The sequence below is a fragment of the Spea bombifrons genome, chromosome 4 (genome assembly GCF_027358695.1).
Source record: "Spea bombifrons isolate aSpeBom1 chromosome 4, aSpeBom1.2.pri, whole genome shotgun sequence".
NCBI classification, from domain to species: domain Eukaryota; kingdom Metazoa; phylum Chordata; class Amphibia; order Anura; family Pelobatidae; genus Spea; species Spea bombifrons.
In genome coordinates this window covers 112,489,011-112,632,647 of record NC_071090.1, presented here as the reverse complement: position 1 = coordinate 112,632,647, position 143,637 = coordinate 112,489,011, and the positions used below count along the sequence as shown (strand labels likewise).

Sequence of the window (143,637 nt, the reverse complement as noted above, 5' to 3'; positions counted from 1 at the left end):
TTCACATTCTGTAACCATGGAGACCGAGTCGCAAGTGGAGGCTGGGGGGTCGGGGAGAGGTTTTTGAGGGTTCTGGAGAGTCTGGGATTCAGGTGTGGACTCTTTCAACCGCTCGCCCGAAATTCAGAAAAGGCTTGAGGGGTGAGAGAAGGCGAAGGGAGGAGGGCAGGGACGGCGGAGAGAACCACAGACGGAGAAGGGGAGAGGGCAGAGTTTCCCCAGAACCATCCTGCGCTCTCTATGCAGCCGCCACGCTCTCCCCTGCCGGCCCCTGTATAATGTATAGATAAATCAGTGACCGGCCCCTGTATAATGTATAGATAAATCAGTGACCGGCCCCTGTATAATGTATAGATAAATCAGTGACCGGCCCCCTGTATAATGTATAGATAAATCAGTGACCGGCCCCTGTATAATGTATAGATAAATCAGTGACCGGCCCCTGTATAATGTATAGATAAATCAGTGACCGCCCCCCTGTATAATGTATAGTTAAATTAGTTACCGGCCCCCTGTATAACGTATAGATAAATCAGTGACCGGCCCCCTGTATAATGTATAGATAAATCAGTGACCGGCCCCTGTATAATGTATAGATAAATCAGTGACCGGCCCCTGTATAATGTATAGATAAATCAGTGACCGGCCCCCTGTATAATGTATAGATAAATCAGTGACCGGCCCCTGTATAATGTATAGATAAATCAGTGACCGGCCCCTGTATAATGTATAGATAAATCAGTGACCGGCCCCTGTATAATGTATAGATAAATCAGTGACCGGCCCCTGTATAATGTATAGACAAATCAGTGACCGGCCCCCTGTATAATGTATAGACAAATCAGTGACCGGCCCCTGTATAATGTATAGACAAATCAGTGACCGGCCCCCTGTATAATGTATAGATAAATCAGTGACCGGCCCCCTGTATAATGTATAGATAAATCAGTGACCGGCCCCTGTATAATGTATAGATAAATCAGTGACCGGCCCCCTGTATAATGTATAGATAAATCAGTGACTGGCCCCCTGTATAATGTATAGATAAATCAGTGACCGGCCCCCTGTATAATGTATAGATAAATCAGTGACCGGCCCCCTGTATAATGTATAGATAAATCAGCGACCGGCCCCTGTATAATGTATAGATAAATCAGTGACCGGCCCCTATATAATGTATAGATAAATCAGTGACCCGGCCCCCTGTACACTGTATAGATAAATCAGTGACCCGGCCCCCTGTATAATGTATAGATAAATCAGTGACCGGCCCCCTGTATAATGTATAGATAAATCAGTGACCGGCCCCTGTATAATGTATAGATAAATCAGTGACCCGGCCCCCTGTATAATGTATAGATAAATCAGTGACCGGCCCCCTGTATAATGTATAAATCAGTGAGGGGCCCTGTATTATGTATAGTTAATGCCATCACATTATATGAAACCCGCGCCGTATTTTCTGCGAATGGATTTTTATTTACAATTCAGTTAAACTCGCGATTGGACAGACGGTAACGGGATCGGTCGGACAGACGGTAACGGGATCGGTCGGACAGACGGTAACGGGATCGGTCGGACAGACGGTAACGGGATCGGTCGGACAGACAGTAGTGGGATCGGTCGGACAGACAGTAATGGGATCGGTCGGACAGACAGTAACGGGATCGGTCGGACAGACGGTAACGGGATCGGTCGCCGGGGGGCAGATTTCATTCCGCTTCTGCCCTCCTGGTAATTTTTTTTATATAAGGTAGGAAGGGATCCCGGCCTGGGGGGGTTGGGGGGTCCGGCGCACGGCACGGCAGAGTCCACAGGAATGCGTTATAAGCGCGCAGGGTCACAGAGCCATCGCAGCCCAGCCCAGGATGAGCAGGGTGCCGCCGTACGGAGCGGCTCTGCTGAGCGTCGGATCCCCGGTCATCGCCTGATAATAAAACGTCCCACAAAACAGAACCATCCCTGACGTCAGGAGAGAGCCGGCCTAAACAGAACAGAGGAGAGAGCGTCACACGGCTTCACAGCCAGCAGGGGGCAGATCCCCGGCTCCCCGCGTCACCCCGCAGGGGGAGGGGCACACTCCCAGCGTCACCCCGTAGGGGGAGGGGCAGACTCCCAGCTCCCCGTGTCACCCCGCAGGGGCAGACTCCCAGCTCCCCGCGTCACCCCGCAGGGGGAGGGACAGACCCGCAGGGGGAGGGACAGACTCCCAGCTCCCCTTGTCACCCCGCAGGGGGAGGGGCAGACTCCCGGCTCCCCGCGTCACCCCGCAGGGGGAGGGGCAGACTCCCGGCTCCCCCTGTCACCCCGCAGGGGGAGGGGCAGACTCCCAGCTTCCCGTGTCACCCCGCAGGGGGAGGGGCAGTCACGTACCAGCAGGGGGCGCCTGCAGTGAGGGACGGCCAGTAACGCCAGGCTGTGCAGGAAGTGATACTGATTTGATGTCGCAAAGAGCTGGTAAAAGAGAGAGAGAAGTCAGGGCGCGGAAACACAGAAAGCACAAACTATTTATGCCCGCCATTATGCCCTGGAGATGACATCATCATATGACATCACTAATGACAGACCGCAGCAGGACCTTACTGTTCTAAATTCAAAATTTCCAAACATACGGATTAGACTGCAAGCCCACGAGACTGCCGACTCCTGTATCTGTAACTATCATGATATTAATATCTATCTGCTGGGAGGCTGCTCCACTTATCTACCACCCTCTCAGTAAAACTCCCTCTATTCCATCTGAGCCTCCAGCCGTAACTTTTCCTCCGCAGACATCGGAACATTAGGCAAACGTTTATTCCTCCCCTCTATACCCTCTCCATATCTGTAGTGTCATGTGGGAGGGGCGTGCAGGGCGTATACATTAACCCCTTCATCCAATCACCTCTCTCTGATATTCATTGCGATCGCTGTGTCGGAATCCTGCAAGAAGCAGAGAAAAGCAGAATGAATACAGAGAAACTCCTACAACTCTCAGCCAGGAACAGGGAGCCTACAGATTCCGGGTGTACTGGGACAATACCCCCACCCCCACCATATATCACAGCGCTGTATATACTGGGTGTACTGGGACTATACCCCCACCCCCACCATATATCACAGCGCTGTATATACTGGGTGTACTGGGACAATACCCCCACCCCCACCATATATCACAGCGCTGTATATACTGGGTGTACTGGGACTATACCCCCACCCCCACCATATATCACAGCGCTGTATATACTGGGACTATACCCCCACCCCCACCATATATCACAGCGCTGTATATACTGGGTGTACTGGGACTATACCACCACCCCCACCATATATCACAGCGCTGTATATACTGGGTGTACTGGGACTATACCCCCACCCCCACCATATATCACAGCGCTGTATATACTGGGTGTACTGGGACTATACCCCCACCCCCTGCCATATATCACAGCGCTGTATATACTGGGTGTACTGGGACTATACCCCCACCCCCACCGTATATCACAGCGCTGTATATACTGGGTGTACTGGGACTATACCCCCACCATATATCACAGCGCTGTATATACTGGGTATACTGGGACTATACCCCCACCCCCACCGTATATCACAGTGGTGTATATACTGGGTGTACTGGGACTATACCCCCACCCCCACCATATATCACAGCGCTGTATATACTGGGTGTACTGGGACTATACCCCCACCCCCACCATATATCACAGCGCTGTATATACTGGGTGTACTGGGACTATACCCCCACCATATATCACAGCGCTGTATATACTGGGTGTACTGGGACTATACCCCCACCCCCACCATATATATCACAGCGCTGTATATACTGGGTGTACTGGGACTATACCCCCACCCCCACCATAAATCACAGCGCTGTATATACTGGGTGTACTGGGACTATACCCCCACCATATATCACAGCGCTGTATATACTGGGTGTACTGGGACTATACCCCCACCCCCTGCCATATATCACAGCGCTGTATATACTGGGTGTACTGGGACTATACCCCCACCCCCTGCCATATATCACAGCGCTGTATATACTGGGTGTACTGGGACTACACCCCCCACCCCCTGCATATATCACAGCGCTGTATATACTGGGTGTACTGGGACGGGAAGAGGAAGAGGAGATGAGCGAGGAGGAGGAGAGCCGCAGCCCACGGGAGGAACGTAGGGATCGAGTAGGAGAGTATCTGCTTATGAGGGCAGAAATGTAGCGGGGGTGGCAGTGTTATGGTGGGGCAGTTATATGGGGTGGGGAGGGGAGTATTATGGGGGGGTAGTGTTATGGAGGGCAGTATATGAGGGGCAGTTATATGGGGTGGGGAGTATTATGGGGGGGTAGTGTTATGGAGGGCAGTATATGAGGGGGTAGTGTTATGGAGGGGGGGGCAGTGTTATGGAGGGCCTTATATGTCAGTACCAGGATTTTAAATGTAATTCTTGAGGTAATTGGGAGCCAGCGGAGGATCACAGAGGGGGGAAGCAGAAGAGGAGCGGCGTGCGAGGAAGAGGAGCGGCGTGCGAGGAAGAGGAGCCTCGCAGCGGCATTTAGTGCAGACTGTAGAGGAGTCGAGACCAGAAGAGTGCTGCAGTAGTCAAGGCGGGAAATAAGTGAATGAACCAGAGTTTTTATACCAACCCTTGCCATATATCACAGCGCTGTATATACTGGGTGTACTGGGACTATACCCCCACCCCCACCATATATCACAGCGCTGTATATACTGGGTGTACTGGGACTATACCCCCACCCCCACCATATATCACAGCGCTGTATATACTGGGTGTACTGGGACTATACCCCCACCATATATCACAGCGCTGTATATACTGGGTGTACTGGGACTATACCACCCCCACCATATATCACAGCGCTGTATATACTGGGTGTACTGGGACTATACCCCCACCCCCACCATATATCACAGCGCTGTATATACTGGGTGTACTGGGACTATACCCCCACCCCCACCATATATCACAGCGCTGTATATACTGGGTGTACTGGGACTATACCCCCACCATATATCACAGCGCTGTATATACTGGGTGTACTGGGACTATACCACCCCCACCATATATCACAGCGCTGTATATACTGGGTGTACTGGGACTATACCCCCACCCCCACCATATATCACAGCGCTGTATATACTGGGTGTACTGGGACTATACCCCCACCCCCACCATATATCACAGCGCTGTATATACTGGGTGTACTGAGACTATACCCCCCTTGCATATATCACAGCGCTGTATATACTGGGTGTACTGGGACTATACCCCCCTTGCATATATCACAGCGCTGTATATACTGGGTGTACTGGGACTATACCCCCCTTGCATATATCACAGCGCTGTATATACTGGGTGTACTGAGACTATACCCCCCTTGCATATATCACAGCGCTGTATATACTGGGTGTACTGGGACTATACCCCCCTTGCATATATCACAGCGCTGTATATACTGGGTGTACTGGGACTATACCCCCCTTGCATATATCACAGCACTGTATATACTGGGTGTACTGGGACTATACTCCCCTTGCATATATCACAGCGCTGTATATACTGGGTGTATTGGGACTATACCCCCCTTGCTATATATCACGGCGCTGTATATACTGGGTGTACTGAAGTATACATATACAGACAACAGGCCTTCCTCACCGTGGGCCCCATAGGCTCCAGCTGCCACTGCCAGGGCTCCTGACACTGCCCCGACCCTCCCCCACAGCCTGGACACCGCCATCTTTCTCGGATATAGTTTTGTGCGCTTAAACCAATCACAGCGCTGAACGTCATTGTCCTTAGAGAGCTAAGCGCAAGAGCATAATCCAATCAAATCTCGGCGCAGGATGAGCTTTTCCCACCCGAAATATGGCAGCACCCCGAGCTCCTCCGAACGAGGGTTTTTTGGTTTAAACTCTAGTGTTTTGCACTAACGAGGACGCCAATCGCTAACGTTACTGGGGAAATTACGTCATCCCGGCGTTCCAGTTTAACTAACAACCAAAATGTCCCAGAATTAACCAATAGCGCAGCACTTCTTTCTTGCGTCACCAGTTGCCACGACAACAGCTATGTCAACGACAGGGTAAACTGTGACATGCTATCCCCGCCATTTTTCTTATGGGCAATTCTTTGTGTAAAATTCAAACGGAACTGTTTAAATGGCGTGTATTGTGAATAAATCTACCCCTGACACCCCAATAAACCATATTAACTACCCCTCACCACCCACAAACAGCTCTCCTACCCCTGACACCCCAATAAACCATATTAACTACCCCTCACCACCCACAAACAGCTCTCCTACCCCTGACACCCCAATAAACCATATTAACTACCCCTCACCACCCACAAACAGCTCTGTTACCCCCTGACACCCCAATAAACCATATTAACTACCACCCACAAACAGCTCTGCTACCCCCTGACACCCCAATAAACCATATTAACTGCCCCTCGCCACCCACAAACAGCTCTGCTACCCCTGACACCCCAATAAACCATATTAACTACCCCTCACCACCCACAAACAGCTCTGCTACCCCCTGACACCCCAATAAACCATATTAACTACCCCTCACCACCCACAAACAGCTCTGCTACCCCCTGACACCCCAATAAACCATATTAACTACCCCTCACCACCCACAAACAGCTCTGCTACCCCTGACACCCCAATAAACCATATTAACTACCCCTCACCACCCACAAACAGCTCTGCTACCCCTGACACCCCAATAAACCATATTAACTACCCCTCACCACCCACAAACAGCTCTGCTACCCCTGACACCCCAATAAACCATATTAACTACCCCTCACCAGCCACAAACAGCTCTGCTACCCCTGACACCCCAATAAACCATATTAACTACCCCTCACCACCCACAAACAGCTCTGCTACCCCTGACACCCCAATAAACCATATTATCTACCCCTCACCAGCCACAAACAGCTCTGCTACCCCTGACACCCCAATAAACCATATTAACTACCCCTCACCACCCACAAACAGCTCTGCTACCCCTGACACCCCAATAAACCATATTAACTACCCCTCACCACCCACAAACAGCTCTGCTACCCCTGACACCCCAATAAACCATATTAACTACCCCTCACCACCCACAAACAGCTCTGCTACCCCTGACACCCCAATAAACCATATTATCTACCCCTCACCACCCACAAACAGCTCTGTTACCCCCTGACACCCCAATAAACCATATTAACTACCCCTCACCACCCACAAACAGCTCTGCTACCCCTGACACCCCAATAAACCATATTAACTACCCCTCACCACCCACAAACAGCTCTGCTACCCCTAACACCCCAATAAACCATATCAACTACCCCTCACCACCCACAAACAGCTCTGCTACCCCTGACACCCTAATAAACCATATTAACTACCCCTCGCCACCCACAAACAGCTCTGCTACCCCTGACACCCCAATAAACCATATTAACTACCCCTCACCACCCACAAACAGCTCTGTTACCCCCTGACACCCCAATAAACCATATTAACTACCGCTCACCACCCACAAACAGCTCTGCTACCCCTGACACCCCAATAAACCATATCAACTACCCCTCACCACCCACAAACAGCTCTGCTACCCCTGACACCCCAATAAACCATATTAACTACCCCTCACCACCCACAAACAGCTCTGCTACCCCTGACACCCCAATAAACCATATTAACTACCCCTCACCACCCACAAACAGCTCTGCTACCCCTGACACCCCAATAAACCATATTAACTACCCCTCACCACCCACAAACAGCTCTGCTACCCCTGACACCCCAATAAACCATATTAACTACCCCTCACCACCCACAAACAGCTCTGTTACCCCCTGACACCCCAATAAACCATATTAACTACCCTTCACCACCCACAAACAGCTCTGCTACCCCTGACACCCCAATAAACCATATTAACTACCCCTCACCACCCACAAACAGCTCTGCTACCCCTGACACCCCAATAAACCATATTAACTACCCCTCACCACCCACAAACAGCTCTGTTACCCCCTGACACCCCAATAAACCATATTAACTACCCCTCACCACCCACAATCAGCTCTGCTACCCCTGACACCCCAATAAACCATATTAACTACCCCTCACCACCCACAAACAGCTCTGCTACCCCTGACACCCCAATAAACCATATTAACTACCCCTCACCACCCACAAACAGCTCTGTTACCCCCTGACACCCCAATAAACCATATTAACTACCCCTCACCACCCACAAACAGCTCTGCTACCCCTGACACCCCAATAAACCATATTAACTACCCCTCGCCACCCACAAACAGCTCTGCTACCCCTGACACCCCAATAAACCATATTAACTACCCCTCACCACCCACAATCAGCTCTGCTACCCCTGACACCCCAATAAACCATATTAACTACCCCTCACCACCCACAAACAGCTCTGCTACCCCTGACACCCCAATAAACCATATTAACTACCCCTCACCACCCACAAACAGCTCTGTTACCCCCTGACACCCCAATAAACCATATTAACTACCTCTCACCACCCACAAACAGCTCTGTTACCCCCTGACACCCCAATAAACCATATTAACTACCCCTCACCACCCACAAACAGCTCTGCTACCCCTGACACCCCAATAAACCATATTAACTACCCTTCACCACCCACAAACAGCTCTGCTACCCCTGACACCCCAATAAACCATATTAACTACCCCTCACCACCCACAAACAGCTCTGCTACCCCTGACACCCCAATAAACCATATTAACTACCCCTCACCACCCACAAACAGCTCTGCTACCCCTAACACCCCAATAAACCATATTAACTACCCCTCACCACCCACAAACAGCTCTGCTACCCCTGACACCCCAATAAACCATATTAACTACCCCTCACCACCCACAAACAGCTCTGCTACCCCTGACACCCCAATAAACCATATTAACTACCCCTCACCACCCACAAACAGCTCTGTTACCCCCTTTTTTAATGCTATTGTTCATTTTCCCTGTGACTGCGCTACAGCATCTGCTGGCGCCATATAAATAACCAGCGCCCCTATAATAATCCGGGCGGTCGGGAACCTGTATTCTATATCACTATACAGAGTGCTATGGATACGGCGTATGAGTGGCCCTTGGACGTGGCCCTTGGACGTGGCCCTTAGACGTGGCCCTTAGACGTGGCCCTTGGACGTGGCCCTGTGGCCGGTGCTGTCTCTTACGCTGCGCTCTCGTATTTAACCCCTAAAGTGTAAATACATTTTGTGGGGTTACATAGACAGCCAGGGGCAATACCTGGAAGGGGGTGTTCGCCATACCTCCCAACAGTCCTGCTTTTCTGACACTGTCCCGCATGGGCCGGATGGGGACATCCCCTGATCGGCCCCTGACCGGCTCCGGGTACGGAGGGCAGGTAGGTCTGAACCCCACTTCTGGGGCTGCCCCTCCCCGCCTCTTGCCACACTCCCAACACAGAGGTCCCGGGTTTAACCCCTGAAGCGTCCGGTGGTCTGGGGCGCTGCGGGAATCATTTTCTGTGTATTTTACCCGCAAACCCACGTACAGCCACCAGGGGGCGGCGGTGCCACGCGGCTACAGCAACGGGCAGAGCAGCCTGCACTTACACCCCGGCTGGACCCTTTCTGGGGTTTCTATGCAGTCTATGTGACTCACACGCTCCCAGTCACCCGAACACGCTGGCCTCACGTGATGCATGATGTGGCCCCGGGGGCCGCGGCGGGGTAGGAACCCCCCCCCACGGCATGCTTTAGCCAAACATTCTACCCCAGAGCTCGCACTTCTGGGCTAGTCCATTCCTAGCAGCATTCAGATATCATACCTACCAACTGCCCCGATTCGACCCAGTCCTGATCGATATCCTGGCTTTGCTGCAGCCGCTGCGCATGCACACTGGTGGGGTGTCATAAAAGCGGGGTATTTGGGATTGGTTAGGCTTGTTCCCGGGATGGGGAAGAAGGATACCAACCAACAGCAGTCCGCCGACCGGCAGAGGAGACCCCGGCAGCTCCCTCCATTATACCCAGGAACCTGCGCATGATGATAAAATCCTCATTCTGATCGGGTCCTGCCAGGGCATTGAGTGACCCCCACAGGGAAATACCCCATGACACCCACCACTGCATAAACTGCCCCCGTTATATATCCATCACTCCACCAACCTATTAACTACCCCACAGTCTGCCATTCATCGCACCCGTCACCCCACAATCTGCCCCGTCACCCCACAATCTGCCCCATCACCCCACAATCTGCCCCATTACCCCACAATCTGCCATTCATCGCACCCGTCACCCCACAATCTGCCCCATCACCCCACAATCTGCCCCGTCACCCCACAATCTGCCCCATCACCCCACAATCTGCCCCATCGTACCATCACCCTACAATCTGCCCCATCACCCCACAATCTGCCCCATCACCCCACAATCTGCCCCATCGTACCATCACGCCACAATCTGCCCCATCACCCCACAATCTGCCCCATCACCCCACAATCTGCCCCATCACCCCACAATCTGCCCCATCGTACCATCACGCCACAATCTGCCCCATCACCCCACAATCTGCCCCATCGTACCATCACCCCACAATCTGCCCCATCACCCCACAATCTGCCCCATCGTACCATCACCCCACAATCTGCCCCATCACCCCACAATCTGCCCCATCACCCCACAATCTGCCCCATCACCCCACAATCTGCCCCATCACCCCACAATCTGCCCCATCGTACCATCACCCTACAATCTGCCCCATCACCCCACAATCTGCCCCATCGTACCATCACCCCACAATCCGCCCCATCACCCCACAATCTGCCCCATAGTACCCATCACCCCACAATCTGCCCCATCACCCCACAGTCTGCCATTCATCGCACCCATCACCCCACAATCTGCCCCATCGTACCCTTCATCCAAAAATCTGCCCCATCGTACCCATTAACCCACAATCTGCCCCATCGTACCCATCACCCCACAATCTGCCCCATCGTACCCATTAACCCACAATCTGCCCCATAGTACCCATCATCCCACAATCTGCCCCATAGTACCCATCATCCCATGATCTGCCCCATCGTACCCATCACCCCACAATCTGCCCCATCACCCCACGATCTGCCCCATAATCTGTCTGACCCCTCTAGAATATGCCCTCCATATCCATCACCCCACAATCTGCCCCATTCTCCCCTTCACCCCTTAACGATCCCTCATAACAATCTGCCCCCTCCTGGCGTGTCCGGGGGGGGGCAGGGGGCAGATGCTTGGGGCTTCCCTGCTCCCCAGCCCTGACAAAGACTCCCTTCTCCTCCTCGCCCCCCGAATTCCTCCCCCTGCAGCCAATCTGCATGCTCCCCCCCCCTACCCCCCCGCTCCTGCCCCCTCCCTCCCCCTCCTTCCATCAGAGCCGAGGCAGCGGCAGCCAGCGAGCCCGGACCGTGGGATTCCCACCCAGGACGTGTTTTCCGCGGGACCCGGCGCTGTTTGTGCGGAGGCTGCGGGATCCTGGATCCACTGGATTCCCCGTGATCTGCCGCCGTCCCCGTGCAGGTGAGGAGCCGGCTCCGGGGGGATTCTGCATCTGCCCCATCCGTTATCCCGAATCCATCGCGGGGGGCTGGGGGCAAAACGGGGCTCACATCACCCTCCGCCAATGGGATCCTGCAGATCGGGGCTTTCGGGGGGTATCAGATGGGGGGGGCAGGAAGACGGGGCATCTGGGGATGAAGGGTCTTATTGTTTAACCCCTTGTTATTTGTTGCTTTGTGAACATGGGGGGGGTTACATAAGCCGTTTCATTTATGGGGGCAATTGTGATATCAGCTGCCCCCCTCCCCGGCCTCCAGTGCCTTATTGCATGGTACTGCGGTGTACACACGGTTGCCCTGGAGGGGGCAGTTAGATACCCGGTGCTGTCACTGAGGGGTTAAATGGCGGAAGGATGACAGTATTATCTGGAATATATTTGGGTGGCGCAGGACCCCCCCCGCGCTGTCCGGGTGACACATACCGGGTATATACGGGGTCCGTGTGGCCCCTGTGGCCCCCGTGCTGAGGGTCCCCGTAGCATCCGCGTACCTGCAGGCAGCGTCTCCAGAGACAGCATCGTGCCGGCCCGTGCGGGGGGATGGGGGATGCTGCAGCCCGTACAGAATCCATTCTAACCCAATTATATACCGCAGCCTCCCGCATCCACCGCCGGGGCCCGCCGCGCACAGCCCGCCTCACAGCCCGCTCGGCGCCGCGGTCCCCGGGAAGCAATTGGCAGGTGTCACACGGTGCGTGCGGGGGGGCGGGGGGTACACACGGCCCCCCCCCAACAACCGCCATCACCCGGTCCGCCATCCACCGAGACAGCCGCGGCCGAGAGCGGAACACAGATGGAGGCTTTTCCCGTCCGGCCGCCGTGTGAGGAGACGGTGCGGGGCCACAAGATGGAGGCCTGGTGGGGGCGATAAATTCCAGCACGGTGTCAGAAATACCCCTCAACCGGCTGCGAAGGGTTAAGCTGTAAATATTTGCACCGCGGCTTCTTACACTAACCGGCCGGGTCACGGAGCTCGCCGGGCGTACGGTGCCAGTCCGCGGGGGTAACGCCACCGCTCAGGGGGTAGGGGTAATATGTCACTGCTCCGGGGTAATATGTCACCGCTCCGGGGTAATATGTCACCGCTCCGGGGGTACGGGTAATATGTCACTGCTCCGGGGTAATATGTCACCGCTCCGGGGGTACGCGTAATATGTCACCGCTCCGGGGGTACGCGTAATATGTCACCGCTCCGGAGTAATATGTCACGGCTCCGGGGTAATATGTCACCGCTCCGGAGGTAGGGGTAATATGTCACTGCTCCGGGGTAATATGTCACCGCTCCGGGGGTAGGGGTAATATGTCACCGCTCCGGGGGTACGGGTTATATGTCACCTCTACCGGGGTAATATGTCACCGCTCCGGGGTCATATGTCACCACTCCGGGGGTAGGGGTAATATGTCACCGCTCCGGGGGTACGGGTAATATATCGCCGCTCCGGGGGTACGGGTAATATGTCACCACTCCAGGGGTAGGGGTAATATGTCACCTCTCCGGAGGTAGGGGTAATATGTCACCGCTCCGGGGTAATATGTCACCGCTCCGGGGGTAGGGGTAATATGTCACCGCTCCGGGGGTACGGGTAATATATCACCGCTCCGGGGGTAGGGGTAATATGTCACCTCTCCGGAGGAAGGGGTAATATGTCATCGCTCCGGGGGTAGGGGTAATATGTCACCGCTCCGGGGGTAGGGGTAATATGTCACCGCTCCCGCGGTACGGGTAATATGTCACCACTCCGGGGTAATATGTCACCGCTCCGGGGGTAGGGGTAATATGTCACCGCTCCGGGGGTAGGGGTAATATGTCACCTCTCTGGGGGTAGGGGTAATATGTCACCGCTCCGGGGTAATATGTCACCGCTCCGGGGGTAGGGGTAATATGTCACCTCTCCGGGGGTAGGGGTAATATGTCACCGCTCCGGGGGTAGGGGTAATATGTCACCGCTCAGGGGGTAGGGGTAATATGTCACCGCTCCGGAGGTAGGGGTAATATGTCACCGCTCCGGGGGTAATATGTCACCGCTCCGGAGGTAGGGGTAATATATCACCGCTCCGGGGGTAATATGTCACCGCTCCGGAGGTAGGGGTAATATGTCACCGCTCCGGGGGTAGGGGTAATATGTCACCGCTCCAGGGGTAGGGTAATATGTCACCGCTCAGGGGGTAGGGGTAATATGTCACCGCTCCGGGGGTAATATGTCACCGCTCCGGGGGCAGGGGTAATATGTCACCGCTCCGGGAGTAATATGTCACCGCTCCGGGGGTAGGGGTAATATGTCACCGCTCCGGAGGTAGGGGTAATATGTCACCGCTCAGGGGGTAGGGGTAATATGTCACCGCTCCGGGGGTAGGGGTAATATGTCACCGCTCCGGGGGTAGGGGTAATATGTCACCGCTCCGGGGGTAGGGGTAATATGTCACCGCTCCGGGGGTAGGGGTAATATGTCACCGCTCCGGGAGTAATATGTCACCGCTCCGGAGGTAGGGGTAATATGTCACCGCTCCGGGATAATATGTCACCACTCCGGGGGTAGGGGTAATATGTCACCGCTCCGGAGGTAGGGGTAATATGTCACCGCTCCGGGGGTAATATGTCACCGCTCCGGGGGTAATATGTCACCGCTCCGGAGGTAGGGGTAATATGTCACCGCTCAGGGGGTAGGGGTAATATGTCACCGCTCCGGGGGTAAGGGTAATATGTCACCGCTCCGGAGGTAGGGGTAATATGTCACCGCTCCGGGGGTAATATGTCACCGCTCCGGGGGTAATATGTCACCGCTCCGGAGGTAGGGGTAATATGTCACCGCTCCGGGGGTATGGGTAATATGTCACCGCTCCGGGGGTACGGGTAATATCTCACCGCTCCGGAGGTAGGGGTAATATGTCACCGCTCCGGGGTAATATGTCACCGCTCCGGGGGGAGGAGTTTATATTTAGTACTGTGCTCTGTGACTGGTCAGGCAGTGTAAGGGTGGGGGAGGGCACCTCAGGGCAGGAAGTTGAGTAAATAATGGGTCAACTTCTTCCTAAACAGGAACCACCGGGCGACCCCTTTAGAATCCGCCGTCCAGTTTGGGGGTCACCGAACATACCAGACTTACAAACGTGAACCTGCGCCCCCTAAACGAGAGAGCTGCCGGGAGATAGAACCAAGGGGTTAAATAATGTCAGACCTGGGGGGACTTCCCGGCTTAAACACCGCACTGAGCTGATGCCTCCTCCATAGACTTTCATAAGTCAGAGAGTCCGACTGGGTCATTAAGACCGATCCATTCTATTCTTTCCCACAGGCGGCGTGATAAGGGGTCAGAGAGTCCGTCTGGGTGATTAAGACGGAGCCATTCTACCGTTTCCCACAGGCAGTGTGATAAGAACTTGGGAGGGGGTTGCCTAGCCTGGGGTCAGAGCGAGAACTCAGAAAAATGGCTGAAAAGTACTTTATTTTGGATTCATTAAGTCAAAAACTGCAAGTTAGAGGATGGAGGACTGAGGGGTAACTCTACAGAAAGAGTAGTAGATACCTGGAATAGACTTCCAGTGGGAGTAGTATAGTTAAATACAGTAAAAGAATTCAACAAAGTTTGGGATGTGCGCCCCCAATGAATTAATAAAAAAATGACCTGCTGGCAGATCGGCCCCATCCGGCCCCCGTCTAGTCGCCCGTTTCTCCTGCTGTAACGACTCAAACCTTAATCAGTCGTTGGTCTCGTCTTAGATTCAGGAGCCGTATGTCTATCCCATGCATGTTTAATACCCTCACTGTATTACCCTCTACCACTTCTGCTGGGAGGCTGTTCCACTTATCTATCACCCTCTCAGTAAAGCAAAACTTTCTTCCCTTCCATCTCAGTCTCTGACTCTCTAGTGTGAGATTCCGCTCTCTTGTAGTTTTTCTCCTCCTTTGAAATAAATTCCCTGCCGTCCTTTATTAAAGTCCCCTCTCCCCCCCTGATGCCCCCTCCCCTGATACCCCTGTCTCCTCCCCTGATGTCCCCTCTCTCCTCCCCTGATGTCCCCTCTCTCCTCCCCTGATGCCCTCTCTCCACCCCTGATGCCCCTGTCTCCTCCCCCGATGCCCCTCTCTCCTCCCCTGATGCCCCCTCTCCTGATGCCCCTGTCTCCTCCCCTGATGCCCCCTCCCTCCTCCCCCGATGCCCCTCTCTCCTCCTAGGAGGTCAGAATGTTTGCTGGGTATGAGGGTAATTTGCCCCGGCTATTCATAGTAACCCTGATGTCTCCCCGCAGCACGCCGCTCTCTCCGCCTCCCCCGCACGGCGTCTCTCCTTCATTCTTCCCTTCTGCCCCCCGTGCGTACAGACGTATGCCTCTCCCCCCCCCCGCAGTCTTTCCCTCCTGCTCTCTTTACCCCCTTTCCCCCCTGATCCGCTTCGTATACCCCTTTTGCCCCCTCCCCATGCATTGGGATGGCCGTCCCTCTCCCCCCCGTCGCTCTCTCTCACATTCACTAATTATATGTTCCTTTCATTAATTGTCGGATTCCAAACTAAACAGAAGGAGCGCTTTAATTAAGTAAATGATGGTGCGGATCACGGGGCGGGGGGCAGCGGGGGGAGGGGCAGGTAGGGGCCCCCGGGCCGCGCACGCGCTCTGCGTCTGTCACCCCTTCCGGCTCTCTAAAGGGTTAATGACTGTGATCTGCTTCCAAAGTGTTTCCGGGATTTGTAACCAAATGTTTCTCTCCTTCCCTCCCCTCTCTCCATTTTTGCCCTCCACCCCCCGCCATCACCGCCCCTCCATCCATGCCACCCCTCTCCCAGGCGTCTCCATGCCCGGCGCCGCGTGCCCCCCTCGCCCCTCCCAGCCCTGGTTCCCCATTAAAGATGGAACGTAACAGAGCGTCCTGCCCCCCGCGCGCCGCCGGCCCCTCTCACAGAGCGCTCTCCGCTCCACCCTTCTCTATTTATTGAGGGATTTTTGCCCGTTTCCGTCTGCGGTCTCCGGGCCACCAGGATGCGCCCCGACTACTCCTTAAAAGTGGACATTTTACCTGGAAAGGGGCGGAAATATAACTTATTCACAGCGATTTCCTGAACCAAAACCTCGGTTAACGGTTTTCTTTTAACGTTTTCATGAATTCCTTACTTTTTCTCCCCAAATCTCATTTTTCTCCCCAAATTCACCCCTCAGAATTAGCTCTTTTTTATCTTTAATCCCCGTTTAGCTCCTTTTCTCAATTTCCTCCTCCTCCCCCCCCAACCTTTTCCATACCCGCCTCATTTAACTGCCCCCACTCACCCCCCTCCATGGCTCCGGATCTCCGTACCCCGCTGATGCTCTGGCTCCTGGCTGCCTGCCCCGCGGCGGGGCAGAAGGGGGATGACAAATACCCCGTGGTGAACACCAACTACGGGCGGCTGCGCGGGGTGAAGAAGGACCTGAACAATGAGATCCTGGGACCGGTCGTGCAGTATCTGGGGGTCCCGTATGCCACCCCGCCGGTGGGAGAGCGGAGGTTCCAGCCCCCCGAGGCCCCGGCGTCCTGGACGGAGATTCGGAACGCCACCGGCTTCGCCCCGGTCTGCCCCCAGAACCTGCACGGGATGCTGCCGGGGATCATGCTGCCGCTCTGGTTCACCGAGAACATGGACGTGGTGGCCGGCTACGTCCAGAACCAGAGCGAGGACTGCCTGTACCTCAACGTCTACGTCCCCCTGGAAGACGGTGAGTATGAGTGGAGTGCCGCTGAGTATCCGTGTGTGACGCGCTGCTAACATGCTGTGTGGCGATACACGCCACGGGGTATGACGGTGCCGAGTATCACGCCCCGCTGTATGACGCCACGGCGGCGGGTGAGACGGGCTGAGTCCATTACTGAGTTCAGCTGTAAGTCCCTGATTTCCCATCCCCCGCAGCACCCCGCGTTTTGACACCAGACCCCCGAAGCTTCCCGGGTGAGGCGGTCTGCGGGGCTAACGCCGGACCCCGCACCGATCAGTACAGAGACCCCAGAAGCTTCCCGGGTGAGGCGGTCTGCGGGGCTAACGCCGGACCCCGCGCCGATCAGTACAGAGACCCCCGAAGCTTCCCGGGTGAGGCGGTCTGCGGTTTGATCCGCGCCGAGTCTCTCCATCGCTGGAAAATCCCGCCTTTTATAAAAATCCACAAATACAAAAAGAGTTCGTATCTCATCTGTGTGAGAGATCCATTACTGGCCAGAAATGACTCCGCATCCTGTCAACAACCGCCATCCCGGAGTCATGGACACGGCGAGCTGTGTTTAACTACACCGGAACATTCTACACCGGAACATTCTACACCGGAACATTCCACACCAGAACATTCTACACGATGACATTCCACACCAGAACATTCCACACCAGGACATTCTACACAATGACATTCTACACCAGAACATTCTACACCAGAACATTCTACATTATGACATTCTACACCAGAACATTCTACACCAGAACATTCTACATTATGACATTCTACACCAGAACATTCTACACCAGAACATTCTACATTATGACATTCTACACCAGAACATTCTACACCAGAACATTCTACACCAGAACATTCTACACGATGACATTCTACACCAGGACATTCTACACGATGACATTCTACACCAAAACATTCTACACGATGACATTCTACACCAAAATATTCTACACCAAAACATTCTACACCAGGACATTCTACACAATGACATTCTACACCAAAACATTCTACACCAGGACATTCTACACGATGACATTCTACACCAGAACATTCTACACCAAAACGTTCTACACCAGGACATTCTACACGATGACATTCTGCACCAGAACATTCTACACAATGACATTCTACACCAGAACATTCTACACCAGGACATTCTACACCAAAACATTCTACACCAAAACATTCTACACCAGGACATTCTACACGATGACATTCTGCACCAGAACATTCTACACCAGAACATTCTACATTATGACATTCTACACCAGAACATTCTACACCAGAACATTCTACACCAGGACATTCCACACCAGGACATTCTGCACAATGACATTCTACACCAAAACATTCTACACCAGGACATTCCACACGATGACATTCTACACCAGAACATTCTACACCAGGACATTCTACACAATGACATTCTACACGATGACATTCTACACCAAAACATTCTACACAATGACATTCTACACCAGGACATTCTACACAATGACATTCTACACCAGAACATTCTACACCAGGACATTCTACACGATGACATTCTGCACCAGAATATTCTACATTATGACATTCTACACAATGACATTCTACACCAAAACATTCTACACCAGGACATTCTACACGATGACATTCTACACCAGAACATTCTACACCAAAACGTTCTACACCAGGACATTCTACACGATGACATTCTGCACCAGAACATTCTACACAATGACATTCTACACCAGAACATTCTACACCAGGACATTCTACACCAAAACATTCTACACCAAAACATTCTACACCAGGACATTCTACACGATGACATTCTGCACCAGAACATTCTACACCAGAACATTCTACATTATGACATTCTACACCAGAACATTCTACACCAGAACATTCTACACCAGGACATTCCACACCAGGACATTCTGCACAATGACATTCTACACCAAAACATTCTACACCAGGACATTCCACACGATGACATTCTACACCAGAACATTCTACACCAGGACATTCTACACAATGACATTCTACACGATGACATTCTACACCAAAACATTCTACACAATGACATTCTACACCAGGACATTCTACACAATGACATTCTACACCAGAACATTCTACACCAGGACATTCTACACGATGACATTCTGCACCAGAATATTCTACATTATGACATTCTACACCAGGACATTCTACACCAGGACATTCCACACGAGGACATTCTGCACCAGAACATTCCACACCAGAACATTCTACACCAGAACATTCCACACCAGGACATTCTACACAATGACATTCTACACCAGAACATTCTACACCAAAACATTCTACACCAGAACATTCTACACGATGACATTCTACATGATGACATTCTACACCAGAACATTCTACACCAGAACATTCTACACAATGTATGAGCTGAGAGTGTTGTGGGTTCTTGTTGGGTTCTTTTGGGTTTTGGAGACCGGGGGGGGGCAGTAACTGCCAGCTGGAGGAAGTCTGAAGGATTAGGGTGGAGGAACCGTGTTTACACGCACGCACACGCATGTCCCCGTGCAGACATGCCTACCTACTACGACCCGCATAGACCGTACGCTTAAGGCTGTTGGTGACCCGAGAGCCCAAACCAAAACGAGACCTCGCCGGCCTCGATGTTCCTGGTTCTGGCTGATAAACCTAAAAGCCCCAGCTAAGCCTCTAGAACCTGCCCCCCGGCAGCGCAGGAACTCTCGCAGGGGAACCCCCTGATCCCTCCGCAGTCTCTCGGGTCATGGCCGGTTCCTGCCCCGGTTGGATCTGCCCGCCGGTGGGGTCGTCGTCGGCGTTGAATCGATGTTTGCCCCGTCGTTGGCTCAGGTTGTGTTTTTGGATGAAGATGAAGGGCAGAGTAGACTGTGGGCCCAACGGGGTTCATCTGCCCTCAGTCTACGGTTCAGCTCTGGATCTACTCTGTAAGCTTTTGGGACCACAGAGGTCTCTTCTTCAGAGAAGCCCCAAAGATAGGAACTTTTCACCCATTCTGTGCTTTCTTGGGGGGATAGAGCTCTGTCAGTATACGTTGTGGAGGTGAAGGTCACATACGGCCCCAAGGAGAACCCCGGGGGCCAGGACACGGGGGCAGAAGAGTCCAGAGGATGCAGAAACTGCCCCCAGCTTCTCCGGAGAGGGCTTGACTGACAGTGTTTCTAAATATAGAGCCTGCAGTGTACACTGTGCTGTATTAGTGTTATTATAGAGCCTGCAGTATACACTGTGCTGTATTAGTGTTATTATAGAGCCTGTAGTGTACACTGTGCTGTATTAGTGTTATTATAGAGCCTGCAGTATACACTGTGCTGTATTAGTGTTATTATAGGACCTGCAGTGTACACTGTGCTGTATTAGTGTTATTATAGAGCCTGCAGTGTACACTGTGCTGTATTAGTGTTATTATAGGACCTGCAGTGTACACTGTGCTGTATTAGTGTTATTATAGAGCCTGCAGTGTACACTGTGCTGTATTAGTGTTATTATAGATCCTGCAGTGTACACTGTGCTGTATTAGTGTTATTATAGGACCTGCAGTGTACACTGTGCTGTATTAGTGTTATTATAGGACCTGCAGTGTACACTGTGCTGTATTAGTGTTATTATAGAGCCTGCAGTGTACACTGTGCTGTATTAGTGTTATTATAGAGCCTGCAGTGTACACTGTGCTGTATTAGTATTATTATAGGACCTGCAGTATACACTGTGCTGTATTAGTGTTATTATAGAGCCTGCAGTGTACACTGTGCTGTATTAGTGTTATTATAGGACCTGCAGTGTACACTGTGCTGTATTAGTGTTATTATAGAGCCTGCAGTGTACACTGTGCTGTATTAGTGTTATTATAGGACCTGCAGTGTACACTGTGCTGTATTAGTGTTATTATAGAGCCTGCAGTGTACACTGTGCTGTATTAGTGTTATTATAGAGCCTGCAGTGTACACTGTGCTGTATTAGTGTTATTATAGGACCTGCAGTGTACACTGTGCTGTATTAGTGTTATTATAGGACCTGCAGTGTACACTGTGCTGTATTAGTGTTATTATAGGACCTGCAGTGTACACTGTGCTGTATTAGTGTTATTATAGAGCCTGCAGTATACACTGTGCTGTATTAGTGTTATTATAGAGCCTGCAGTATACACTGTGCTGTATTAGTATTATTATAGAGCCTGCAGTATACACTGTGCTGTATTAGTGTTATTATAGAGCCTGCAGTGTACACTGTGCTGTATTAGTGTTATTATAGAGCCTGCAGTGTACACTGTGCTGTATTAGTGTTATTATAGGACCTGCAGTGTACACTGTGCTGTATTAGTGTTATTATAGGACCTGCAGTGTACACTGTGCTGTATTAGTATTATTATAGGACCTGCAGTGTACACTGTGCTGTATTAGTGTTATTATAGGACCTGCAGTGTACACTGTGCTGTATTAGTGTTATTATAGAGCCTGCAGTGTATACTGTGCTGTATTAGTGTTATTATAGGAGCTGCAGTGTACACTGTGCTGTATTAGTGTTATTATAGAGCCTGCAGTGTACACTGTGCTGTATTAGTGTTATTATAGAGCCTGCAGTGTACACTGTGCTGTATTAGTGTTATTATAGGACCTGCGGTGTACACTGTGCTGTATTAGTGTTATTATAGGACCTGCAGTGTACACTGTGCTGTATTAGTGTTATTATAGGACCTGCGGTGTACACTGTGCTGTATTAATGTTATTATAGAGCCTGCGGTGTACACTGTGCTGTATTAATGTAGCCGTCCAGCAGAAGTGGTAGAAGTTAGACCTAAGTGGCTGGATATAAGACGAGTCCAACGCCTGATTAAGGTCGGAATGTTTACCCACTAGACGGGCCGTCGGGGGCCGATCTAACGGCCGGATAAATGGCTCTGAGCAGCCAATAGGGACGGATTTATTTCAGGTTATGGATAACGCGCATGCGCAGCGAGCCGCCTGCCTCTCGCGAAACGTTAAGTATCTGATCCAGACGTGGTAATGCCGGCTGTAACGGGCTGCGATTCCCAGGGGCAGAGCGGGAAGGCAGACGCGCATGGACGTGCCAGCAAGCAAATGTTACAAATACTACGGGATTCCAACCCGATTCCCCGACAATCCATGAAATCAAACCTATTATTCCCACGCTATCGCTAAAATATCATATTTCAAAACGAATGTAACAAGAATAACGATAACATTGCAGAGCCCAATCCCACAAAATCCCACACACGGTGAACGGCTGTCTCCCCTCCTGGGGCGTCTCCGCCGTTCTGGGCTCCGTCTATAACTTTTTAAGATCTGACTGATTCCCGCTGCCGGTCCTTACGTGAAATTTATCACTAAATTAAAATAAATAATTATAAATTAAAAAAGAATATTAATAATCCTGAAATTAGTGACAATTTTTGGAAGAAGATCCGTGATGTAATCATTCTGTAAATATTTCTGCATATAAACCCCATTTTATGGCGAGGAATATATATTTTTTTTTATTATCGATTAAATATTATATATTATTAATTTTTATTGTATATTATATATTATTTTTTTATTATATTATATATTATTTTTTATATATTATATATTTATTAAATATTATATATTATTATTTTTTATTATATGTTATATATTATTTATTATTATATGTTATATATTATTTATTATATATTATTATTTTTTATTATATATTATTTTTTATATATTATATATTTATTAAATATTATATATTATTTTTCATTATATAGTATTTATTAAATGCTATTATTATTATTTATTATATATCATTATTTATTATAATTATTATTTAAGGAGAAGCACCCGGCCGCCCTTACGCCGCCCTTAGCTGGTAATAAGAACACGGGCTTTTTAAATCATTATTTTATATTTCATACGTGGAACACAAATGAATATTTTTCCTTTGCGGTTTCCCTAGCGATCTGTATCGGGGATAATCCGGTCATAAAACGCGGTGCTGGCGGTGAACCTTTTTACGCCCAGTTCCTCTCTACAGCGTACTGCGTACCTGCGATAATAAATCATAGCCCTCCAAATCAATAACTCAACCGCGCTGCGGAATACGACGGCGCTATATATATATATATATAGATCAATAGACTGCGCTGCGGAATATGACGGCACTATATAGATCAATAGACTGCGCTGCGGAATACGACGGCGCTATATATATATATCAATAGACTGCGCTGCGGAATACGACGGCGCTATATATATATATATATATCAATAGACTGCGCTGCGGAATACGACGGCGCTATATATATATATATCAATAGACTGCGCTGCGGAATATGACGGCGCTATATATATATATATATCAATAGACTGCGCTGCGGAATATGACGGCGCTATATAGATCAATAGACTGCGCTGCGGAATACGACGGCGCTATATAGATCAATAGACTGCGCTGCGGAATACGACGGCGCTATATAGATCAATAGACTGCGCTGCGGAATATGACGGCGCTATATAGATCAATAGACTGCGCTGCGGAATACGACGGCGCTATATATATATATCAATAGACTGCGCTGCGGAATATGACGGCGCTATATAGATCAATAGACTGCGCTGCGTAATATGACGGCGCTATATAGATCAATAGACTGCGCTGCGTAATATGACGGCGCTATATAGATCAATAGACTGCGCTGCGGAATATGACGGCGCTATATATATATATCAATAGACTGCGCTGCGGAATACGACGGCGCTATATAGATCAATAGACTGCGCTGCGTAATATGACGGCGCTATATAGATCAATAGACTGCGCTGCGGAATACGACGGCGCTATATATATATATCAATAGACTGCGCTGCGGAATACGACGGCGCTATATATATATATATATATCAATAGACTGCGCTGCGGAATATGACGGCGCTATATATATATATATATCAATAGACTGCGCTGCGGAATATGACGGCGCTATATAGATCAATAGACTGCGCTGCGGAATATGACGGCGCTATATAGATCAATAGACTGCGCTGCGGAATACGACGGCGCTATATATATATATATCAATAGACTGCGCTGCGGAATACGACGGCGCTATATATATATATATATATATCAATAGACTGCGCTGCGGAATATGACGGCGCTATATAGAGCAATAGACTGCGCTGCGGAATATGACGGCGCTATATAGATCAATAGACTGCGCTGCGGAATATGACGGCGCTATATAGATCAATAGACTGCGCTGCGGAATATGACGGCGCTATATAGATCAATAGACTGCGCTGCGGAATATGACGGCGCTATATAGATCAATAGACTGCGCTGCGGCGTATGGCGGCGCTATATAGATCAATAGACTGCGCTGCGGAATATGACGGCGCTATATAGATCAATAGACTGCGCTGCGGAATATGACGGCGCTATATAGATCAATAGACTGCGCTGCGGCGTATGGCGGCGCTATATAGATCAATAGACTGCGCTGCGGAATATGACGGCGCTATATAGCTCAATAGACTGCGCTGCGGCGTATGATGGCGCTATATAGCTCAATAGACTGCGCTGCGGCGTATGATGGCGCTATATAGATCAATAGACTGCGCTGCGGAATATGACGGCGCTATATAGAGCAATAGACTGCGCTGCGGAATATGACGGCGCTATATAGCTCAATAGACTGCGCTGCGGCGTATGATGGCGCTATATAGCTCAATAGACTGCGCTGCGGCGTATGATGGCGCTATATAGCTCAATAGACTGCGCTGCGGCGTATGATGGCGCTATATAGCTCAATAGACTGCGCTGCGGCGTATGATGGCGCTATATAGATCAGTACAAATATTCGGGGGGTTAGGAGAAGCAGAATAATAATCTGCTGTCCAGAGACCGCTGTGGGAATATTTCTTAAATCAAAGTGAGAAATGTTATATTCCTAGAATCAGATAAAAAAACATTTACAAAAATATCACAGTTTAAAAAAAAAAAAAATTTACCCCAGTTGTAGTTTTTGCCCCATAATATAACGCTTTCAGGCAGCTGCATATCAGCCGTTTGTATGATTCTCGCTCTGTTATCTGATCCCCGATCTACTAAACCCCCCCGACTCCTTATCATACTGCCTGTGGGGAACAATAGAATGGCTCAGTCTTAATCACCCAGCCGGACTCTCTGACTAATGAAAGTCTATGGAGGAAGGGACTTCATTAGCATCACCATAAAGCGTCAGCTCAGTGTGGGGTTTGAGCCGGGAAAGTCACCCAAAATATCACATGACTGACAGCAACGGCGGCTCCAGCTCTGCAGATAAAGGGAGTTTATTGGAAGAAAATGAGATAAAATCAGGTTTTTCTCAACGCCGACATCACTGACGAGGAGACAAGGAGAATATTTGTTTTCCGTGGAACTTCCTTTAAAATGAATTATAATTATTTCTATTACGGCGGCCCCGTAATAATACCTAATCAGCCGCTGACCTGATTGCAATTAAAAGATGCGTTAATATTCGGCTTTTCGGAACGCATCGTTTCTGTTCTCTCCGTTTCTAAAGATTTCCGTGGACAGAGCAGGACGATACGGTCTAAAAAAGGAAAAAATTATTTTAAGGCACTTTGTTTCCTTTTAATCATTTTTTTTTTTTTGCCTGCCAGGTTAATGGCCGGGAGACGTTCTGTAAAAATAAAAAATCACTATTATTATTTTGCAAAATCTGCTTAAGAGAAAAAAAATGACTTTCCAAACTATGATTCTATTAAAAATAGAAAGTGAAATTGTGGGTGATAACATGCGGGCAATTTCATATTTTTTTTAAATAATTCTTTGCCATCCTTTACATTGCAATTTACCCAATAATTACATATTATATTATTATTCTTATTACTATTATTACTATTATTATAGAATTATTGTGTTATTATTATTATTATTAACACAATAATTATATAATAATAATACTAACAGAATAATTACTTAATATAACAGAATAATTACATAATAATAATAAAAATAATAAGAATAACACAATTATATAACAATAATTACAATAATAATAATTCAGCACATTACATAATAAATATAATAATAACACAATAATAATTCAGCACAATAATTACATAATAAATATAATAACACAATAATAATAATTCAGCACAATAATTACATAAATATAATAATCATAACACAATAAATATAATAACACAATAATAATAAATATAATAATCATAACACAATAAATATAATAACACAATAATAATAATTCAGCACATTACATAATAAATATAATAACACAATAATAATAATTCAGCACATTACATAATAAATATAATAATAACACAATAATAATTCAGCACAATAATTACATAATAAATATAATAATAACACAATAATAATAATTCAGCACAATAATTACATAATAAATATAATAATCATAACACAATAATAATAATTCAGCACAATAATTACATAATAAATATAATAATCATAACACAATAAATATAATAACACAATAATAAAAAAAATTAATAATCATAACACAATAAATATAATAACACAATAATAAATATAATAACACAATAATTACATATTAATAACACAATAATTACATAAATATAACAATAGTAACACAATAATTACGTAATAAATATAATAATAACACAATAATAATAATTCAGCACAATAATTACATAATAAATATAAAAATCATAACACAATAAATATAATAACACAATAATAATAATTCAGCACAATAATTACATAATAAATATAATAATCATAACACAATAAATATAATAACACAATAATTACATAAATATATCAATAATAACACAATAATTACATAATATAAAAATCATAACACAATAAATATAACACAATAATAAATATAATAACACAATAATTACATAAATATAATAACACAATAATTACATAATAAATAACAATAACACAATAATTACAATAATAATAATTCAGCACAATAATTACATAATAAATATAATAATAACAATAATTACATAATATTAATAACGCAATAATTACATAATAATAATAAAGCACAATAATTATATAATAAATATAATAACACAATAATTATATAATAAAAATGCAACAATTACATAATATTTGTTGGTGTTTTTTGGTAAATATTTCATATTAAATGTCACATTTTTACTGAATTTATCACCTAGAAATGAAGTGCAAACCCCCCCCCTCCCCCACCTCCCGCGGGGGTATATTAATAAACACAGGGGAGTTTTTGTGACGTGCATTTCTTTGCACATCAGTGAATAGGTGACCCAAAGCGGTATTCTGTACGCCCAAAACCACTTAAAACGCAGAAAAATTCCCTGTGATACAAAACCTATAACAACGCGTTTACAGCAGGACGTGCGCCGCTCCAGGGATGCGTTCTGGGGAAAATAAACGTGATTTTGGTTAATACATTTTAAAATCTATATATTTAAAAAAGAAATCTGATTTTAAAATGTTATTTTAAACCCAATGTTCTTCGGTTGAGTATATTTTTTTTAGAATTTTTCTAGAATAAATGTAAGTCATTGTTGGTATTTCATGAAAATTCTAGATTAAAGGGATCAGGTTTTTTTTTAAAGGTTTTACTCAATCACCTCAAACAAAAATCACACCACAGCTTCAAATGAAAAGAGTTTTTTATTGTAAGAATGTTTTTTTCTGTCCGTTGGGTGCGACGTTTTTATCATTTTGGAACTATTTTTGAAATGTTTTTTCTACCTTGTTTGATGAAAATGTAGGGCTTATTAACGGGTAAAACAGGTTAACAAAAAAATTCTATAGTAATAAGAAAAATGGTAAAAAAAAATATTTTTTTTACGGAAATTTATAGTCTAGACGCCCCACTCCTTAACCTGAAGACGAGACCTCTGAGGTCCTAAAAGCTCATGTAACGTTTCCTCTTCTTCTGTGAAAAAATATCCACGTCGACTAAAGACTCCATTTCCCATTTCAAGAAAATAAAAATAATAATTCTACTTCCTCCCCGTGGAGGGCTCATGCCACCATGTTTCTATAAGAGGTCCCCGGGGGTCATTTTTCTGTCTCTGGAGCCAGGAGGAGGTGATCTTCACCGCAGATGATCCACCTGATGCAGGATCCATCCGTTGTGATCCATTACCCGGCCTTACCAGGGCTTTGGTTGGATCGCGTCCTATCGTTGGGCCCGGCTTAGTCTCGTCTTCTCCTCCCCATCCAGACAAAACGATTACCCCGGCGGATCCGTCGCTCAAAGCATGGAAGACGAATCCGCCCTTCGTAGAAACCCTCACAGAAATGTTTAGTCGGCGACCGAGAAGTCCAAGTTGAGATCGGGGGAGGGGGTGGGGCTCATGGATAACCCGTAGAAGTGATGTCCTCCTCACATGTGTCTGTCTGTCTGTCTCCTTGGTATTAACTTTGTCTTTATTCTCCACCAGTAGCGCCCCGGCGAGTCGGGAGGCCGGCAGAGTCTGGCCGCAGTCCTTTACCAATGTAGGGGAAGTGGGGTAGAGCGGTCATCGAAAGAGGAGATAGTAAAGAAATGGAGGCTGAGGAGAAAGGCGAGACGGGACGAGAGAGCGGGAAGGCAGGCAGAAGAGATATTAGATTCCCGGCCCGCCGTGGGTTAACACCTCGCACATCAATTAACACGTTACACCTTCTCACCCCACCCCCCCATTTTCTCTCTCTCCGTCACGCTTACACTTTCCTGCGCTAAATATACACATTCTGGAAGCAGCTGACAGCGCGTGACTGGCTTAGGATCAGCGTTATGATCCCCGCGCCCCGACAAAGGCGCCGGCCGCTTTAGTGCGCGTGAAAGCGGTGAAACGCGTTCCCCTCCCCCGATACGGCTACGTGCTGCCCCTCCCCCGATACGGCTACGTGCTGCCCCTCCCCCGATACGGCTACGTTATGCCCCTCCCCCGTTTCCCGTGCCACGTTATGCCCCTCCTCCGTTTCCCGTGCCACGTTATGCCACGTCTTTCCCTGCTCCAGAAATGGTGGCCGCGACAATTATTCTGTAAAAGAAAGAATCATGTACCTTTTTTTTTTTCTTCTTCGAAATGGGTCTTAAAAGGTGATATTCTCTTTTTTTATAGTTTTTATCTGTTTTTTTGTTGTTGTTTTTTTTTTCCCCACCACTTTCTTTGGAGAAAAAATGGAAAGATTTTTTTTTTCTTGTCTTGAGAAATGTTTTTGAACGTTTAACAAAGGTCCTTCCTCCCCAGTGTATTTATTTTTTTTCTTGGGGGCCGTTTATCTAAAACCCCTTACGTTCTCTTAACGAAGGGAGAGAGAGGGGAGCCTGCAGGAATTTTTTTATTTTTTGGTTTTCCGAATTTTTTTATTGTTATTTTTTTTTTCTTCTTCTTACTGGAACCGAATGGGGGGGGATTTTTCCTCCCCATCATCAGTCTTGTAAACATGAGATTCGTCATTCCTCTTACACTTTGAGTTATTCGTTATTTCTGTCAGAATCCCCTTTTGCCTAATTTTACAGAACATTCACCTTAATTAATGAGAAAGGCGAAGATGGCGGAACGTGCGGGGTGATTGATCGACACCGCGTTAGACTAGCGGCTCTCCCGCGTTCTTGGCCCAGCCGGTCGTCAGTAACGAAAGCGTTACATGGCTTTTTGGGGGGGGGGTCGCATCCATGTAACGCTATTGTCTATTCCTGACACATGCGCAGACTAGCAGGAGAGCAGTCCAGTCGTAGGGACTCTTGTTCGCTTGGGACAGATGGCAGCCTAGTGGTTATTATGGCGGTGAGCTGTACAGGCGTCTGGCTCAGAGACAGGGGCTCGAGGCGTTCTTCTGAGCCCGTTAGCCATTTGGGGGTCTGGCGTGGTCCATGTGGGGGTTCTGCTGGCCCAGCCGTCTCTAATGGTCGTGGGGTTATTAGGGGTTATATGGGGTAATGGAGGGGTTATAGGGAGGGGTAAATGCAGCAATAGGAGGGTTTATAGGTTATATTGAGTAATGGGAGTGGTTATAGGGAGTAATGGGAGTAGTTATATTGAGTAATAGGAGTGGTTATAGGGAGTAATGGGAGTGGTTATATTGAGTAATAGGAGTGGTTATAGGGAGTAATAGGAGTGGTTATAGGGAGTAATAGGTGTTATAGGGGTTATATGTTGTAATAGGAGGAGTTATAGGGGTTATATGGAGTAATAGGTGTTATATGGGTTATATGTTGTAATATGATGGGTTATATGGTGTAATAGGCGTTATAGGGGATTATATGGATTTATAGGGGGTTTATGTCATAATATGAGGGGGGTTTAGGGGTTTTATGGAGAATTAGGAGTAATGGGGGTTATATGTAGTTATAGGGGTTATATAGAGCAATAGGTGTTATAGGGGATTATATGGAGTAATATGGGTTATATATTATAATAGGACGGGTTATAGGGGGAGTTTATGGAGTAATATGGGTTATAAGGAGTAATAGGGGTTATATGGTGTAATAGGAGGGGTTATATGGTGTAATAGGAGGGGTTATATGGTGTAATAGGTATAAGGGTTATATGGAGTTACAGCTGGTTATATGTTGTTATTGGAGGGGTTATGGGGGTTATATGGAGTAATAGGCTTTATATGTCGTTATATGTTGTAATTGGAGGCGTTATAGGGGGTTATATGGAGTAATATGAGGGGTTATAGGGGGAGTAATAGGGGATTATAAGGAGTAATAGGTGTTACAGGGGTGATATGTTGCAATTGGGGGGGTTATAGGGGGATTATATGACATAAAAGACATTATAGGGGTTATATGTTGTAATAAAAAATGGTGTAATAGGAAGTATAGGGGTTATATGGAGTTATAGGGGTTGTATGGAGTAATAGACGTTATAGGGGTTATATGGAGTTATATGTTGTAATAAGAGGGGTTATAGAAGGATTATATGGAGTTATAGGGGGTTCATGTTGCAATAGGATGGGTTATAGGGGGAGTATATGGAGTAATATGCGTTATAGGGGCTTTTTTGGAGTTATAGGGGTTATAAGGAGTAATAGGCGTTATAGGGGTTATATGTTGTAATAGCAGGTATTGGGGTTATATGGAGTTATAGGGGGGTTATATGGAGAAATAGGCATTATAGGAGCTTATATGGAGTAATAGGTGTTATTAACCCCTCAATATAACCCAACACACAGCCATTAACCCCTCAAATATAACCCAACACACAGCCATTAACCCCTCAAATATAACCCAACACACAGCCATTAACCCCTCAAATATACCCCAACACACAGCCATTAACCCCTCAAATATAACTCAACACACAGCCATTAACCCCTCATATACCCCAACACACAGCCATTAACCCCTCAAATATAACCCAACACACAGCCATTAACCCCTCAAATATAACTCAACACAGCCATTAACCCCTCATATACCCCAACACACAGCCATTAACCCCTCAATATACCCCAACACACAGCCAGTAACCCCTCAAATATAACTCAACTCACAGCCATTAACCCCTCAAATATAACTCAAGACACGGCCATTAACCCCTCAAATATAACCCAACACACAGCCATTAACCCCTCAAATATAACTCAACACAGCCATTAACCCCTCATATACCCCAACACACAGCCATTAACCCCTCAATATACCCCAACACACAGCCATTAACCCCTCAAATATAACTCAACACACAGCCATTAACCCCTCAAATATAACCCAACACACAGCCATTAACCCCTCAAATATAACCCAATACAGCCATTAATGTCTAAATCACGGCAACAAAAGTGAGTACACCCCTAAGTGGAAATGTCCAAATTGGGCCCAATTAGCCATTTCCTCTCCCCAGTGTCATGTGACTCGTTAGTGTTACAAGGTCTCAGGTGTGTCTTGGGGGCAGGTGTGTTAAATTTGGTGTCATCGCTCTCACGCTCTTGCATACTGGTCACTTGAAGTCCAACATGGCGCCTCATGGCAAAGAACTCTCTGAGGATCTGAAAAAAGAATTGTTTCTCTACTTAAAGATGGCCGCAGCTGTAAGAAGATCGCCAAGACCCAGAAAATGAGCTCCAGCACGGTGGGCAACACCATCCAGCGGTTCACAGGACAGGTCCCACTCAGAGCAGGCCTCGCCATGGTCCACCAAAGAAGTTGAGTGCACGCGCTCAGCGTCATATCCAGAGGTTGTGTTTGGGAAGTAGACGTATGAGAGCTGCCGGCATTGCTGCCGAGGTTGGGGGGTCGGGGGTCAGCCTGTCGGTGCTCAGACCATACGCCGCACACCTTATCACATTGGTCTGCATGGCTGTCGTCCCAGAAGGAAGCCTCTTCTAAAGATGATGCTCAATAAAGTCGCAAACAGACGAAGGACACGGATTACTGGAACCACGACCTGCGGTCCGATGAGACCAAGATAAACTTATTTGGATCAGATGGGGTCAAGCGAGTGCGGTGGCAACCAGGTGAGGAGTGCAAAGACAAGCGTGTCTTCCCTACAGTCAGGCATGGTGGTGGGAATGTCGTGGTCTGGGCCTGCATGAGTGCTGCCGGCACTGGGGGGCTACAGTTTATTGAGGGAACCATGAATGCCAACATGTACCGTGACATACTGAAGCAGAGCATGATTCCCTCCCTTCAGAGACCGGGCCGCAGGGCAGTATTCCAACATAACGACCCCAAACACAGCTCCAAGACCACCACTGCCTCGCTAAAGAAGCTGAGGGTAAAAGTGATGGACGGGCCAAGCATCTCTCCAGACCTAAACCCTATTTAGCATCTGTGGGGCTTCCTCAACCGGAAGGTGGGGAGCGCGAGGTCTCTGACATCCACCAGCTCCGCGATGTCGTCATGGAAGAGTGAGGAGGACTCCGGCGGCAACCTGTGAAGCTCTGGTAAACTCCATGAGCAACAGGGTTAAGATAATACCTGGGATCACCGGTATCACTCCGCTTCTCCAGGTCAAGACTCAAATCCTTCAGGTCACGTCTTCGCACGCCCCGCGCCCCGTCCAATTTCCTTTTAAATGGGGCTGTCAGCGGGACCGCCCACTGATGTCAGCGGTAACGCCCCGCAAGGGAAGGCTCTGGGTAGCCGGAGCCCAGAAGTTCCCAGGTATAGTTAAGGCAGTGCTGGAAAATAATGGTGGCCACACAAAATATTGACCCTTTGGGCCCAATTTGGACATTTCCACTTAGGGGTGTACTCCCTTTTGTTGCCGAGGTGTTAGACATTAATGGCTGTGTGTTGAGTTATATTTGAGGGGTTAATGGCTGTGTGTTGGGTTATATTTGAGGGGTTAATGGCTGTGTGTTGGGTTATATTTGAGGGGTTAATGGCTGTGTGTTGGGTTATATTTGAGGGGTTAATGGCTGTGTGTTGGGGTATATTTGAGGGGTTAATGGCTGTGTGTTGGGTTATATTGAGGGGTTAATGGCTGTGTGTTGGGTTATATTTGAGGGGTTAATGGCTGTGTGTTGGGTTATATTTGAGGGGTTAATGGCTGTGTGTTGGGTTATATTTGAGGGGTTAATGGCTGTGTGTTGGGGTATATTTGAGGGGTTAATGGCTGTGTGTTGGGTTATATTGAGGGGTTAATGGCTGTGTGTTGGGTTATATTGAGGGGTTAATGGCTGTGTGTTGAGTTATATTTGAGGGGTTAATGGCTGTGTGTTGGGTTATATTTGAGGGGTTAATGGCTGTGTGTTGGGTTATATTTGAGGGGTTAATGGCTGTGTGTTGGGTTATATTTGAGGGGTTAATGGCTGTGTGTTGGGTTATTTGAGGGGTTAATGGCTGTGTGTTGGGTTATATTGAGGGGTTAATGGCTGTGTGTTGGGTTATATTGAGGGGTTAATGGCTGTGTGTTGGGGTATATTGAGGGGTTAATGGCTGTGTGTTGGGGTATATTTGAGGGGCAGTAAAGTTACTCTGTTATACAGGCTGTACACTCGCTGCGTTACATTGTAGCAGAGATCATTTCTTCAGCGTTATCACATGAGATATAATAACATATTTACAGCAATGTGAGATACTGTATATGGGTAAAGGTAGGAGGGGTTATAGAGAGGTATATATGAATGGTAGGAGGGGTTATAGAGAGGTATATATGAATGGTAGGAGGGGTTATAGAGAGGTATATATGAATGGTTGGAGGGGTTATAGAGAGGTATATATGAATGGTAGGAGGAGTTATAGAGAGGTATATATGAATGGTAGGAGGGGTTATAGAGAGGTATATATGAATGGTAGGAGGAGTTATAGGAGGTAAATATAGGTAGAAAGGGGGGTTATAGCGAGGTATCTATGGGTAGCAGGAGGGGTATGTACATACCCGATGCCCCTTCTTCAGGCAGTGGGGCTTTATTCAGGGGCAGGGCTGATTAGACTCTAGTGGGTGGAGCTCAGATGGAGAGTGGGCGTGGCCAAGCACCCCATCTGGAGAAACCGACCCGGGGAAGCAGAGTAGAGATACAGGGAGTATTGGGGGAGGGGAGGGTAGCCAGGCCGGTGTTACCAAAACCTATAAGGAGGAGCGGCGTTACCAAAAATATCTTTAGGGCGGTGCGTGAGCGGCCATACGTAATGTTTAGGGGCCGGGCTTCTGTTACGTTACCGGTAACATTTTGGGGATTTAGAATATTTGAACAGATTTTAAAAACATTTGATTTGATTTACTATTTTAGGGGTCACAGAAAGGTCGCGCACTTAATATTTGGAGAATTTAGGGTGAAACATTTTTTTTTCTAAACTATCCCAAACTAATACTTTTTTACATTTTAACACAAAAACTGGATATCGACCTGTGTTTCGGATGCAGAGTCACATGAGCCTCTCCAGACCTCGGAGGTCCCTTCTTTAGATGTAGCGATGATTGCCGACCGGGAGGAATTATATTGGAAATTATATCATATGAAAATTTACCAAAATAATTTAGAATTAACAATCTGTAAGAAGGGCCCACGGTCGATAATTGGTAGAAAATAGCATTTTTGTGTTTATAGCATGAAAAATATTTTTCTCGTTTGCATAATAAATAATAAATCATATAAAAAATAATAAAAAAAATTTGAAGAAGAATTTTTTGTTTCATTCTTTCCCCCAAAATCGGTTTTTGATTTTTATTAGGGTCTTCAAAAAAAAAAAAAAATTTAGCCCTCCTCCTGCGCCCCCCCTGGTAATTGTCTTCCTATACTTGTTTTTCTTTTTTGATATAAAAAACGGTATTGAAAAAAAAAAATATTGTTTTTTTTTATGACCTTTTCTTGAATCTATTTTTTTCTTTCTCTCTTTTCCCCTTTCTCTCTCTCCCTCGATTATTTTTTTGTCTTTTTCTTTTTTTGTCATCTTTTCTTTTTTTTTTTTTTAATTTTTTTTCTTTTTTTATATATATATATATATATATTTTTGTTTTTTTTTTTCGCCTTGGCCTCCAGGTCCCATTTCCAAATCTCGGGAGGACCCCAGAAAGTCTCAGCACACTCCAGATGAAGGTAGATTTGAACCTCTTTCTTGCATTTTTTTTCTTCCTTCTTTTTTTTGGGGGGGTGGGGCATTTTGCATGTTGTATATATTTTATATATATATTTGAGATATATATTTTATATATATGTGCGTATAAACAAAAAAATATATAATACTAAATTGTGTGTCAATATTTGCTGTTTTTTTGTATTTTTTTTAAGGTAACCAATTTTAAATTTAGGTTGAATTGTTGGAGAAACTAAATTAAGAGAAGGAAGTGACAGGACAGTCAAAAAATGTGAATATTTTATGAAAAATTAGCATTTTCAGCATTTCCATAGAACAAAAGTCAATTATTTAGAATTCTGCAGAACATTTCTCCTTTAACCCCTGCCTTGCCAGCGTTTCAAGTCTTTAACGCATCTACTCATGGTGTGTGCAGGCAATTACCCACTTAACCCCTTCTTTTCCACTCTGCTCACTAACATGACCCTTTCGACGCCTATCTTGCCGAAATGCATTGCTTCTTTAACCTCTGTTTTGCCACAGTCCTAGGCCTCTTGCCTGAGTTAACCCATCGCTCTCCTGGGATCCTAACGGGAGTATCACTTCGTTAACCCACCATTAATGTAACTGCGATGATGGAATTTTCCTTTTTAACAGCTTAATTAGAGAGAAGGGAGGGGGGGAGAGGGCGCTAATTATTTCTTACTGCTTGTTACGATTAATGAAAGAGCAAGAAAAAAGCAGAGCTCCCATTTAGCGAGGAGTGGGGAGGGGGCAAGAGGGAGAGAAGGGTGTTAGATGGGGTAAATCGAGTAAATAGGGCATGGAGGGTACAAAGGACCAAAAGGAAAGTAGATGGGTATTAACATGGGGCAATTGTCAATGGACGGAGATGGCTGAGTAGATATAAGGGAAGGGGGATGGGTTGTCCGTGATAGAGAAGGTTTTTTTAATTCAAACCAAAGCTGAAGAATTGGGTTAGTCTGAGGGGTCGATAGAGGTATTTTTGGGGAAGGCGGAGGACGTTGGTTGGGAAGGCGGAGGACGTTGGTTGGGAAGGCGGAGGACGTTGGTTGGGAAGGCGGAGGACGTTGGTTGGGATGGCGGAGGACGTTGGTTGGGAAGGCGGAGGACGTTGGTTGGGAAGGCGTAGGACGTTGGTTGGGAAGGCGTAGGACGTTGGTTGGGATGGCGGAGGACGTTGGTTGGGATGGCGGAGGACGTTGGTTGGGATGGCGGAGGACGTTGGTTGGGATGGCGGACGTTGGTTGGGAATGGAGGAGGGCGTTGGTTGGGAAGGCGGAGGACGTTGGTTGGGAAGGCGGAGGACGTTGGTTGGGATGGCGGAGGACGTTGGTTGGGATGGCGGAGGACGTTGGTCGGGAAGGCGGAGGACGTTGGTCGGGATGGCGGAGGACGTTGGTCGGGAAGGCGTAGGACGTTGGTCGGGATGGCGGAGGACCTTGGTTGGGATGGAGGACGTTGGTTGGGATGGCGGAGGACGTTGGTTGGGATGGCGGAGGACATTGGTTGGGATGGCGGAGGACGTTGGTTGGGAATGGCGGAGGACGTTGGTTGGGAAGGCGGAGGACGTTGGTTGGGAAGGCGGAGGACGTTGGTTGGGAATGGCGGAGGACGTTGGTGGGGAATGCCGGAGGACGTTGGTTGGGATGGCGGACGTTGGTTGGGAATGGCGGAGGACGTTGGTTGGGAAGGCGGAGGACGTTGGTTGGGAATGGCGGAGGACGTTGGTGGGGAATGCCGGGGGACGTTGGTTGGGATGGCGGACGTTGGTTGGGAATGGCGGAGGACGTTGTGATGGCGGAGGACGTTGGTTGGGATGGCGGAGGACGTTGGTTGGGATGGCGGAGGACGTTGGTTGGGAAGGCGGAGGACGTTGGTTGGGATGGCGGAGGACGTTGGTTGGGATGGCGGAGGACGTTGGTTGTGAATGGCGGAGGGCGTTGGTTGGGAAGGCGGAGGACATTGGTTGGGATGGCGGAGGACGTTGGTTGGGATGGCGGAAGACGTTGGTTGGGAATGGCGGAGGACGTTGGTTGGGATGGCGGAGGACGTTGGTTGGGATGGCGGAGGACGTTGGTTGGGATGGCGGAGGACGTTGGTTGGGATGGCGGAGGACGTTGGTTGGGATGGCGGAGGACGTTGGTTGGGATGGCGGAGGACGTTGGTTGGGATGGCGGAGGACGTTGGTTGGGATGGCGGAGGACGTTGGTTGGGAAGGCGGAGGACGTTGGTTGGGAATGGCGGAGGACGTTGGTTGGGAATGACGGAGGACGTTGGTTGGAAATGACGGAGGACGTTGGTTGGGAATGGCGGAGGACGTTGGTTGGGATGGCGGAGGACGTTGGTTGGGAAGGCGGAGGACGGTGGTGGGGGTGGCGGACGTTGGTTGGGATGGCGGACGTTGGTTGCAGGGGTTAAGCTGCAGCTTCGCTGCCGACCGACGGCTTGTTTGGAGAGGTTCTGCGCGAGATTAAGCTGTAGAGATTTACCCAGCAGAGGCCAAGCTCGAGGAGATCAGAGGAGGCTTTCTCGGGGAGACATGATTAGTGCAGATAGGCCGGTTGGTCGTTATTGGGGCGAGAAGCGGATTTGGCGACCGGTTGGTCTGCTTCAGTTACCCGTTTGGCCGATGTTCACGTCGTAATACGTTGTTTCAGATGACCATAGATGCTTTCTGCTGTTGGGTTGTAGATGGTTGGAGGGCTCTGGAGAGGAGGTGGTAATGCATTAGAGGGGAGAGTTTCACTGGGATTGCTGGGAGTGCTGAGATTGGTTTTGCTGCCGTGAGCGTTTCTTGGCATGATGGTGGAAGAGAGATTGTCCGTGGCGGATGGCAGCTGGGGTTAGAAGGAACGTGAGGGGTTTTCAGTGGTGTGGGTTTGTCTTGGTTATATGGGGGTATTGTAAGCTCTTTAGAGGAGGTAATTGGGGGCAGATTTTGCCATCCTGGTTCCGAAGCCCCCCGCGGGTGTGAATTTGGGCCTTGTTTCTGGGATTTCTCTGGAACCTTTAGATGCAATATGGAGAAGGCAGAGGGAACACTGGGGGCGTCACGGAGGGAGCGTTTATGATTCGGGGGCAGATAGGGGAGACATGTATAAGAAAGGTGACGTATCACAGCGGCAAATGGTATGTTCCGGCCGATGCGGCCATTCCACCGCTGGTTGCTATGGTGATAAGACAGTTTTGCAAACTTTTACACGTAATCCCCGTTTTTTCCAGATGTAAGGAATCCCAGCACAGATCACACGGAGGGGGTTGGGGTCGGGTTGTGTTGCTGGTTCAGGGGACGGGGATTGGAATGGGGGGCACAATACTGTGGGTGGGTTTAGTAATGAGAGCGACGGGTTTAAAGGGAGAGGGTGGGGGGTCGCGTTCCCGACTGGGGCAAGAGTGACGGGGAAAGTGCCCCGGATCAGCTAAAAGAGGATGGAGGAGAAGTGACATCTGCTGCCCCCCCCACTCTCATTATGACTTTCTGACTAATTAATGCTCTCAAATTTGAGCATGATTAATTAGATCTCTGTTACCATGGAAAATGCGAGGTGCTTACAGGATTGGGCAGGGGAAGGGTTAAAGGAGCAGCGCTCTGCAAGGGCACAGGTTATATGGCAATGCTCTGCGGTCCTGTGCCAGGCTGGAGGTTACAGGGCAATGCTCTGCGGTCCTGTGCTGGGCTGGAGGTTACGGGGCAATGCTCTGCGGTCCTGTGCCAGGCTGGAGGTTACGGGGTAATGCTCTGCGGTGTCCTGTGCTGGGATAGAGGTTACGGGGCAATGCTCTGCGGTCCTGTGCTGGGATAGAGGTTACGGGGCAATGCTCTGCGGTCCTGTGCTGGGATAGAGGTTACGGGGTAATGCTCTGCGGTCCTGTGCTGGGATAGAGGTTACGGGGTAATGCTCTGCAGTCCTGTGCTGGGTTGGAGGTTACGGGGCAATGCTCTGCAGTCCTGTGCTGAGATAGAGGTTACGGGGCAATGCTCTGCAGTCCTGTGCTGGGATAGAGGTTACGGGGCAATGCTCTGCGGTCCTGTGCTGGGATAGAGGTTACGGGGCAATGCTCTGCGGTCCTGTGCTGGGATAGAGGTTACGGGGTAATGCTCTGCGGTGTCCTGTGCTGGGATAGAGGTTACGGGGCAATGCTCTGCGGTCCTGTGCCGGGATAGAGGTTACGGGGTAATGCTCTGCGGTCCTGTGCCGGGATAGAGGTTACGGGGTAATGCTCTGCGGTGTCCTGTGCTGAGATAGAGGTTACGGGGTAATGCTCTGCAGTCCTGTGCTGGCATAGAGGTTACGGGGCAATGCTCTGCGGTCCTGTGCTGGGATAGAGGTTACGGGGCAATGCTCTGCAGTCCTGTGCTGGGATAGAGGTTACGGGGCAATGCTCTGCGGTGCTGTGCCGGGTCTTATGATAGACGCCCTGCTGTATTATGGTGGAAGAGCGGTGCGGGTCGACGCTCTGCAGAACTTCCCGGAATTTCACCCCCTGACCCAGGGACTGTCCACTAACGTTACCCTCCGCTCTCCCCTTGCAGACATCCGGGACAGCGGGAGGAAGCCCGTGATGATGTTTATCCACGGAGGATCCTACATGGAGGGAACGGGGAACATGTTCGATGGCAGCGTCCTGGCCGCTTACGGCAACGTCATTGTGGTGACGATAAACTACCGGTTAGGAGTACTGGGTACGTCCCCGGCCGCTGAGCGTCGCTGCCGGCCGCCGCGCGTCTCTCGGTTCCGTTAATAACGCGGCGCTCTCGCCCCGCAGGCTTCATGAGCACCGGTGACCCGGCGGCTAAAGGTAACTACGGGCTGCTGGACCAGATCCAGGCGCTGCGGTGGCTGGAGGAAAACATCGGACATTTCGGGGGAGATCCTGAAAGAATTACCATCTTCGGCTCGGGGGCCGGAGCCTCCTGTGTCAGCCTCCTCATCCTCTCCCACCACTCAGAAGGTCAGCATCATCACCGAAGATGCCCCAAGATACCCCACCTGCCTGTGCCCTGCTGTGTACATCCATTACCAGGGAGCAAATATAAACCCATATACCCCACCCTATACCACTCCTATTACTCTACATACCCCACCTTATACCCCCTCCTATTACTCTACATACCCCACCTTATACCCCCTCCTATTACTCTATATACCCCACCCTATACCACTCCTATTACTCTACATACCCCACCTTATACCCCCTCCTATTACTCTACATACCCCACCTTATACCCCCTCCTATTACTCTACATACCCCACCCTATACCACTCCTATTACTCTACATACCCCACCTTATACCCCCTCCTATTACTCTACATACCCCACCTTATACCCCCTCCTATTACTCTACATACCCCACCCTATACCACTCCTATTACTCTACATACCCCACCTTATACCCCCTCCTATTACTCTACATACCCTACCTTATACCCCCTCCTATTACTCTACATACCCCACCTTATACCCCCTCCTTTTACTCTATATACCCCTCCTATTACTCTATATACCCCACCTTATACCCTCTCCTATTACTCTATATACCCCACCTTACACCCCCTCCTATTACTCTACATACCCCACCCTATACCCCCTCCTATTATTCCCTATAATCTTCTCTTTAACCCCCTCTAATACCCCACATAATCATCTCTGTAACCCCTCCTATTACTCCATAAAACCCTTCCTAGAACCCCTCCTAGATGTATCGAATCTGAGAAATGCCCTTTGCCCCGTTTGTTCTCCTCCTGCTCCTCTTTCCCTCGTGGTCTGTCTCTCTCCCGCTCTAACTCTCTCTTTGCCCCTAGGACTCTTCCAGAAAGCCATCGCACAGAGTGGGACGGCCATATCCAGCTGGTCTGTCAACTACGAGCCCCTAAAATACACGCGAATGCTGGCGTCTAAAGTGGGGTGTGATTACCCAGAGAACTCTGAGATGGTGAGCTGCTTACGGCGGAAGCCCTACAGAGATCTGGTGGATCAGGACATCCAGCCGGCCCGTTATCACATCGCCTTCGGCCCTGTCGTCGATGGAGATGTGGTGCCAGATGACCCCGAGATTTTAATGGAGCAAGGGGAGTTTCTGAACTACGACATCCTTATGGGGGTGAACCAGGGAGAGGGTCTTAAATTTGTTGAGGACACCTTTGACAATGAGGATGGGATCTCCGCCAGTTACTTTGACTTCACGGTGTCCAACTTCGTGGACAACCTCTATGGCTATCCAGAGGGAAAGGATGTCCTCCGGGAAACGATTAAGTTTATGTACACAGACTGGGCAGACCGTGACAACGGAGACATGAGAAGAAAGACCTTACTAGCTCTCTTTACTGACCATCAGTGGGTGGCACCTGCAGTGGCCACGGCGCGTTTCCACGCAGAATACGAGTCCCCCGTCTACTTCTACGCCTTCTACCACCGCTGCCAGGCGGAAGGGCGACCAGAGTGGGGGGAGGCAGCACACGGAGATGAGGTTCCCTATGTCTTTGGTGTCCCTATGGTGGGAGCCACGGATCTCTTTCCTTGCAATTTCTCCAAAAACGACGTCATGCTGAGCGCCGTGGTCATGACCTACTGGACCAATTTTGCCAAAACCGGGTGAGTTCGGAAACTCTTATTTTTGCTTCGGGGACTCTGGACAGGGTTTAGAATCAAATGTATGGATCAAGAGCATAGCAGAGCTTTCCATTTTTTGAATAAAATATATTATCCATAGCGGCATTTATTATCTCAAAGTTCCATTTCCTTGATCCATTTCCTGTATCCTGGTCCTCGTTCGATCTCCCCCACCGCCCCGTGTCCTCTATACCATGTGTTATTTCCGCCATTTATTAAGTTCTTGTGGCCTCAGTACCCTTCTCACCACGACCTTGCCTTTTGCAATTAAATTGTGTTGTTCCTTTCCTCCAGCTGACCTTTGCTTCACCACCACCTTTCCTTTCCCATTGCCACCATCTTCTGCCTCCTTGTCCGCCTCCTCATCCTCTCGTGTTCTCTTGCAGTGATCCCAACCACCCTGTTCCCCAGGACACAAAGTTCATCCATACCAAGCCCAACCGCTTTGAGGAAGTGGTATGGACAAAGTTCAACCCAAAGGAGAAGCAATACCTACATATCGGCCTGAAGCCCCGCGTAAGGGACAACTATCGTGCCAACAAGGTTGCCTTCTGGCTGGAGTTGGTGCCCCACCTCCATAACCTCAACACTGTCCTCCATACTTCAACCACCACCCGGCTGCCCCCGAAAAACAACCGTTGGTCACCCGGGCCCAAAACGAAGGACGGAACAGGTACAGGGAGCACCACTCGACGTCCTCATTCCACCCTCCCTCCTGATCTGGATGATGGAGATGACATGGAAGAGCGTCCTCGATTCTCACCTTTTCCCGGGGACTCCCGTGACTACTCCACAGAGCTGAGCGTCACGGTGGCCGTGGGAGCTTCGCTTCTCTTTCTTAACATCCTCGCCTTTGCTGCTCTTTACTATAAGAGGGATCGGCGTCACGAGCTTCGGCAGAGACGCCACAGTCCAGGGCGAGGGGCACCCGGAAACGATTTGTCACACCACGGGCCAGAGGAGGAGTTAATGTCTCTCCAGATCAAGAGGGGCGGCGGGGCCCCAGACCTTGAGCCGCTAAGACCACATGATATACTCCGTCCAGCTTGTCCCCCCGACTACACCTTGGCTCTGAGAAGGGCCCCTGAGGATGCCCCTCTACCTCCACCCCCTCCGCCTCCTGCCTCTGTAATGGCACCCAACACCATATCAGGCCTCCCCTCATTACACCCATTTAATACCTTTCCTACCACGGCCCATAATAATACCCTACCCCATCCGCATTCCACCACAAGGGTATAGGGGTGCCAGATGTCTCCCTCTCTGCCCACTTATTGCCCCTGTCTTCCCCCTCCTCGTGCAAACAGCTTCATGGACTCAGTGGGCCTACCACACCTGAGATGGATTTTGCCTTATGGCAAGGAATGGGGGTAGATTTAGTGACCTTTTTAGAGGGGGAAGCTTAGAAAGAAACTACCAACCACGACCCCCATTCCTTTCATCCTCCTCCTCAGGCTTTATAAACCACAATACGGATCAACGAAGCCTTTCGGGTGCCGAGTCCGAGCGGGATTGTCCTGCCCACGACACAGAGAAAGCAGGGTCCAAAATACCGCGGACTGGCAAACGGGAAGTGGGGAGGGGGGTAAATGGATCTGGGAAAAGAGACACGTACCCCCTGTTTCTCTGTTTAGAGGGGGAAGGGGAGAGCAGTTAAAGGAGGAAGAAAGGCCTAGTTGATTAGGCCAAAGCCTCCACAGACTCACTTCTACACCGGCTTTATTTTTTTTTTCCTGGAAGATGTTAATTTGACGGGGGTGTTACATTGGGTGTCGGGGCTCAGATGCCCCCAGCCTGGTGTGTTAAATGCACTGAGTCCCAGAGGACCATACAGCTCCTAAATGGCTAACATGGCGTATGCAATGTACGGCGATGGGAGCGGGGAGGGTAGGAGCTGTCCGCCCCCCCCCCCGGTGGAGAGGGAGATTGGAAATGAATGTACTGGGGGAGGAGTGCATGATAGGCCAAAATACCCCTCCCCCCACACACAGTGCCAATGACTCCTACCCACCTCTTGGATAGGGCAGCTCGGCTGGTGTACAGAGAGGTGGTTGGATGGGTAAAGGTTAGATGCCTTTTCACTGCCATAAAATCCCCATATTGCCCTCTAGGTAGAAAAGGAGAGGGGCTGTTTGTGTGCCAAAATATTAGCTGACGGGGTAACTGTCTTAAATAATAAGGGTGTTTGCTTCTCTCTGTACTTCCTCCTCCCATTCCCCACTCCTTTTACTTCCTCCTCAATTTACTTCCTTTCCGCTGCCCCGACACTTCCCACTCCCTACTCCTTATACTGCCTTCTCTCTCTCTATCCTTCCTCCTCCCTGGACCCTCTCCTCTCTGTATTTCCTCTTCCTGCCCTCGTGCCTCCCTGTACTTCCTCCTCCACATCCCATACTGCTCCTCCCTGTACTTCCTTCTCTCAGTTCCCGCTCCTTGCTGTATTTCCTCCTGTCCGTCCCTGCTCTTCCCCCTCTCCATTTCTGTACTTCCTCCTCCCTGTCCATGTACTTCCTGTCCCCTGCTCCTGGTTTCCTGTCCGTCCCTATTCTCTGCCATCTCCCCAGCCTCTCTACTCTCTGGTTCTCTTCCTCCATTGGGGGTCTCGGCTCCACTCGCACTGTTTAGAAATCAGAAGCACACAGTTAACCCCGCGAACGCCTCTGGTGCATGGGGTGGGAAGGAAGGAACAAACACCTTATTTATTTGGAGACAAACGCGGGAACTGGAAGGCAGGACACTTGCCAGTCTTTGCTGTTTACAAGACGTTCAGGACAGGGAATGCTCAGTGAGAGGATATAGCGGAGCCACGCGAAAACTCCATCGGGCCCCGAGCACAGCAGAGGCCACTCCGAGGCGGCACAAACAAATATACCTGCTGTGGCCCAGGGGCCCCTGTGTTCACACCTCCCTCCGATGGAGTAAAAAGGCTTTTAACACGCAGGGGGTATTCCTATAAATTATAGGGTCAGCGACACCCCCTCTGATGGGGTAAGAGGGCGTCTCACACACGGGGTATTCCTGTAAATTATAGGGTCAGTGACCCCCCCTCTGACGGGGTAAGAGGGCGTCTCACACACGGGGTATTCCTATAAATTATAGGGTCGGTGACCCCCCCTCTGATGGGGTAAGAGGGCATCTCACACACGGGGTATTCCTATAAATTATAGGGTCAGCGACACCCCCCCTGACGGGGTACGAGGGCCTTTCTTCCTGGTGACACCCCTCCGATGGGAGTCTGTGTGTGAAATACCCCCCTTTCTTCTCCGGGACGGGGCGGGATTCTTCTTGTCCCGTTTTCTAAAGCTTTTGGGCGCCGTTGGTTTTTATCGCGGGTTCTCCCCGCAGGCGCCCGCCTCGATTCCACGACCCGACCACGGTTTCTATAATGTACAGACAGACGTAAAGACGGATACTTAAGGCACAGGTGATGCCTTATTGCCTTTTGAGGGGCTGGCACTGAATTGGGTCAATACTGGCACTTTTTTTTTCCTTTAATTTCCTTCTGTTTTTGGGATCTTGGACTGAATTAAAACTTCAAAATTTTGGTGAGAAATCGTGTCATTTTTTGTATTATTGCTATTTCCGGAAGCTTTTGCAGGTTTTGACTGATTGGATGTGATTCGGATGCTTTGGGGGGGGGGGGAGATAACAAGTATTCGCTGAAAAGCCGCCATATTCTACTTTTCTGTAAAAACAGGTTTTGGTGAATGAGTGGATTCCTTAGCGGAGACGCTCTGCATGGCGGCTTTGCTGTGATTAGACGGGTTATTATGACATCATAACAAGGCTTTACATGATAACGCGATGCCGTAGTCGCAGTAAGTGGCCTCTTGTTACCGGCTCTGCCCGGGCGGGGGGGGGGGGTGTGAATGTATTTTTAGATCGTGACGCGGTTACCCCCCCCAGGTGCCTCCTTATTTTATAACAAACGTTCTATAGCTCAAAGCCGACGTATTTCCGCGCTTTTTTTTTTAGCCTTTCTTCCAATTCATTTTCCTATTTCTTCTGAATTGTAAATGAATGAACGAGGCCTGCTTAGCTCGATACCCATTCATGCGCGCTGCTCGTTCATTTGCACTAGAACGTGGTGACTGAGACAACTGCTTCCCCCAATCGCTTTCCAGTGAAATTTAGCTCGTAATTAGCATGTTTTGTTTTTTTTTTACTGGCCAAATGCGTGACTTTACATTTATCGATGTCCATTCTCCTAATTTAAGGGACCCCTGAGCTGAATTTATTATTCTAAGTTTTCATAGCCGCTTCTTGATTATTATTATTAATCGGCCCCTTCGTCTCTCCAGGCAGAGGAATGACGGCTTGTTTCTTCATTGTTCCATTAAACGCGGAGATCAGGTTTCACCCCCAGCCTTCATGGTTTGTTCCGTGAGCAGGGAGTGCTTCCTGCGCATGATGTTATTGTCCGACTGGGGAGCGGGATCAGCGACTGGGTCGAACTTGAGGGAAGGGCAGTGCACTCAGCATGTGAGGGCAGTTTACTCAGTGAGTGAATGAGTGAGTGAGGGCAGTTTACTCAGTGAGTAAGGGCAGTTTAATCAGCTGTTGCAGGAATCTCCCTGGGATCTCAGACGCTGATGGTGTGTGCAGCGGACAGGGTGGGGGGCAGAAAACGAAATACCCCAAATACGATGAGAAAGCGTTAGTGTGAGTGCAGCAACGTGCTGGAATTTTCATGGAATGTTTTTCTGTTGACTACACGTATCGCACGCCCGTACATGTGTGGGGTCCTGGCGGGGGTTCACCCGGGACCCCCCGATTACAAGGACGGGCAGCGGGCTGGGAGATCTACCCCGGGAAGGAGCCGGAGAGGATATTAAAGATGTGAAGATTGGGAGCCGCGGAGATTCAGGAAACATTCAGGATTCCGATTACTTTCAGGAAGAAAGCGCAAGCAGCGAGCGCTCAGCGGAGATGGTAAAAATAGGATTCCGGATCGTTCCGAGAGCTAAAAGGATTTACAGAGTTTTTCAATAAGCCGGAGGATATCAGGACGCCAAAGGATTAAATAGGACGAGCCGCCGATCAGCGCTCCACCGGACGCAGCGACGGGAACACCATCAGAATACGGCTACCGCGGCTGTACGAAAGCTAGAAAGAAGGTTCCAGAATGCCGGGGTAGAGCAGGAGATCATATCAATAAGGTGTAGATTGGAGGGGGGGGCATGTAGGCTCTTACCTGCCATAAAAATACGCCGGCACGTCGGACCATTCAGCTCATGTAGTCTGCCCATTTTTTCTGATGTGGAGACAGCCTTCCAGCAGAGGTGGCAGAGGGTAATACAGCGAAGGTATTAAACATGCATGGGATAGACATACGGCTCCTGAATCTAAGACGAGACCAACGACTGATTAAGGTTTGAGTCTTTAAAGCAGGAGAAACGGGAGACTAGACGGGGGCCAGCGGGGGCCGATCTGCTGTCAGGTTCTGGGTCGCGGTGACCCTCTCTCTGAGTATTGTTTGAGACCCGAGTCTAGATTACTGGTTGCCATAGAATTGTTTGACTTCTCTATTCCCAGAAGCAGCAATGGACTGAAGATGAGACACTGGGCGCCCGGGGGGGGGGGGGAATCCGACCGGGGAGGGATCACAGATATAACAAGGGGGCAATCGGCACGATGGTGGGGTAACTGAAATGGTTTATAACGGGGTTTAGGTATTTGTAGAAGGCTGCGATGGACTGTATGGATGAGACAATATTATTTATTATTTACTGTTTTATATATCGCCGACATACTCCGCAGCGCTGTACAATGTGTTATTATTATTTATATATCGCCGACATACTCCGCAGCGCTGTACAATGTGTTATTATTATTTATATATCGCCGACATACTCCGCAGCGCTGTACAATGTGTTATTATTATTATTTATATATCGCCGTCATACTCCGCAGCGCTGTACAATGTGTGTTATTATTATTTATATATCGCCGTCATACTCCGCAGCGCTGTACAATGTGTTATTATTATTTATATATCGCCGTCATACTCCGCAGCGCTGTACAATGTGTGTTATTATTATTTATATATCGCCGTCATACTCCGCAGCGCTGTACAATGTGTTATTATTATTATTTATATATCGCCGTCATACTCCGCAGCGCTGTACAATGTGTGTTATTATTATTATTTATATATCGCCGTCATACTCCGCAGCGCTGTACAATGTGTTATTATTATTATTTATATATCACCGTCATACTCCGCAGCGCTGTACAATGTGTGTTATTATTATTTATATATCGCCGTCATACTCCGCAGCGCTGTACAATGTGTTATTATTATTTATATATCACCGTCATACTCCGCAGCGCTGTACAATGTGTTATTATTATTTATATATCGCCGTCATACTCCGCAGCGCTGTACAATGTGTTATTATTATTATTTATATATCGCCGTCATACTCCGCAGCGCTGTACAATGTGTTATTATTATTTATATATCGCCGTCATACTCCGCAGTGCTGTACAATGTGTGTTATTATTATTATTTATATATCGCCGTCATACTCCGCAGCGCTGTACAATGTGTGTTATTATTATTTATATATCACCGTCATACTCCGCAGCGCTGTACAATGTGTGTTATTATTATTTATATATCGCCGTCATACTCCGCAGCGCTGTACAATGTGTGTTATTATTATTATTTATATATCGCCGTCATACTCCGCAGCGCTGTACAATGTGTGTTATTATTATTTATATATCGCCGTCATACTCCGCAGTGCTGTACAATGTGTGTTATTATTATTTATATATCGCCGTCATACTCCGCAGCACTGTACAATGTGTTATTATTATTATTTATATATCGCCGTCATACTCCGCAGCGCTGTACAATGTGTTATTATTATTATTTATATATCGCCGTCATACTCCGCAGCGCTGTACAATGTGTTATTATTATTTATATATCGCCGTCATACTCCGCAGCGCTGTACAATGTGTTATTATTATTATTTATATATCGCCGTCATACTCCGCAGCGCTGTACAATGTGTTATTATTATTATTTATATATCGCCGTCATACTCCGCAGCGCTGTACAATGTGTTATTATTATTATTATTTATATATCGCTGTCATACTCCGCAGCGCTGTACAATGTGTGTTATTATTATTATTTATATATCACCGTCATACTCCGCAGCGCTGTACAATGTGTTATTATTATTTATATATCGCCGTCATACTCCGCAGCGCTGTACAATGTGTGTTATTATTATTTATATATCACCGTCATACTCCGCAGCGCTGTACAATGTGTGTTATTATTATTTATATATCGCCGTCATACTCCGCAGCGCTGTACAATGTGTTATTATTATTTATATATCGCCGTCATACTCCGCAGCGCTGTACAATGTGTGTTATTATTATTATATCGCCGTCATACTCCGCAGCGCTGTACAATGTGTTATTATTATTTATATATCGCCGTCATACTCCGCAGCGCTGTACAATGTGTTATTATTATTTATATATCGCCGTCATACTCCGCAGCGCTGTACAATGTGTGTTATTATTATTATTTATATATCGCCGTCATACTCCGCAGCGCTGTACAATGTGTGTTATTATTATTTATATATCGCCGTCATACTCCGCAGCGCTGTACAATGTGTGTTATTATTATTATTTATATATCGCCGTCATACTCCGCAGCGCTGTACAATGTGTTATTATTATTTATATATCGCCGTCATACTCCGCAGCGCTGTACAATGTGTTATTATTATTTATATATCGCCGTCATACTCCACAGCGCTGTACAATGTGTTATTATTATTATTTATATATCGCCGTCATACTCCGCAGCGCTGTACAATGTGTTATTATTATTATTTATATATCGCCATCATACTCCGCAGCGCTGTACAATGTGTGTTATTATTTATATATCGCCGTCATACTCCGCAGCGCTGTACAATGTGTTATTATTATTATTTATATATCGCTGTCATACTCCGCAGCGCTGTACAATGTGTTATTATTATTTATATATCGCCGTCATACTCCGCAGCGCTGTACAATGTGTGTTATTATTATTTATATATCGCCGTCATACTCCGCAGCGCTGTACAATGTGTTATTATTATTTATATATCGCCGTCATACTCCGCAGTGCTGTACAATGTGTTATTATTATTTATATATCGCCGTCATACTCCGCAGCGCTGTACAATGTGTGTTATTATTTATATATCGCCGTCATACTCCGCAGCGCTGTACAATGTGTTATTATTATTATTTATATATCGCCGTCATACTCCGCAGCGCTGTACAATGTGTTATTATTTATATATCGCCGTCATACTCCGCAGCGCTGTACAATGTGTGTTATTATTATTATTTATATATCGCCGTCATACTCCGCAGCGCTGTACAATGTGTGTTATTATTATTATTTATATATCGCCGTCATACTCCGCAGCGCTGTACAATGTGTGTTATTATTATTTATATATCGCCGTCATACTCCGCAGCGCTGTACAATGTGTTATTATTATTTATATATCGCCGTCATACTCCGCAGCGCTGTACAATGTGTTATTATTATTATTTATATATCGCCGTCATACTCCGCAGTGCTGTACAATGTGTGTTATTATTATTTATATATCGCCGTCATACTCCGCAGCGCTGTACAATGTGTGTTATTATTATTTATATATCGCCGTCATACTCCGCAGCGCTGTACAATGTGTGTTATTATTATTATTTATATATCGCCATCATACTCCGCAGCGCTGTACAATGTGTGTTATTATTATTATTTATATATCGCCGTCATACTCCGCAGCGCTGTACAATGTGTGTTACTATTATTTATATATCACCGTCATACTCCGCAGCGCTGTACAATGTGTGTTATTATTATTATTTATATATCACCGTCATACTCCGCAGCGCTGTACAATGTGTTATTATTATTATTTATATATCGCTGTCATACTCCGCAGCGCTGTACAATGTGTGTTATTATTATTTATATATCGCCGTCATACTCCGCAGCGCTGTACAATGTGTTATTATTATTATTTATATATCGCCGTCATACTCCGCAGCGCTGTACAATGTGTTATTATTATTTATATATCACCGTCATACTCCGCAGCGCTGTACAATGTGTGTTATTATTATTATTTATATATCGCCGTCATACTCCGCAGCGCTGTACAATGTGTGTTATTATTATTTATATATCGCCGTCATACTCCGCAGCGCTGTACAATGTGTTATTATTATTTATATATCGCCGTCATACTCCGCAGCGCTGTACAATGTGTTATTATTATTTATATATCGCCATCATACTCCGCAGCGCTGTACAATGTGTGTTATTATTATTATTTATATATCGCCGTCATACTCCGCAGCGCTGTACAATGTGTGTTATTATTATTATTTATATATCGCCGTCATACTCCGCAGCGCTGTACAATGTGTTATTATTATTTATATATCGCCGTCATACTCCGCAGCGCTGTACAATGTGTTATTATTATTATTTATATATCGCCGTCATACTCCGCAGCGCTGTACAATGTGTTATTATTATTTATATATCGCCGTCATACTCCGCAGCGCTGTACAATGTGTGTTATTATTTATATATCGCCGTCATACTCCGCAGCGCTGTACAATGTGTTATTATTATTATTTATATATCGCCGTCATACTCCGCAGCGCTGTACAATGGATAAACAGGACATAACAAGTAGTATAAACAGTCGATGTTAGCGGAACGGGGTAATAGATGTCGGGTGTTGTTAAGCTGGGGCAAGAATAGTCAAATTAAACAACATTAATCCAAAACATAAAAAAATGACTTTTTAAAGTTTATCGCTTTGTGATAGGAAGTAAAAACCCTAAAAATCGAACGTTTCTTTAAAAATGGATGAGATTTTTTGAATGTTTCCGTTCTGCTGAATTTCCGATTTCCTTCTCTCTCCTAAACTTTCCAATTCATCCAATTCCCGAATCGAAATGAATTTTCCTCCCCTGGGAAGCCAAATGCCCCGGAGCGGGCGACCAGTGACCCGTGGAAACGCGTCTGCGCCGAGCTCAGGTGCGTCGGGGGGGGAACCCAGCTGGCGACGGCAAATTCACAAACAGACGCGATTTTTGTGACCGTCGTTTAATTTTAGCTGCAATCCTTTTTTAAAATAATAATTATTTTCTGCGATGGAGAAATGCGGATAGAATTAGAGGAACCCGAGATTGGCGACGTTTAAGTGTCGGGGATTGGATTGCAGGAGTAAATTGGGTTTAATCAGGGAAGAGGGATGATTTTGATTGGTGGAACTTCAGGAGAACGTTATGATGGGGGGTTGGGGGGTTCCATTGGAAGTGAGGATCGTGCTTTATAGACGGACCCGGTGATGGGGGCCGGGGAGATTGGAGGAAGTAGATGGGCGAGACTGACATTAGGGATAGAATGAGTTTGTGAGAGAATTAGTGGAGGACTGAGCAGGATTGAGGAGAGGACTGGATCAGATTAGAGGAGACGATGATTGGGAGGAAAGTATTGGCTGGGATTGAAGTGGTTTTTGATGATATAAAATGGCAGCCAAACCCAAGGCTCGCTGGAGACAGAGGGTCCTTCTCCCTCTCCTTCTGACGCTGTATCTATAACATAATGTTCATTTACATTCATATACCGGCAGCAGAACCAAACGATCTGTTATCAGAATTTGAAATACTTGCTTAATGTTTAGAGGCAGTCTGTGTGAGGGAATGAGTGAGAAGAGGCAGAGAAGGAATGAGAAACAGGTGAGCAGAAGCAGAGAGGGGTCTGTGAGGGAATGAGAGGCGGGTGAGCAGAAGCAGAAAGGAGTCTGTGTGAGGGAATGACAGATGGGTGAGGAGAGGCAGAGAAGGGGTCTGTGAGAAAATGAGAGATGGATGAGGAGAAGCAGAAAGGAGTCTGTGCGGGAATGAAAGAGACGGGTGAGGATAAGCAGAGAGGGGTCTGTGTGAGGGAATGAAAGAGACGAGAGAGGAGAGGCAGAAAGGAGTCTGTGTGACATAAGAAGCAATTGAGAGGGAAGGAAGAGTATTCTGGAGCGGATCTAAAAGAGGCTGTGTCGGGAACAAATAGGAATATGGATTGGGGAGGGATTGTAATAAATGAGGGAGGAGAGGAGGTTCTGATGGAGAGAGAAGGGAGACAGCTGAGAACAGTGTGACTGAACGTGGACTGCGGAGCAGGGAGACTGACTTTAGCTCCTATTGTCTGCTCTCACCCTGAAGGATTGTGGGATGAATACTAATGAGCCTGATCTGCATACATCTCATTTCCTGTCCCCGCCCCCACCATTCATTAGGCAAAAAAAGATATTAATTGGGGTGAATATTAATTAGCGGCTGGGGGCAAAGTTCACCAAAGGATCAGAGGGGGCAGAAAAAGAGGTTGTGTTACTGTTGAGTTACTGTGTTAGCGTGTATCCGTGTGTCTTCCGGTGATTGTGTATCGGTGTGTATTTCTTTTCACATGTAAATGTTACGGTGTATCAGTGTACGTTCCTGTGAGTGCGTGAATCTATCTCCGTGTATTGCGTGCCTGCGCATGCTGTGTGTGAATGTGTTTCCGTGTTTTGCGTGCCTGCGCATGCTGTGTTTCCGTGTATGCGTGTTTTGCGTGCCTGCGCATGCTGTGTGTTTCCGTGTATCCGTGTTTCGCGTCCCTGCGCATGCTGTGTGTGAATGCGGCAGGTACCGGACCTCCCTTTTACTGCAGGACTCTTATGAAAGATGCATGAAGCTGACGCAGCGTGTGTGCGTGTGCGTGTGTGTTCGACGGGGGGGGGGGTCTGTCCAGCGGGACGCGCTACGTGTGGCCTTCTGTGTCACTTCCACGTGTCACGGTACATGTGTAACTGAGTATATGTATGTGCGTGCTGTCACGAGGTGTGTGTCATTGTGTGGTCCTTGGTTGCCATAGAAACAGATGTGGTTGCTATGAGACATTCTGTTGTCATAGAAACTAAAAAGGAAGGACAGAATCGTCCATTTTATATACGCTATAAAGATACAAATAGTTCAGAGAACCTGCAGCACACGGAGTATACAGCGCTGCGGAGTATGACGGCGATATATAAATAATAACACACATTGTACAGCGCTGCGGAGTATGACGGCGATATATAAATAATAACACACATTGTACAGCGCTGCGGAGTATGACGGCGATATATAAATAATAACACACATTGTACAGCGCTGCGGAGTATGACGGCGATATATAAATAATAATAACACACATTGTACAGCGCTGCGGAGTATGACGGCGATATATAAATAATAATAATAACACACATTGTACAGCGCTGCGGAGTATGTCGGCGATATATAAATAATAATAACACATTGTACAGCGCTGCGGAGTATGACGGCGATATATAAATAATAACACACATTGTACAGCGCTGCGGAGTATGACGGCGATATATAAATAATAATAACACACATTGTACAGCGCTGCGGAGTATGACGGCGATATATAAATAATAATAACACACATTGTACAGCGCTGCGGAGTATGACGGCGATATATAAATAATAATAACACATTGTACAGCGCTGCGGAGTATGACGGCGATATATAAATAATAATAACACATTGTACAGCGCTGCGGAGTATGCTGGCGATATATAAATAATAATAACACATTGTACAGCGCTGCGGAGTATGACGGCGATATATAAATAATAACACACATTGTACAGCGCTGCGGAGTATGACGGCGATATATAAATAATAATAACACACATTGTACAGCGCTGCGGAGTATGACGGCGATATATAAATAATAATAACACACATTGTACAGCGCTGCGGAGTATGACGGCGATATATAAATAATAATAATAACACATTGTACAGCGCTGCGGAGTATGACGGCGATATATAAATAATAATAATAACACATTGTACAGCGCTGCGGAGTATGACGGCGATATATAAATAATAATAATAACACACATTGTACAGCGCTGTGGAGTATGACAGCGATATATATAATAATAATAACACACATTGTACAGCACTGCGGAGTATGACGGCGATATATAAATAATAATAACACATTGTACAGCGCTGCGGAGTATGACGGCGATATATAAATAATAATAACACACATTGTACAGCGCTGCGGAGTATGACGGCGATATATAAATAATAATAATAACACACATTGTACAGCGCTGCGGAGTATGACGGCGATATATAAATAATAACACACATTGTACAGCGCTGCGGAGTATGACGGCGATATATAAATAATAATAACACATTGTACAGCGCTGCGGAGTATGACGGCGATATATAAATAATAATAATAACACATTGTACAGCGCTGAAGAGTATGACGGCGATATATAAATAATAATAATAACACATTGTACAGCGCTGCGGAGTATGACGGCGATATATAAATAATAATAACACACATTGTACAGCGCTGCGGAGTATGACGGCGATATATAAATAATAATAATAACACATTGTACAGCGCTGCGGAGTATGACAGCGATATATAAATAATAATAACACACATTGTACAGCGCTGCGGAGTATGACGGCGATATATAAATAATAATAACACACATTGTACAGCGCTGCGGAGTATGACGGCGATATATAAATAATAATAACACATTGTACAGCGCTGCGGAGTATGACAGCGATATATAAATAATAATAACACACATTGTACAGCGCTGCGGAGTATGACGGCGATATATAAATAATAATAATAACACATTGTACAGCGCTGCGGAGTATGACGGCGATATATAAATAATAATAACACACATTGTACAGCGCTGCGGAGTATGATGGCGATATATAAATAATAATAATAACACATTGTACAGCGCTGCGGAGTATGACGGCGATATATAAATAATAATAATAACACATTGTACAGCGCTGCGGAGTATGACGGCGATATATAAATAATAATAACACACATTGTACAGCGCTGCGGAGTATGACGGCGATATATAAATAATAATAACACATTGTACAGCGCTGCGGAGTATGACGGCGATATATAAATAATAATAATAACACATTGTAGAGCGCTGCGGAGTATGACGGTGCTGATGATGTCATAGCTCATTAAGTATGACGCCGTCTGAGCGTAGGTTAAATTGTCGTGTTTAGAATCTGGCGGTTTGTTTAACCCTTTCCTATCCCGATGCGTTTATCGGCTCTTCGCACCCCCCCCATCACATTATTCTGTGGCGTTTCCGCTGCCCCCTGGTGGCCGCTCGCGGGATCGCGTTATCTTCCTTTACAGACGTTAATCGGTTTTTTGGCGTTCGGCGTCCCGCTCCCCGTTAACCCTTCCCGCATTATGGAAAGAAGTAAAGGCGGATCGGTGCGAGGGAAGACGGAGTCTTAAACTAAACCGAGTCCTCGTAGTCCGGCGGTGGCCCCCGTGCTGCTCCGGTGCCTCTGGGGTTTGTAGGGTTCTGGTGTTTTGTGTTATGCAGGGTCCGGTGCGGCGGCGCCCCGGTAGGTGATTATTTCATCCGTCTCCTGGGTGCGGGGCTCAGGGGGGAAAATGACTCAGGGGCCATACCAAAGGCGAAGGGGGAAGGCTGGGTATCAATAGGCCAAGAAACCGCTGTGGTCACCAGTGAGGTCATTGACTGGTCTCATAATGTCACGTCATGTCATAGGCCCACACGTGTCCGTGTTTTCAGTAAGGGAAGCTTATGGCGGGAGCCGGACACGTGGAGAAGAGTGGGCAGCAGAGCTGCAGGGAGGACTCGCCACGATGGTACGGACCCCCAGTGACAAAGTCGATACTCGTGCCAGTTGGTGACTATGAGGATGTGAGATTTGCCCCAGATGTGGAGGAAGCCTCCAGAGAAGATCCAAAAAACGACAGGAGCTCGGTACGGGGCAGCAACCGGTAACGTGTCACGCACTGCATTGCTTAGCATGTGTTTTACGTGTAACGGGGAATCACCAGCGGCTCCCACCTACACATCACACGGCCGCATACTGCGAAGTGCACGGATGAGGCGGAGAGACGTTGGAGGGAGGGCAGAAGGAGGACAGGAAGAGGAAGTTGGTTCCAAGCTGCAGTTGGAGTCAGGGGCCACTAGGTGGAGCTGGAGTTCTTCAGTAGAATTCCTGCAGCCTCCAGTCCTTAGTATTCCACCCCAAACGGTGTATCGTTCTTGGCTTCAGGAGCATCATCTCCTGCACGGGGGCATCACGCGGGGCCAATAATACGTATCGAACTCAGCAGCTTCCCAGAGACCACGTCACACTAAGGAAGAGCCGTGTTACAGGGCAGTATGGTCGGGGTATAACGTGAGCCGCCCTGGGACCACTTAGAGGGACACTCCAGCCATAAATGCACTTTAATGCATGTGAGAGGTTAATGAGGGGTTAATGACTGCTTACACCCAATGCTTCCAATGAGACCCCCCAAACACACGCGATAACGAGACCTCCCTCCTGCCTGGGTCCTGAACACAGGACCTGTGGTCTTCAGCAGGCAAGTTATTTTTGGGGTACTTATTTTTATGGGGGGCAGGTAATTAATGCATTTGAGGTGAGGATGTCTGGACTGTCCCATAAACGTGGGACGGACTTAATGGGGAGGAATAATCGTGCAGATCCTGGGAACAGGAAGTTAAGACGGCCGCTTCCATGGGAAACACGTATGGGGGGTTCTAATACATACATGTTGCTTAGTGTAAGTAGTACACCACGCCATGAAGGATTTAAGAGCTGTGACAGATCCCGGACGCCAAACTAAAGCCAATTCACCCGTTTCTGTGCTGACAGTCCTGAGGTTGTATACACAGAGCAGCGCCTGATAATGTCAGCGCTTACGAGACCATTTCTTTGCATGGCTGCGACTGGCCCCCGATACACGCGCCTGCATCCCCGAGATAAGGTGACTCTAATCCTACGCAGAAACGCCTGGCCCCGGGTATCAGCCCCGTCAGTGTACGGGGAGGAGGGGCAGCTGCCGGGATACCCAATTTGGACATTTCCACTTAGGGGTGCACTCACTTTTGTTGGGTTATATTTGAGGGGTTAATGGCTGTGTGTTGGGTTATATTTGAGGGGTTAATGGCTGTGTGTTGGGTTATATTTGAGGGGTTAATGGCTGTGTGTTGGGTTATATTTGAGGGGTTAATGGCTGTGTGTTGGGTTATATTTGAGGGGTTAATGGCTGTGTGTTGGGGTATATTGAGGGGTTAATGGCTGTGTGTTGGGTTATATTTGAGGGGTTAATGGCTGTGTGTTGGGTTATATTTGAGGGGTTAATGGCTGTGTGTTGGGTTATATTGAGGGGTTAATGCCTGTGTGTTGGGTTATATTGAGGGGTTAATGGCTGTGTGTTGGGTTATATTTGAGGGGTTAATGGCTGTGTGTTGGGTTATATTTGAGGGGTTAATGGCTGTGTGTTGGGTTATATTTGAGGGGTTATTGGCTGTGTGTTGGGTTATTTGAGGGGTTAATGGCCGTGTGTTGGGTTATATTTGAGGGGTTAATGGCTGTGTGTTGGGGTATATTTGAGGGGTTAATGGCTGTGTGTTGGGGTATATTTGAGGGGTTAATGGCTGTGTGTTGGGTTATATTTGAGGGGTTAATGGCTGTGTGTTGGGGTATATTTGAGGGGTTAATGGCTGTGTGTTGGGGTATATTTGAGGGGTTAATGGCTGCCTGTTGGGTTATATTTGAGGGGTTAATGGCTGTGTGTTGGGGTATATTTGAGGGGTTAATGGCTGTGTGTTGGGTTATATTTGAGGGGTTAATGGCTGTGTGTTGAGTTATATTTGAGGGGTTAATGGCTGTGTGTTGGGTTATATTTGAGGGGTTAATGGCTGTGTGTTGGGTTATATTTGAGGGGTTAATGGCCGTGTGTTGGGTTATATTTGAGGGGTTAATGGCTGTGTGTTGGGTTATATTGAGGGGTTAATGGCTGTGTGTTGGGGTATATTTGAGGGGTTAATGGCTGTGTGTTGGGGTATATTTGAGGGGCAGTAAAGTTACTCTGTTATACAGGCTGTACACTCGCTGCGTTACATTGTAGCAGAGAGTCATTTCTTCAGCGTTATCACATGAGATATAATAACATATTTACAAGAATGTGAGGGGTGGACTGTATATACCGGCATATATTTCATATACACGCGTAACATACTGTATACAATATATAGCTACACGGTTATAATGTGTAATAACAGCAGGAAATGGGGAAATACAGTCTTCCTTTAACTTCTTCAAGACCAGTGGAACCTCATTCATGAAACATTTTTGCCACATTGCACAGTGTGTTATTATTTATATATCGCCGTCATACTCCGCAGCGCTGTACAATGTGTGTTATTATTATTATTTATATATCGCCGTCATACTCCGCAGCGCTGTACAATGTGTGTTATTATTATTTATATATCGCCGTCATACTCCGCAGCGCTGTACAATGTGTGTTATTATTATTATTTATATATCACCGTCATACTCCGCAGCGCTGTACAAATGTGTTATTATTATTTATATATCGCCATCATACTCCGCAGCGCTGTACAATGTGTTATTATTATTTATATATCGCCGTCATACTCCGCAGCGCTGTACAATGTGTTATTATTATTATTTATATATCGCCGTCATACTCCGCAGCGCTGTACAATGTGTGTTATTATCTCTATAGCGCCAGACCGGTGGACACACTTCGATAAATGTTACGTGTTACGTGTAGCTTCTCTAAACACCTCATTTCACGGATCCAGCAGGGTGACCGCGAGACAGGCTCTTTAACCATTGAAAGGGAGGCATGAATGCTGCGTGTGACGGATCGTCCTGAGCCCCAGACTGGACACATCCGCCCGTCAGCTCCTTCCCTCTCCCAGTAAGCGGACGCGCTGTGGCTGTCCCAAGAAAGCAGTCACAGACCGGCACTTCCCTCAATCATGAGACAGAACTTCATGCTTTGAGGTTAAAACAGAACTCTCTTTATTACAAACACACAGAACTTATATACAATCTCCATTCACTGTGCACCGAACCCAACCCCCAATCCTATCAGCCACATCCCCTCACAAATCCCATCACCCCCATCCCCTCACAAATCCCATCACCCCCATCCCCTCACAAATCCCATCACCCCCATCCCCTCACAAATCCCATCACCCCCATCCCCTCACAAATCCCATCAGCCACATCCCCTCACAAATCCCATCACCCCCATCCCCTCACAAATCCCATCACCCCCATCCCCTCACAAATCCCATCAGCCACATCCCCTCACCCCCATCCCCTCACAAATCCCATCACTCACATCCCCTCACAAATCCCATCACCCCCATCCCCTCACAAATCCCATCACTCCCATCCCCTCACAAATCCCATCAGCCACATCCCCTCACAAATCCCATCAGCCACATCCCCTCACAAATCCCATCACCCCCATCCCCTCACAAATCCCATCACTCACATCCCCTCACAAATCCCATCACCCCCATCCCCTCACAAATCCCATCACTCCCATCCCCTCACAAATCGCATCAGTATACAGGGGATGTATCAGGTGAGGGGATTAAGGGATACAATGGGTTCCCCCACCTGTGTTATCCCCCCCTGTAGTGCGGGGGCCGGCGGGGCAGACAGGGCTGTGCTGGCTGATTAAGAGCCTCAGCCAGATTATAGGATCGTCTCTTTGAAGGCCGGAGCTGCAGCCGCATTCAAACCGGGTACACATAAATATAATAATAATAATAACAGTGAAGATCAGACAGGGTTCTTCACACTGCGCATGTGCAAAGCAGAGATACCACGAGAGGATTCAAACAGCCGACGCGTCACCTGCTGCCGGGCGCTAGGTCTCTACAGCTGGGATTTACCTGCCGGCAGCAAAAGCTTCAGGAGGAAAGCTGTCCAGCTCTGGGGCACAGGGGCCTGGGGCTCTCAGGATAGCACACATTACACACTGCTGCAGTAGGATGGCCCAGCGGCCCTCTCTTCCGAGGCGAGGTAGTAATAATACATTTTAAGTAAGTTGCCCTTTCCCCCTTCGTACATACCCCCAACAAGGTAGGGCTAGAAATAGAATTTATATTTTAGAGCTTCTTGATCCAAGGAGAAATCCGATTGCCTCTTGGAGTCAAGGATTTTTTTCCCCTGATGGCAGAATTTGAAGTCGTTTAATTAGGGTTTTTTTGCTTTCTTTTGGATCAAGAATAGGAAAGTTGGGTAGAAGGGTTCAACTTGGTGAACTTAGGTCTTTCTTCAACCTTATATAAGGGCTAAAACCAGAGAACTGGAGTCTGTACCCTAATTCCTCCCCACGCCTTCACTTCAGAGAAGCTGATGCAGCAGTTTCGAGGATTCATTTGCACGTGTGGAAAACTGATAGCAAAGTAAAAGCTTCCAAGGGGTAAATGTTTAGGGCAATAAGAGTCTCGTGCCCGATAGATCTTGCCTTTAATATACTCGGCTGTACAATTTAACCGTGCATGTACCTGGGGAGTAAAGCTGATCCAAAAGGCAAAAAAAACCCTACTAGGGGCAATTACCAATTTATGTCACAACAGGGGAAAAAATCCTTCTAGATTCCATAACGGCAATCAGATTACTCCCTGGACCCACGTTCTAATACGCAGAGAATTCCATACTCTCACTGCGAAGAACCCTTTCCGCTGCCCAGATCTCCTGTCCTCGAGTCTCAGCCGATGACCCCGTGTTTTTGTAGAGATCTCTTGGTGAATAGATCGCTAGAGAGCGGTTTATACTGACCTTGTATGTATTTGTACGATGTGATCAGAATAGATCGCTATAGAGCGGTTTATATATTTTCAGCTCTTGGTGAATAGATCGCTAGAGAGCGGTTTATACTGACCTTGTATGTATTTGTACGATGTGATCAGAATAGATCGCTATAGAGCGGTTTATATATTTTCAGCTCTTGGTGAATAGATCGCTAGAGAGCGGTTTATACTGACCTTGTATGTATTTGTACGATGTAATCAGAATAGATCGCTATAGAGCGGTTTATATATTTTCAGCTCTTGGTGAATAGATCGCTAGAGAGCGGTTTACACTGACCTTGTATGTATTTGTACAATGTGATCAGACCCCCCCTTCTTAAAATCTGCCCCGCGTATTCCGTGTGAGGCCTCACCCTCGCTTTATAAGGAGGTAGAATTATATTTTCAGCCGGTGATTTAATTCTCCTCTTTGTGCCGATTCCTTCCTGGCTTTTGCAGCCGCTGACTGGCGCCGCACTTTGGTGCTAAGTCTCTGGCCTACGATTAAACCCAAGTCCTTAGAGTGTAAGTTGTGCTCACTGCTTATTCTTGGTACCAAAGTGCGTAACCTTCCACTTATCGCTGCTGCCACATCCCGGTGAGACTTTATCACCTTACCTGATTCTGTATCATCAGCAGACAAGCGACTTCCGACATCCATTATTAATAAAGACGTTAGAGCCCTGAGGCCCTCCACTTACCACGGGTGTCCAGCTTCAGAACTTGCCATTAACTGTTTGCACCCTGTCAATTTCTAATCCAAACACAGGCATTTTCTCCCAGCTGATATCTACAGCAACACCCTGACTTATCCATCTACTCACAACTTCATAAAACGCTATTAAATTGCTCTGACATGATCTGTTCTTCACAAAACCATGCAGACTCCCACTGATGATGTCATCAATATGTTCCTGTATAAACTCTCAGCTTCCCCACCACAGATGTAAAGCTTACAGGTCTGTACTTCCCAGGCTCAGAGTTCAAAATGGGAACCGCATCAGCTTCCCGCCAGTCCCCTGCTACCATCCCCGAATCTGAAAATCCAAAACTTAATAATAACACATTGTACAGCGCTGCGGAGTATGACGGCGATATAATAATAATAACACATTGTACAGCGCTGCGGAGTATGACGGCGATATATAAATAATAATAATAACACACATTGTACAGCGCTGCGGAGTATGACGGCGATATATAAATAATAATAATAACACACATTGTACAGCGCTGCGGAGTATGACGGCGATATATAAATAATAATAACACACATTGTACAGCGCTGCGGAGTATGACGGCGATATATAAATAATAATAATAACACATTGTACAGCGCTGCGGAGTATGACGGCGATATATAAATAATAATAATAACACACATTGTACAGCGCTGCGGAGTATGACGGCGATATATAAAAAATAATAATAACACACATTGTACAGCGCTGCGGAGTATGACGGCGATATATAAATAATAATAATAACACACATTGTACAGCGCTGCGGAGTATGACGGCGATATATAAATAATAATAACACACATTGTACAGCGCTGCGGAGTATGACGGCGATATATAAATAATAATAACACACATTGTACAGCGCTGCGGAGTATGACGGTGATATATAAATAATAATAATAACACACATTGTACAGCGCTGCGGAGTATGACGGCGATATATAAATAATAACACATTGTACAGCGCTGCAGAGTATGACGGCGATATATAAATAATAATAACACACATTGTACAGCGCTGCGGAGTATGACGGCGATATATAAATAATAATAATAACACACATTGTACAGCGCTGCGGAGTATGACGGCGATATATAAATAATAATAATAACACACATTGTACAGCGCTGCGGAGTATGACGGCGATATATAAATAATAATAATAACACATTGTACAGCGCTGCGGAGTATGACGGCGATATATAAATAATAATAACACATTGTACAGCGCTGTGCAGTATGACGGCGATATATAAATAATAATAACACACATTGTACAGCGCTGCGGAGTATGACGGCGATATATAAATAATAATAATAACACATTGTACAGCGCTGCGGAGTATGACGGCGATATATAAATAATAATAATAACACATTGTACAGCGCTGCGGAGTATGACGGCGATATATAAATAATAATAATAACACATTGTACAGCGCTGCGGAGTATGACGGCGATATATAAATAATAATAACACATTGTACAGCGCTGCGGAGTATGACAGCGATATATAAATAATAATAACACACATTGTACAGCGCTGCGGAGTATGACGGTGATATATAAATAATAATAACACACATTGTACAGCGCTGCGGAGTATGACGGCGATATATAAATAATAACACACATTGTACAGCGCTGCGGAGTATGACGGCGATATATAAATAATAATAACACACATTGTACAGCGCTGCGGAGTATGACGGCGATATATAAATAATAATAACACATTGTACAGCGCTGTGGAGTATGACGGCGATATATAAATAATAACACACATTGTACAGCGCTGTGGAGTATGATGGCGATATATAAATAATAATAACACACATTGTACAGCGCTGCGGAGTATGACGGCGATATATAAATAATAATAATAACACATTGTACAGCGCTGCGGAGTATGACGGCGATATATAAATAATAATAATAACACACATTGTACAGCGCTGCGGAGTATGACGGCGATATATAAATAATAACACACATTGTACAGCGCTGTGGAGTATGATGGCGATATATAAATAATAATAACACACATTGTACAGCGCTGCGGAGTATGACGGCGATATATAAATAATAATAATAACACATTGTACAGCGCTGCGGAGTATGACGGCGATATATAAATAATAATAACACACATTGTACAGCGCTGCGGAGTATGACGGCGATATAAATAATAATAATAACACATTGTACAGCGCCGCGGAGTATGACGGCGATATATAAATAATAATAACAACACATTGTACAGCGCTGCGGAGTATGACGGCGATATATAAATAATAATAACAAATTGTACAGCGCTGTGGAGTATGACGGCGATATATAAATAATAATAACACACATTGTACAGCGCTGCGGAGTATGACGGCGATATATAAATAATAATAACACATTGTACAGCGCTGCGGAGTATGACGGCGATATATAAATAATAATAATAACACACATTGTACAGCGCTGCGGAGTATGACGGTGATATATAAATAATAATAACACATTGTACAGCGCTGCGGAGTATGACGGCGATATATAAATAATAATAATAACACATTGTACAGCGCTGCGGAGTATGACGGTGATAAATAAATAATAATAACACACATTGTACAGCGCTGCGGAGTATGACGGCGATATATAAATAATAATAATAACACATTGTACAGCGCTGCGGAGTATGACGGCGATATATAAATAATAACACACATTGTACAGCGCCGCGGAGTATGACGGCGATATATAAATAATAATAATAACACACATTGTACAGCGCTGCGGAGTATGACGGTGATATATAAATAATAATAATAACACACATTGTACAGCGCTGCGGAGTATGACAGCGATATATAAATAATAATAACACACATTGTACAGCGCTGCGGAGTATGACGGCGATATATAAATAATAATAACACATTGTACAGCGCTGCGGAGTATGACGGCGATATATAAATAATAATAACACACATTGTACAGCGCTGCGGAGTATGAAGGCGATATATAAATAATAATAATAACACACATTGTACAGCGCTGCGGAGTATGACGGCGATATATAAATAATAATAACACATTGTACAGCGCTGCGGAGTATGACGGCGATATATAAATAATAATAACACACATTGTACAGTGCTGCGGAGTATGACGGCGATATATAAATAATAATAATAACACATTGTACAGCGCTGCGGAGTATGACGGCGATATATAAATAATAATAATAACACACATTGTACAGCGCTGCGGAGTATGACGGCGATATATAAATAATAACACATTGTACAGCGCTGCGGAGTATGACGGCGATATATAAATAATAATAACACACATTGTACAGCGCTGCAGAGTATGACGGCGATGTATAAATAATAATAATAACACACATTGTACAGCGCTGCGGAGTATGATGGCGATATATAAATAATAATAACACACATTGTACAGCGCTGCGGAGTATGACGGCGATATATAAATAATAATAACACACATTGTACAGCGCTGCGGAGTATGACGGCGATATATAAATAATAATAATAACACATTGTACAGCGCTGCGGAGTATGACGGCGATATATAAATGATAACACATTGTACAGCGCTGCGGAGTATGACGGCGATATATAAATAATAATAACACACATTGTACAGCGCTGCGGAGTATGACGGCGATATATAAATAATAATAATAACACACATTGTACAGCGCTGCGGAGTATGACGGCGATATATAAATGATAATAATAACACATTGTACAGCGCTGCGGAGTATGACGGCGATATATAAATAATAATAACACACATTGTACAGCGCTGCGGAGTATGACGGCGATATATAAATAATAATAATAACACATTGTACAGCGCTGCGGAGTATGACGGCGATATATAAATGATAATAATAACACATTGTACAGCGCTGCGGAGTATGACGGCGATATATAAATAATAATAACACACATTGTACAGCGCTGCGGAGTATGACGGCGATATATAAATAATAATAACACATTGTACAGCGCTGCGGAGTATGACGGCGATATATAAATAATAACACATTGTACAGCGCTGCGGAGTATGACGGCGATATATAAATAATAATAACACACATTGTACAGCGCTGCGGAGTATGACGGCGATATATAAATAATAATAACACACATTGTACAGCGCTGCGGAGTATGACGGTGATATATAAATAATAATAATAACACACATTGTACAGCGCTGCGGAGTATGACAGCGATATATAAATAATAATAACACACATTGTACAGCGCTGCGGAGTATGACGGCGATATATAAATAATAATAATAACACACATTGTACAGCGCTGCGGAGTATGACGGCGATATATAAATAATAATAACACATTGTACAGCGCTGCGGAGTATGACGGCGATATATAAATAATAATAATAACACATTGTACAGCGCTGCGGAGTATGACGGCGATATATAAATAATAATAATAACACATTGTACAGCGCTGCGGAGTATGACAGCGATATATAAATAATAATAACACACATTGTACAGCGCTGCGGAGTATGACGGTGATATATAAATAATAATAATAACACACATTGTACAGCGCTGCGGAGTATGACGGCGATATATAAATAATAATAATAACACACATTGTACAGCGCTGCGGAGTATGACGGCGATATATAAATAATAATAACACACATTGTACAGCGCTGCGGAGTATGACGGCGATATATAAATAATAATAATAACACATTGTACAGCGCTGCGGAGTATGACGGCGATATATAAATAATAATAATAACACACATTGTACAGCGCTGCGGAGTATGACGGCGATATATAAATAATAATAATAACACACATTGTACAGCGCTGCGGAGTATGACGGCGATATATAAATAATAATAACACACATTGTACAGCGCTGCGGAGTATGACGGCGATATATAAATAATAATAACACACATTGTACAGCGCTGCGGAGTATGACGGTGATATATAAATAATAATAATAACACATTGTACAGCGCTGCGGAGTATGACGGCGATATATAAATAATAATAATAACACATTGTACAGCGCTGCGGAGTATGACAGCGATATATAAATAATAATAACACATTGTACAGCGCTGCGGAGTATGACGGCGATATATAAATAATAATAATAACACACATTGTACAGCGCTGCGGAGTATGACGGCGATATATAAATAATAGTAACACACATTGTACAGCGCTGCGGAGTATGACGGCGATATATAAATAATAATAATAACACATTGTACAGCGCTGCGGAGTATGACGGCGATATATAAATAATAATAATAACACACATTGTACAGCGCTGCGGAGTATGACGGCGATATATAAATAATAATAACACATTGTACAGCGCTGCGGAGTATGACGGCGATATATAAATAATAATAACACACATTGTACAGCGCTGCGGAGTATGACGGCGATATATAAATAATAATAACACATTGTACAGCGCTGCGGAGTATGACGGCGATATATAAATAATAATAACACACATTGTACAGCGCTGCGGAGTATGACGGTGATATATAAATAATAATAACACATTGTACAGCGCTGCGGAGTATGACGGCGATATATAAATAATAATAATAACACATTGTACAGCGCTGCGGAGTATGACGGCGATATATAAATAATAATAACACACATTGTACAGCGCTGCGGAGTATGACGACGATATATAAATAATAATAATAACACATTGTACAGCGCTGCGGAGTATGACGGTGATAAATAAATAATAATAACACATTGTACAGCGCTGCGGAGTATGACGGCGATATATAAATAATAATAACACACATTGTACAGCGCTGCGGAGTATGACGGCGATATATAAATAATAATAATAACACACATTGTACAGCGCTGCGGAGTATGACGGCGATATATAAATAATAATAACACATTGTACAGCGCTGCGGAGTATGACGGCGATATATAAATAATAATAATAACACACATTGTACAGCGCTGCGGAGTATGACGGCGATATATAAATAATAATAATAACACATTGTACAGCGCTGCGGAGTATGACGGCGATATATAAATAATAATAACACACATTGTACAGCGCCGCGGAGTATGACGGCGATATATAAATAATAATAATAACACATTGTACAGCGCTGCGGCGTATGACGGTGATATATAAATAATAATAATAACACACATTGTACAGCGCTGCGGAGTATGACAGCGATATATAAATAATAATAACACACATTGTACAGCGCTGCGGAGTATGACGGTGATATATAAATAATAATAACACATTGTACAGCGCTGCGGAGTATGACGGCGATATATAAATAATAATAACACACATTGTACAGCGCTGCGGAGTATGACGGCGATATATAAATAATAATAACACACATTGTACAGCGCTGCGGAGTATGACGGCGATATAAAAATAATAATAACACACATTGTACAGCGCTGCGGAGTATGACGGTGATATATAAATAATAATAACACACATTGTACAGCGCTGCGGAGTATGACGGCGATATATAAATAATAATAACACATTGTACAGCGCTGCGGAGTATGACGGCGATATATAAATAATAATAACACATTGTACAGCGCTGCGGAGTATGACGGCGATATATAAATAATAATAATAACACACATTGTACAGCGCTGCGGAGTATGACGGCGATATATAAATAATAATAATACACATTGTACAGCGCTGCGGAGTATGACGGCGATATATAAATAATAATAACACATTGTACAGCGCTGCGGAGTATGACGGCGATATATAAATAATAATAACACACATTGTACAGCGCTGCGGAGTATGACGGCGATATATAAATAATAATAACACACATTGTACAGCGCTGCGGAGTATGACGGCGATATATAAATAATAATAACACACATTGTACAGCGCTGCGGAGTATGACGGTGATATATAAATAATAATAACACATTGTACAGCGCTGCGGAGTATGACGGCGATATATAAATAATAATAACACACATTGTACAGCGCTGCGGAGTATGACGGCGATATATAAATAATAACACATTGTACAGCGCTGCGGAGTATGACGGCGATATATAAATAATAATAACACACATTGTACAGCGCTGCGGAGTATGACGGCGATATATAAATAATAATAACACACATTGTACAGCGCTGCGGAGTATGACGGCGATATATAAATAATAATAATAACACACATTGTACAGCGCTGCGGAGTATGACGGCGATATATAAATAATAACACATTGTACAGCGCTGCGGAGTATGACGGCGATATATAAATAATAATAACACACATTGTACAGCGCTGCAGAGTATGACGGCGATATATAAATAATAATAATAACACACATTGTACAGCGCTGCGGAGTATGACAGCGATATATAAATAATAATAATAATAACACATTGTACAGCGCTGCGGAGTATGACGGCGATATATAAATAATAATAACACATTGTACAGCGCTGCGGAGTATGACGGCGATATATAAATAATAATAACACACATTGTACAGCGCTGCGGAGTATGACGGCGATATATAAATAATAATAATAACACATTGTACAGCGCTGCGGAGTATGACAGCGATATATAAATAATAATAACACACATTGTACAGCGCTGCGGAGTATGACGGCGATATATAAATAATAATAACACATTGTACAGCGCTGCGGAGTATGACGGCGATATATAAATAATAACACATTGTACAGCGCTGCGGAGTATGACGGCGATATATAAATAATAATAATAACACATTGTACAGCGCTGCGGAGTATGACGGCGATATATAAATAATAATAATAACACATTGTACAGCGCTGCGGAGTATGACGGCGATATATAAATAATAATACACATTGTACAGCGCTGCGGAGTATGACGGCGATATATAAATAATAATAACACATTGTACAGCGCTGCGGAGTATGACGGCGATATATAAATAATAATAATACACATTGTACAGCGCTGCGGAGTATGACGGCGATATATAAATAATAATAATAACACATTGTACAGCGCTGCGGAGTATGACGGCGATATATAAATAATAATAATAACACATTGTACAGCGCTGCGGAGTATGACGGTGATATATAAATAATAATAATAACACACATTGTACAGCGCTGCGGAGTATGACGGCGATATATAAATAATAATAACACACATTGTACAGCGCTGCGGAGTATGACGGCGATATATAAATAATAATAACACATTGTACAGCGCTGCGGAGTATGACGGTGATATATAAATAATAATAATAACACATTGTACAGCGCTGCGGAGTATGACGGCGATATATAAATAATAATAATAACACATTGTACAGCGCTGCGGAGTATGACAGCGATATATAAATAATAATAATAACACACATTGTACAGCGCTGCGGAGTATGACGGCGATATATAAATAATAGTAACACACATTGTACAGCGCTGCGGAGTATGACGGCGATATATAAATAATAATAATAACACACATTGTACAGCGCTGCGGAGTATGACGGCGATATATAAATAATAATAACACACATTGTACAGCGCTGCGGAGTATGACAGCGATATATAAATAATAATAACACACATTGTACAGCGCTGCGGAGTATGACAGCGATATATAAATAATAATAACACACATTGTACAGCGCTGCGGAGTATGACGGCGATATATAAATAATAATAATAACACATTGTACAGCGCTGCGGAGTATGACGGCGATATATAAATAATAATAACACATTGTACAGCGCTGCGGAGTATGACGGCGATATATAAATAATAATAATAACACATTGTACAGCGCTGCGGAGTATGACGGTGATATATAAATAATAATAATAATAACACATTGTACAGCGCTGCGGAGTATGACGGCGATATATAAATAATAATAATAACACATTGTACAGCGCTGCGGAGTATGACGGTGATATATAAATAATAATAATAACACATTGTACAGCGCTGCGGAGTATGACGGCGATATATAAATAATATTTATAAGCCCCGACGGGTTCCACACAAAGGGCAGAATGAATGAACACGTGAGCAGAGAGCGGTGAAGGGGTGAAGCAAGATGGCGACCGGGAACGGCGGGTGAAAAAAGATGGCGATCTACCAAGATGTGACCCGCCCTTACATCTTCATCTGACAGCGGACACTGAGCTTGATCGCCGGATCCAGGTATCCATAAGGTGCGTGTGGCCCCAGGGCTGAGTGTACCAAGATGGCCGAGGTGCTCTGTGAACAGGCGGGGGGGGGGGCAGTTTGCGTGTACCAAGAAGGTGACGCAAACTTCCAGGTGATCCAAGATGGCGCCCATCGTAAGCAAGATCCAGCCTGCTGGAGTCGTAAGATGGCGGCGTTTCCGGGACGGAGGAGGTGTTACCATAGCGATCCGGTCCCTTTCCCTGCTGAGCTTTGCCTGGACCCCGTCAGCGCGCCGACTCTGACGTCATCACAGCGCGACAGCATCGACCGACGAAGCCTGAGAGAAAAGAGCGCGACCCGGGGACCGGGGAGGGGATGAGAGGACACGGGAGCGGATCCACTGCGGACATGTGCGGCCCGGTGTATAGTGACTGGGGAGGGATACAAAGTCGGAGGGGGTGGGGGCAGGAGATATTATACCTGCAGACATGTGTCGGGCAAATGGGGTAATGATGAGAGCGCGGTGACGGGCGTGTATAGTTATGGAGAGAGGTGTATTATATATAGACGAGTATTATATATAGATGAGTGTGTGTATAGTATGTATTATATAGGTAGGTGTGTGTATATTATATAGGTGTATATTGTGTATTATATAGGGGTGTATATATAGTATGTATTATATAGATAGGGGTGTGTATATATAGTATGTATTATATAGGTAGGTGTGTGTATATTGTGTATTATATAGGGGTGTGTATATAGTGAGTGAATGTTTCTGTGTTATAGCTGTGTGTATGTATAGTATGTATTATATAGGTAGGTGTGTGTATATTATATAGGTGTATATTGTGTATTATATAGGGGTGTGTATATATATATATATATATATAGTATGTATTATATAGGTAGGTGTGTGTGTATATTGTGTATTATATAGGGGTGTGTATATAGTGAGTGAATGTTTCTGTGTTATAGCTGTGTGTATGTATAGTATGTATTATATAGGTAGGTGTGTGTATATTATATAGGTGTATATTGTGTATTATATAGGGGTGTGTATATAGTGAATGAATGTTTCTGTGTTATAGCTGTGTGTATGTATAGTATGTATTATATAGGTAGGTGTGTGTATATTATATAGGTGTATATTGTGTATTATATAGGGGTGTGTATATATAGTATGTATTATATAGGTAGGTGTGTGTGTGTATATATTGTGTATTATATAGGGTTGTGTATATAGTGAGTGAATGTTTCTGTGTTATAGCTGTGTGTATGTATAGTATTTATTATATAGGTAGGTGTGTGTATATTATATAGGTGTATATTGGGTATTATATAGGGGTGTGTATATAGTGAGTGAATGTTTCTGTGTTATAGCTGTGTGTATATATAGTATGAATTATATAGGTAGGTGTGTGTGTATATTATATTGGTGTATATTGTGTATTATATAGGGGTGTGTATATAGTGAGTGAATGTTTCTGTGTTATTGCTGTGTGTATGTATTATATAGGTAGGTGTGTGTATATTATATAGGTGTATATTGTGTATTATATAGGGGTGTGTATATAGTGAGTGAATGTTTCTGTGTTATAGCTGTGTGTGTATTATATTGGTGTATATTGTGTATTATATAGGGGTGTGTATATATAGTATGTATTATATAGGTAGGTGTGTGTATATTATATAGGTGTATATTGTGTATTATATAGGGGTGTGTATATAGTGAGTGAATTTCTGTGTTATAGCTGTGTGTATATATAGTATGTATTATATAGGTAGGTGTGTGTATATTATATAGGTGTATATTGTGTATTATATAGGGGTGTGAATGTTTCTGTGTTATAGCTGTGTGTGTATATATATAGTATGTATTATATAGGTAGGTGTGTGTATATTATATAGGTGTATAATGTGTATTATATAGGGGTGTGTGTATATAGTGAGTGAATGTTTCTGTGTTATAGCTGTGTGTATATATATAGTATGTATTATATAGGTGAGTGTGTTTATATTATATAGGGTGGGTGTGTATAATATTATATAGGGGTGTATATATAATAGGTAGGTGAGTGAATGTTTCTGTGTTATAGCTGTTTATATATAGTATGTATTATATAGGTAGGTGTGTTTATATTATATAGGGTGGGTGTGTATATAATAGGTAGGTGAGTGAATGTTTCTGTGTTATAGGTAGGTGTGTTTATATTATATAGGGTGGGTGTGTATAATATTGTATTGGGGTGTATATATAATAGGTAGGTGAGTGAATGTTTCTATGTTATAGCTGTGTGTATATATAGTATGTATTATGTAGGTAGGTGTGTTTATATTATATAGGGTGGGTGTGTATAATATTATATAGGGGTGTATATATAATAGGTAGGTGAGTGAATGTTTCTGTGTTATAGGTAAGTGTGTGTGATATAGGTGCATACGTGTGTGTGTGCACTCCTGGGAAGAGGGGTATATTATATACTGGTTATGGGTCTGTCATATACCGCGGAGCTGCACAGAAGCCCAGTGAATGGAGTCGGGGCGGCTGGCGTTTGGATTTACTATTTACGTTCCATTTATGTGGCGCCCACATAGTCTGTCACGCCACATAAATGGTGGAAAATATTTAGTAATAGTTTAAGGTCGACGGATTAGGGGGAGCAGGGCCCTGACCCCGGGAGCTTACATCCTATTACGTGTTATTAATTCTCTACATGTTGCCCCCGTGTCTGTAACGTGGGGGGTCCGGGGAGATTGACACGAGTCGCTCCCCCGGGGAGGCTGTAGGTTTCACCTGCCTACGTAGCCTCTGGGGTGGATTTCGGAGCTAAATACGTTAATATTATTGTAGTTGCCTTCTCAGGAATAACTCTTTCATCCGGGAACTCTTTTAATTGTCACGTGACAGGGAAGCAGCTTTAAAGTGGAGCTGCTGCTTCTCCCGAAGCCTCCATGTTATATTATCGTATAATGTGTATGCCATGGAAGCAGCCACCTTAGCTTCTGGGGGATTATCCCCCCCCAATTGTTACCCCTCCTGGCTGATTGCTGGTGATTGGTCGGGGCAGCCTTGGTGAGGGTGGGGAGAGGAGGGCAGGGAGTGGATGCCGGCCCGGCTGCAGGATGTGTTCGCCTGTCCGGTACTAAACCTGCGTGTTGTATGTTCTTGCCGTCCTCAGATCCCCACCATGAGGCACACTCCAGTCCAGCGCCACCTGCCTCCGCTCTCCCTCCTGCCTCCTGGCAGACATGACAAGCTCTTCCTGGCCCGGAGGAATGAAGGCTGGGGGGCAGCGGAGGAAGAGGAGGAAGAGGAGATGAGTTTAAGGTCATGCACGCCCCCTCCCAGGCAGCGCAGAGGAAGGCGCCAGAGACTGCGCACCCTCCGCGCCCTCTACCTGCGCCTGTTCAAGCGCTCCGTCACGCAGCCCTTCCACTGGAAGCTGTGGGGAGGCCTGGGGGGCCGGAGGAGGCGCTTTGCGCTCAGGAGGCGCGAGGGGGGAGGTTCTGTGGGGACGGAAGCGCTAAAGACACAGCACAGGGAAGGGGCCGACGAAAACGCTTCTGTGGCCAATCACGTTACAGAAGAAGAGTCAGGTGAGCAGGATCTTCCGGGGCTCTTGTGGCCCTCTGTCTGGCTTTACTCAGTCCTGCTTGGCTTTGGCTTGTACCATTCGACTTTACCCCCGGCATGATTTCTGATGCCTTCTTTATTCTGTGCCTTCAGGTCCCCCCCGTGGACTGCCCAATGGATTCTCCCCACTCCCCTTAGAACCCGATTCCATACTCATCACCAATGTCTGCAGCGTTGGCACCCAAGACAGCAACGGCCCCAATGGGGTCCACCCTGAAGAAGAGCTGACTCCTCCTCCTGAAAAGGAGACCCCGCCCCCTGTGGCACTGACAGAGGAGCATGTCGCCTGCGTGCAAAGTGAGTGTCGCCTGTGAGAGAACCCGGCCCTCTCCCACCTATCATAGCCTGGGGGCCACAAATAGCTGCTACATCCCTAAGGCACCTGTACCCTTTCTGTCGCTTCCTCTAGTACCTAGCGGCGGCAGCCTCCCCTCACCTGTCGCTTCCTCTAGTACCTAGCGGCGGCAGCCTCCCCTCACCTGTCGCTTCCTCTAGTACCTAGCGGCGGCAGCCTCCCCTCACCTGTCGCTTCCTCTAGTACCTAGCGGCGGCAGGGCCTCCCCTCGCCTGTCGCTTCCTCTGGTACCTAGCGGCGGCAGCCTCCCCTCACCTGTCGCTTCCTCTAGTACCTAGCGGCGGCAGCCTTCCCTCACCTGTCGCTTCCTCTGGTACCTAGCGGCGGCAGGGCCTCTGTCCCCGTCGCTTCCTCTAGTACCTAGCGGCGGCAGGGCCTCCCCTCACTTGTCGCTTCCTCTAGTACCTAGCGGCGGCAGGGCCCCTGTCCCCGTCGCTTCCTCTAGTACCTAGCGGCGGCAGGGCCTCCCCTCGCCTGTCGCTTCCTCTGGTACCTAGCGGCGGCAGGGCCTCCCCTCGCCTGTCGCTTCCTCTGGTACCTAGCGGCGGCAGGGCCTCCCCTCGCCTGTCGCTTCCTCTGGTACCTAGCGGCGGCAGCCTCCCCTCACCTGTCGCTTCCTCTAGTACCTAGTGGCGGCAGGCCCTCCCCTCACTTGTAGCTTCCTCTAGTACCTAGCGGCGGCAGGGCCTCCCCTCACCCGTCGCTTCCTCTAGTACCTAGCGGCGGCAGGGCCTCCCCTCGTGTTTATTATCTCCCTTTTAGAGCACTAGTTTTATCCCACAGGCTTTCTGGACCAGTCCCTCCATACCTACGGGAGCCTCATACCGATAGCAACAGAAGAAGTGTTAGAAAAGCTGGAAGATGTTTTTCAGCAGCTATTTTCAACCCCTGCCAGGTGAGCCCAAAATCCTCAAATGACTCTTTGCCGTGGATCGCTCTGACCAATCAGGAGGCCGGAATCTAACGCTAGAGGGTCAGAGGCTGCGGTGGAGCGGAAGGGGTTATACTGGCGGGTGGGAGATAATGTGTTAATGGTACGCTGATAATGATTACTCTGCATGCACTCCCCAGGAAGGCCATGGTGCAGCATCTGATCCAGTCTTACCAGCGTCTGCCGGGCAATGCTATGCTGCGCGGCTTCCGTGTAACATACAAAAGGCATGTGCTTAGCATGGATGATTTGGGGACCCTGTATGGACAGAACTGGCTCAATGACCAGGTACTGAAACAACTCTTATTCCCAGAAGGATGGAAATACACAGTTAGTTCAGGAACAGCAGAGAGGGCTGCGGGGCAGGATGGAGGGGCAGTGACAGAGCTGTGTGTGTGCGGGGTTAGTATAGGAATAGCAGAGAGGGCTGCGGGGCAGGATGGAGGGGCAGTGACAGAGCTGTGTGTGTGGGGGGTTAGTATAGGAATAGCAGAGAGGGCTGCGGGGCAGGATGGAGGGGCAGTGACAGAGCTGTGTGTGTGCGGGGTTAGTATAGGAATAGCAGAGAGGGCTGCGGGGCAGGATGGAGGGGCAGTGACAGAGCTGTGTGTGTGTGGGGGGGTTAGTATAGGAATAGCAGAGAGGGCTGTGGGGCAGGATGGAGGGGCAGTGACAGAGCTGTGTGCGGGGTTAGTATAGGAATAGCAGAGAGGGCTGCGGGGCAGGATGGAGGGGCAGTGACAGAGCTGTGTGCGGGGTTAGTATAGGAATAGCAGAGAGGGCTGCGGGGCAGGATGGAGGGGCAGTGGCAGAGCTGTGTGTGGGGGGGGTTAGTATAGGAATAGCAGAGAGGGCTGTGGGGCAGGATGGAGGGGCAGTGACAGAGCTGTGTGTGTGGGGGGTTAGTATAGGAATAGCAGAGAGGGCTGCGGGGCAGGATGGAGGGGCAGTGACAGAGCTGTGTGCGGGGTTAGTATAGGAATAGCAGAGAGGGCTGCGGGGCAGGATGGAGGGGCAGTGGCAGAGCTGTGTGTGTGCGGGGTTACTATAGGAATAGCAGAGAGGGCTGCGGGGCAGGATGGAGGGGCAGTGACAGAGCTGTGTGTGGGGGGGGGTTAGTATAGGAATAGCAGAGAGGGCTGCGGGGCAGGATGGAGGGGCAGTGACAGAGCTGTGTGTGGGGGGTTAGTATAGGAACAGCAGAGAGGGCTGCGGGGCAGGATGGAGGGGCAGTGACAGAGCTGTGTGTGGGGCAGGATGGAGGGGCAGTGACAGAGCTGTGTGGGGTCAGTAAGGCTTGTCCTGTCTCTTGCAGGTAATGAACATGTATGGGGATTTAGTCATGGATGCTGTGCCGGAGAAGGTGAGTGCGTGTGCTCCTGGTAGTCCGCGTCCCGCTGCCCAAATGGTGTCCTTTTTGCCCGGCTTTGCCACGAATCTGATATAAACTCTCCCCCCCCCCAGGTCCATTTCTTCAACAGCTTCTTCTACGACAAACTGAGGACGAAAGGATACGAAGGAGTGAAGAGATGGACCAAAAACGTAGGTTCCTTTGTGAATAGTCGGTGTCCGTCACGCAGAGAGCTGCCCGCGGCCCCTGCCCTAGGCTCGCCAGCGCGCGGCCCCTGCCCGCTCCCTGTAAACCTGTTGCCCCCCTCGTTGCCCAGGTGGACATATTTAACAAGCAGCTGCTGCTGATCCCCATCCACCTGGAGGTGCACTGGTCGCTGGTTTGTGTGAACGTCTCCAAGAGGACCATTACTTACTTCGATTCCCAGCGCACCCTCAACCGGCGCTGCCCCAAGGTGAGACTCCGGACAGGGCGACCTGCTCACAGGAGCTTGCAATCTATTAGGAGGTAGAGGGGGGGCTGTTTGGCTGAGGATGATGTGATTGTAGCGAGGGGATGTGGAGAAGTTCGTGGATGGTTTCTCCAGGATGCTGGCTGAGGGTATTAGGAGGGTAGATTGGGGGTTTTAGTGAGCGTTTAAAGTTAGAATGAACGGGGCAGAGACTGACAGAGGGGCAGGAGGTTCCGGAGAATAGGAGGAGCACGGGGGGGGGTAACGGGTGGGGGGGTGATGGGTGGGTTGTGCGAGGCGGTAAGAACACGTGGAGGGTCCTACAAGTTCCTGGCAGAGAGAGGGGCAGTTAGAGTGACTGGTATAAGATAAAGCGGGCATGGGGCTGTTGAGGCCTCTGTGGGTCGGGTGTCTTTGTGGAGGGACTGGCACAGGGAGCAGCAGATAGATGGCGGGGGTGTTCAGGTGCCCGCAAGTTAACGCTGCGTCTCCCCTTCTCCCAGCACATAGCCAAATATCTCCAGGCTGAAGCGATAAAGAAGGACCGGCCGGACTTTGTCAGCGGCTGGAAGGGATTCTTCAAGATGGTGAGCTCTCCGGGTCTCCCCCCCCCCCCACTGCATATAACCCCCCCACTGCATATACCCCCCCGCGTATCCTCAGCCCCCCGCCTCACCTCTCGCTGCTCTCTCCTCAGAATGTCGCCAGACAGAATAACGACAGCGACTGCGGCGCGTTTGTATTGCAGGTAAGACAGTGGCGGGTGTACTCGGCACTCTGTATGGGGGCAGGTAAGGCGGTGGCGGGTGTACTCGGCACTCTGTATGGGGGCAGGTAAGGAGGTGGCGGTTGTACTCGGCACTCTGTATGGGGGCAGGTAAGGAGGTGGCGAGTGTACTTGGCACTCTGTACGGGAGCAGGTAAGGCAGTGGCCAGTGTACTCGGCACTCTGTATGTGGGCAGGTAAGGCGGGGCATTAACACCCTCTCTTCTTGTGTTGCCCCCTTTGCAGTACTGTAAGTTCCTGGCCCTCGGCCTCCAGTTCTCCTTTGGCCAGCAGGATATGCCCAAACTCCGCCGGCAGATGTACAAGGAGCTCTGTCACTGCAAGCTGACGGTGTGAGGGAGCGGCACCCAACGCCCGGCCCCCGGCGGGAAGGACGTGCCGCGGCCCTGCAGGACGGTTTCCCCCAATCGCTGCCGCGGAGCGTCCCATTTGTCCAGCTTCGGGGGAAGGCCGGGTCTGATTACTCTGTTGGAACTGCGTGGGGCACCTCCCCCCCCCCTGCGGATTCTGCCCCCCCATGGATTCTGTCCCCTTTTACAATGAACTGAGTGGAGCTGACAGAATTTTCCCTCCTTTGCCCCGGTACTCGTGCAAATACCCCTGTCCTGTCCACGTGTCCCGAGGGGCCCCGCTGCAGGGTCCTCTCCGTGAAGCGTCTCCTCTTCGCCTTCTCTCGTTTTGTTGGGGTTTTTTTTTGTTTTTTACTTTTATTTTTCTTATTTAAATGTTTTCTGGGAAAATTTGTAGGTTTTTTTTGTCAATAAAAAATAAAAAAGAGAAAAGTAAAAAATTAATAAAACTTCTATAGAAAAAAAACCAATGCATTCGGTGAAGAAACTGTAACAGGCCGAGGAGGACCAAGGGGCGGTGCGGGGTCAGAAACCACACGGGTTCACCACGCCACAGGGCAAAAGCCGAGGGAAACGGATCCAGTGCTGGGGGTTGGAGCACCCACTGGGGGGTGATAATTTTTCCCCAATTGCTCCTGTTTCGGCATGGTGTGTAGCGAGTCCAGCACATGCCCCGGGGGTATGTAGAGGGGTCGGGGGTCCCTGGGAAACTTCTAAACCAGTTGCCCCAGCGACTCTATTAACCCTTTAATCGCCCATAATACAGGTTCACCAGATGTGTTACCCAGGTGGTCGTGGAGACCTTGACTTACCATTATTTAATGTAACTCTCAATAAACTCACCTGCATTCAAGCAGGGATATCAACATATATATAAAATCACGACAGTGCAGATTAGGAAGGAGTCAGCTCCGGTCTGTGCCACTGAGAATCTACCCCTTTACCCTGATGTTGGGGCAAACCCTGCCAGTCCTGTATTTAGATAGATATACACCCTGTATAAAGTGGATATGGAGGCAAAAGGTTATCATTGTTGACCTTATTTGCATGCGTCTACCCAGAATCCCTTGTGGTTGTGGCAGCACCATGAGATTTCTGAGGGAAAAACAAGCCTTCTGTCTGGTGTCTGTAGATGAGTGTTTAATAATAATAATAATGCTTCTACTACCCCTTAACCCCTTAGTTCCCCTATAGACGTACCGGGACGTCCAAAAAACGCCCACAAAGAAACCCCTATGGACGTCCCGGTACGTCCAGCCTTTCGTGCAGCGTCAGGGACACATCCCTGCCGCTGCACGGGAGACCAGGCTGTCGTTTGACAGCCTGGACTCCCCCCTGGCAGCAGAAGCCGGCATTGCCGGCTTTCTGCTGCCCGATCTCCCGTAACAGCTTCCGGCATGAAAGCCGGTAAGCTGTTACGGTTGAAAGTGCGCGATCGCGCGATCGCGCAGTTGCAAACGCGCGATCGGGCATTCACTTCCGGGTTACGTCACTGCTGACGTAACCCGGAAGGTCATCGGAGGACAGGATATCCCCTGCGGGGATATCCTGCCCTCCGATGAGGCACAGAGACGCTGCGATCTCTATGCAGGTCTGTGAGGACCTGCATAGAGATCACAGTGTGATCGGTGCAGGGGGATCGCGGGGAGGGGAGTGAGAGACCATCTCTCTCACTCCCCCTCCCGTCCTGAAACGGAAAAGCTGAAAAAAAAAAAAGTTAATGCATTTAAAAAATAATATTAAATAAATCATTAAAATATTAATATAAATAATACAAAAAAAAATTATAATGTGGGCTGTGATGTCACTGTGACATCACTGGCATGTTCAGGAGGTCCCTAGGAGGACCTCCAACCATTACTGGGTAAAAATAATATATAAAAAATAAAAAAAAATATAAAAAAATGAAAATAAAAAAAAAATTAAAAAAAAATATTTAAAAAAAGATAATAAAAAAATTATCAAAAAACCTTACTTCCCATTGCCCTAGCATAACATCTAGCCAGTATAACCCTCCTGCCCCCGTTCACAACCCCCAAACCCGTTAAGCCATAGGCATAAAAATTATACAAAATTGTACACCTAATAGAACGCTCCCTGGTGCTGGGAAAGTCTGGAAAATCTATATAAATTAGGTATTTCTGAAATCAGGACACCTGAATTAATAAACTTGGAGGGGATTTTCCATCACTTTACCTAATTTTGTGAGGATTCAGAGGGAAAATGTAAAAAAAAATTAGTTTAATTTTCTAATCTTCGCTAGTTTTTACTAAATTTCTCATTCTAAATTTCCAGCTAATCATCCAACTATGGTATCAAACGAAAGCTCTATCTCTCCTTGAAAAAACGATATATAGTTTATATGGGTACACTATTCACAGGAAAGGAGAATCATCGCTAAACCGACATACCCCAAAAATGGCAAAATTGCTCTGGGCTTTGAGGTACCAAAAACCCCTGGGATTGAAGGGGTTAAGATAGCGATATATATAGATAGATAATATATATAGACAGATATCGGAGGATGGGGGTTCCTCGGGACTGTGGAGGGCCAGCTGTTTTATGTTTGTTCACCATTAGTAGTATTTGGGGGTAAAGGGATATCTGCCGGTAACGGGGGAGGGGGGTCCTCTTGTTGCCCCCCGCCCTCCAGCACCGGGCCCCGCTTCTTTGTTTTTTGCTGCGAAATAAAAGGTATTTCCGGAATTTCGCGAGGAAGGGGCTCCGCGGTGAGCCAATCACACGCGGCGAAGACATGAGTGACACAATTTACAGCCAATAAATAGCCGTTTGATATGGCGGGACAGGCTGTGATCGCGTAGTTAAGCTCAGCCAATGGCGAGCGCTATACGCGAGAGGCGCTGACTGACAATGGGGCCCTCGCCACAGGGGAGGGTAGACAATCCGGAATGGGGGCGAGGCCTAAGGTTCCCAACTGCCAATAGGGCTCCGTGCCGGTCGCAGGTAAAATGAGTGGCAGACGCGCCTTATCGTGTGACAGACGTCTTGATTCTCCAATCAGCTTTTGGAAGCTTTCACCCGTCCCCGCCTACTGGTATAACGTCACCGCGGCCATTATTGCGCTGGCCAATCACAGCCAGACCAGGCGGGGCATCCCACACGGTATATAAGAGACGTTCGCCGGCTTCGAGAAAGCTTCCGCTCCGAAGAATGTCTGCGAGCTACGATAACCGGTGAGTGCTGCGCCTGAGGCCTGATCGATCCCCTCACCCCAGCTCCTCAACCTTACTTACCAGCCTGATATTGCGTGGCTGATCGGGGTGAACATATTCCCGAGGTTACGTGACTGAGCGGCTCCAGGGCTACTCACTGGCCCGCTCTTTCTCTGTGGGACCTTGGTTAACGGGCGTTCACTCTCCCCGTCCCCCGTATTCTCACACAGACCGCCTCTAGACTCTGCTGTTTCTGTAACCCCGGCGCGGTCCCCGTTTGAGTGTTCTGTTTTCGTCAGATTCCTCGTCCCTTCTTCCTCCTCCTCGTATGCCGATGGCGTGCGGACCCCGGGCGAGGTGATAAGTGACTGATTTTGTCCCGCTGCGCGATTACGCATCTCCCCCGGTGATGGCGGCCTCCGCCCGGAGCACGTGGCCGGGTAATAGGGGAGGACAAGATGGCGGCTGCGCCGGGCACTGTGGCAGAATCTAAGATGGCGGCGGCTTCCGGTCCTGCACGTGGCCTCTAGGCCGCCGGCCTCATAGGGAGGGGCCCCGATTAATTCATCGGCCGCCTAATACTCGAAGGGTTAACATGATCCCACTGTATATAAAGATAACGCGGCTCTTCCCGGGTCTGTGATGCGGCAGCGCGGTGTGACGGCCTTGATGCTGGGTGTAGTCTGTGACCTCGGTATTCGGCGGCGGGTGTTGTCCAGGGCCCGGTTTCCCCGGAGCATTTAGTGGCTGTTCATTTGCCCCCGCGTGTCCTCTGTGCCGGGTTCCCGCCGAGTGGGGTTTATATAACCCGGGTTACTAACTTTTTTTTTTCTTCTTCAGACCCAGAGACAATGGACCTGAAGGCATGGAGCCCGACGGTATCATTGAGGTAACGTATGTTCTGCGTCAGCGGCCGGTATAACCGGTTACGGGCTGTGGATGTTGGGAGTAGCCGGTAATTACAGGGGGGGGGTGATTTAGATTTATGTGTAAGGAATGTAATAGCGTTTAGTAGGCCGGGGCAGTTATTACCCAGGAATCCTGCCTCGGGGGGCTTTAGCGTGACCCCGGCTGACCGGCTTCTCCCCGCAGAGTAACTGGAATGAAGTGGTGGACAGTTTCGATGACATGAACCTGTCCGAGTCTCTTCTCAGAGGAATCTACGCCTATGGTTTCGAGAAACCGTCTGCGATCCAGCAGCGCGCTATCCTACCTTGTATCAAGGGTGAGTAGGCCCCCTGGGGCCGCCGTAATGACCTCTCGCCCCGTCACCGGGATGGTTTCTGACCCCGCTCTGTCTCTCAGGTTACGATGTGATTGCTCAGGCCCAGTCCGGAACTGGGAAAACCGCCACGTTCGCCATTTCAATCCTCCAACAAGTGGAACTGGACATGAAGGCGACCCAGGCCCTGGTCCTGGCTCCGACCCGTGAGTTGGCCCAGCAGGTGAGTCCCGCTTCTAGTGCCAGCATGCGTTTAGTTTGCCCCCTGCTACAATCTGTAGCCCATAGATCGGTAACGTGTATGTTCAGTAAGCCAAGTGCCCCTGTGGACACGTACCCTGCTAGCCCGCCCTCATGTACCCTGCTGCCGTTACCGCCACCCTCATGTACCCCGCTGTCGCTGCGCCGTCTCGTGTGTTGGGCTCTGTGCTGACGTCGCTTGTCTTTCAGATCCAGAAAGTAGTCATGGCTCTGGGCGACTACATGGGCGCCTCCTGCCACGCGTGCATCGGTGGCACCAACGTCCGGGCCGAGGTACAGAAGCTGCAGTCGGAAGCGCCGCACATCATCGTGGGGACCCCCGGCAGAGTGTTCGACATGTTAAACCGGCGCTATCTCTGTGAGTGTCTCCCGTGGCTCGCTGTCATGTGACCCCTCTGACCCGGTACGAGCGCTAAACGCTTCCCTCTCCCTGCAGCTCCCAAGTACATTAAAATGTTTGTCCTGGACGAGGCCGACGAGATGCTGAGCAGAGGTTTCAAGGACCAAATCTACGATATTTTCCAGAAGCTGAGCAGCAACGCCCAGGTGAGAGTCGGCCCGCCGCGGCCCCCGGGTCTGTTTTATGATGATATCCCATGCGTGTCATCTGAAGCCCAGGACACTCTGCATCGTTCCTGCGCAGGCTGCGTCTTGCGGTCGGCGGCAGTGTGGTGCAGAGGATCCTGGGAAATGATCTTCCCAACCTATCTGAAAACTGACCTCTTCTAAATGCATTGCGTCTCTGTGGTCTCCGATTGGCGTGTAAAGCACTTCACGGGGGATTTCACACTCCGGTTACATACGGTCGCTCACGCGAGTCCTCTCTCCTCCAGGTGGTCCTGCTCTCGGCCACCATGCCTGCCGATGTGCTTGAAGTGACAAAGAAGTTCATGCGCGACCCAATCCGTATCCTGGTCAAGAAGGAAGAGCTGACCCTGGAGGGTATTAGGCAGTTCTACGTCAACGTGGAGAGAGAGGTGAGTGTGCACTTCAGTGTTACTCCATTCTCACCTGCCCCCGTCACTGGGCAAGGACTCGCCTGTCGTGGTGCAGATTCTTATATCTGGCGGGGGCAGAATAAATGACCCCATATTCATCCCAGCGCAGCGACTCTGTGACTGTCGACTGGTTCATGCTGTGGGGACAGATCTGCTGTGTCGGGGGGCAGCACGCCGCGCACGCACCAGTGTCGCGTTCTAACGGTCTCTGTTTTCCTCCAGGAGTGGAAGCTGGACACGCTCTGTGATCTGTACGAGACCCTCACTATCACTCAGGCCGTCATCTTCATCAACACTCGCAGGAAGGTGGACTGGCTGACGGAGAAGATGCACGCCCGGGACTTCACCGTGTCGGCCCTGGTGAGTGGAGTTAGACGGCGATGGCCCTCCAGGCGCGGTCTGCCGGAGGACTTTCCCAACTCTCCCCCCGTCACTGGGCAAGGACGCGTCTGACATGATGTAGATTCTTATATCTGGCGGGGGCAGAATAAATCACCCCATATTCATCCCAGCGCAGCCTCGCTGTGACTGCCGGCTGGTTCATGCTGTGGGGACAGCCGAGTACACGCGTGTCTGAGCCGTCTGACCGCCTCTCTCTTCCATCAGCACGGCGACATGGACCAGAAGGAAAGAGACGTGATCATGCGCGAGTTCCGGTCCGGATCCAGCCGTGTTCTGATCACCACTGATCTGCTGGTAGGTGCTGCTGCGGTGTGCCTGGCTGTGGGTATCGCCAGCTTCCAACATGGCTTCTAATGACTCCTCTCTCCGCAGGCCAGAGGCATTGATGTGCAGCAGGTCTCCCTGGTTATCAACTACGACTTGCCAACCAACAGAGAAAACTACATCCACAGGTAGGTGTCCGGGGGGGCCGCTCAGGCCTTATGGGCCAAGGGAACCCTCTCTGCCCAGCCTCCTGTGCTGGCTGCGGGACGAAAGCCCTTGGCAGAGAAAGTGAGTCTGTGCTCCACCGCGGGAAACACTCATTGCTTCCTGCAACTTAAACACGGTCCACACGATGCCTGCCGCTCGATGCTGGTGGGGGGTGGGGTTAGCCTTTATTGGGGAGGAATAATTGTGAAGATGCCAATGAGAAACAAGTGCTCTATGGGGACTGAAATGCAGGGTTCAGGAGCCGTGGTGTATCTGCAGCTCCTGCTAGCATATGGGAAGGCTGAGAGTCCTCGGAGTTGCTGTCTGATCTGCGGCCTTTTTTCACTTCCAGGATTGGCCGAGGCGGCCGTTTCGGTAGGAAAGGAGTCGCCATTAACATGGTGACCGAAGAGGACAAGCGCACTCTTAAAGACATTGAGACTTTCTACAACACCACAATCGAGGAGATGCCAATGAACGTGGCGGACCTCATCTAACCCCCCGGCCGTGGGCAGGGTGAAAAAAAAAACGAAATCTAAAAAAAAGCAAAAGCATAAAATAAAAAAAACCTTTTCTGCCGACTCCCAGTATCCCATGGGGGGCGCCGCGGAAACTGAGTACCCAGCATGGTTTAACGCCCGCTACCGCCCGGGCTGCACCCATTAACCCCTGTATGAACGTTAAATGATTTATATATTTTTTTTTGTTTCAAATAAATGTTATTTTGAGGTTATTGTGGCCGTAAAGAAATAAACTGGTTCTTGTCTTTCCTTCTCTGAAGTGAACACTAATGCCCCGCTCCCCGCCTTTTCCCACCAAATCAGTGGACCAAATGCTACCCCCCTCCCCCGCCCCAACAATCAGGCAGCTCAATTTGAACTTTTTTACAAAAAAATCCCCCTGGTAAAAGAAAAAAAATAGCTAAAGTTGTTAAACGCCATTTTATTTGCATTTCTGTATAGTATTTATTAAATAAAAGTCATTTTGCAACATAGCCTGTCTCTTGTCTTAAGGTGTATTCCCCCCCCGTTGACCCCCTTTATGCTGCCCTCCCCCTCCCTATGGGTATACTGGTTTTGGTGGGAAATGTGGACGATTAACTAAGTGGCGTGTTCTGTTGGGTTTTGCTGGTATGGTGCGTGCTGCCTGTGACTGGACTGGCTCTTTAAAGGGTCCGATGGGGCTATTGGGCAAAATTGGTTGACTTGGCAGGGGGTGGGGCTTATACTCAAACCAGTCATTAAAATGTTAATCTGACGCCAGGTATTTGTTACAATGCTAGAGGGGTGATTCGGTGATCTTTATTACACGCGGGGTGCGTTTCTGCCAACGTGGATTTAGTTGGTGAAGCCGGCAGTAACCGGGAAATGGGCTGCAGCGGACCCCCTGCGTGGGCGCTCCTAGGGTAATGCGGACACTTAGTCACTCCTAGGGTTGGGGCTGAAGACCACTGTCCCCCTTCCAAAGGGCTAGCCTTATATTTTGAGATCTGTTTTCCGACACCCTTTGCTCTCCCGGGCAGAGGTGGCTTCCTGTTGGCCCCCGCTTGCCTGGGCTCTGCGGCGGCCCCCGCTTGCCTGGGCAGTTGGATCTCCTGCTGGTTGGGTTTTCCCGTTTCGGGTGTTCTTTGGTAGGAAGCTGCATCTGCTAGTGGGGCCCCAGCATGAAATCTCCAGCCCCTATCTGCACAGAGAGCCCTGCCTGCGCGTGCTGAAGACCGGAACGCTGTGGTATTTTTTGGGTTTAATTGCGTTGCTCGCCCAGAAGATGCTGATCGTTCACAGATCAGCGGCTGCTCTCCTCCCCAGGCGCAGCCGCAACATTTAAGGGTTAAGTTTCTTGTGTAGCTTTAAACACGTAAGGCTTCTGCTGGGGAAGCCTGCCCGTAACCACTACACCTCAGGAAAGCCTCGTAAATGGCCGCCTGTGTGTGCAGGACACAGAGCTCTATGTATGACAATCATTTCCAATATAGTGGTGGGGCGAAAACATACAGGTTAATAACGCCTTTGTTGGTGGGGTCCCGAGGGCTATTAGACTACCTCTTAAGTTTCAATGTGGTCTATTCACTAAAGCAAGGGTTGGTGGGAGAGTTGTGTTTCAGCTCATTGGCTTCACTATTCATTATGAAGCTTCTGCTGCCCTGTATAATGTATACATCAAACTCCTCACGCATTGCGTTAAACTGTGTGGGGGCAGCTCAGCTCTTCTTGCTGGAGAAATTTGCTATGTGTGGCCCTTCACAATGTGTAGTGAAGTGAGGGAGTTGAAACTAAAACTCTCCTACCAAGTGTCCCTTCGGTGAAGGTCAGGCGAGTCATCTCTATGGTCCCGTGATACAGGACAGCCGGCCCGGCCTACCAATTTTACCGCCCTTCATCCCTGTCCTGGGTGTGATTGTTTGCAACGTCCAAAGGCCAAAGTAGACTGCTGGCCCTCTACATGCTGGCAAAGAGACCCGGCGGTTCCTTGGTCACAGGGCATCCAGTTCTGGGGACCTCAGAATATTTTTTTTTGGAGCTCTATCCTTGACAAATCTTGAACCTGGTGGTCAGACATTCCCTTTCACAACTTCTGCCAATCATCTGAATAGTGGTGTCAACAGATGCCAGACTTTAGGTCCTCTTTCTTGCGCTTCACCATTTCCAAGGAGTGCGGGTAGAATGGAGGAAGATCTCAACGTCACCGTCCCAGCAATGGACTATCGGAAGGAGGCCTTTTTTTGTCAACACCACATATCCCAGATGGGTGACCCATTCATCCAAGGGCCTTCCTGCAGATCCCCAGGGGCATTCTGGAGCCACACATGCTGAGTTTCAAACCTCTGGTCTGGAAATGGTGGACATTCGTTGATTTCCATCGGTTGATCATTCTGCCCAGTTCCAGGAGGGCAGAGGTCTTGCTTGCTTCTCTCGCTAGGATCTCATTGACTTGCTCTTCGGTACCTCTGATCAACCATGTTTATTCTTGGAGGTCGTCCCGGATGCCTCCCATTAACCTGTAAGTCATTTTTCACTCTTGCCATGGGGTAATAGTGGGCAGCTAGAGTATCTTCTTCATCGAGGAGCATTTTACTTCCTTTGTTTTGGTGTGAAGGTCTCATGGGTTATAACCATCTGGACCCAAAGCAATGAGCAGCTGAGGGAAATTCACAAGGCTCCATCTTTCATGAACTATGCAGACCTGGACATGATTTCTTCTCCTTGTTCTCGTACATGGCTCGTGTACAGCTCTATGGCTCAAGCCGTGTCCCAGGGACTCCACTTCCAAGCCCAGACTTCCTAGGGCTTCCCTATGCGGAGAGAATCCATATGGATCTGATCTTAAGCTCATCATCACCAAAGTAATGGGTGGAAAGATCTCCTTCCGTCTCTCAGGAGAGTCATCAAGAGGAGGGCATCTTTCAGATCAGCAATGGTGTTCAGAAACATGGTTAGGGCATTAACCTGTTTATGTTTACCTTTCTGCCCAGTTTTTAGGGGGACCAGGAGAAAGCTTGGCAACCCGTTCCTCTACAAGCCCATTCTACGCAGGCCATGGGGATATCCTGGATACAGCGGACTTCTCTGAATAGCATTGCTGATTTCCCCGACTCTCTCTTCCAGTCTTTCCTTTCCACCCAACTGCACCTGCAGCTTCTCCTGTAGTTGCTGGATGTTACGGGGGTTCTTCTGTGGTCCTAATGCACTCTGCAAGGCGTCCGATCTGCCGCACTATGGTGTCCTGCCACCACAACCAGGATACGTTTTTTATTACTCAAAACTTAGCTCAGTCTACCAGCGGTGATTAAGAGGACCTCAGAACGGGCGGCTTGGCCATGGCCAACTCTGGGCAGACAAGCTAAGAAGAAGCCATGCTTCGAGGTCCCATGGGAGACGCGTCTGAGAGTGACCCTCTCCGCTCCACTGACCCTTCCCCTTCCACTCTCTATTCTTTTGAGTCCTATTTACTTTGGTATCTTTGACTCTCTGGCCTGTCCCATCCATTCCCAGCGCGGTGAAACCCCTTAGACCTCATGGCACATCACGTATGAGGAAACGCTTTGTTTTTCCATAAAAAAAAACATAATCATCAAAAACGGGAGGATGGGTCAAAACACAAGAATGGATTTCAGCGTAATGTCCCTGTGTCAGCAATATATCTTCCCCTCCCTCGCTGACTGTCTCTTCCTATCTGACTTCCCTTCATGAAAAAAAAGGGGAACTCGCAGAGAGATCACAAGCGAGAAGGTTCAGGGTGAAGAAGACGGTGAAGTCTCAGCCTGTTCAGCGCTAAGGTGGCCGAAGTCTTGCGATGGAATCTCCGTGGACCGCGCTCTTCCTACTCCTCTGTATCTCAGGTGAGACCGTTCTCACACCTGCCCCTTGATGCCCACCCACTCTTTATCTTCCCCCAGTCTCCTGAACTCTCCGGCCTGTTACTAAACATTTCTGCCCCTTCATCTCCTTCTCGAACTCCCTAAAACTGCCCTGTGACATAAATAATCATCCACCCCATCTGTACGTCCCGGACCATGCCCAGACTGCCCTCTGACCCGGGTTTCAGTAACTGCCTCTGACTCCAGGTGTCTTGGTGGAACTGTCTCTGTGACCTGGGTCTTCTTGTAACTCTCCCTCTGATCTTGGTGTAGCTGCCTCAATTACCCGTCTTCTTGGTGTAGCTGCTTCTATTACCCCTTCTTCTTGGTGTAGCTGCCTCTGTTACCCCGTCTTCTTGGTGTAACTGCCTCTATTACCCCGTCTTCTTGGTGTAACTGCCTCTATTACCCCGTCTTCATGGTGTAACTGCCTCTATTACCCCGTCTTCTTGGTGTAACTGCCTCTATTACCCCGTCTTCTTGGTGTAACTGCCTCTATTACCCCGTCTTCTTGGTGTAACTGCCTCTATTACCCCGTCTTCTTGGTGTAACTGCCTCTATTACCCCGTCTTCTTGGTGTAACTGCCTCTATTACCCCGTCTTCTTGGTGTAACTGCCTCTATTACCCCGTCTCTCACTCGCTTGCTGGTATTTCTGTTTCAGTTTGTAATGGGGAAGAAACCTCTCTTCGTCACAATGTGCAAAGCACCGACAGCACACATTGTCCCATGTGCCCACGTACCACACGTACTACTACACATCATACAACTAAACACACAACTACACAACACATAACTACACACCCCACCACTGCACACACTAACCATACAACTACACAACCCACCACTGCACACACTAATCATACAACTACACACCCCACCACTGCACACACTAACCACACTACACACCCCACCACTGCACACACTAATCATACAACTACACAACCCACCACTGCACACACTAACCACACTACACACCCCACCACTGCACACACTAATCATACAACTACACACCCCACCACTGCACACACTAATCATACAACCATACACCCCACCACTGCACACACTAATCACACTACACACCCCACCACTGCACACACTAATTATACAACTACACACCCCACCACTGCACACACTAATCATACAACCATACACCCCACCACTGCACACACTAATCACACTACACACCCCACCACTGCACACACTAATTATACAACTACACACCCCACCACTGCACACACTAATCACACAACCACACACCCCACCTCCATGCCACCCCCTGTGGATTTCTTCATTAATGGCAGTTCGGGGGTCTGTCTGAGGATCACCGCCTCTCTGGAGATAATGTTCAACTTCACAGAGAAGGAAGAGGTGAGTGCCCCGACCCCTAGCCAGTTACCCCAAAACTTACCGGACCGACACCCAATGTGTTTACTTCCTTTGGGTTGGGACCATCTCAGCATTCTGGCCCTGCATAATGTATAGATAAATCAGCGAGCTAGCCCTGTATAAGGTATAGATAAATCAGTGACCGGCCCCCTGTATAATGTATAGATAAATCAGTGACCGGCCCCCTGTATAATGTATAGATAAATCAGCGAGCTAGCCCTGTATAAGGTATAGATGAATCAGTGACCGGCCCCCTGTATAATGTATAGATAAATCAGTGATCCGGCCAGAGCGTATCAGGGTCATGTGACCCCGCGGTGAAACAGAGGCCGCACAGTGTGCAAGCAGCAGGAGATGCGGGATGTGTGTATATGTTGTATATATGTATGTGAGCATGGATGTGTAAGTGTGTGTGCATGGATGTGTAGGTGTGTGAGCATGGATGTGTAAGTGTGTGAGCATGGATGTGTAATTGTGTGTCAGCATGGATGTGTAGGGGTGTGGGTGTATGGATGTGTAGGTGTGTGTCAGCATGGATGTGTAGGGGTGTGTGTGTATGGATGTGTAGGTGTGTGTGTATGGATGTGTGTGTGTGTGTGTATGGATGTGTGTGTGTGTGTATATGGATGTGTAGGTGTGTGTGTATGGATGTGTAGGTGTGTGTGTGTATGGATGTGTAGGTGTGTGTGTGTATGGATGTGTAGGTGTGTGTGTGTGTAGGTGTGTGTGTATGGATGTTTAGGTGTGTGTGTATGGATGTGTAGGTGTGTGTGTGTATGGATGTGTAGGTGTGTGTGTGTATGGATGTGTAGGTGTGTGTGTGAGCATGGATGTGTAGGTGCGTGTGTATGGATGTGTAGGTGTGTGTGAGCATGGATGTGTAGGTGTGTGTGAGCATGGATGTGTGTGTGTGTGTGTGTATGGATGTGTAGGTGTGTGTGTGTATGGATGTGTAGGTGTGTGTGTGTATGGATGTGTAGGTGTGTGTGTATGGATGTGTAGGTGTGTGTGTATGGATGTGTAGGTGTGTGTGTGTGTATGGATGTGTAGGTGTGTGTGTATGGATGTGTTGGTGTGTGTGTGAGCATGGATGTGTACATTACATTTATTTATAAAGCGCTGGCAGATTCCGCAGCGCTGTTACAGTCAGTAGAACAATTTCACATACAAACCCACATACAGTAACCGGTACAAAAGGAGAGGAGGGCCCGGCTCCCGGGAGCTTACAATCTAGTCGGTGGTTGAGGGGGGAGGGGAGACAATAGGAGAGGACGGCTTGGATGGGGATGCGGTGATTTGGTTCCGATGGTGTTGTAGCCGCTTTCTGCAGTGGTACCCGGTATGCCGTTTCCCTCCCGTGTAACTCTTTCATGGCCACTTATAAGGAGGCCACGTGGGGAGAGGCCACAGCAGCTACGTTTCCAAGCGAGGCCTAGGAATTTATACGGCTTCCTCACAAGTGGTCAGATAAGGTGACTGCATCCAGGAGGCAGATGTTTCACACCTTGGCTAACAAATGCAACTAAGCTAGACTAGAGGGCACCAAATTTAACCCTTTGATAGCAGCATGTCTGGATAGTCCAGTGTAACTCTTACATAGCCACTTATGATGGGGCCACTTGGGGTGTAGGTGTGTGTGTGTGTATGGATGTGTAAGTGTGTGTGCATGGATGTGTAGGTGTGTGAGCATGGATGTGTAAGTGTGTGAGCATGGATGTGTAAGTGTGTGTGCATGGATGTGTAGGTGTGTGTGAGCATGGATGTGTAGGTGTGTATGAGCATGGATGTGTAAGTGTGTGTGTCTGAGCGCATATGTGTAAGTGGGTGAGATGGAGTGTGTGTTAGAATGAATGTGTACGTGTGTGTTAGTAAGTGTGTGTATCTTGTTTAAGTGTGTTTACATATGTGGGCCAGAGCGTATGTTCAAAGAGGGGGGGGCAAGAGGCAAAGAAGGCACGGACCAGTTGTGAAGTTGGGGGGCCCCAGGAAAATTTTCATACCAGGGCCCTGTGGTTTCTAGTTCCTGTATGCAATATGCTCATTAACCCATCGCGTTAACGCGTCTCTCTTCCGCTTGCTCCAGATCCGCGTCCCGCCTCCCCCAGTCACTAAGGTGTCAGGAAACTGCTCCGCGGACAGAGCGGAAATGATCCTGCGCTTTACCGGAGCCAGCCTCAGCCTCCTCTTCAGAAAGGTAAGGGGGTCTGACGCCACAGGGGGCTCAGCACAGCGGGGGAGGCAGCATGGTCTGGGGGGGTATGGGCCGGGGCACACGGGGTTCAGTGATACCCATTTGGTGGTTTAAGGAGGAGTTGGTAATCCCCAGGGGGTGGGGCTTGTTCCTGAAGGGGGTGGAACTGTCCTGTTATTACTATAGGGGCGGGGTCTGGTGACGCTGTCTCATTTTTCCGTTCGCAGGACGCGGCCAATAATGTTTTCTTCCTGGAACAAGTCAATATAACCGTGCGAGGACCAGGTAACACGTGCACAAGAGCCGCGCACTATACTGGCCGGGTGCCTCTACAATGATACAATGTGCCGGGCTGTGCACCAGCCATAGAGGTGGTATCAGTAATGCAAGCCGCCATGTTTTTGTTTTTTTGCAGGCTCTGTTACAACCGGTAGCACTACTCTAAAAGCCATGGTGACACCTTTGGGACGGTCGTTCTCCTGCCCCCATGTGACGGTGGATGTGATCAGCTCTATACTGTCGCTGGAGGCCACCAACCTCCGAGCCCAAGCCTTCGAGCTGCAGGATGGTAATTACGGGACCGGTAAGTTATAGGCATGGCCCGTATCGCAGTGGAGTATTTGCTTTTAGCGTTACTGTAGGCCCAGGATGGCATCGTCCGCTCCGCACCATCCTCCTTACCGCTGAGCCCCGGGATATGATGTCATATCCCTGAGCTCCACCTTTTAAGGACTCACAGCGCCAGGTGGAAGATGGTTGGCTCCTTGCGATGCAGCAGAGGGGCTACTGCCCCCAGGACTAGGACCCTAGACATCTTACCAATAATAACCATATTTAACAGCATAAGATATACTGAGTGCTCTGGAGATCACGGCTGCGGTTACTGACTGCATCATAATGATGTCATAGCAGTATGTTGGTATTCCCCGGGGTATATACCCCCAGGGGCTGCAGCGCCAGCGAGGAAATGTGCGGCAGGATTTTCCCGTCGGCTGGCATCACCAAGGTTGAGTGCAGTTTGTGCTCTGAGTTGGAGACTTCCACTTTGAGACGTCTCACGCGAGAGCCGACTAAACAGGCAAGCGAACCACATGAGCTCTGCAACGTGTGACATGATCCCGGTAACCGGGGGCTCAGCTGTCAGCTGCTGACAACAAAGCAGAATTCCAGCCGTCAGCAACACATCGAGTGACTGACGGTAAAGCTTCATGTCATCAAAACGCTTGCGATGATCTCATTCATCAAAGTAACAACGGTGGAACATTCTAAGCTTTCAATGGTTGATTTGGGGTAGAACTTAAACCACAAATTAATTTTCCAACCGCCAGGGGCAGAGATTCCATTCAGGGGACTAGGCATTTGCCTAGAAGCCATCTTTCATGGAGGCGCTACAGCAGCTAAATAGGGGGGGGGTGTATAATTGTGGCCCTGCCCACTCCTATCCTTATCTACCTACAAAAACTTTGCAGACGACCATGGTCCTTGGCATGCCCAGGGGCTTCAGGAAGAGGCAGACCTAGTCACACACGGTGTCTGGGTTAGCCGGTGGGGGGAGGAGGGAAGCCGGTTGCGGGCAGCCAACCACTGCTCCCCTGCCAGGAGAAAGAAGAAACTGATCCAGGGAAGCAGATCTTCACCCAGAGACTCCGGGTCAAACCCGCATGGGCCTAGGAGCCTCTGAAGTGTAAACCTGCCCGATTATGTGCCCGTTTCCGCATCTCTCTGTCCACGTACCTGGGTTTATACTAATAACTGCCCCGTGTTTGTTAAACCTCCTCTTCTGTTTCCACAGCGATGGACTGCGCCAACCACACTCACAGCATGACCGTTCCAATCGTAGTCGGCGTCGTCCTGGTGGTTCTAATCTTGGTGGTGGTTCTCGCTTACATATTCGGACGGCGCCGCAGTCACGGCGGATATCAGCCATTATGAGGACGCCGCGGAGCAAGGCGCCACTCCCAAAGGGGAAGCGCATGTATTACCGGACGGTCACAAGGACTCTGTCACGCGTGACGTACACCCTGCGTGTCTCCTTTATCATGCTGCACCGTGCGCAGGCACCGCTGTTGCTCACATTCAGTCCTCTCACTTCCTCTTTGTGGGAACTCGAGGATATGTCGAAAAAACAGATTTCACAACAGAGTCAGTCTCTGCGCCACGTGGGTGCAGCTCACAGGGCCTGGTCATGTGCTTTATGTGCTCCATACTGACACTGTGCACTCATCTCTCTGAGATCCTCTCTACTGCCTTAAAGAGGGTTTCAGGGACACTAAAAAGGCACATTAAATATACACCCGCGTAAAAAATATACAGTTTTTAAAAAACCCAACTTCTTATAAAAAAAATTCTGATTACAGAGTCACCCCGTAACTCTTTTTTTTTTTTTTACGGCTCCTTCAACTTTAAGTTAACCCCCTCTTTATGAAGGGTATTTGGTACCTGGAAACCTAGACCTTTTTACATTTTTACTATGTTTGGCCCTTTTTTTTTTCGTGTATTCACACAAATTTTGCTCCAAGGCTTTCTTTTGATTTCGCTTTTAGATGTATAGATGAATAATGGAAATATTTGAACAAAAAACATGTTTTATATGATTTTCCTATGATAATTCTGATTAAACTTTACCAAAATATATTAATTTAAGCGTCTTGATTTTGGAAATACCATATATATATAAATCTATATATACATAACGTCCATATATTTCTGGCAATTATAGAGCATACTGTATATTAGAAGGTATGCTGTTTCACACTTAGTATACTGTCATGGTGACAAAAAAAACATGAATGACCTCCCCAAAACATTTATTTCTGGGAAGCAACCCGGGGCGTTTCATGAGGAGCACTGAGACATTTGTCACGCAGCCACGGGGTCCCCAATCTCTGCCAAACTTAGCCACAATATACATTTTTGTGGGTTTTTATTGTTGGCGCAGGTTACGTGTAAGCGCGGAGATATCCACCAAAACGTATTCAGCTGCCCCTCCAGATTACGGAAATACCCCACATGTACACATTTTGGAAGCTACAGGACGCACAGCGCGCATGAATGCACAGCCACCTTGACATCACATTAGAGCCACTGGGCCCATCTAATATGCCCATTTTCTGTCAAAGAGCTCACATTTTACTTGGCCCTATGCCTTACATTTAGGGTAGCCATATCCCTATCCCATGGAGGATTACATTCCTTCATCAGCTGGATGGTTGCTCCATGCATTCACTACCCCCTCAATAAAAAAAATGCTTACATCTAAGCCTCTGCACTCTCTAAGGCCTTTTATCTTGGGAGTTTAATATTTACTTTCATATTTTTCACATAACAGCATTTTGATTGGCCAAACCAATCTTCCTGCATCAATCCTTTCCTCCACTAGGGTGCGCTCATGCACTACTTTTCATGCCATATATTTGTATCACGCCGGTCACTCAGAAGATGGAGGAGACGGAGGAAACCGCTGCAGGGTCCTTTAATCCACTTGTCACACACGCACTACTCCATCTTTACATTTACTTCTTTCACTCTCCCCCATCCACTGTCTGGATTCCATCTTTTTGTCGCCTTCAGATAATTAAGCGACCATGATTGCTTTTCATTATTTTGGCTTCCCGCGATTCCATCTGTATAATCTTTAGAATGAACGCTTTGTTATACGTTCTGTCTTACGGCCGATGGATCCCAAAGAAATAAATGTTCAAAAAGTAGAGGGGGTCATGCAGCAAAACGCAGAAGAAAGGGATGGAGCCGAAAGGCCTCAAAAGCGCGCCATATGCAAAGGAAACGAGCTGAAATGTGAGCAAGGCCGTGTATACGTCACTGCAAAGGAAAGCTGAAGCAGCAGAGCTGAAAGAAGATGCAGGAGCCAACGAAAAGATACAGGCGCACTTTCGTGTCTACTCATCCTCGTGCTACCAGAAGCCAGAATTTCGCGTTGCGAGTTGGGCTAAAACATGCGGCGGATGCGTCCGAACATAGAAACTCCAATTCAAGTTCGGAAAGCATTCGCCAAAGCAGCTCGGATCCGTTTGGCCATCATCTCTGCATCCTTGTCTTCCTCCTCCTCGGACTCGCTGGGTTGTTCATATTCCTCCTCGATAGCCTCCTCGTACCAGTGCTCTTCAAACGGGTCCCTGCGGGTCTCGCAGATGTTGTGCAGAGTGCAACAGGCCGCTATTAGAGTTGGCAAAAAGGAGAGGTCAGTATCGCCGCATTTTACCAGGCAGCGCCAGCGACTTTTGAGACGACCAAATGCAGCTTGTGCCACACCAAGGGCAGAAGAAAACTCTTTGTTCTTCTGTAAATACCTAGGGCATTTCTCCTCTCCGAACGGGGTAATCAACCATGGGAGAAGTGGATGAGACCTAGATCCCAGCAAATGGATGGGTACCTCCACTCCATTTACAATTCGGGTAGTCTTAGGGAAGAGAGTCCCCTCTCTTGCCCACTCATAGAGCTCTGATGTCAACAAGACCTGAGAGTCCGAAAATCCGCCAGGACAGCCTATGTTCAAGTCCCAGAAACAGAGATCGGAATTCACCACAGCTTGCAGGACCACCGAATGCCATCCTTTAGTGTTGAAGTAGAGTCTAGAGCGCTCGTCTGGAGCCTGTATGGGTACATGGAAAGTTCCCACCACACCAGCCAACTGTGGGATGCCATGGTGCCTCTCAAAGCCCTGCAATGTGTCTTGGAGCACGTTCCCATGTGGAATGCAGACAAAACGCGGGGTCAGGACGGAAACAAGTGCCTCGCAGACGTCACGGACAATCGTACAGATGGCGGAACCCGACACACCAAAGATCTCCTCCGTGCTGATGTAATCACAAGAAGAGCCCAGACACCACAGTGCCATGGCTAGCTTAATCTCTGCTGGGATGGCCCAACACATGCTGTTGCCCATCTGCTCAATGGCTGGACGTAGCTGGTCACAGAGATAATCAAAGGTAGCCTTTGACATACGGAAACTCTCCAACCAATCAAAGTTTGAAATGGTCTTATTGATCACTGAATCCCAGAGAGGAGATGGAGGCTCTGTGCTCCAAAGACGCTCTCCCAGGAGGTCCCTTTCCTCCACTGAAGATGGCTCCGTAGAAACATCTCCACTGGTGAGGTGCTCTAACGTCCACAGAACCGTAAAGCGTAGTCTCTCTCTGGCTCTAGCTCGGCGGAACAGAAACCACCTCCTGCGACGTTCCAGCTCTCGAATACGCCGCTCTCTGTGCAGACGAATGTAATAGAGGGTGCAGAGTGCAGCCGCCCCGGCGGGAAGATCAGGGGTCGCTCTACAATCAGTTCCTTGGTGCTCATTATCCACAGTGACGCTAGGGTTTTGGTTTCCGTTGGCTCCAAATGCGCCAGAGTTGTCCTCATTCCGCAGACCGTCTTTATTCTCGCATCTGTTTAATGGATTTCTCCGGATTTCTGAAATCTGCTCTCGAAGTCTCCCCCGCATGTCCCCTTTATGGGCCCTATACTTTATACTTCGGGGCCCCTTTTCTGTGTCTCGTCTGTGGGTCCTCCATGTTCGTTCGTCATCATTTTGCTCACCTTCCGGATCCCCCCCCCACAGTTTCTTTGCCAGGTCTCCTCCCCCATTAGCACTCTTTGTGTCATTGTCTTGACTTGGCCCTTCTTCCATATCGCCTCTAACCGGCCACTGGGCTTCTTGGTCTCCATGATGGGGTCTCCATTTACCTTCCATACGGTATGTTCTCTGTATTTCATGCCCTAGGACCCCATAGTTGCCCCCTTTGTTGGCCCATATCTTATTGATCTTTTGCCCTAATGCTCCTACATTATTACCCTCTGCCCCCCACTTTCTCCAGTCTGCTTCATGCTCTTCCCGCCTTCTCTTCTGAAGTGAGGGGGCGTGGTCAGCTGCCTGCATGACTTTCCCGCGTTTTTTCTCACACAAAGCCCATACCTCAGGTAGGATGTGCGGGGGCAATTTGACGACGTCTCCGGAAGGGCCCCTTTCGCCTGACAGGGCCCCTTTTTATAACTCTTGTTACAGCTGCAATCCGCGCATCCCGCTCGCCTACTTAGACAGTGCAGACGGTCTGTCGCTTGTTTGTGTCGCCTCATCCAAGATGGCGGCAGACGGGTATGACGTAGAGGTCAGAGTGTAGGATCGCATAGGATCAGGAAGTGCCTGGCTGTCCGGCTTCGTGGAGCATACAGAATGGAGGCGCTACGGGGTTTGCTGGTCCCGGGGATCCTACCCGAACGTTGCTATGACGAGTTCTTCGTACGGTTTAATCTGCTGGAAGGTGAGCAACGGAAGTGACGTCAGCACCCACTAGTACTGGGGACCCAGCACTTTGACCTTTCACCCCCACCCCCCCATAAAGGAGCGGTCGCCTTATTACCCAGTTCCTCCACATGGCTTGTCACCCCATTACCCAGCCCCCTGAAACAGGCGCTGTCACCCCATTACCCTGTCACCCCATTACCCTGTCACCCCATTACCCTGTCACCCCATTACCCTGTCACCCCATTACCCTGTCACCCCATTACCCTGTCACCCCATTACCCTGTCACCCCATTACCCAGCCCCCTGAAACAGGCGCTGTCACCCCATTACTCTGTCACCCCATTACTCTGTCACCCCATTACTCTGTCACCCCATTACTCTGTCACCCCATTACTCTGTCACCCCATTACTCTGTCACCCCATTACCCAGCCCCCTGAAACAGGCGCTGTCACCCCGTTACTCTGTCACCCCGTTACTCTGTCACCCCGTTACTCTGTCACCCCGTTACCCAGCCCCCTGAAACACGCGCTGTCACCCCATTACCCTGTCACCCCATTACCCTGTCACCCCATTACCCAGTCCCCCCCCCCGAAACAGGTGCTGTCACCTCATTACCCTGTCCCCCCGAGCAGGTGCTGTCACCCCATTACTCTGTCACCCCATTACTCTGTCACCCCATTACTCTGTCACCCCATTACTCTGTCACCCCATTACTCTGTCACCCCATTACCCAGCCCCCTGAAACAGGCGCTGTCACCCCGTTACTCTGTCACCCCGTTACTCTGTCACCCCGTTACTCTGTCACCCCGTTACTCTGTCACCCCGTTACCCAGCCCCCTGAAACACGCGCTGTCACCCCATTACCCTGTCACCCCATTACCCTGTCACCCCATTACCCTGTCACCCCATTACCCTGTCACCCCATTACCCAGTCCCCCCCCCCCCGAAACAGGTGCTGTCACCTCATTACCCTGTCCCCCCGAGCAGGTGCTGTCACCCCATTACTCTGTCACCCCATTACTCTGTCACCCCATTACTCTGTCACCCCATTACTCTGTCACCCCATTACTCTGTCACCCCATTACCCAGTCCCCCCCCCCGAGCAGGCGCTGTCACCCAATTACCCAGCCCCCTGAAACAGGCGCTGTCACCCCATTACCCAGTCCCCCCCCCCCGAGCAGGCACTGTCACCCCATTACGCAGTCATGGCCCTCCGGTGCAGGTGTGTGAGTGCTGGCATTTGACGCTCTCCTCTCTTCCAGTTGTGTGTCTGAAGATCCTGGTCAGTAAGCTCCTGGGCATCGGGATCATAGTCGGCTCTATACTCGGTGAGTTAACGTATAGTAACGTATAGGAGCCGTCGTATTACCCGTGGCGTAAGTACAGCGCTGGACCCCGCGGGGCTCTACGCTGCGACGTCTCTTCCGCTGATATATATATATATATATATATATATATATATATATATATATAAATGGCCTTAATGCTCTTTGTGTTTTCTCCCCAGTCAAGGTGCCGCAGATAGTAAAGATCCTGCGATCGGGGTCAGCCGAGGGGCTCAGCTTTCATTCTGTGCTGCTGGAGTTACTGGCGTTAACGGGGACCATGGTGTACAGCGTCACGCGGGGATTCACTTTCAGGTTTGTTTTTTCCCACAGTTGTGTTTTTTGCCCCATAATATGATGTTTTCAGGCAGCTTCTAATCAGCCGTTTGTGTGATTCTCGTTCTGTTATCTGAGCCCCGATCTACTAAACCCCTCCACTCCTTATCATACTGCGTGTGGGGAACAATAGAATGGCTCAGTCTTAATCACCCAGTGGGACTCTCTAACTAATGAAAATCTATAGGGGAACGGACTTCATTAGCGTTGCCATAAAGCATCAGCTCAGTGTCGTGATTGAACAGGAAAGTCACCCAAAATAACACATGATTGACAGCAACGGCGTCTCCGTTTCTGCAGCTAAAGGGAGTTTATTGTAACAAAATGAGATAAAACCAGACATTATTCTATACAGCGCTGGGGGAGGTTATATTACAATATACAGCGCTGGGGGTTATATTACTGTATACAGCGCTGGGTGTTATATTACTGTATACAGCGCTGGGGGGTTATATTACTGTATACAGCGCTGGGGGTTATATTACTGTATACAGTGCTGGGGGGGTTATATTACTGTATACAGCGCTGGGTGTTATATTACTGTATACAGCGCTGGGGGGTTATATTACTGTATACAGCGCTGGGGGTTATATTACTGTATACAGCGCTGGGGGTTATATTACAATATACAGCGCTGGGGGTTATATTACAATATACAGCGCTGGGGGTTCTATTACTGTATACAGCGCTGGGGGGTTATATTACTGTATACAGCGCTGGGGGGTTATATAACTGTATACAGCGCTGGGGGTTATATTACTGTATACAGCGCTGGGGGTTATAATACTGTATACAGCGCTGGGGGTTCTATTACTGTATACAGTGCTGGGGGTTATATTACTGTATACAGCACTGGGGGGTTATATCACTGTATACAGCGCTGGGGGGTTATATTACTGTATACAGCGCTGGGGGGTTATATTACTGTATGCAGCGCTGGGGTTATATTACTGTATACAGCGCTGGGGTTATATTACTGTATACAGCGCTGGGGTTATATTACTGTATACATCGCTGGGGGGTTATATTACTGTATACAGCGCTGGGGGGTTATATTACTGTATACAGCGCTGGGGGTTATATTACTGTATACACCGCTGGGGGTATATTACTGTATACAGCGCTGGGGGTTATATTACTGTATACAGCGCTGGGGGGTATATTACTGTATACAGTGCTGGGGGTTATATTGCTGTATACAACGCTGGGGGTTATATTACTGTATACAGCGCTGGGGGGTTATATTACTGTATACAGCGCTGGGGGTTATATTACTGTATACAGCGCTGGGGGTTATATTACTGTATACAGCGCTAGGGGTTATATTACTGTATACAGCGCTGGGGGTTATATTACTGTATACAGCGCTGGGGGTTATATTACTGTATACAGCGCTGGGGGTTATATTACTGTATACAGCGCTGGGGGTTATATTACTGTATACAGCGCTGGGGGTTATATTACTGTATACAGCGCTGGGGGGTTATATTACTGTATACAGCGCTGGGGGTTATATTACTGTATACAGCGCTGGGAGTTATATTACTGTATACAGCGCTGGGGGTTATATTACTGTATACAGCGCTGGGGGGTTATATTACTGTATACAGCGCTGGGGAGGTTATATTACTGTATACAGTGCTGGGGGTGATATTACTGTATACAGCACTGGGGGGTTATATTACTGTATACAGTGCTGGGGTTATATTACTGTATACAGCGCTGGGGGTTATATTAATGTATACAGCGCTGGGGGTTATATTACTGTATACAGCGCTGGGGGTTATATTACTGTATACAGTGCTGGGGGGTTATATTACTGTATACAGCGCTGGGGGTTATATTACTGTATACAGCGCTGGGGGTTATATTACTGTATACAGCGCTGGGGGTTATATTACTGTATACAGCGCTGGGGAGGTTATATTACTGTATACAGTGCTGGGGGTGATATTACTGTATACAGCACTGGGGGGTTATATTACCGCAGCCCCCTGTGTCGGTCAGCAGAGTTCTCGTTTTAACCCTTCTCTCCCTGTCTCTGCAGCGCGTGGGGGGAGGTGCTGTTCCTGATCATACAGACTCTTATAATAGGGTTTCTGATCCAGCACCTCGGACGCCGGACAGCGTGGGGTAAATGCGCTTTCTTTCCTCTCCTACGGTCCGGGTTTAGTATTCCTGCTTTTATATCGTGCTTTGCCCCCAAAGCTGCTTCTAGACTCTGTCCCCTCTTGTTGCCCCCTGTAGTTACCCCCCCACTGTGTGACTCTGCCCTGTCTCAGGCCCGCAGGGTGTCTCGGTGTCCTTTAAATGTGTTTTCTCTCTCACACTCCTAGTATCAGCGCTCTGCCTGTCTCACCCCCCCCGTACCTCTTTCCTCTCCCTCGCTGTCTATTACCGGTGCACTTACCTCTGCCTGTCTCTCCTTCACTCAGGGGCAGTCTTCCTGGGTATATACTTCACTCTGGTCGCCGTCCTGCTGTCTCCTGTCACCCCTATGGCTGTAATCACCGCCCTGCAAGCTTCCAACATGCCGGCCGTCATCATCAGCAGAGTGAGTGTCACCCCGCAGTGGGAGGGGCGGACTCGCGGCTCTCTGTGTCACCCCGCAGTGGGAGGGGCGGACTCGCTTCTCTCTGTGTCACCCCGCAGTGGGAGGTGCGGACTCGCGGCTCTCTGTGTCACCCCGCAGTGGGAGGGGCGGACTCGCGGCTCTCTGAGTCACCCCGCAGTGGGAGGGGCGGACTCGCGGCTCTCTGTCACCCCGCAGTGGGAGGGGTGGACTCGCTGCTCTCGCTGTCACCCCGCAAGGGCGAGGGGCAAACCACAGTTCTATAGATAAACCGATTCTCATGTCCTTTTTTTTTTCCCCCTAATTCTCAGCTGATTCAAGTGCTAACAAACTATAGAAATGGCCACACGGGGCAGCTCTCTGCAGTGACTGTTACACTTCTGTTTCTTGGGTCTTTGGCCCGAATATTTACTTCCATTCAGGTGAGAGATGCTGTGTATATGTGTCGGGGTGTAGTAGTGTGTGTCTGTGCTGTGTATATGTGTTGTGGTGTAGTAGTGTGTGTCTGCGCTGTGTATATGTGTTGTGTAGTAGTGTGTCTGCGCTGTGTATAGGTGGCGTGGTGTAGTAGTGTGTGTCTGCGCTGTGTATAGGTGGCATGGTGTAGTAGTGTGTGTCTGTGCTGTGTATATGTGGTGTAGTAGCGTGTGTCTGCGCTGTGTATATGTGTCGTGGCGTAGTAGTGTGTCTGCGCTCTGTATATGTGTTGTGGTGTAGTAGTGTGTGTCTGCGCTGTGTATATGTGTCGTGGCGTAGTAGTGTGTCTGCGCTCTGTATAGGTGTTGTGGTGTAGTAGTGTGTGTCTGCGCTGTGTATAGGTGTTGTGGTGTAGTAGTGTGTGTCTGCGCTGTGTATATGTGTCGGGGTGTAGTAGTGTGTGTCCGCGCTGTGTATATGGGTCGTGGTGTAGTAGTGTGTGTCTGCGCTGTGCATATGTGTCGGGGTGTAGTAGTGTGTGTCTGCGCTGTGTATATGTGTCGTGGTGTAGTAGTGTGTGTCTGCACTGTGTATATGTGTCGTGGTGTAGTAGTGTGTGTCTGCGCTGTGTATAGGTGTCGGGGTGTAGTAGTGTGTGTCCGCGCTGTGTATATGGGTCGTGGTGTAGTAGTGTGTGTCTGCGCTGTGCATATGTGTCGGGGTGTAGTAGTGTGTGTCTGCGCTGTGCATATGTGTCGGGGTGTAGTAGTGTGTGTCTGCGCTGTGTATATGTGTCGTGGTGTAGTAGTGTGTGTCTGCGCTGTGTATGTGTCGTGGTGTAGTAGTGTGTGTCTGCGCTGTGTATATGTGTTGTGGTGTAGTAGTGTGTGTCTGCGCTGTGTATATGTGTCGTGGTGTAGTAGTGTGTGTCTGTGCTGTGTATATGTGTCGGGGTGTAGTAGTGTGTGTCTGCGCTGTGTATATGTGTCGTGGTGTAGTAGTGTGTGTCTGCGCTGTGTATATGTGTCGTGGTGTAGTAGTGTGTGTCTGCGCTGTGTATGTGTCGTGGTGTAGTAGTGTGTGTCTGCGCTGTGTATATGTGTCGGGGTGTAGTAGTGTGTGTCTGCGCTGTGTATGTGTCGTGGTGTAGTAGTGTGTGTCTGCGCTGTGTATATGTGTCGTGGTGTAGTAGTGTGTGTCTGCGCTGTGTAAATGTGTCGTGGTGTAGTAGTGTGTGTCCGCGCTGTTATTTAGTGGGGGGGCTGCTCATACCATTGTCTTGTTCTCTCTCTCTCTCCAGGAGACGGGGGACCCTCTCATGGCCGTCACCTTTGTCGTCTCATCTACCTGTAATGGAGTCATCTTAGCCCAGCTGCTGTATTACTGGAACGTCAGCCCAATCGGCAAGAAGAAGAAGCGGAGTTAGAGGTGCAGTCCCGCCTCCGGCGACGTTCCCTGCGCTGAGCCAATCACGCTGCTTCCTGATCTCCCCGCTTCTACTCCACTCCCTTTTCCATCAGAATCAATGTGTGTCTTAAGCGAAGGGTTAAATTTCAACATGGATTTTTAAAAAAATACATATATATGCTGCGGATCTGTGGTTATTTGTGGGGGTCACACGTTGGTGTCCAGGGGGGCCGGGCAGGTCTAGGCTTTACCTCTGGCAAGATGCCCTGCAGCCTCTACGAGTAACTGCCTCCTGACCCCATGCTGATCCCATCAGCCGGAATAATAATAATAATAATAAATAAGACTGGAGACTGCCGGGTAGATTTGAACACTTTGTTGATCGTTTCCATCGGGTCAAGGTGAAACGCGTGACGATAAAGCCTTGTCCGTTTGGCGTCTTTGGGGTGGGGTTTGTATCGACCACCTGTGTTTTAACCTGTGTTTTAACCCCTTCAGCCTTAATGGATGTACCAGTACGTCCAAAAAACACATCCCAGGAATCCCCTATGGCCCTACCGGTACGTCCTGCCCTTTTTGCAGCCGCAGGGACATCCCTGCCGCTACACGGGAGATCGGGCTGTCGTTTCACAGCCTCGACCCCCCCCCCCTGACAGCAGAAGCCGGCATCGCTGGCTTTCTGCTGCCCGATCTCCTGTAACGGCTTCGGGCACGAACGCCGGGAAAACTGTTACATTTTTAAACTGCCGATCATGCGATCGGCCATTCCCTGCAGCGATATCCGATAGCTCTGATGAGGCACAGACACTGTGATCTCTATGCAGGTATGTGGGGACTTGGAGATCACAGTGTGCTCGGTGCGGGGAGGAGAGCGAGAAACCATGTTTCTCACCCCCCTCCCATGCTGAAAAACGAAACCTAGAAAAAAAAAAAAACGGTTTGTCATTTTTACAAATATTTTTTTTTTAAAGAATCATTAAATAATAATTTAACAAGTAAAGTGAGCTAAGTGATGTCATTGTGACATCACTAACATGTTCAAGTGGTCCCTAAGAGGACCTCTCACCATTTTTTAAAAAATATATAAAAAAAATAATATATTTTTTTTAAAACCCTTACATCCCATTGCCCTAACACAACATCTCCCCAGTATAACCCTCCTGCCCCGTTCACAACCCCCAAACCCGTTAAGCCATAAGCATAAAAAGTCTTCGAATAATGTACACCTTATAGTATGTTCCCTATAAGTGCTCGGAAAGTATGGAACATCTATAGAAATGAGGTATTTCTGAAATCAGGACACCTGAATTGATAAACCTGGAGGGGATTTTCCATCACTTTACCTAATTTTGTGAGGAGTCAGAGTTTTTACTAAATTTCTCATCCTAAATTTTCAGCTAATCGTCTAACTATGCTATGAAAAGAAATCTCTCTCTCTCTCCTTGAAAAAACAATATATAGTTACATGAGTACTCTATTCACAGGAAAACCGACATAGCGCCAAAATGGCAAAATTGCTCCGCGACTTCAGGTACCAAAACCCCCTGGGACTGAAAGGGTTAATTCGTTTTTTATTCTCTTTGAATATTTATGCGGCTGTTTCTTTAAGATCAGCAACCTTCACCCCTAGGCATCCAAAATGCGGGGTCCCGCTAACCCTTTGGGGGCTCCCATGTGGAATGAAGTCTCGGTAAATGTTACAAATCCACAAACGGTTTGAGAATTCTTTATTTCGAGTTACAATAAAACATCGTTATCAGGAAAAGGATCCTTCGTCGATTAAAAAAAAAATATATATAAAAACAAACAAAAAAAAAGAAATTTATCCTGTGTGAAGCCGGCAGCTCCGCCAGGAACCCCGCTGGGTGCGATAAGGGGGTGTCCTTCTATTACGCAGATGAAGGGGGCTGCACTTTACACGCGTCACAGAAAAGACCCTGAAAAAGGTCCGTCTTATTATCTCGTCCGTTGCATTCATCGTTAGAGGTCCAAGTAGACCCGAGTTGCGTATGAGAGGGTGTGTGTGTGGGGGGGTAAATCTTCCCCGGGGTAGGGGGAATCGTTTTGCCGGTGGAATCCACCTATATTGGGAATAAAAAACAAGCCGTTGGAACTCAACAATGCCGACGGGGGGGGCGCATGTTCGCTTACCGTAACCCACAAATAGGGCTGCTTGTTACAGAAATCTTAATTTTACAATTTAGGCTAAATGTACTATTCTAATACAGAGTAATAGTTATTACATAGTTATCCATTCAATAAAAATAAAGTTGTTCAATGATTATAAATTAAGTATATAATCTATCTAACAGCTAAAATAAGGAATCAATTTAATAAATATAATTTAGCAACTATATACCGTAATCAATAGAATCACCAACATTTAACAACTATGTAAGAACGAATCAATATAATAAGTAATTATAACATTTAAGAACTATAAAATAACTAATCAATATAACAACTATAATTTAACAATATAATAACTAATCAATATAATAACTAACATTTAATAACTATAATCAATACAACAACTATATATTATTTAACAACTATATAATAACTAATCAATATACTAACCATAATTTAACAATATAATAACTAATCAATATAATAACTAACATTTAATAACTATAACTAATCAATACAACAACTATATATAATTTAACAACTATATAATAACTAATCAATATAATAACCATAATTTAACAATATAATAACTAATCAATATAACAACTATAATTTAACAGCTATATAACTAATCAATATAATAAGTAACTATATAACTAATTAATATAACAACTATAATTTAACAATATAATAACTAATCAATATAATAACTAACATTTAATAACTATAATTAATACAACAACTATATATATTTTAACAACTATATAATAACTAATCAATATAATAACCATAATTTAACAACTATATAACTAATCAACATAATAAGTCACTATATAATAATCAATGTAACGGCTATATAACGAATCACTAACTAACTAATCAATGTCACAACTATAATAACTATTTAATCAATATAATAAATACCTATATAATAACTAATCAATGTAACAACTATAATAACTAATCACTATAATAAATCACTATACCATTAACTATATAATAACTAACCAATGTAACAACTATAATAACTAATCACTGTAATAAATCACTATATAATAATTAATCAATTTAACAACTATAACCAATATAATAACTATATAATAACTAATCAATATAATAAATCAATTTAACAACTATAACCAATATAATAACTATATAATAACTAATCAATGTAACAACTATATAATAACTAATCACTAAAATAAATCACTATACAATTAACTATATAACTAATCAATGTAACAACTATAATAACTATTTAATCAATAGAATAAATACCTATATAATAACTAATCAATGTAACAACTATAGTAACTAATCACTATAATAAATCACTGTACCATTAACTATATAATAACTAATAATAATTAACTATATAATAACTAATCAATGTCACAACTATAATAAATAATCAATATAATAATTAACTATATAATAACTAATCAATGTCACAACTAAAATAATCAATATAATAAATAACTATATAATAAATAATCAATATAATAAATAACTATATAATAATTAATCAATGTAAAAACTATAATAACTAATCACCATAATAAATCACTATACCATTAACTATATAATAACTAATCAATATAATAAATAACTATATAATAATTAATCAATGTAAAAACTATAACCAATATAATAACTATATAATAACTAATCAATATAATAAATCAATTTAACAACTATAACCAATATAATAACTATATAATAACTAATCAATATAATAAATAACTATATACTGGTAATAACGAATCAATATAACAACTATAATAACTAATCACTATAATAAATAACTAATAACTAATCACTATAATAAATAACTATAGTAACTAATCACTATAATAAATCTCTATTTTATTTACTATATAATAGCTAATCAATGTAACAACTATAATAACTAATCACTATAATAAATAACTATAGTAACTAATCAATATAATAAATCAATTTAACAACTATAACCAATATAATAACTATATAATAACTAATCAATATAATAAATAACTATATACTGGTAATAACGAATCAATATAACAACTATAATAACTAATCACTATAATAAATAACTATAATAACTAATCACTATAATAAATAACTATAGTAACTAATCACTATAATAAATCTCTATTTTATTTACTATATAATAGCTAATCAATGTAACAACTATAATAACTAATCACTATAATAAATAACTATAGTAACTAATCAATATAATAAATACTATATAATCAACTGAATTATAACTAATTAATATAATAACTAATTTAACAACTATATAATAACTAATATGATAACTATAATGAATTCAACAACTATTTCAAGAATCAATATAATAAATAACTAATTAACTGTATAATAAGTAATCAATATAATAACTTATTTAACAACTATATAATTAATATCATAACGATATAATTTAACTACATAATAAGTTTAACAGCTATAATAACGAATATATTAACTGTCACTTCTGTTATTGATGGAATAATTGATCATATAATAATATTGATTATTATATCGGGGGATCTTTGCCCCGTAGTTCTTGCACGCTGATGGGATATATGGAAGTCTGGGTCATATATTAAGTTACAAGAGCTGTTTTGGGTTATTTTTTAATGATTCTAATCTATTGAATTAAATGACACCAACATACTCCACAGCGCTGTACAACGAGATGTCACGGGGCAGAGGCAGCAGTGATTTAGTCACTAAAGAAATATGTAAAAAATAATGAGTGGATCCTGAAAACGTCGGTATTTATATTATTTACATTTACATTTTCCAGCCGGGGGTATTTCATGCAATTACCCCTCCGTTTCCCAGAATCCCTCGGACTCCTACTGCCGGCACGAGCGGGGCTGTCAATTACTGAGCCGCTAGCGATAGATATTCATGCGCAACGGGGGGCACTTCGTCTATTTCTGTAACTGAACGGGGCATTTAGAAGGAGAATAATGGGTTAATTTATAAAGCCGTTTCCTGCTGTTTCTATACACTTTATCGGGGCTTTTAGGGCTGTAGAACCCTGCGATCCCCTCATACCCAGCAAACACCCTGACCTCCTAGGGAAGAGGGGCATCATGGGGGGGAGAGAGGGGCATCAGAAGAGGGTGAGAGGGGGATCGGAGGGGAGTCAGGGGGGCATCAGGGGAGGGTGAGAGGGGGATCACGGGGGGTGAGAGCTGTAAGGGCGTGATGTTATATATATTGCGGCGGCGCGCCGTGTTGCTGACCGTGGCCTACGCCGGGGATTTCCCGGGGGTCCCCACCTGTTTTCCGGCTCGTCAGCAGCCCAGTCCGCTCATCGCTCCGATCCGCTCCAGCTTCATCCCGAAGCAGCCCCGGGAGCTCCCCGACTTCTTGGTGCGCCCGCGGAACTTCTTTTGGTTGCTCAGGAAGTCGCTGAAGAGCCGTAGCCAGGCCCGGCCGTGGGGGATCTGGGCAGAGTCTGCGGGGAGAGGGGAGTCTCGGGCACGGGGCCCCGAGGACAGGAGCCCCAGATCTTCCATGCTCTCCAGGAGGAGCAGCTCCTCGGACGAAGAAACATCGTGGGAGAGGAAATCTGCCAGAGACTGAGGAGGACGAGACGGAGAGAGACGGATGAAGGATCCAGCGGAACCACAATACACAGAAACCCAGAACCCGCCGGCAGGTCGGCCCCATCCGGCCCCCGTCTACTCTGTAACCACTCCAACCTTAATCAGTCGTTGGTCTCGTCTTAGATTCAGGAGCCGTATGTCTATCCCATGCATGTTTACCTCACTGTATTACCCTCTACCACTTCTGCTGGGAGGCTGTACCACTTATCTACCCCCTCTCAGTAAAGTAAAACTTCCTTCCATTCCATCTCAGTCTCTGACTCTCTAGTATGAGATTCCGCTCTCTTGTTATAATTTTTCTCCTCCTTTGAAACCCTCCCGTCCTTTATGAAACCTCTAGGTATTTAAATGTCTCTCTCATCCCCGTCTCTCTCTCCTCTCCTCCATCTCTCCCTCTCTCATCCTCTCTCTCTCTTCTCACCTCTGTCCCTCTCTCTCTCTCTGCCCTTCCTCGTCTCTCCTTTCTCTCTCTCCCCCTCTCTGTTTCCCCTCCTCTATCTCTCCCTCTCTCCTCCGTCTCTCTCTTCTCTCCCCTGTGTTTCTCTCTCCTTTCTCTCTCTCTCTCTCTTCTCTCCACAAAGCTGGATATATTGACTCCCCCCAGTCTTTCCCGATCATTCTTTAGAACAGGTGAGTTACAGGTGCGCAGGGCACTTACCTTTCCGTGTCTCTGTTGGGGGGATGGTCTGGCGCGCACCCCGAGAATCAGGAGGGTCACGGTGAGAGCGCAGATCGCCTTCATTGCGCGTCTAGAGGTCGGTTCTGGATGCGTTTCCTTTATTCGCTCAGCGAGGTGCTGCCCGTCGGGTCGGTTCTGGGGTTCAGAGACCAAAGCTGGGTTTTGGGGTTTCTGTCCTGAAATCAGGACTGGTCAGTTCTCAGGGCTCCAGAGATCAGCAGATATATATATACAGGAGGGGTGAGGGGGGAGCGTTACCCAGGGAGACCCCCTCTCCCAATTACAGGGGTCTGAGGAATGTCACCCCCCCACTGACACACACATCTACATACACACGCTGCACGTTCCCGCCAACCAATCCGCCGAGACATACCATGTATATCGCCATCATACTCCGCAGCGCTGTACAATGTGTTATTATTATTTATATATCGCCGTCATACTCCGCAGCGCTGTACAATGTGTTATTATTATTATTTATATATCGCCGTCATACTCCGCAGCGCTGTACAATGTGTGTTATTATTATTTATATATCGCCGTCATACTCCGCAGCGCTGTACAATGTGTTATTATTATTATTTATATATCGCCGTCATACTCCGCAGCGCTGTACAATGTGTGTTATTATTATTTATATATCGCCGTCATACTCCGCAGCGCTGTACAATGTGTTATTATTATTATTTATATATCGCCGTCATACTCCGCAGCGCTGTACAATGTGTGTTATTATTTATATATCTCCGTCATACTCCGCAGCGCTGTACAATGTGTTATTATTATTTATATATCGCCGTCATACTCCGCAGCGCTGTACAATGTGTTATTATTATTTATATATCGCCGTCATACTCCGCAGCGCTGTACAATGTGTGTTATTATTTATATATCTCCGTCATACTCCGCAGCGCTGTACAATGTGTTATTATTATTATTTATATATCGCCGTCATACTCCGCAGCGCTGTACAATGTGTTATTATTATTTATATATCGCCGTCATACTCCGCAGCGCTGTACAATGTGTTATTATTATTTATATATTGCCGTCATACTCCGCAGCGCTGTACAATGTGTGTTATTATTATTTATATATCGCCGTCATACTCCACAGCGCTGTACAATGTGTTATTATTATTATTTATATATCGCCGTCATACTCCGCAGCGCTGTACAATGTGTGTTATTATTATTATTTATATATCGCCGTCATACTCCGCAGCGCTGTACAATGTGTTATTATTATTATTTATATATCGCCGTCATACTCCGCAGCGCTGTACAATGTGTGTTATTATTATTTATATATCGCCGTCATACTCCGCAGCGCTGTACAATGTGTTATTATTATTTATATATCGCCGTCATACTCCGCAGCGCTGTACAATGTGTGTTATTATTATTATTTATATATCGCCGTCATACTCCGCAGCGCTGTACAATGTGTTATTATTATTATTTATATATCGCCGTCATACTCCGCAGCGCTGTACAATGTGTGTTATTATTATTATTTATATATCGCTGTCATACTCCGCAGCGCTGTACAATGTGTGTTATTATTATTATTTATATATCGCCGTCATACTCCGCAGCGCTGTACAATGTGTTATTATTATTATTTATATATCGCCGTCATACTCCGCAGCGCTGTACAATGTGTTATTATTATTTATATATCGCCGTCATACTCCGCAGCGCTGTACAATGTGTGTTATTATTATTATTTATATATCGCCGTCATACTCCGCAGCGCTGTACAATGTGTTATTATTATTATTTATATATCGCCGTCATACTCCGCAGCGCTGTACAATGTGTGTTATTATTATTTATATATCGCCGCCATACTCCGCAGCGCTGTACAATGTGTGTTATTATTATTTATATATCGCCGTCATACTCCGCAGCGCTGTACAATGTGTTATTATTATTTATATATCGCCGTCATACTCCGCAGCGCTGTACAATGTGTGTTATTATTATTTATATATCGCCGTCATACTCCGCAGCGCTGTACAATGTGTGTTATTATTATTATTTATATATCGCCGTCATACTCCGCAGCGCTGTACAATGTGTTATTATTATTTATATATCGCTGTCATACTCCGCAGCGCTGTACAATGTGTTATTATTATTATTTATATATCGCCGTCATACTCCGCAGTGCTGTACAATGTGTTATTATTATTATTTATATATCGCCGTCATACTCCGCAGCGCTGTACAATGTGTTATTATTATTATTTATATATCGCCGTCATATTCCGCAGCGCTGTACAATGTGTTATTATTATTATTTATATATCGCCGTCATACTCCGCAGCGCTGTACAATGTGTGTTATTATTATTTATATATCGCCGTCATACTCCGCAGCGCTGTACAATGTGTGTTATTATTATTATTTATATATCGCTGTCATACTCCGCAGCGCTGTACAATGTGTTATTATTATTATTTATATATCGCCGTCATACTCCGCAGCGCTGTACAATGTGTTATTATTATTTATATATCGCTGTCATACTCCGCAGCGCTGTACAATGTGTTATTATTATTTATATATCGCCGTCATACTCCGCAGCGCTGTACAATGTGTTATTATTATTATTTATATATCGCCGTCATACTCCGCAGCGCTGTACAATGTGTGTTATTATTATTATTTATATATCGCCGTCATACTCCGCAGCGCTGTACAATGTGTTATTATTATTTATATATCGCTGTCATACTCCGCAGCGCTGTACAATGTGTTATTATTATTATTTATATATCGCCGTCATACTCCGCAGCGCTGTACAATGTGTTATTATTATTATTATTTATATATCGCCGTCATACTCCGCAGCGCTGTACAATGTGTGTTATTATTATTTATATATCGCTGTCATACTCCGCAGCGCTGTACAATGTGTGTTATTATTATTATTTATATATCGCCGTCATACTCCGCAGCGCTGTACAATGTGTTATTATTATTATTTATATATCGCCGTCATACTCCGCAGCGCTGTACAATGTGTTATTATTATTATTATTTATATATCGCCGTCATACTCCGCAGCGCTGTACAATGTGTTATTATTATTATTATTTATATATCGCCGTCATACTCCGCAGCGCTGTACAATGTGTTATTATTATTATTATTTATATATCGCCGTCATACTCCGCAGCGCTGTACAATGTGTTATTATTATTATTATTTATATATCGCCGTCATAAGCTCATTTAGTGGGGATTTTGTATGAATCTTACATTTGGTACAAAGTTTGAAACGTCTTATCGCCATAGCAACCTATGGAATGGCCCCGGGCTTCACATGGCCAGAGAATGAGCCGACGGCAGCGAGTTTAATGCTTCAGTCCCAACGCGCTCCGGGGAGAGGATGGGGAAGGAGGACGAGGCGCGGGAATGAAAGAGAGATGTGTCCGCAATTAAGACATTTATGTGACTCTCTGCCCCGTCGCGGGGTATCTGTGTAACTGAGCGGGGCATTTAGAAGGAGAATAATGGGTTAATTTATAAAGCCGTTTCCTGCTGTTTCTATGCACATTATCGGGGCTTTTAGGGCTGTAGAACCCTGCGATCCCCTCATACCCAGCAAACATTCGGACCTCCTAGAAAAGAGGGGCATCAGGGGGGGAGAGAGGGGCATCTGGGGAGAAGAGAGGGGCATCAGGGGAGGGAGAGAGGGGCATCAGGGAGGAGAGAGGGGCATCTGGGGAGGGAGAGAGGGGCATCAGGGGATGGAGAGAGGGGCATCTAGGGAGGAGAGAGGGGCATCTGGGGAGGGAGAGAGGGGCATCTAGGGAGGAGAGAGGGGCATCTGGGGAGGGAGAGAGGGGCATCTGGGGAGGGAAGAGGCAAAAATCAATCTATACCTGAGAGATTGTCCTAGGGTAAATGGGCAGATTCTCAGTGTTTTTGCCCCAGTCTCATGGCCTCGGCGTTAAGGGCCGGATTGTCAGGGGCATACAGTCTGAAAACATGGTTTCCACAAGGAGCGTTACTAGAACCATTTGGCGCCACCATTAGCCAATGACTGCAGTAGGATCTGTGTGAGGGGCTATTAAAGGGTTAAAATAGGTGGGTAAGAGTTTTGCATGGTCCCCATATCTGACCAGCCTCCCTTATTGTACAACGCTACGGAGTGTGCAGACGCCATACACTGAGCAGGCCTCCTCGTTCCAGAAGAGACCAAAAACGCTTAGAACACGCAGATACTCTACATACATGAACAGCGTAACGGAAAGCTTGATGCACCTAGAACCAGATAAGAGTCTGTGACCGAGGACACCTAGAACCGGATGAGACACCTAGAGCCAGAAAAGACTTTGTGACCTAAGACACCCAGAACGTGGAGAGGCGGGCGACGGACTGCGTGATGCACATGGACGCTGTCATTTACATCACTCTAGGTGTAATTAGTAAGAGTACCTCGCGATGGGGGCATTAATCTTGCTCTTGTCGCCATGACACCCACCCCTCTCTTTGTATCCCACTAATTAGAGGCATTATCGATACGCCGCATCACTTAATCTGATCTAATCCCCCATTCATCGCCTGGGAGATGGGATTAAAGGTGGGAAGCGAGCGATGGCAGGGGAGAGGGGGGGCAGCGAGCGACGGCGGGAGGCGCAGCGAGCGATGGCGGGGAGAGGGGGCGCAGCAAGTGACGGCAGGGGAGAGGAGGGGCAGCTAGCGACGGCGGGGGGAGAGGGGGCGCATCGATCCACGGCGGGGGGAGAGGGGGCGCAGCGAGCGACGGGGGGAGGGTTGCGCAGTGAGCGACAGGGGGGGAGAGGGGGCGCAGCGAGCGACGGCGGGGGGGAGAGGGGGCGCAGTGAGCGACGGCCGGGGGAGAGGGGGCGCAGTGAGCGACGGCAGGAGAGAGGGGGCGCAGCGAGCGACGGCGGGGGGAGAGGGGGCACAGCGAGCGACGGGGGGAGGGTTGCGCAGTGAGCGATAGGGGAGGAGAGGGGGCGTAGCAATCCAAGGCGGGGGGAGAGGGGGCGCAACGAGCAAGGCGGGGGGAAAGGGGGCGCAGCGAGCGACGGCGGGGGGGGAAAGGGGGCGCAGCGAGCGACGGCCGGGGGAGAGGGATCGCAGCGAGCGACGGCAGGAGAGAGGGGGCGCAGTGAGCGACGGCCGGGGGAGAGGGATCGCAGCGAGCGACGGCCGGGGGAGAGGGATCGCAGCGAGCGACGGCCGGGGGAGAGGGATCGCAGCGAGCGACGGCAGGGGAGAGGGGGCGCAGCGAGCGACGGCAGGGGAGAGGGGGCGCAGCAAGCGCGCAGGGTGAAGAGACGGCCAGGAGATCGGCTTCCATTCCAAATTCCTTCACTTTTTCACAGAAAAGCCAAATTACAGGAACTCCCTTAAAAAAGACAAAAGGAAGAAAAGAAGGAGTCCGACGTTCTCCATCCCCCACGTCAACTGTGACGCCGCCGAGCCAGGAATGTGAGGGAATAAAACCGCCGGGACAAAGGGGGCTCGTAAATTCCAGCCGCTTCACGGGACGGTGGCCACGGGGATAAAGGGGGCTCAGCCGCCTATTGTCCAGCGGCCGAGATTAATCGCATCCGAGTGATAGATGGAGGGTCCGGGTGTCAGAGCACAATAGGGGCCCCTGGGTCTGACGTCACGGGAGGGGGGGTGAAAACCTTCTCTATACAGAGAAAAGGGGGGTCAAAGGGGCAAAAGGGATATTCCGGAAACACCTTAAAGGAGTCAATACCCGGCATTCGGGGTGAGTGGATGCGAAACGGTCTGCAGAAAGTAAATCAGTGACCGGCCCCCTGTATAATGTATAGATAAATCAGTGACCGGCCCCCTGTATAATGTAGAGATCAATCAGTGACCGGCCCCTGTATAATGTATAGATAAATCAGTGACCGGCCCCTGTATAATGTATAGATAAATCAGTGACCGGCCCCCTGTATAATGTATAGATAAATCAGTGACCGGCCCCTGTATAATGTATAGATAAATCAGTGACCAGCCCCCTGTATAATGTATAGATAAATCAGTGACGGGGCCCCTGTATAATGTATAGATAAATCAGTGACCGGCCCCCTGTATAATGTATAGATAAATCAGTGACGGGGCCCCTGTATAATGTATAGATAAATCAGTGACGGGGCCCCTGTATAATGTATAGATAAATCAGTGACCGGCCCCTGTATAATGTATAGATAAATCAGTGACCGGCCCCCTGTATAATGTATAGATAAATCAGTGAGTCCCCTCTGTATAATGTACAGATAAATCAGTGACCGGCCCCTGTATAATGTATAGATAAATCAGTGACCGGCCCCCTGTATAATGTATTGATAAATCAGTGTCCGGCCGCTGTATAATGTATAGATAAATCAGTGACCGGCCCCTGTATAATGTATAGATAAATCAGTGACCGGCCCCCTGTATAATGTATAGATAAATCAGTGACCGGCCCCTGTATAATGTATACATAAATCAGCGAGCCGGCCCCTGTATAATGTATAGTTAAATCAGTGACCGGCCCCCTGTATAATGTATAGATAAATCAGTGAGTCCCCTCTGTATAATGTATAGATAAATCAGTGACCGGCCCCTGTATAATGTATAGATAAATCAGTGAGCCGGCCCCTGTATAATGTATAGATAAATCAGTGACCGGCCCCCTGTATAATGTATAGATAAATCAGTGACCGGCCCCTGTATAATGTATAGATAAATCAGTGACCGGCCCCCTGTATAATGTATAGATAAATCAGTGACCGGCCCCCTGTATAATGTATACATAAATCAGTGACCGGCCCCCTGTATAATGTATAGATAAATTAGTGAACGGCCCCCTGTATAATGTATAGATAAATCAGTGACCGGCCCCCTGTATAATGTATACATAAATCAGTGACCGGCCCCCTGTATAATGTATAGTTAAATTAGTTACCGGCCCCCTGTATAACGTATAGATAAATCAGTGACCGGCCCCCTGTATAATGTATAGTTAAATCAGTGACCGCCCCCCTGTGTAATGTATAGATAAATTAGTGACCGGCCCCCTGTATAATGTATAGATAAATCAGTGACCGGCCCCCTGTATAATGTATAGTTAAATTAGTGACCGGCCCCCTGTATAATGTATAGATGAATCAGTGACCGGCCCCCTGTATAATGTATAGATAAATCAGTAACCGGCCCCTGTATAATGTGTAGATAAATCAGTGACCGGCCCCTGTATAATGTATAGATAAATCAGTGACCAGCCCCCTGTATAATGTATAGTTAAATTAGTGACCGGCCCCCTGTATAATGTATAGTTAAATTAGTGACCGGCCCCTGTATAATGTATAGTTAAATTAGTGACCGGCCCCTGTATAATGTATAGTTAAATTAGTGACCGGCCCCTGTATTTAGTCTCCAGGGTACAGCAGTGTTATCAGGTGATTGACAAGTCATTAGTAATATATTTTCTGGGCGGAGTTATACACTATTGCCCTGCCTACAACTATTGTCATCCAATCAGCGCGCAGAGCTATTTTTATTTCTCTCAGCATGTCCTTATATGTTAGGTTTCCATAACAACTTTAACTGGCCAATCAACGCGCCGATTTGAAACTCTTCTGCCCCCAGCTGCTGCAAGTGGCTCTCGCTGACCAGGGCCGTCTCTCTGCAGCCAATCAGTAGCTTCCTTTTTTGACAACAGCCAATCCTCAGCATCGCTTCCTCTCACTCGGAGACGAAGCCGGCTGGTGGAGTTTATCAACAACTCTGTCCAATCAGCTCTGAACCTTTCTGTGTCGTATCCAATCAACGCTTTGCTCTTTCCTTACCGAGCTGTAATCACATGGCAGCTACTCCCGAGTACGCGCTGCTGCCGGACAGTGAGCTGAGCATGGAGGGGATAGAGGTGGAAGTGAGGGGCCCCGGCGGGGAGTATTACCCGGTAAGAGAAGGGGCTTCTGTGTCACGGGGCAGGGGCAGTTGGGGTTATTTATAAAGAGTCATTTTCTCTCAAAAAAGTGGTCTTATTTCCATAGCAACCATTTGGATGTTCCATTCATTAGTTATTAGTAGTTGGGTAACTCTGCTGTAGAATTGCCCCTCGCTGCCCGTGTCCTCGCAGTTCGGGCCTTGCTTGGGGCAGTTGGCTGCTTGTTGGAGACGCGCCCCGTGTGTCTATTTATAGCCCTCCTTGCCCGTGGCTGTAGGGCAGATCCGGTTACCCCGTGTGCTGCTGCTCCATGTGCTGCCCCGTGTGCTGCCCCCTCAGACATCCCCTCCGCAGGGCTTTCATTCTAAATAGTATTCAGAATGATTGCGCTTCTGCCTGTTCCTGCCCGTCACGCCACATGCAGGGGGCCCGCCGGCAGGTCGGCCCCATCCGGCCCCCGTCCAGTGTAACGACGCATCGTCTTAGGCTCAGGAGCCGCGTGCCTGTCCCACCGCAGAACTGGGGGGGCCGCAGCGAGCGGGTTGGGAAGAAGGCTTATAAGGGGTATCTCCTTCTCACCGCTGTCCGTCCGTCTGTCTGTCGTTACAGGGCCGCGTCCAGGACGTTCATGAGGACTCGGTGACCGTGGCTTTCCGGAATAAGTAAGTTCAGAATGAATATAGGGAAGTTTTACGCTGAGGAGGGTGGTAGGTAAGTGGAACGACCTCCCAGCAGAAGAGTATAATACAGTGCTTACCTTCTGTATCCGTAACATGCGTGTTCTTTACCTGTGCGTACCCCAAGTATTCAGGAAATGCTCTCGCACCAGACGGGGCATTTACTCGGGGCTTTACCCGCGCCCAGCATCGCCCGTCAGCTCTGTTACATGTTCTGGGTGGGCAGTCAGAGCCCCCCATGTCTTTTCCTCCTGGCCATGTACTGACAGATCTAAGTAACCATCGAAGCTTGCACTCTAATGTGACTTATGGTCGTGCGTCTGCCGGCTCTGTGACCCCATTGATCACGCTGGTTGGGTCAGAGATCTCAATTATGCCCCTTCTGCCTGCAGCTGGATGCCTGAGGGGCAGATCCCCTTCAGTAATGTAAGACTGCCCCCCACGCCGGCGTCCAACATGGAGATAGCCGAGGGAGACCAGGTGGAGGTAAGAGCCTTGTGATAGTTACAGGGTTACTATAGGAATAGCAGAGAGGGCTGCGGGGCAGGATGGAGGGGCAGTGACAGAGCTGTGTGTGGGGGGTTTAGTATAGGAATAGCAGAGAGGGCTGCGGGGCAGGATGGAGGGGCAGTGACAGAGCTGTGTGGGGGGGTTAGTATAGGAATAGCAGAGAGGGCTGCGGGGCAGGATGGAGGGGCAGTGACAGAGCTGTGTGTGCGGGGTTAGTATAGGAATAGCAGAGAGGGCTGCGGGGCAGGATGGAGGGGCAGTGACAGAGCTGTGTGTGTGCGGGGTTAGTATAGGAATAGCAGAGAGGGCTGCGGGGCAGGATGGAGGGGCAGTGACAGAGCTATGTGTGTGTGGGGGGGGTTAGTATAGGAATAGCAGAGAGGGCTGCGGGGCAGGATGGAGGGGCAGTGACAGAGCTATGTGTGTGTGTGGGGGGGTTAGTATAGGAATAGCAGAGAGGGCTGCGGGGCAGGATGGAGGGGCAGTGACAGAGCTGTGTGTGTGTGTGGGGTTAGTATAGGAATAGCAGAGAGGGCTGCGGGGCAGGATGGAGGGGCAGTGACAGAGCTGTGTGTGCGGGGTTAGTATAGGAATAGCAGAGAGGGCTGCGGGGCAGGATGGAGGGGCAGTGACAGAGCTGTGTGTGTGCGGGGTTAGTATAGGAATAGCAGAGAGGGCTGCGGGGCAGGATGGAGGGGCAGTGACAGAGCTGTGTGTGTGCGGGGTTAGTATAGGAATAGCAGAGAGGGCTGCGGGGCAGGATGGAGGGGCAATGACAGAGCTGTGTGTGTGGGGGGGTTAGTATAGGAATAGCAGAGAGGGCTGCGGGGCAGGATGGAGGGGCAGTGACAGAGCTGTGTGTGTGCGGGGTTAGTATAGGAATAGCAGAGAGGGCTGCGGGGCAGGATGGAGGGGCAGTGACAGAGCTGTGTGTGCGGGGTTAGTATAGGAATAGCAGAGAGGGCTGCGGGGCAGGATGGAGGGGCAGTGACAGAGCTGTGTGTGTGTGTGTGTGCGGGGTTAGTATAGGAATAGCAGAGAGGGCTGCGGGGCAGGATGGAGGGGCAGTGACAGAGCTGTGTGTGTGCAGGGTTAGTATAGGAATAGCAGAGAGGGCTGCGGGGCAGGATGGAGGGGCAGTGACAGAGCTGTGTGTGTGCGGGGTTAGTATAGGAATAGCAGAGAGGGCTGCGGGGCAGGATGGAGGGGCAGTGACAGAGCTGTGTGTATGTGTGTGCGGGGTTAGTATAGGAATAGCAGAGAGGGCTGCGGGGCAGGATGGAGGGGCAGTGACAGAGCTGTGTGTGTGGGGTTAGTATAGGAATAGCAGAGAGGGCTGCGGGGCAGGATGGAGGGGCAGTGACAGAGCTGTGTGCGGGGTTAGTATAGGAATAGCAGAGAGGGCTGCGGGGCAGGATGGAGGGGCAGTGACAGAGCTGTGTGTGCGCGGGGTTAGTATAGGAATAGCAGAGAGGGCTGCGGGGCAGGATGGAGGGGCAGTGACAGAGCTGTGTGTGTGGGGGGGGTTAGTATAGGAATAGCAGAGAGGGCTGCGGGGCAGGATGGAGGGGCAGTGACAGAGCTGTGTGTGTGTGCGGGGGGTTAGTATAGGAATAGCAGAGAGGGCTGCGGGGCAGGATGGAGGGGCAGTGACAGAGCTGTGTGTGCGGGGGGTTAGTATAGGAATAGCAGAGAGGGCTGCGGGGCAGGATGGAGGGGCAGTGACAGAGCTGTGTGTGCGGGGTTAGTATAGGAATAGCAGAGAGGGCTGCGGGGCAGGATGGAGGGGCAGTGACAGAGCTGTGTGTGGGGGGGGTTAGTATAGGAATAGCAGAGAGGGCTGCGGGGCAGGATGGAGGGGCAGTGACAGAGCTGTGTGTGTGTGGGGTTAGTATAGGAATAGCAGAGAGGGCTGCGGGGCAGGATGGAGGGGCAGTGACAGAGCTGTGTGTGTGTGGGGGGTTAGTATAGGAATAGCAGAGAGGGCTGCGGGGCAGGATGGAGGGGCAGTGACAGAGCTGTGTGTGTGTGGGGTTAGTATAGGAATAGCAGAGAGGGCTGTGGGGCAGGATGGAGGGGCAGTGACAGAGCTGTGTGTGCGGGGGGTTAGTATAGGAATAGCAGAGAGGGCTGCGGGGCAGGATGGAGGGGCAGTGACAGAGCTGTGTGTGTGCGGGGTTAGTATAGGAATAGCAGAGAGGGCTGCGGGGCAGGATGGAGGGGCAGTGACAGAGCTGTGTGTGGGGGGTTAGTATAGGAATAGCAGAGAGGGCTGCGGGGCAGGATGGAGGGGCAGTGACAGAGCTGTGTGTGTGTGGGGTTAGTATAGGAATAGCAGAGAGGGCTGCGGGGCAGGATGGAGGGGCAGTGACAGAGCTGTGTGTGGGGGGGGGTTAGTATAGGAATAGCAGAGAGGGCTGCGGGGCAGGATGGAGGGGCAGTGACAGAGCTGTGTGTGTGCGGGGTTAGTATAGGAATAGCAGAGAGGGCTGTGGGGCAGGATGGAGGGGCAGTGACAGAGCTGTGTGTGGGGTTAGTATAGGAATAGCAGAGAGGGCTGCGGGGCAGGATGGAGGGGCAGTGACAGAGCTGTGTGTGGGGTCAGTACAGGGAGGGCTGCGGGGCAGGATGGAGGGGCACCGATGTGTCTTTTTGTTGCAGGTATTGTTTGGAAGTAACGGCCAGGAGTCCAGCGGCTGGTGGGTTGCGCATGTGCGGATGATAAAGGGAGATGTGAGTACGCTTTGTTTTCTGTTCTTTAGTATTACATTGAATACCCCGGCTGCCCCCGTGCCTCGTGTCTGCTGCCCCCGGCTGGCACGCAGGTGTATGGGGGGCCGGTGGGTTGAGGTGGGGCGAGTGCCGGGCTCACCGGTCGGTGTCAGTTCTTTGTAGTGGAGCGCTCCGCTTCCGGCTCTCCGTATAATGAGATCGTCAGCCTGGATCGGATTCGGCCGCTCAACCCGCATAAGGAGGCCACCAGCAACACGTTCTTCAAGCTCAGTGTGCCGGTCCCGGAGGATCTGAGGGAGGTGTGAGTGTGCGCCATTCCTCTACTGTGTGTCTGCGCTCCCCCTTGGGGCAGCCGCCACGTGCCCCCCGCCTTCCCTGTGTGCCCCCCCCGCCTTCCCTGTGTGCCCCCGCCTTCCCTGTGTGCCCCCCGCGCCCCCCACCTTCCCTTGTGCCGGTGCCGCGGGGTGCTGGGTGTTTGACACGCGTGTCATTGTTACGTTTATCCTGTTTTTGTTGCAGCTGCTCCGTCGCCAACATTCATAAAGAGTTTAAGAAAGCTGTGGGTGCCGACTGTGTATTTTTGGACAAAACGGGTGAAAACCTGATTATTCTGGTGAGTGAGGAACGCGAGGACGGCCGGGGTAAGCGATGAGACGCAGCGCCCGGACGCGTCGGAACCGACTCCTCTGTTTGTCTTCCGCAGGCGACCAGCGAGTCGGTTATTAAACATTCATCGCTGCTGTGCGACGTTCACCTGCGCAGCATTCAGACCATTCGCAGGTTAATGAATCAGATCGAGGAGGCCAACAAGCAGCTGGAGGTAAGAGGACAGCCGAGGGGCATCTCCGCCCCTCCCCCAGTGTCGCCCCGAGTCTGCCCCGCCCCTTATGGGGCGACGATGGGAGCCCCGCAGGGTGTAAAGGTGATAATCTGTCTCTCGCAGACCAGGAAGCAGTTGGCTGAAGCCTATCAGGAGGAGTTCGAGGTGCGGGAGGATCTGATTGGTCTGGCTATCGGCGCTCATGGGGTTAATATACAGCAAGCGCGGAAAGTGCCTGGAGTGTCCGCCATCGAGCTGGACGAAAGCCGCTCCACGTTCCGCGTGTACGGCGAGGTGAGCGCAGAGCCGTTACCCTTATCCTTTTTGGCAGTTAAGGGGTTAAAACTGAATTGCTCCCCCCCGTGTCCCTGCAGACCCCAGAGGCGGTGAAGGCGGCCCGCGCCTACCTGGAGTTCTCCGAGGGCTCCATGCCGGTCCCCCGGATGTTTGTGGGTGAGTCCGGGGAGGTTTGGGGTAAAGAATACAGGGAGAGGGCAGTGACGGGGGCGGCGGGGTGTCCATACCTGGAGTTGCCTTCCAGAAGCCGTGGTGGGGAGTAACGGTTGGTATTTAGAGGCTGCACGGCCTCCTCTCCCCCAGGAATGTCGGCCCCTAGGTTGGCTTCCGTTCCCCACTGACATTAAACTGTCTCCCGCATTGCCCCTTCTATTACCCCCCCAGGCAAAATCATCGGGAAGAACGGGAAGGTGATCCAGGACATCGTGGATAAGTCGGGCGTCGTGAGGGTCCGAGTCGAGGGAGACGCCGATAAGACGGAGCCGAGGAAAGAGGTAAGGGGCCCCGTGTGTCCCGCTGCAGAGCATCGCGCCGCGCGCTCTCGTCCCTGACTTACATCTCTCCGTTGCTGTCTGTGCAGGAGACGGTCCCGTTCGTGTTCGTCGGCACGCAGGAGAGCATCAGCAATGCCCTGGCTCTTCTGGAATACCAGGTCGCCCACCTGCAGGTCTGTCTCTTCTTACTTGGCGTTACTCGCTGTTGGTTGACGTGGTGTCTGGCAGGGTGGCTGCCCCGGGAGGGGTGGGTTGGTGGTCTGCATGGTGGTTTCTTGTGAAGCAGGATTCCGTCGTTTGTTAAAGAATTAAGTCTCCGGATTCTCCGCTTCGTGGTCGTGTGTGACGCCATTTTGTTTTTGGAAGCACCGCCTCCTCCCTCTGAGGGTTTAATATCGGAGGCATTGTATGTGTCCAGGGGGCTCCCGTCTGTCTGTCCCGCCGTCACATTAACCGTAAGCCCCTCTGTGTGTCCAGGATCTAGAGCAGCTGAGGATGCATCGCCTGCTCATTGAGGACGAGCTCAGATACGTGATGGTGGGAGGGGGGCCGGCTACCAGCGCCTGGGCAGAAGGGGATGGGGCAAATACGACTGACGATGGCCAAGGCAACTGGGGCAGCGGTGAGTGAAACGAAGGGGCAGTTTCAGGGGGCGGATGCGCATCGGAGTTCAGGGTTGGGAAAACTTCAAAAGCTCTTGGGTGCGTCGGTAGCGGCATAAAGGGTTAAATCATCCAAATTCATCTTAAAACCATTACCGCAGCACCCAAACCGCCTCACCCCGGCAAGAAGAAAGAGGACAGAGGCGACGATCGGGAACCCTCACTAATCATGGACTGTAAGTGTGCTCAGTTCTGTACCAATGCTGCGTACCGTGTCGTGGTGTAGTAGTGTGAGGGGGAGGCCAGCGCTGTGTATATGTGTTGTGTAGTAGTGTGTGAGGGGTGGCTGGCGCTGTGTAGTAGTGTGTGTGTGTGTGTGTGGGGGGAGTAGTAGAGTGTGTGTGTGTGGGGGGGGAGTAGTAGTGTGTGTGTGTGGGGGGGGAGTAGTAGTGTGTGTGTGTGGGGGGGGGGAGTAGTAGTGTGTGTGTGTGTGGGGGGGGAGTAGTAGAGTGTGTGTGGGGGGGGGAGTAGTAGAGTGTGTGTGGGGGGGGGAGTAGTAGAGTGTGTGGGGGGGGGGGGAGTAGTAGAGTGTGTGTGGGGGGGGAGTAGTAGAGTGTGTGTGGGGGGGGGAGTAGTAGAGTGTGTGTGGGGGGGGAGTAGTAGAGTGTGTGTGTGGGGGGGGAGTAGTAGAGTGTGTGTGGGGGGGGAGTAGTAGAGTGTGTGTGTGGGGGGGGAGTAGTAGAGTGTGTGTGTGGGGGGGGAGTAGTAGAGTGTGTGTGTGGGGGGGGAGTAGTAGAGTGTGTGTGGGGGGGGGGAGTAGTAGAGTGTGTGTGTGGGGGGGGGAGTAGTAGAGTGTGTGTGTGGGGGGGGGGAGTAGTAGAGTGTGTGTGTGGGGGGGGGAGTAGTAGAGTGTGTGTGTGGGGGGGAGTAGTAGAGTGTGTGTGTGTGGGGGGGGGAGTAGTAGAGTGTGTGTGGGGGGGGAGTAGTAGAGTGTGTGGGGGGGGGAGTAGTAGAGTGTGTGTGGGGGGGGGAGTAGTAGAGTGTGTGTGTGGGGGGGGAGTAGTAGAGTGTGTGTGTGGGGGGGGAGTAGTAGAGTGTGTGTGGGGGGGAGTAGTAGAGTGTGTGTGGGGGGGAGTAGTAGAGTGTGTGTGTGGGGGGGAGTAGTAGAGTGTGTGTGTGTGTGGGGGGGAGTAGTAGAGTGTGTGTGTGTGGGGGGGGGGAGTAGCAGAGTGTGTGGGGGGGGGAGTAGCAGAGTGTGGGGTGGGGTAGTAGTAGTAGTGTGTGGGGAGGAGTAGTAGAGTGTGTATGGGGGGAATAGTAGTAAAGTGTGGGGGGAGTTGTAGAGTGTGTGTGTGTGGGGGGTAGTAGAGTGTGTAGTAGTAGTGTGTGGGGGGAGTAGTAGAGTGTGTGTGTGTGGTGAGTAGTAGTGTGTGTGGGAGTAGTAGAGTGGGTGTGTGGGGGGGAGTGGGAGTAGGAGTAGTAGTGTGTGGGGGTGTAGTAATTTTGAGTCTTGCTCTCCCAGGTCTATTAGTAGTGTGTGGGGGGGGTAGTAGTAGTAGGTAGTGTGTGTGTGTGGGGGGGGGTAGTAGTGCGTGTGTGGTGGGGGCGAGTAGTAGTGTGTGTGTTCTAGTTCTAGCACTAGAAAGGGTGCAGAGGCGGCTACAAAATTAATAAAAGGAATGGAGCGCTATAGTTATGAAGAAAGGTTAACTAATTTAAATCTGTTTAGTTTAGAAAAACGTCCCCTCAGAGGGGATATGATAACGTTATATAAATATATTCGGGGGGCCGATATACATTAAATAAATATATTCGGGGGGCCGATATACATTATATAAATATATTCGTGGGGCCGATATACATTATATAAATATATTCAGGGCCGATACAAACCATTGTGTGGAAATCTGTTCATAAACAGGACTATGCATAGGACGCGAGGTCAGGCGTTCAGATTGGAAGAAAGGAGATTTAGTCTAAAGCAGAGGAAAGGGTTTTTTACAGACGTACAGACGTTTAAACTGCAACTGGATGGATACCTGGAAAAACATAATATTCGGGGATATAATCTGTAATTATGGGGAAACAGCTTATTGATCCAAGGAGAAATCTGACGGCCATTTTGGGGTGTAGTAATTTTGAGTCTTGCTCTTCCAGGTCTATTAGTAGTGTTTGTGGGGGGGGGGTAGTAGTAGTAGTAGTAGTAGTAGTGTGTGTGTGTGTGTGTGTGTGTGTGTGGGGGGGGAGTAGTAGTAGTGTGTGTGGGGGGAGTAGTAGTGTGTGTGTGTGTGTGGGGGGGGTAGTAATGTGTGTGTGTGTGTGTGTGTGTGTGTGTGTGGGGGGGGTGGGAATAGTAGTGTGTGTGGGGGGGGAAGTAGTAGTAGTAGTGTGTGGGGGGAGTAGTAGTAGTAGTGTGTGGGGGGGGAGTAGTAGTAGTGTGTGTGTGTGGGGGGTGGTGAGAATAGTAGTGTGTGTGGGGGGGGGGTGGGAATAGTAGTGTGTGTGTGTGGGGGGGGGAGTAGTAGTAGTAGTGTGTGGGGGGAGTAGTAGTAGTGTGTGGGGGGAGTAGTAGTAGTGTGTGTGGGGGGGGGGGAGTAGTAGTGTGTGTGGGGGGGGGCAGTAGTAGTAGGAGTGTGTGTGGGGGGGGCAGTAGTAGTAGGAGTGTGTGTGGGGGGGGAGTAGTAGTAGTAGTAGTAGTGTGTGTGTGGGGGGGCAGTAGTAGTAGTAGTAGTGTGTGTGTGGGGGGGCAGTAGTAGTAGTAGTAGTAGTAGTAGTAGTAGTGTGTGTGGGGGGAGTAGTAGTGTGTGTGTGGGGGGAGTAGTAGTAGTAGTAGTAGTGGTGGTGGTAATGGTAGTAGTGTGTGAGAGTAGTAGTAGTAGTAGTGTGTGGTGGTTGTTGTTGTTGTTGTAGTAGCAGCAGCAGCAGCAGCAGCAGCAGCAGCAGTAGTAGTGTGTGTGTGTGAGGCGTGTAGTAGTTTGAGTCTTGCTCTTCCAGGTCTCTCGGTCTCCAATACTCCAGATGAGGGGATCCATAAAATGAAGAGAAATCCGGGCCGGAGACGCGATCCGCTTCCCAACGGAGACCGACCTGCATCCGCTCACAACGGCTTTGGTAACCGCTTTAAATAAACCAAATCTACGGCCCCTGTATAATGTATAGATAAATCAGTGACCGGCCCCTGTATAATGTATAGATAAATCAGTGACCGGCCCCCTGTATAATGTATAGATAAATCAGTGACCGGCCCCTGTATAATGTATAGCTGGGTGGGTTTTTGTACCCCGCTGGGTGGTGCGGCTGAGCTCTCGTTTAATTGCCCCTCTCTCTCTCTCGCAGACGGGGGGATCCGGCCGCAGCCGAAATCTCAAAGCCGGAATGCTGGGCGGCCGCTCCCGAGCCGGCGGGGTGGGCAGACCGGTAAGTGGGTGTGGGGTGTCCGGCAGGTCCAGCCCTGGTGGGGGGGGGCTCGTGTGACCGGTTCGCGGGGGGGGGGGTTGTCCCATGGGTGAAAAAGAGACCTCTGAGATCATGAAAACTTATGTCGTCTTCTATATTCCCTGGGGCCCCCCCGCTAATTAACTCTCCCACCACCAATGGCCCCCCTGATTAACTCTTTCGTCTCCAGTGGCCCCTGCTAATTATCTCCTGTACCGACAGCGCCCCCCACTAATTAATTTCCGGCCCCCCCTGCTTGTTCTTCTCTTTTAATGTTATATTCTGCCCTCTAGGACTCGGCGCTGGGGAGTCTCCTGCCCTCTAGGACTCGGCGCTGGGGAGTCTCCTGCCCTCTAGGACTCGGCGCTGGGGAGTCTCCTGCCCTCTAGGACTCGGCGCTGGGGAGTCTCCTGCCCTCTAGGACGGGGCAGCAGCCGTAACGGACATCAGCGATCCGCCTGCTTCCTCCGCCTCTAAATATTCTGTATAAATACAACTCGTTCTCTATACAGCGTGTCTCTATTTAATACCCCCCCGCGCCGCTGACGTAACCTCCCCCCCGCGCCGCCGACGTACCCTCTCTCTCCCCCCTCGCGCCGCCGACGTACCCTCTCTCCCCCCCCGCGCCGCCGACGTACCCTCTCTCCCCCCCCAGCGCCGCCGAACCCTCTCTCCCCCCCCCAGCGCCGCCGACGTAACCCCCTCTCCTCCACCGATCGTCAACAGTCTGCCCCGAGGGTTCCCCGTATCCGGAGGGTTCCCTGTACAGCCGGCTCGTCTGGGTGCCCCTCACTGCCGGCTGTCCGTTCCAACTAATTTCTCAAAAGCCCTGCGTGAGGAAGGATCCAGTCAGGGGGGAAGTGCTGCCTGGGATCTGTCTGTTGGTGACACCCGCTGGTCAGATGAGGAATTACACTCCTCTAGAGAGCGTTTCTTCAGATACCAAACCGGGCGCAGTGCGTGATACAGCCGGCGCACACGCATGGGACACGCAGCACATCACACGGCCCCGAGCATGTGACAGAAGGGCTTGGGACTGATCCTCCCCTCGGGGCTGTCGATGATGGAGTAGTCGCAGACCGTCTCGGATGGAGAGCTGCAAACCGCAGAGCGTCCTCATCGCAGCGCCTCGGGGGCCACACTCCCCCCGCCCGGCATGTCTCTGTGTGTATTGGGCAGCTGGGCCCCCGGGGCCGCTCCGTTGTGTCCTTGGCTCTGATGAGGTCCCGCTGGGGGGGGGGGCACAAGTCTCGAGTTTCAGGCTCCGGAGGAAGTTAAAGCGAGAGTGGGATTCCCGGCAGAGCCGTCTCAGGGTCCTGCGTGTGTAGTCGCACACGGAGGAGGCTCCCGGCCCAGTTGGTATATTGGTAGCTGTTTTCTTGTACGTGATTGGGCCCTTTGCCCATCTTTAGGGGCCCCGAGGATCTGGGTGAAGATCCGGCCCCCGCGGTGTGAATGAAAAAGCCTCCTTACGTGTCGTTTTTCTAAAGATCATCCCTGTGTTCTCATCGGCCCCACCCGGCCCCCGTCTGTAACGACGCAAACCTACTCAGTCGGTCTCGTCTTATATTCAGGAGCCGTATGTCTATCCCATGCATGTTTAATCCCCTCACTGTATTACCCTCTACCACCTCTGCTGGGGAACCACTCCACTTATCTACCACCCTCTCAGTAAAGTAACCCCCCCTCCATTGAGAGTAGGAGTGCTCTTTTATGACCCTCGTTAACGTGGCTGATGTACGGCGTTCTCTCCATAGTCCATTGGCTACCGCCAGCCTTAACTGGCAGCAGAGGGGTTAAGTTAACCCCGTCCCTCCTGCCTGCGCAGACACCAGGTTAATGCATGCGGGGCCGGCCCAGCTCTTGTTTATAGTAACGGTGCAGCTGGTTGGGGGGCTCAGGGTGCGATGCCTGGGGGGCACAGCCTCCGGCCGGCTCTTTATTATGCGCCGGGAGGACGGACGCTCAAACATTACAATAGGGAGCCGCTGCCCCGCAGAGCTTACAATCTAAATACAAAACAAGGCCGGGGAGAGACGCGCACGCCGGGGGTCCGACGCCAAGCGCGAGGTACGAGCATCGCGGCGTGGAGGAGAGAGAGAGACGGGGGAGAGAGAGACGGGGGAGAGAAGAGTGAGAGACGGGGGGGGAGAGAGACGGGGGAGAGAAGAGTGGGAGACGGGGGGGAGAGAGACGGGGGGCGGGGGAGAAGAAAGGGGACAGGAGAAAAAGATGGGTAGAGAAGAGAGAGACGGAGGAGAGAAGAGCCATTATTCCAAAGGAGGAGAAAAGTTACAACAAGAGAGTCAGAGACTGAGAGGGTGGGAGATAAGTGGAGCAGCCTCCCAGCAGAGGTGGTAGAGGGTAACACAGTGAGGGTATTAAACATGCGTGGGATAGGGACGCGGCCAGCGACTGGTTAAGCTCGGAGTTGTTATAGCGATGAGCCGGATGCGTGTATTCGCTATTGGCTGGGGGTGATGGGAGTTTTCGTGGCCCATCGCGGCTCCTCGGGTTCCGGCCTCCGCTCGCCCCGCAGGCGCCCCCTCACCTCCTCCTGCCCCGCAGGCGCCCCCTCACCTCCTCCCGCCCCGCAGGCGCCCCCTCACCTCCTCCCGCGGCAGCCCCCTCACCTCCTCCCGCCCCGCAGGCGCCCTCCCACCTCCTCCCGCCCCGCAGGTGCCCCCTCACCTCCTCCCGCCCCGCAGGTGCCCCCTCACCTCCTCCCGCCCCGCAGGCACCCCCTCACCTCCTCCCGCGGCAGCCCCCGCACCAGTAAGAGACCAGATAAACCGGTTACTTCCCAACAATCGCCCGGTTACCCCGTTCACTGACCCCGGAGGCTTCCAGGATCCACCCAGACGCGCCGTGTAACACCCCCCCCCCGCTGCCCGCGCTCGTTACCCATATATTACACGCTATGGGGTAGTAATGGCCCACAGATGGGTAATCCATAGATGGAGCTCAGGAAGGATCCAGCCTGAAATCCTAGAAGCCCCGAAGCTCTAATGACAAACAAATGACCTCGGCCTCTGGGGCCCCCTCTCCATTGTGCCCATCCCCCGATGCAGAGGCTTTTATTCCCCCCCATTAGGTGGCAGACGTTAGGGGACAGGGGGACCGTCACCCCCAGTAACCCCCCCAGGACCCCCTTTAGCTGCTGGATGTTGGGGTAGAAGACTGAGCTCAGGGTTTTCTACCCTAATAACCTGTAATGGGGTTTTGGCCCTCGAGGGCCGCTTCGGAGCCGGGATCACGATCACGCTCGTTATAGGGACATGAGAAAGAGACTGCTGTGCGCTGGGAGAGCCCCCGGGGCACACGGATGTTACACGTGTTGCTGAGCTGCGCGTGTAAAGTGCATACCGTGGGCAGCTCTGTCTCCGGGGGCCGCGGATTTCCCCTCCTGTCCCCGGGGGCCACTGATTCCCCCTCCTGTCCCCGGGGGCCACCGATTCCCCCTCCTGTCCCCGGAGGCCACCGATTCCCCCTCCGCCGTGTTCCCGGGGGCCACGGATTCCCCCTCCTGTCCCCGGGGGCCACCCATTCCCCCTCCTGTCCCCGGGGGCCACCGATCCCCCCTCCTCTCCCCGGGGGCCACCGATCCGCCCTCCTGTCCCCGGGGGCCACCGATCCCCCCTCCTGTCCCCGGGGGCCACCGATCCCCCCTCCTGTCCCCGGGGGCCACCCATTCCCCCTCCTGTCCCCGGGGGCCACCGATTCCCCCTCCTGTCCCCGGGGCCGGCACTTTGTCACGGCTCCATGCACACATTGTCACGCGGACGCACACACACACAGGAGTAGTGGAGGCGGTGGGGGGCAGTCACAGGGGATGGGGGAGGGGGAGGTGGGACAGTTGGCGGAGCACTGAACACAAAGCCCGGGAGCGGGGTATGTGGGAGGGAGGGGCAGCCCGGCGGGGGGCAGTATGCATGTGTATAGGAGAGGCCCGGGCTTTTATTCCTCAGTAATACCCCGGCGTGCGGGGCGGCTGCGTGCAGATGGTGCGGATCGCGCTCTCCTCACCTACCAGAGCCGTGCATGCGCAGCGCCGAGTACACCTGCTGCCATCACACAACAAAATAAATGCAGGACCCCCCCAAAGGGTGTACAGTGCAGAGTACACTGCGTGCAGTTGGTGCGGAGTGCTGGATGAGTGACCCCAAAGTGAACAGACCCCTCTGTATATGTGCACAGTGACGTGTGTGTCAGTGTGTGTCACTAGTGTGTGTGTCACTAGTGTGTGTGTCAGTGTGTGTCACTAGTGTGTGTATCAGTGTGTGTCACTAGTGTGTGTGTCAGTGTGTGTCACTAGTGTGTGTATCAGTGTGTGTCACTAGTGTGTGTATCAGTGTGTGTCACTAGTGTGTGTGTCAATGTGTGTGTCACTAGTGTGTGTCACTAGTGTGTGTCAGTGTGTGTCACTAGTGTGTGTCAGTGTGTGTCACTATTGTGTGTGTCAGTGTGTGTCACTAGTGTGTGTATCAGTGTGTGTCACTAGTGTGTGTGTCAGTGTGTGTCACTAGTGTGTGTGTCAGTGTGTGTCACTAGTGTGTGTGTCAGTGTGTGTATCAGTGTGTGTGTCACTGTGTGTCACTAGTGTGTGTCAGTGTGTGTCACTAGTGTGTGTATCAGTGTGTGTCACTAGTGTGTGTCACTAATGTGTGTGTCAGTGTGTGTCACTAGTGTGTGTATCAGTGTGTGTCACTAGTGTGTGTGTCAGTGTGTGTCACTAGTGTGTGTGTCAATGTGTGTCACTAGTGTGTGTATCAGTGTGTATTAGAGTGTGTATCACTAGTGTGTGTGTCATTATGTTTATCACTGTTGTATGTATTAGTGTTGTGTTGTATGTATCAGTGTGTGTATTAGTGTTGTGTGGCAGGGTGTATTGTGTATTAGTGTTGTGTAGCAGGGTGTATTGTGTATTAGTGTTGTGTAGCAGGGTGTATTGTGTATTAGTGTTGTGTAGCAGGGTGTATTGTGTATTAGTGTTGTGTGGCAGGGTGTATTGTGTATAATTGTGTATTAGTGTTGTGTAGCAGGGGGTATTGTGTATTAGTGTTGTGTAGCAGGGGGTATTGTGTATTAGTGTTGTGTAGCAGGGTGTATTGTGTATTAGTGTTGTGTAGCAGGGTGTATTGTGTATTAGTGTTGTGTAGCAGGGTGTATTGTGTATTAGTGTTGTGTAGCAGGGGGTATTGCGTATTAGTGTTGTGTAGCAGGGGGTATTGTGTATTAGGGTTGTGTAGCAGGGTGTATTGTGTATTAGTGTTGTGTAGCAGGGTGTATTGTGTATTAGTGTTGTGTAGCAGGGGGTATTGTGTATTAGTGTTGTGTAGCAGGGGGTATTGTGTATTAGTGTTGTGTAGCAGGGTGTATTGTGTATAATTGTGTATTAGTGTTGTGTAGCAGGGTGTATTGTGTATTAGTGTTGTGTAGCAGGGTGTATTGTGTATTAGTGTTGTGTAGCAGGGGGTATTGTGTATTAGTGGTGTGTGGCAGGGTGTATTGTGTATAATTGTGTATTAGTGTTGTGTAGCAGGGGGTATTGTGTATTAGTGTTGTGTAGCAGGGGTATTGCGCGCAGGGCTTGTTGTCTCCGCGTAGTATTGTGGTCTATAATGAGTTAAACGCCGAAGGGGCGGGGTCTGGTGCGGAGGCTGGCTTGTGATTGGCCGGGAGCGCAGGGGGGTGGTGGGGGCAGTTTAAAGCTCTGGGGGCGGGCAGTTTCCCTGCGTGTACAGAGTGGAGCTCAGAAAGTCCGGAGGAGACACCGAGAGAGGCACCGGGGGAGACGCGCGGACCGAGACCGGAGACACCGGGGGAGACGCACGGACCGAGACCGGAGACCACCTGCCCCATGTACCCCCTCACCCCCCACCAGCAGGAGCAGCCGCCGGGGGACCCCCAACTAATGCCGGAGCAGCTCACCATGAGGGGATCCCCCACAATGCACCAGCGCCACCCTCAGCAGGGGCAGGAGCCCCCCACAATGCACCAGCTGGGGCAGCACCCCGTGAGGTACTCCCCACCATTCTACCCCCAGCAGGGGCAGCACCCCCTGAGGTTCTCCCCACCAGCACAGCACCAGCTAGATCAGCATCCAAAGGCGGACCCCCAGCAGGTGCAGCAGCCTTTCACGGACCCCCCAACCACCCAGCAGCAGCCAGAGCCGCATCACCCGGCCCGGGACCCCCAGCAGGTGCAGCAGGAGGAGAAGAACCCCCCAATGGGCAAAACCCCCACCCAGGAGGAGCCACTAACGGCTGATGCCCCTGCCCAGGGGAAGCCTCTGATAATGGACGCCCCCGCGCAGAAGCCCACCCAGGGGAAGCGTGCAGACAAGGACGCTCTGATAGTGAAGCGCCCCATGAACGCCTTCATGGTATGGTCCAGCGAGGAGCGGAAGCGCGTGTCTGCCCAGTACCCCAAGATGCATAACTCTGAGATCAGCCGGCGGCTGGGGGAGGTCTGGAGGGGGCTGGGGGAGGAGGAGAGGAGACCCTACAGGGAGGAGGCCAAGAGGCTGAGGGCACAACATGCCCGGGACTACCCGGGGTACAAATACACCCCCCGAAAGAAGAGGAAGGACAAGGGGGACCCGGCCTCCAAACAAGGGGGCGGGCAAGGAAACGGCCTCCCCCTGCCTGCGTTGGAAGCCCCACAATCGGTGCTGCCCCTGGGGGCAGAGAACAGAGGGTACCAAGCCCAGCTGGACATGGAAAGCAGCGGGTACCAAGCCCAGCCCGGGGCAGATAACCGAGGCTTCCAATCCCAACTGGCAGCAGCAAGCAGAGGCTACCAAGCTCAGTCCGGGGCAACAAACAGAGGCTACGAGGCGCAGTCTGGGCCGGAAAACAGAGGCTACCAAACTCAATTCGGGGCAGCAAACAGAGGCTACCAAGCTCAGCCCGGGGCAGCAAACAGAGGCTACCATCCGCAGTATAACGGCTATCAAGACTCTTACGGGTGAGTTCCTTGGGCTCCTAACCCCCCCTTCGTGTCCCTTGTTGCCTTTCTGCCCCCGGCTCCTGCTTTCTCAGCTTGCATCTCGCTCCCTCTGCTGTATCGGTTCTATTACCCCTGTAGGCTCTTATCTACCCCTCTCAGGGGCCGGAAGATGGTTGTTGAATGTCTTTGCCTTCAGGCTCCGTTCTCCCAAGAGAATGCGGGGGAGGGGAGTAATGGCCAGGTAATGGGCTCACCTGACGCTAGTCGTTCCATCCGCTGACCAGCCCCTTCGCACACTTACCCCTGCTGTAATGCCCCTTCCTAGGCTTCTTCCTTCCACACACCAGACTTGGTCTACCTACCCCTATACCCCCCCCGCTATATCTATCACGTGATAAAGTGATTCCATCCCACGTGGGGACTTCTGCTGCCTACTCGGTCTCCCCTCGCCAAATCCCCCACCCTCCCCCTTACTGTTGTGGCCCAGGGCACTAGCCGTGCCCTCCCCTTCCCCCTCCTGCCCCGAGGCCTCATCGCTTTGGGTTTTGTTGCTTATGGATCCGTGTTTGTATAGAGTCCTGCCGGTCTCCGTATGTCCGGCACCGAGATCCTGTGTTAATTGTACTTTTTCCTCCCCAGATATCTTCCCTATATGGGGCCACCCAAGCTGGACGCCCTCCACGGCCCCGTTGGCGACGTGTCTGCGCTCTATGGATTCGGTCTCTTTGATTTTGGGGAGCGGCGAGGGATTCACCCCCAGGTTCATTACCAGACGGTGGAGGTGGAGAGCAGCGGCTCCCTGACGAGCCTGTGACGGCGGGGGGCGGAGGCGGGTCAGTGCTGACCGGCTGAATTACGGTACCCCCCCTCCACAGGACTCCTCGAGCTCCGCCTCCCAGGATCAGCCCAAACGCCATTGTCTCCAACAGGGACCCAAAGAGGGGCCCCGCCAGTGAACTCTGTCCAATTCATGCCCCCCCGGAGCCGCTGGTCTCAGGACTACCTCTGCAGACCCCACGCAACTCTCACGGACCCCTACAACGCGTTAGGGCCCCTACAGAGGGGCCACAGTGTGACGGCAGCTGTATTTATTAGATGTCTTATTAAAGGGCAGATACCGGCGTATATCGCTCTGACGGGCCGAGCCGGCTTTGTGTCCTGGGATCTCGTGGCTTGTGTTCTGACACCACTGGGTCGCTGTCCTTCGGGTTGATGTGGCCGAGGCGCCCTAAAAATACCGTCGGTGGAACCGATCCTAGAGGACAGAACCTGATCCGTGACATGTGCAGAATGGAAGCTTTGGACCGCCTGGGGCAGATGTTTGCACCCGTTCTCCGGCGGTTCTCACGGGGGGCCTTCAGGAAAAGCCCTGTGTGCTACCCAACCAAGCCCCCCATCCCCCCCCCCCGTGGCTGCAGTCTGCGCATGGCCCGTCCTGAAGCTCGGTCACAGATTTAGGGCGCTCCCGTATCTCCCTCTGTACCGGGCATGGGAACGATTTTATTATTATTTGTACGCCCGGCGGAGGTTTTAGTCGTCGTCTCGTCGCCCTCCTCCTCGGATGTTCGTAGTATTTTTTTAAATTGACCCATAGAATGTTTTTTAAATATTTTTCTATTCGCTGACTTGTTGAATTTGTATTTTTTTCTAGTAAAATATTAAAAAGATAAAATGAAACGTGCCGGCTGAGTCTTCTGTCTGTTAAAGGCGCTGGGAGTGGGGGAGGGGGAGGCTGCGTTTTAATCAGTTTCTGGGTTGTGGGTCCGGAGAGGTGAGGATCGCAGGAGTCGAAAGCTTTGCTTCAAAATCACATTTTCTAAAGGCTTTATTTCATTTACAAAAAAACGGACTCCCTCCCCCAAGATTATTGGCCACCTCTGCTGGGAGGCTGCTCCACTTATCTACTGCCCCTGCAGTAAAGAAAGCGTTCCTTCCATCCCATCTCAGTCTCTGACTCTCTGGTGTTGGATTCCAGTCTCTTGTTGTAACTTATCTTCCTTTAAAATAAATTCCCTCCCGTTCTTTTATTAACCCCTTCTATGTATTTAAAAGTTTTGTTACCGTCTCCTACAGATAATTTATTTCATAGCTGCCAACAGTCCAGACAACTGGGATCATGTCCCAGTAAACATCCCATTGTTCAAACTTCCAGCAGCTTAGCAGGCACGGTGTCTGTATTGACTACCCTGTATGTGCAGAGGTGGCATGTGATAGGAGGAAGGATCGGTGACATCACTTCAGCCATGTGGTGTGCGTGGAGTAGGATGTAGATGGGGCAGTGGTGTGTATGATGTCATACATCCTTTAGTGTTGGTAAGTATACAGAACAACCTGTGCAACGGCCAACTCCCTCGGCCCCAAATGCAGTAAAACCTTAACAAGTCGCTGGTCTCGTCTTTTCAGGAGCCGTATGTCTATCCCATGTATATTTAAATTCTCTTGCTGTATTAACCTTTACAACTTCTGGTTGGCTGTTCTGCTTATCTACCACTCTCGGCAAGTAACCAGTATCTCTTTGTAATTGTCGTTTAATGCACTTAGTGGCCAGCAGAAGGCAGTCATGTCTCTGTTATTGTCATGTAATGCACTTAGTGGCCAGCAGAGGGCAGTCATGTCTTTGTTATTGTTATGTAATGCACTTAGTAGCCAGCAGAGGGCAGTCATGTCTGTTATTGTCATGTAATGCACTTAGTAGCCAGCAGAGGGCAGTCATGTCTTTGTTGTCTTGAAATGAATTTAGTGACCAGCAGAGGGCAGTCATGTCTTTGTCGTGTAATGTGTTTAGTGACCAGCAGAGGGCAGTCATGTCTTTGTCGTGTAATGTGTTTAGTGGCCAGCAGAGGGCAGTCATGTCTTTGTCTTGAATTTAATTTAGTGACCAGCAGAGGGCAATCATGTCTCTGTCATGTAATGTGTTTAGTGACCAGCAGAGGACAGTCATGTCTTTGTCATGTAATGTGTTTAGTGACCAGCAGAGGGCAGGCATGTCTTATTGTGTTATGCATTTACTGACCGGCAGAGGGCAGGCATGTCTTATTGTGTTATACATTTACTGAACAGCAGAGGGCAGGCATGTCTTATTGTCGTGTAATGCATTTACTGACCAGCAGAGGACAGGCATGTCTTATTGTCGTGTAATGCATTTACTGACCGGCAGAGGGCAGGCATGTCTTATTGTCGTGTAATGTATTTACTGACCGGCAGAGGGCAGGCATGTCTTATTGTCGTGTAATGTATTTACTGGCCAGCAGAGGGCAGGCATGTCTTATTGTCGTGTAATGCATTTACTGACCGGCAGAGGGCAGGCATGTCTTATTGTCGTGTAATGCATTTACTGACCGGCAGAGGGCAGGCATGTCTTATTGTCGTGTAATGTATTTACTGACCGGCAGAGGGCAGGCATGTCTTATTGTCGTGTAATGTATTTACTGACCAGCAGAGGACAGGCATGTCTTATTGTCGTGTAATGCATTTACTGACCGGCAGAGGGCAGGCATGTCTTATTGTCGTGTAATGTATTTACTGACCAGCAGAGGACAGGCATGTCTTATTGTCGTGTAATGCATTTACTGACCGGCAGAGGGCAGGCATGTCTTATTGTCGTGTAATGTATTTACTGGCCAGCAGAGGGCAGGCATGTCTTATTGTCGTGTAATGTATTTACTGACCGGCAGAGGGCAGGCATGTCTTATTGTCGTGTAATGTATTTACTGACCGGCAGAGGGCAGGCATGTCTTATTGTCGTGTAATGCATTTACTGACCAGCAGAGGACAGGCATGTCTTATTGTCGTGTAATGCATTTACTGACCGGCAGAGGGCAGGCATGTCTTATTGTCGTGTAATGTATTTACTGACCGGCAGAGGGCAGGCATGTCTTATTGTCGTGTAATGCATTTACTGACCGGCAGAGGGCAGGCATGTCTTATTGTCGTGTAATGCATTTACTGACCGGCAGAGGGCAGGCATGTCTTATTGTCGTGTAATGTATTTACTGGCCAGCAGAGGGCAGGCATGTCTTATTGTCGTGTAATGCATTTACTGACCGGCAGAGGGCAGGCATGTCTTATTGTCGTGTAATGTATTTACTGACCGGCAGAGGGCAGGCATGTCTTATTGTCGTGTAATGCATTTACTGACCGGCAGAGGGCAGTATTGCCTTGTTTTGTAACCCAAGCTCCCATGTAAAGTGTTTCTGGGTTTTGTCTGATCAGCGCAACCGAACTAAAAACCAGAACCGCCCGGCGGGGGCAGAGTCAGGGGGTTTTATACAGAGTAGCGGGTGGGGAATGATTCCTTCTTTTGCTAACAGTCCAGAATCCCTGAGGGGTGCATCCATGGTGCTAAAGCCCCCCAATCAGACCCTAGATAGTTATCAATCAGACCCTCCTCTGATTCTACCGAGGTGTTCAATATAAATACTCGGGTATAGAGCCTCGGTCTCATTATACAGCGCGGGGGGGGGGTATAGGTACTCGGTATCATTATACAGCGTAGGGGGGGTATAGGTACTGGCCCTTTAAGAAGTCTCCTCCGACACTAAATTCCCTTTAAGTCTGCAGCCTGTCTGAGGCATTAGCCAATCAGCAGAAAGTGCCGTGTGCATGCTGCGCTGTGATTGGCTGGCAGGGAGAGCCGTCTGTGTGACCGGATTCTCAGCTGCTCGGGAAGGATGAGTGGAGGGGTGTATGGGGGAGGTAAATGGGCACCTGCCCCCCCTGCATGCTGGCATCTGCCCCACTGCCCCTCTACCCCACTGCATGCTGGTTGCTCCCCTGTATTAGCCTGCATAGAGCTGTGTCAGTCCATCTACCTGCCCCGCTGTGTGTAATGCCCCATTGTGACATCCTTCTGTGAGTAATACCCTACTTTACCTGCCCTGCTCTGTGTAGTACCCCATTCTGCCCGTCCCATTGTCTGTAATACCCCATTCTACTGCCCGTCCCATAGTCTGTAATACCCCATTCTACTGCCCGTCCCATAGTCTGTAATACCCCATTCTACTGCCCGTCCCATAGTCTGTAATACCCCATTCTACTGCCCGTCCCATTGTCTGTAATACCCCATTCTACTGCCCGTCCCATAGTCTGTAATACCCCATTCTGCCCGTCCCATAGTCTGTAATACCCCATTCTACTGCCCGTCCCATAGTCTGTAATACCCCATTCTGCCCGTCCCATTGTCTGTAATACCCCATTCTACTGCCCGTCCCATAGTCTGTAATACCCCATTCTACTGCCCGTCCCATAGTCTGTAATACCCCATTCTACTGCCCGTCCCATAGTCTGTAATACCCCATTCTACTGCCCGTCCCATAGTCTGTAATACCCCATTCTACTGCCCGTCCCATAGTCTGTAATACCCCATTCTACTGCCCGTCCCATAGTCTGTAATACCCCATTCTACTGCCCGTCCCATTGTCTGTAATACCCCATTCTACTGCCCGTCCCATTGTCTGTAATACCCCATTCTGCCCGTCCCATAGTCTGTAATACCCCATTCTACTGCCCGTCCCATTGTCTGTAATACCCCATTCTACTGCCCGTCCCATAGTCTGTAATACCCCATTCTACTGCCCGTCCCATAGTCTGTAATACCCCATTCTACTGCCCGTCCCATAGTCTGTAATACCCCATTCTACTGCCCGTCCCATTGTCTGTAATACCCCATTCTACTGCCCGTCCCATAGTCTGTAATACCCCATTCTGCCCGTCCCATTGTCTGTAATACCCCATTCTGCCCGTCCCATAGTCTGTAATACCCCATTCTGCCCGTCCCATTGTCTGTAATACCCCATTCTGCCCGTCCCATAGTCTGTAATACCCCATTCTGCCCGTCCCATAGTCTGTAATACCCCATTCTGCC

General features: G+C 48.5%; 9 protein-coding genes and 1 non-coding gene across 13 annotated transcripts in view; 8 read left to right on the top strand and 2 right to left on the bottom strand.

Moving 5' to 3' along the window:
* Positions 1 to 1,789: 1,789 nt before the first annotated feature.
* Positions 1,790 to 5,770, bottom strand: TMEM256 (transmembrane protein 256). Its single transcript, XM_053463189.1, has 4 exons — positions 5,680 to 5,770; positions 2,885 to 2,922; positions 2,374 to 2,454; positions 1,790 to 1,984 (listed from the first exon to the last, which is right to left on the bottom strand). The coding sequence occupies exons 1-4, from the start codon at positions 5,759 to 5,761 to the stop codon at positions 1,841 to 1,843; spliced, it is 345 nt and encodes a 114-aa protein (XP_053319164.1). The 5' UTR covers positions 5,762 to 5,770; the 3' UTR covers positions 1,790 to 1,840.
* Positions 5,771 to 11,501: 5,731 nt separating this feature from the next.
* Positions 11,502 to 44,768, top strand: NLGN2 (neuroligin 2). Of its 3 annotated transcripts, none has more exons than XM_053463169.1 (6): positions 11,502 to 11,630; positions 35,800 to 35,856; positions 40,392 to 40,541; positions 40,625 to 40,810; positions 41,662 to 42,451; positions 42,856 to 44,768. In XM_053463169.1, the coding sequence occupies exons 3-6, from the start codon at positions 40,421 to 40,423 to the stop codon at positions 43,709 to 43,711; spliced, it is 1,953 nt and encodes a 650-aa protein (XP_053319144.1). In that variant the 5' UTR covers positions 11,502 to 11,630; positions 35,800 to 35,856; positions 40,392 to 40,420; the 3' UTR covers positions 43,712 to 44,768. The 3 variants fall into 3 exon arrangements, with proteins under 3 accessions (XP_053319144.1, XP_053319142.1, XP_053319143.1); XM_053463167.1 differs by lacking the exon at positions 11,502 to 11,630 and adding an exon at positions 16,887 to 17,352; XM_053463168.1 differs by lacking the exons at positions 11,502 to 11,630; positions 35,800 to 35,856 and adding an exon at positions 16,887 to 17,352.
* Positions 44,769 to 72,504: 27,736 nt separating this feature from the next.
* SENP3 (SUMO specific peptidase 3) lies at positions 72,505 to 80,113 on the top strand. Of its 2 annotated transcripts, none has more exons than XM_053463173.1 (11): positions 72,505 to 72,675; positions 75,448 to 75,865; positions 75,996 to 76,199; positions 77,041 to 77,152; positions 77,329 to 77,476; positions 78,504 to 78,551; positions 78,653 to 78,730; positions 78,856 to 78,993; positions 79,494 to 79,577; positions 79,688 to 79,738; positions 80,003 to 80,113. In XM_053463173.1, the coding sequence occupies exons 2-11, from the start codon at positions 75,457 to 75,459 to the stop codon at positions 80,111 to 80,113; spliced, it is 1,383 nt and encodes a 460-aa protein (XP_053319148.1). In that variant the 5' UTR covers positions 72,505 to 72,675; positions 75,448 to 75,456. The 2 variants fall into 2 exon arrangements, with proteins under 2 accessions (XP_053319148.1, XP_053319149.1); XM_053463174.1 differs by having other exon boundaries at positions 72,505 to 72,687.
* A 3,152-nt stretch (positions 80,114 to 83,265) lies between these two features.
* On the top strand, positions 83,266 to 87,648 carry EIF4A1 (eukaryotic translation initiation factor 4A1). Its single transcript, XM_053463176.1, has 11 exons — positions 83,266 to 83,321; positions 84,141 to 84,189; positions 84,393 to 84,525; positions 84,606 to 84,745; positions 84,973 to 85,141; positions 85,220 to 85,329; positions 85,617 to 85,760; positions 86,004 to 86,141; positions 86,388 to 86,477; positions 86,556 to 86,635; positions 87,007 to 87,648. The coding sequence occupies exons 1-11, from the start codon at positions 83,299 to 83,301 to the stop codon at positions 87,149 to 87,151; spliced, it is 1,221 nt and encodes a 406-aa protein (XP_053319151.1). The 5' UTR covers positions 83,266 to 83,298; the 3' UTR covers positions 87,152 to 87,648.
* On the top strand, positions 85,362 to 85,499 carry LOC128492991 (small nucleolar RNA SNORD10). The gene has a single exon (XR_008354195.1). It is a non-coding gene; the product is annotated as a small nucleolar RNA SNORD10 (small nucleolar RNA).
* A 3,250-nt stretch (positions 87,649 to 90,898) lies between the features above and the next one.
* On the top strand, positions 90,899 to 96,585 carry LOC128491015 (macrosialin-like). The gene is made up of 6 exons (XM_053463175.1): positions 90,899 to 90,993; positions 91,675 to 92,381; positions 94,483 to 94,593; positions 94,818 to 94,875; positions 95,006 to 95,173; positions 96,383 to 96,585. The coding sequence occupies exons 1-6, from the start codon at positions 90,948 to 90,950 to the stop codon at positions 96,520 to 96,522; spliced, it is 1,230 nt and encodes a 409-aa protein (XP_053319150.1). The 5' UTR covers positions 90,899 to 90,947; the 3' UTR covers positions 96,523 to 96,585.
* A 4,118-nt stretch (positions 96,586 to 100,703) lies between these two features.
* MPDU1 (mannose-P-dolichol utilization defect 1) lies at positions 100,704 to 107,074 on the top strand. The gene is made up of 7 exons (XM_053463182.1): positions 100,704 to 100,862; positions 102,110 to 102,175; positions 102,355 to 102,487; positions 104,556 to 104,641; positions 104,944 to 105,062; positions 105,392 to 105,502; positions 106,798 to 107,074. Exons 1-7 carry the CDS (start codon positions 100,775 to 100,777, stop codon positions 106,921 to 106,923), a joined length of 729 nt encoding a protein of 242 aa, XP_053319157.1. The 5' UTR covers positions 100,704 to 100,774; the 3' UTR covers positions 106,924 to 107,074.
* A 1,525-nt stretch (positions 107,075 to 108,599) lies between these two features.
* LOC128491024 (C-type natriuretic peptide-like) lies at positions 108,600 to 113,394 on the bottom strand. Its single transcript, XM_053463188.1, has 3 exons — positions 113,304 to 113,394; positions 112,316 to 112,618; positions 108,600 to 108,985 (listed from the first exon to the last, which is right to left on the bottom strand). Exons 1-2 carry the CDS (start codon positions 113,385 to 113,387, stop codon positions 112,331 to 112,333), a joined length of 372 nt encoding a protein of 123 aa, XP_053319163.1. The 5' UTR covers positions 113,388 to 113,394; the 3' UTR covers positions 108,600 to 108,985; positions 112,316 to 112,330.
* A 7,710-nt stretch (positions 113,395 to 121,104) lies between these two features.
* FXR2 (FMR1 autosomal homolog 2) lies at positions 121,105 to 138,647 on the top strand. The gene is made up of 16 exons (XM_053463171.1): positions 121,105 to 121,267; positions 121,865 to 121,917; positions 122,325 to 122,418; positions 125,104 to 125,175; positions 125,328 to 125,476; positions 125,695 to 125,788; positions 125,879 to 125,995; positions 126,119 to 126,289; positions 126,370 to 126,448; positions 126,677 to 126,786; positions 126,873 to 126,959; positions 127,264 to 127,408; positions 127,550 to 127,624; positions 130,383 to 130,499; positions 130,725 to 130,805; positions 138,414 to 138,647. The coding sequence occupies exons 1-16, from the start codon at positions 121,169 to 121,171 to the stop codon at positions 138,575 to 138,577; spliced, it is 1,707 nt and encodes a 568-aa protein (XP_053319146.1). The 5' UTR covers positions 121,105 to 121,168; the 3' UTR covers positions 138,578 to 138,647.
* A 3,797-nt stretch (positions 138,648 to 142,444) lies between these two features.
* Positions 142,445 to 143,637, top strand: part of ACTL6B (actin like 6B) — a 25,048-nt gene continuing 23,855 nt past the window's right edge. The window contains exon 1 of the mRNA XM_053464095.1: positions 142,445 to 142,469. Within this exon, the coding sequence (XP_053320070.1) occupies positions 142,445 to 142,469 (25 nt within the window). The remainder of the gene's footprint in view (positions 142,470 to 143,637) is intronic.

Bases quoted from the DNA above. Each gene is read 5' to 3' on its own strand.
- TMEM256 (XM_053463189.1), bottom strand. From the start codon at position 5,761: ATGGCGGTGTCCAGGCTGTGGGGGAGGGTCGGGGCAGTGTCAGGAGCC. The intron at 2,923-5,679 runs GTGAGGAAGGCC...TGCTTCTTGCAG, and splicing joins TGGAGCCTATGGGGCCCACG to GATTCCGACACAGCGATCGC. The intron at 1,985-2,373 runs GTACGTGACTGC...TGTTCTGTTTAG, and splicing joins ACTGCAGGCGCCCCCTGCTG to GCCGGCTCTCTCCTGACGTC.
- NLGN2 (XM_053463167.1), top strand. From the start codon at position 16,935: ATGGCTCCGGATCTCCGTACCCCGCTGATGCTCTGGCTCCTGGCTGCC. The intron at 35,857-40,391 runs GTAGATTTGAAC...CTCCCCTTGCAG, and splicing joins TCAGCACACTCCAGATGAAG to ACATCCGGGACAGCGGGAGG. The intron at 42,452-42,855 runs GTGAGTTCGGAA...GTTCTCTTGCAG, and splicing joins ACCAATTTTGCCAAAACCGG to TGATCCCAACCACCCTGTTC.
- SENP3 (XM_053463173.1), top strand. From the start codon at position 75,457: ATGAGGCACACTCCAGTCCAGCGCCACCTGCCTCCGCTCTCCCTCCTG. The intron at 75,866-75,995 runs GTGAGCAGGATC...CTGTGCCTTCAG, and splicing joins CGTTACAGAAGAAGAGTCAG to GTCCCCCCCGTGGACTGCCC. The intron at 79,739-80,002 runs GTAAGACAGTGG...CCCCCTTTGCAG, and splicing joins GCGGCGCGTTTGTATTGCAG to TACTGTAAGTTCCTGGCCCT.
- EIF4A1 (XM_053463176.1), top strand. From the start codon at position 83,299: ATGTCTGCGAGCTACGATAACCG. The intron at 84,190-84,392 runs GTAACGTATGTT...TTCTCCCCGCAG, and splicing joins AGCCCGACGGTATCATTGAG to AGTAACTGGAATGAAGTGGT. The intron at 86,142-86,387 runs GTGAGTGGAGTT...CTCTTCCATCAG, and splicing joins ACTTCACCGTGTCGGCCCTG to CACGGCGACATGGACCAGAA.
- LOC128491015 (XM_053463175.1), top strand. From the start codon at position 90,948: ATGGAATCTCCGTGGACCGCGCTCTTCCTACTCCTCTGTATCTCAG. The intron at 90,994-91,674 runs GTGAGACCGTTC...TTTCTGTTTCAG, and splicing joins CCTACTCCTCTGTATCTCAG to TTTGTAATGGGGAAGAAACC. The intron at 94,876-95,005 runs GTAACACGTGCA...GTTTTTTTGCAG, and splicing joins TATAACCGTGCGAGGACCAG to GCTCTGTTACAACCGGTAGC.
- MPDU1 (XM_053463182.1), top strand. From the start codon at position 100,775: ATGGAGGCGCTACGGGGTTTGCTGGTCCCGGGGATCCTACCCGAACGT. The intron at 102,176-102,354 runs GTGAGTTAACGT...TTTTCTCCCCAG, and splicing joins CATAGTCGGCTCTATACTCG to TCAAGGTGCCGCAGATAGTA. The intron at 105,503-106,797 runs GTGAGAGATGCT...CTCTCTCTCCAG, and splicing joins GAATATTTACTTCCATTCAG to GAGACGGGGGACCCTCTCAT.
- LOC128491024 (XM_053463188.1), bottom strand. From the start codon at position 113,387: ATGAAGGCGATCTGCGCTCTCACCGTGACCCTCCTGATTCTCGGGGTG. The intron at 112,619-113,303 runs GTAAGTGCCCTG...CGTCCTCCTCAG, and splicing joins CCCAACAGAGACACGGAAAG to TCTCTGGCAGATTTCCTCTC.
- FXR2 (XM_053463171.1), top strand. From the start codon at position 121,169: ATGGCAGCTACTCCCGAGTACGCGCTGCTGCCGGACAGTGAGCTGAGC. The intron at 121,268-121,864 runs GTAAGAGAAGGG...CTGTCGTTACAG, and splicing joins CCGGCGGGGAGTATTACCCG to GGCCGCGTCCAGGACGTTCA. The intron at 125,477-125,694 runs GTGAGTGTGCGC...TTTTTGTTGCAG, and splicing joins CCGGAGGATCTGAGGGAGGT to CTGCTCCGTCGCCAACATTC.